Source organism: Daucus carota, chromosome 1 (genome assembly GCF_001625215.2).
Source record: "Daucus carota subsp. sativus chromosome 1, DH1 v3.0, whole genome shotgun sequence".
Taxonomy (NCBI): Eukaryota; Viridiplantae; Streptophyta; class Magnoliopsida; order Apiales; family Apiaceae; genus Daucus; species Daucus carota.
In genome coordinates this window covers 22617248-22761426 of record NC_030381.2, presented here as the reverse complement: position 1 = coordinate 22761426, position 144179 = coordinate 22617248, and the positions used below count along the sequence as shown (strand labels likewise).

The window sequence follows — 144179 nt, the reverse complement described above, 5'->3', positions numbered from 1 at the left end:
CACAAAAATATACAAATAAAACATAAATATTTTATACAAGCATGCAAACACAACCAAAACAACAAATAACAAAGCAATTGAGTGTGTGTGTGCGCGCGCGCAAGAGAGAGACAAGGAGCGACAAAGAGAGATGAGACAGAGAGAGACTAGGCTTTTTTATGAATAAAACAATCAGTTAACTCAAACAAATAACTCATATCCTTACATAACATCACACATAGATCTCCAACTTATTAACTAAAACAAATTAATTCGGAAATACACACACAACTCAATTAAAAGATGGAAGAGATTTTATACCTGAAAATCGTACTCAATATAGCTTGAAATCAGTGGAGAGCTTCAAACCAAGTGATTTCCAAACCCTAATTAATCGAACTCGCTTGAAATGAGTAGAGAGCTAGCTGCAACCTTAATCGAACCCCAATACTCTAATCGCCAAGAACAACCCCGTCACCAAGAACCTAAGCTCGGAACAACCTCTAATCATCTCGTCACCTTGAAATGGTTTCTCCAGCTCTGTCGGAACCCAAGCGTACACTTCCCAGTTTCCCTCTGCAGTTTTTGTCTGAAAATTTCATTTCCCCGCTATAACTATTTTTTGGCCAAACCCAATTTTGTGTACGAACCCAATTTTTTGGAGGCCCATTTTACTTGAAGCCCGAGACAAAATTTGAAACCTGATCCATTTACTTGTTTTTTTAAATTTTTTTAAATATTTCTTTTACACTCATTATATAATTGTCAAGATATAACTATTAATTAAATTATTTTATAAATATTTAAAACTATTACTAACTTTTATTTCCTATAACAAAATATTTTAATCATTTTAATCAAAATTTATTAATCTAATCAATAACATTAAATGAACTATTATAATATTTATTAAATGAAAATGAATCATTTATCTAATTAACAGTCTTTTATTTCTAAGACAAGAATAAATTAATTTATGAATATCAAATAATTTTAAAAAAAATTATTTTTTTAAAATATTAAACTTTTCTTTATTCATCATATAATATATGGCAAAAATATCATACCTACTCTTAGCTAACATAAAAATGTTGGTGTTGCAATAGGATTAAAATTTCATACTTATTGTAACACATTCTAAGGTAACACCCATGCTGAGATGTTACAATATGCTATCTATGGTGTAGTGTTAACATCATTCTTGTGAAGCATGTCTAGTAAGTTGAATACCTTCAGTTGAATTGATAATACTTTTGACCCACTATTTAAACTTCGAATTTTATAAAAGATTTTTAAACTACTAATTATATTGATTTGCTACAAAAGAAATTTGTTTAACAAGAAAGACCACTTGAATTCTTGAATTTTTCAAATCATGTTAAAGCTGTAGATTTTAAATCTAATACATTGGGTCCAGACATCGGCCCAGCGTGAAAGGTGGCTCCTTCAGTCCGGATTATCAGAATTCGTATATTTGTCGACCTTGCTAATTAAGCTTGGGTTATGGACTATAGAATGACTGATCATCTGTTATAGCCATATGTCTTATTTAAACCCAATTAAATATTGTATAGTTTCAAAGGAGATTATCTTATGTTCAAAAGATAATGGAACTTATTGTTATCTCTACAGCTTTAAATTCATATATATATATATATATATATATATATATATATATATATATATATATATATATATATATATACAGAACTTGTCATTGTATGCCACTTCACTCTTTTATACTGAACTGTTGATTTACAACATCATGTTTAATCCAGAGTTTGCTATTACTTCAAACATTCCGATTCACTCAAATATGTATATCTTGTGGCTTTCACCATCATATTCTTGCTGAGTATTATTGCTCATTCTTGCTATTCTTTCTAACCCTTTTTAGCTAGAGATAAGGATGATTCACTTAAGACTGCGTAAGTGCATGGTTGAATTTCAGGCAGATGGTCAGGTACAGTATCCAAGGCGTGCTTTGTCATTGTATGCCACTTCACTCTTTTATACTGAACTGTTGATTTACAACATCATGTTTAATCCAGAGTTTGCTATTACTTCAAACATTCCGATTCACTCAAATATGTATATCTTGTGGCTTTCACCATCATATTCTTGCTGAGTATTATTGCTCATTCTTGCTATTCTTTCTAACCCTTTTTAGCTAGAGATAAGGATGATTCACTTAAGACTGCGTAAGTGCATGGTTGAATTTCAGGCAGATGGTCAGGTACAGTATCCAAGGCGATGTCATTAAGACTAGTTGCAGTTGGAGTTGTGCAATTCAATTCAGTTGAAAATTAGATTTGTTTATTTGGTTATCAGCTACTCCTGTTATCGAGTTTTAGCTGATAATGTAGTTTAATTTGTAATTAAATTTGATGGTTTTAGTTTCTGATTTCAATGTTGTAACCTGTATGCGATCTTGTTTACAGGGGTGAAATTGATTTTAATTTAAATCATTCTAAAAAAAGATATCCAGGTTTTAAAATATTTGTTTTCACTTTCTTTCAAAAATACAGGGTTTAAATTGTTTTTCTTTTAATGGTTAAAAAATACAAGTTTTAAATTATTTTTATTTACACGTGGCACCAGATCCAGACCCCCGGATCTGAGTGTTGTCACAGATATTATATATTATAATAAATTTAATAAATTTAATAAATTTTATTAAAATTGTTATTTAATAAAATTTATTGTTAAACTTAATACATTGTTATCCCGATTATACTATTAATAAAATTCATTGGAATTAGATTATTTTGTAGGATCTTACAATTTTGATTATAAAATTTATATTTATTTTGTGGCTTTAGGTGTCTCTTCTTTTAAGATACGAGTGGAGATCAATTTTTTTTTATAAAAATTTCAGATATTTTTTTTTTTGTAACCAAAAAATTTCAGATTTTGAAATTGTATTGTTAAAATGTATAAATGTTTTGCATGTCTTCCTTAGATGAAACTTTATTGTTTACATGACAACTTTATTGAATCATTTGGCTAGATCATAGTTAGATGATTAAATTTTTAAATGAAAGTCATTTTTGTAGGGAGTTATATTTTTGTGGAGCATGCGCAGACCTAACTAATTTTTTTTTATTTTTTTTTTTATGATAATAGAATTAAACATGAAGTTTAGGTAGAGTAGTGCTGTTCTGGCAATAAACTGTTAAGGACTCCACTTTTGCTCCACAACTCATGTTTGGTGAATTATGTTTGGGTCGGCATATGCATCTCACCTTGCTCTGAGGTGCACTTACATTGTCAAATGCTGCAGTTAAAAGATGCTGGTTTATATGTTTTATCAACCGCAATACTCTTCTTTTGGGATACAGCTGCAACTTCTGTAATTATGGTATTGGTATTCTGTGAAGGCAGCTTAGGACAGGGTTCTTTAGCTGAAGTGCAGAATGCCTTTTAGGAGGATGGTCACTTAATTGGCAAATCAAATACTACTAAGTAGACTGTTTTCTTCCGGGTTAATTATCAAGTTGGTCACTGAAGTGGGCTTAAAGTAACAAATTTTGTCACTGAACTCAAAACGGTATCAAGATGGTCACTGAAGTGGCCATAAATATCAAATAAGTACCTTGAAATATAAGTTCTAGCAGTAAAAATATTATTTATAAAGTTTTACACATTATTTTTAAATGTTACCAAAACCAAGTAAAAGGTTATGACTCCTAATATTTATGATAATATATTTAGATTTTATCAAGTTTATTTATTATTTATTTTTAATTAAAACAGAGAAATTAACTATATAATAAAATATAAATAATAAATAAACTTGATAAAATATAAATATATTATTTTAAATACTAGAAGTCATAACCTTTTAGTTGGTTGTGATAATATTTAAAAATAATGTGTAAAACTTTATAAATAATATTTTTACTGCTTGAACTTATATTTCAAGGTATTTGTTTGATATTTTTGGCCAATTCAATGACCATCTTGATACCGTTTTGAGTTCAGTGACCAACTTGATACATTAAGACCACTTCAGTGACCAACTTGATAATTAACCCGTTTTCTTCCTGTTGGTTTTTATATCACAAACAGATAATACAAGGACATTAAACTACTGAACCAGAAGACTCCATTTGTTCAGGCGTATAGACATAATTTACTTAAGTGTAGTGTTTGTAGGTGTTTTAAACGCTGCGGAGGACTTCAGCCTGCAGGAAACAAAGCTCATATGCGAAAAAGAAGAACGAGAAACAACTGGATAGACTATAGTAAACATAATTGGAGAGGATGATATGATACTGGTTCCCTGGTAAAGAAGGTCTCTGCTGGAAGAGATGGGGAGAATCCATCATTTGACAGTAACACATTAATCTTGGCTAGGATCGAAGCCAGCATCTAACTAGGTGTAACGCTGCATCCTTCAGGGCGTGTTTCACTTGCTGCCAATGGCACAAAGTTCTTCAAAATTCAAACGTCAGGATAAGCAAACAAGGCAAGAATTACTTACCAGTCATGCTGAATTGCAGGACATTTTAAAGATGAACACATATAGTATGTAATGGACCCAGGATTAATTACATGCTCCAGTGTAGGTCGAAAGGCAAAAAGAGACCTTCATGCAAGGAACAGACAGGACAGGAGGAATGTGAAGTAGAAAATTGCACAAAAGGGGGGTCTGGAGGGTAAAAAAAAAGAGAGGGAAGAGATATGGATTAGTTAAAGGTTTTTGCTGCGATTAGGAGTCTGGATCTGTCTAACATCCAATTATTTTTATTCATCTCAGTCATGTTAAATTATCAGTAGAAAGCTTTTGTATTACAAACAGCCTTCAGCTTTATATATTTGGAGTGAATTCTGTGCTGCTAATTTACATTTCAGCATCAGTTAACCTTCTCATAGTACTAAAACAACATTTGAATTCAGGATTCAAGGTGCCAGCAAGTCCACTCGACCTCCTCCCCCACCCCTCAGAGCCGCCCCTGCTTGTCCATTCTCCATCCTAACAGCCTAACAAGTGTTGTGGAGACCCTCACTAATGGCACTTAAACACTTTAACCCTTTTTTGGCCATAAATCCTGCATAAACATGATTCTAGGTGCCTCGGGAATCCCAAGAAAGAAACAAACTTCACCATTCTTTCTTAATGCTATGAATTACACAGAGTGTTTGATCATCTTTTCTAAGTATCATCCAGAAAAATAACTGTACAAGCTGTAAGACCTTAAATTTATATAAATTCATCTACAAAAATTTACCAAACCAAATTGTCTGCCAGACTGAATTATTTGTTGACAATTTACTAATATGCATCATCAGAAAATTAAAATTAAAAAGAAACCTTCAACTTCTTGAATGCAAATGACAACAATAAACGCATTTGCTCAATGATTTTAGAATTCCCGCCTTAACCGTTTGCTATAAGTCAAGGTATGTTGCAACAATGATCAGAGTTCGGAGCTTGGCCCCTAGAGTGGAAGAGTAGATAGGAAATATACTAATCAACGTTACAACATTCTTACTCTCTTTTACCTTATTCATATCAGTGTGTATTTGTGTAGTATATTATTAGATCATCTTGCCCAAAGTTTAAGATTGATGGTAGTTGAAGAGACGCTATCATTTTATTTATTTTTATTATTTATTCTCTTTAGCAGTTCAGTAGTTGGTAATAAAGTTTATCTGTTATAAGAAGCAAACATAAGAAAAATGTGCACCATATGGAAACTGTCTTTCTGTTTATGAAGATGGACTTTGAATAATTTTAAGTGAGTCAAAATATAGCAGCCCACTTTCACAAAACTAGAAAATCAGAAGAGCTGTATGTCTTCATGCAAACACATTCATTGTATAACAAAAGATACAATCAATGCTTCTGCTCTAAGAAAGAAATCAAGGGTTGCATGATCAGGAATATAACATATTCTTATATAAATGCTAGTAGTAAAAATTTCAAGTAATATACCAAATATACAAAAACAACCTTAATAGACGAAAGACATACTAGTTTAAATTGATGTCATCTGGGACCTGAAAGTCTTACTGCAGAAAGATATGCATCACTATTACAATCTGATGGACCAGAAGACGTCCCCTCTTCACTGATTGATTTGTAGAAATTTGAATACAGGCGGGAATTCATTTGCGATGACATTGGTGGTGGAGGAACAGGAGATAACCCTTCAAGCATTTGTACTACTTTTGTCATTGATGGTCTATGATACATATCATCCTGTATACACCACAAAGCAACCTTGATTGCTACCATAACCCTTGGGTCTGATTTTGCCATGTGCAAATTTGCATCAAGAATGTCTGTTAATTTGCCTTCTTCCATCATCCTAAAGGCATAAGATGGAAAATGTGATTTCTCTGAAGTTTCTGATGTATCGTAGTTTTTTCTACCTCCAATGATCTCCAGTAAAACCATTCCGTAGCTATAAACATCACTTTTTTCAGAGATTGCATAGTTGGTGATCCATTCCGGTGCAAGGTACCCTCTAGTGCCCCTCAATGTTGTAAACACATGACTCTGCTCTCTGCTCATTAGTTTGGCAAGACCAAAGTCGGATACTTTGGCAAGGAAATTGTCATCTAGAAGTACATTTTCTGGCTTAATATCACAGTGCACAATTTTTACATCGCAGTCCTCGTGGAGATAAGCTAATCCTTTTGCCGTACCTACAGCAATACTGTATCTCGTATCCCAATCCAACACATCCTCTTTGTTTTTTTTAAAGATCCATCTTTCTAGTGAACCATTTCCCATGAATTCATAAACAAGAAGTCTGTGTGCACCTTCTGCACAGAAGCCTTTCAGTCTCACCAAGTGTAAATGGTGAATGCTGCCAATGATACTAACTTCAGCTCGGAATTCTTTCTTACCTTGACCAATGCCTTCCAGTTGTTTCACAGCCAAACGGGTTCCATCTGGAAGAATTCCTTCATAAACAGAACCAAAGCCTCCTCGACCAAGTATTGCAGAGAAGTCCTTGGTCGCAACTTGAAGATCTTTGTAACTAAAACGAACTGGCATGCCAGATATACTTTCCAGGAAATTGTCCTCTTCTGAATTTTCTTTAGGAGACTCAGGAAGATCATTACTCTTCTTGAATTGACGAATTCCTACAAAAAGTAGAACAAGAACAACAAGTATTGTCCCAATAACTATTGTGGCAACAATCACAGCACGTTTCTTGCTGCTTCCACCACTACTAGAATCTCCACCACCGGCATCAGTAGCTGAGATCTTTATGTACGAGACAAATCCCTTTTCTTTTGAACTTTTTAAGCTTCCAACATGCTCGAAATGAAAGCAATCTCCAGATTTGCCATCATAAAACAGAAGAAGACATGAACAGTTATCAAGGCAAGAGGTTTTGCAACCATTCAAGTCTGTCTTGGAAGAGGGTGGAACAAGCCCAAGAGCAAAATAGTCAAGGCCATCTCCAGCATCTAAAAGCTCCATAGAGCCATTTGGTTCATTACATGAAGGTGAAACATTAGGTCTGCAATTTGGTTGAGAGGCTAGAGCATCAAGGCATTGACAATTGTTAGTACTACAAATTTGATATGGATTACAAGATTGAGGTCTGCTGCAAGAATCAGCAGGAATTTTTATCGGGGCATCAATTTTCAAGCTTCCGCTTTCGAGAGTAGAGAATGTGATATATCCATCACCTCCTAAAGTTGCAGCCCAAGTAGCATTTCTATCACTGTTTGAGAAAACAAATTGCCAAAGCAAAGCTTTGTTCTTATCATAAAATCTCCATGAATTGGCATCAAGAGCTGCAAGAGTGACGCCAACGCCATTTTTGTTGATGATTTTTCGATTGTCCTGCCCCATAGACCAATAAGGCTGAGGTTTTCCATAATTAACATAAAGCAGCATATCTCCAGATTTCATTTCAAGAAAGTAGCTCTGATTATTAGGCCCCGGATTGCTTTCAAGTTTCATTCCTTCACTAAACCCCTGGTTGGATAAAAGAGTATCAGCCGGATGGCTAAAGCTCTGCCAGATTGGACTACCATCATCCGCAAGTAAAACAAGATTACCTGAGTTCTGCAATTCCATAACAGATACCCCTTTGTTGACTGTGTTTGTAGCCCAAACTATAGACTCACCACTCTGTAAGTAAGCGTTGCCACTCTCATTAAACACAAAGTAATCATTATTTCTAACAGGATTGTCTCTATTGGCAGACCAAATAGTTGTAGAACTGCTTAAATGAACAATAGCCAATAGAAACAAAGTAACATCATCAGTTGTAATGAACCCGAAGCCAAAATCCGAATTGTTGGACAACAGAATCACCCCTTTATTATCAATCCAATGCATTTGATCCCCTCGAAAACCTAATGGTAAACTACCCTTCTTCTGAACACTAGCCATGCAACTCTCAGGCTGAAAGAGGATTAACAAACAAATTCCTATACAATTCAAGAATGCCCAAGTTTCCATCTTTCCCAAAGAACTCACTTCAAGAAAAACTCAAACCAAGATAGGCCTTTTATGGTAAAAACAATCTATGGCCAAAAACTGAGAATACCCTCAAAAATTTTCAGCAGACTACAACAAAGTATCATGAAACAAGAAAGGTTTTGAAAAGCATAATAACTGCAGGTGTTACAGAAACCAAATATATTTCAAGTCTATAAAAAAATCATCAACACACTAATATATGGCTAGAATTTCATAATAGTTGAACAAGACAGAAAAATAAAGACCATCTAGAGTAAAAAGACCTGGCAAGGAGAAATCTTGAGTTAAACATGAAAAAAGAGACAAGCGCACTTGCAGGAACAAGAAGAGATGAAGGGAACAATCTGGAGGTATATATAGCAGGTAAAAGTAGGTGTCAGTTCAAAGAAAATTGACCAAACATGATAAAATAAAGAAGGAAAATTCAAGTAAAATCTTACCTTATAGATAAAAACTCCCAACAGAATAAAATGGGATCAGTTTTTGTGCTTATGTCAAGAGAATTGGAAAGATCTGAGTTGGTTTTTCACTGGATTTAATACTGCCATGTCTCAACATAATTCATATTTTAAAATAATATTGCATGCCATACAGATCAATGTGCAGCTTATTTTAATGCTACTAGCATGAAATGATTGAAATCTTTTGACATAAAGCACTTGTCACCGGCAATTTGACACGTAACACGCTAACACGAAATGAAACGACACGAAAAAAATGGATACGGGTTTTGATTTTCGATACACGAAACACGAAAGTACATGAACACGAAATTACACGATAGATTTCGTGTCGGATATGGGTTTTCATTTGGGTTACACGAAATACACGAAAGTACACGAAATATTTGTAGATTATATATATTATATATATGTAATGATATATTAAATATATAATTGAGTATAAAGTATATATTTATATGTATGTGTGGATATATATTGTAGATACATTAACAAATTGATAAAGAATTGTATATAAGTATAATATATATTATTCACATTTAATAAATTTATAAAGGAAAATATATATTAAATCCATTTTTTGATTAAAAAATATATTAATATTTATATATATAATATACACGAAATATACACGAAACGATTCGAAACGGATACGGGTTTCAAATTAGGTACACGAAATTAATAACGGGCGGATACGGGTTTCACCTTCGAGTACACGAAACACGAAAATACACGAAACGAAAGTATACGAAACGAAACGATTGCCACCTCTACTTGTCACACAAATTCACCTAACATCATTTTCTCAAGCGAAAGAAACCTTAAAACATACGAAGTAATTTGGTTTCCCTCTTAAAAGATAGAGCATGCAAACATAGAATAATAAAAAGTAAAAATTTAATTTAATAAAAAATGGATTGACAGTCGTGGGACTTGCTATGTTTCTTTTTATAAGATATAACACATAATTTAAGATATATAAAAGATATTTATATATGAATAAAATATAAATCATAAAATGTTATTGGTAAGAAAATATAAAAGGTTCTCTTTTCTATAAATTTTAAATTATATATAAAAATTAAGTTAAAATATAAAAAGAGATGATATTATATTATTAGATAACTTATAGATATTAGAACAAAGTTCCATGTAGTCCATATTTACTGTACTACTGTAGACCACGTATGTTCTGCAACTATAGAATGACATAAAAACATTGCAAAATGTGTTATTCTGCAAATCATGTTCTATAAACATCATTATTTTGTTAAAAATTTTGACAATCCTAAACATTCTACAAGTTAAATAGTGAAAAACACATTATTCTGCAAAACATGTTAAGTTTGCAGAACATATACATATTACAGAACATATGTGTTCTACTTGTCGAACATAAATGATTTTCAATATTTTTCATGATATAGTGATATTTATAGAATGTATTTCACAAAATAACAAGTTTCATACATTTTGCAATATTTTTATACCATTCTATAGTTGCAGAACATACGTGGTCTATGGTACTACAGTAAATATGTGGACTACATGAAACTTAACTCATAGTTATTAATAATCATTATATTTTTTATTAATTCGTTTGAAAACTGCTTTTGATAAATATGATATTTAAATATTTGTGAATAAAAATAAGAGTGGTTGGCGGAGTTAATGGAAGAGGTAGATGAGTATGGATAGGAGGAATTAATAAAATGTGGGATTAATAAACGAAAGAGGTTGAAGAAAGTAGGGCAAGCGAGTCACTGTTTTGCGCGACTAAATTACATAGCCCTCTTGTTCATGCCAAGTCTGAAAATGCCCTCCTCACGCTGTCTGGCCCCTCTCAAGTTCTGCTACTGTCAACCCATTTAATTTGGGCCCCTCTTACCAAAAAATTATACTACTATTTGGCGGTGAGAAAAAAGCCTTAAACTTGACACCGGATTTGAATCAAAACCTCGTAAAATCAAACAATTAAAAAATTGGAGAGAAGTTCCTCGCAGATCACCATTTTATTTGTAGTATTGTTGATCAACATCTTAGTCATTCATTGTTTATGATTTTGTCAGTTTTATTAAATTCCTTTGATTACTTTTTAAATTAGGTTTATTGGTTGAATATTAAATATTATGTATATCATATGGTAGTTACATTTTTTACCGGTTACAACCACAAGTGACAATCAAGCCCCAAGGCAACAATTATGCTTTTATGTTTATTAATCATATCTCCATACTCTACGTTAGTTCTCTACTTTATGTTCCTTATTTAAACCACTTCGTTCATCATCGATTTTCGATCTTCTTCTGCATTGTGTCGCACCTTCATTTTTTTTCGTTAGTTTTGCACTCTATATTCTTTGTTTGCCCATTTCGTTTATCACCTATTTTTGATTTCCTTCTTCATCGTGATGCACCTCCAATTGACTAAATAGATGACATGCATCTGGGATAACAATATTATCCCAAAAAATCAAGTGGACATTCTTTTGTTCTTCAGTTAAAACCTATGTTCGCTCAAGTTTAGTTCTACAAAATCAGAACTAATTAAACAAATTCTAGACATATATGATGTTTCACATATGCATAAAATGAAAATAGAAGACGATGATGGCAATAGTTGGGTGGGATGTTCTTCAACTGACCTCTAAACATAATTGAGGCCGATGATGGAGTCCGGCGATAATGCTATGCTCGGAGATGCAACACCGATGCAAACTCGACTCGAAAAAAGTTAGTACTATACAGAACTCGACTCGGAAAAAATAATAAGAATTTTATAAAAATAGAGAAGAGCAATAATCGAATCAGACTCAAATTGAACTAATTAATCAATAGCCGCTTTGATTTTATTTTTATAACTGAACCGTAAAATTTAATTATATATATTTTAATATATGTGTTATATAATATTTTTAAATTAAATTTAAATTACAACTATATATGCAAATTTGTCTCACTAATATAAAGATTATATATCAGTAAGTTATCGATCTTGTCTTGAGTATTTGGAAGATGAATCATAAGCATTGTGCATTTTCTTTTTTCTTTTTTTTGTGTCTCGTAAATATCATAAATCGCCCGTACTACATCACATAACGAACTTTTCAATTTTCATGGTTAAGTTTTTCGGAAATTGCGCAGTGTGATGCGTTGCGGTGCGAGTTTCGATTTGACATATTACTAATGCGGTTCAAATCACATTGTAATATAGGGTGTGTGTGTGTCTATATATATATTATATTAGTTTTCTATATCAATACATAAATATATTAGTAATTTATAAATAAAATTATATTATAACATATCTGTTTTACTTATAATTATGTTATATATGTATTTTTAAAACCTCTTCAAGTAAAAAGTTAATTATTATTTTATAAATATAGCATTACTATTAAACCAAATGTTTGTAAAATGATTATATTATTACAATATGTATGCTATAACTCATTATTATTATATTTACAGTTTTGTTTATACCACTATTTATACGGCGTAATGGCGACCCGGCTACTGTAAAGGGTCAAGACATCTTGGCAGACAAGGCAGACGCCATATTTAATCTGATATATTTAATATATATAATATATATGTATATAGTATAATATTATATTATATGCATAAATTATATATAAAATAGTTGAAAATTAAATAATATTAAACATAACATCCAAAACATTAAGCATTAAGGGAACATTTAGTGTGGCACCAGATTAATAAGTTATAACTTAAATATATGACTACCATCAGTAGTCAAAATTCTTGATCCTTCAAGGTCACTATATTGACCAGGATCAGATCCCATGCCATAATCATCTTCTAAGTCTTCATCTTCAACAATAAGCTGATCAAAATCATCTTCTCTTGTTTCAGTTTCGTTACTCTCATCCTCATCTCCCGCGACTTCTCCATCACGAGCAGCTCTAGTATTTCGACCACGACCATTTTTAGAACTAGAAGGACCAACTACTCTATCCACATCAGCCCCCCAAAGGTCCTCGTTAGGATGACCAAGGTCCCCATTTACATTAATCCATTCATTATCCCATTGCAAGTCTTCAAGAACTAGTGGATCAAAATCTGAACCCTCTGCAATACGGTTTTTAAACCTTGTATCAATCTTTCGATTGTACTTTACATAAACCAAATCATTCAATCTCTGGTGCTCCAATCGATTTCTTTTTTTGTATGAATCTGATGAAAATAAAGATATCGTTGCATGTAATAGGCAGACTTGTACAGGTACAAGTGTACAACATAGGAGAAAAAAATTAGTTTTCTTACAAATTCAAAAGTGCTCCAGTTATGCTCTCAGTCGGATGATGTGCAGCAGAGTCCAATTATTCGAATCCCAAACTGCCAAAGGTCAGTTGCAAGGCCACTATAACAGCCCCACCAATCAACTAAAATGAAAGATAAAGCATAAAACGTATAATTAATATTTGATTATGTGATGGCAGTTAGTTACATACTAAACTAAATAGTTATAAACTTATAAAATTGAACTTACGAGGACTCATTGTTGTGCGATGTTTAATAACATTATTTCCATCAAAGCCACCCCTGACATTTTGGTAGTTGTTTGCTTGCTCGCTTATATATTCTAACAAGCTCTCATAAAGAACCATTTTATGAAGAACTTCATTGAATTTCATTCTTATCCTGGCCACCATTGCTGCATCTTTCGCCTTAATAGAAAAATAATTGAACGGATTCAGAAATAAAGCGGCATCATATAGTAACTGTTCCATTTGGGTCGTCCATCTCACATTAATTATTTTGGGAACTTTGTTGCATATTACTTGTGATCCTCCTTCAAATGCTTCTTTGACCTTTTTTTTAGCATAGTTCATTGCCGCGACAATCTCAGCCATGACAGGTCTTTCATCACCATCAATAAGTCTCAAGACAAGTGTTATGGATGAAAAATCGAGGGGTGAGCTTCGTGCTTTTTCACTGCTCTCGAGGTTGCCTACGTATCTTCAGTTAGGTGAAGAATCAAGTCAAAAAACGTAGTTCTAGATTTGAGGGGTAAAGCCCTTTATATAGTGATCTTTAGGTTAGAGATTGATTTGAAGTAGGATCTCAGGTGTTAGAGATCTACTAGGAGTAGGTATTTGTGCTTGAGATAGGATAGGACTGATCCCTGATCCTTATCTTGAGCCGTTGAAGGTAATCTAGGACTCTAGATGGTCATTTCTGAAAGTCAGAGTCCTTGTAGGACTCTTGAAGTCCTGGACTCACCTATCTGACTCCTAGTCAGACTAGGATTCGAGTTTCGGGTCTTGGCAGGTCTGGGGGCTCATGCCTTGAGGGTGAACATCCCACGTTTCTAAAAACGTGGATGCCCAGCGGGCTTTTCATAGCGTCAATCTACTAGCTACGAATTTTAAATAATAAATCATGAACCCGGGCCTTATATTGAGCCTTTTATCACACCTGGGCTATCTATAATCCCATAATTATTGGGATTAATTTTAGACCCATATCATTTGTCCTCCAACTTTGGATAAATTTCGTAGAAACTTTTCTAAAGTTTTAGAGCATTTTATACGACCTCTCAACCCTTTTTGTGAATTTTCAAGAATTCTTTCCTGGCCTTATGAGCCTTTTTCAGACTTTTCGAGCCTTTCTTATGAAGAAATCATTCTTCGTATTTTTGCGTGACTCAATTCTATTTTTGTTGGAATTTTCATGACTTAATTCAAATTTTCAAGAATTTTCCGCGCCAAAAAGTAACTTTCAAAATAAATTGAAAATAAAATTTTAATTTTATAGAATTTTTCCTGAATTTCTAGATTTTTCCCGGAGTGCTTCGAGAAAAATCGGACGTCTAGGTCAACTTGAGGCTCACCCGGGTAGATTTGGTGTGCTCTGGGTCGACCTTAGGGCTCACCAAGGTCGAATCAGGGCGCTCTAAGGCGCCCAGATCGATCCTGGGGCGCCCAGGTCTATCCTGGGTCGACCTCAAGGCGCGCTGAGGCGCTCTTTGGACGCTCAGCAAGGCAAGTATAAATGAGAATTGGCTATGGCACAAAAGACCGTCTTATTTGAATTTCAGAACCGTGAATGAGTTAGTCAAAAGCGATTTAGTCAGAGGAATTCCAAATTTGGAATTTTCCAAATATGGGCTATGTGATGCATGTCAGCAACGCAAACAGAAAAGAAGCTCTTTCAAAAGTAAGAGTTAATCATCAATTATCAAGCCACTCCAACTTATTCAGGTGGATCTATTTGGACCAGTCAATATCATGTCCATTTCCAAGAAAAGATATTGCGTTGTGATTGTTGATGATTTGTCCAAATTTACATGGACCTTCTTTTTGCACTCCAAGGATGAAATAGGAAATATCATTATCAATAACATCAACGCATTGGACAACAATTCTGAAGTCAAAGTTGGAAGAATCAGGAGTGACAATGGCACTAAATTTAAGAATTCTATGATGAAAGAATTTTGTGAAGAAAAGAGAATTACTCATGAGTTTTCTTCACCAAGGACTCCTCAGTAAAATGGGGTTTTTGAAATGAAAAACATAACTCTCATTGAAGCTTCTAGAACTATGCTGAATGAAGCAAAGTTGCCAACACATTTTTGGGTTGAAGCTATAAATACTATATACATTACTCATAGTATTACTAATAAAATCTCAAGAATCCACAACATCATTCTAGATCAAATATCCAATCCGTAACCAAGATCATCACATCTAAAACTCCAAAAACTCCATGATACAAATCTACCCAGATCGATAATTATCTGTTTTGACCCCCTAAACGAAATTTTTTGGGAAAAATCAAAACATAAAAGTCGTAGAGAACGAAAACACCTTCTTGAAAATGTATGGCTCATCAAAAACAGACTCATGATGAATCAGGAATTAAATAAAACGTCCGCTAACTCAGAATTCAAAGTGAAAACGGGATTTGAATAAGTTTTGTAATTTTAAAAATAGTTCCAAACAGAATCTGAGAAAACATTGTCAACGAAAGTTGTAGAAAATTGAAAGTGCTTTTTGAAACATCAAAAATCATCGAATTTCGATAAGAATCAGATTTTCAAATGAAATTTACAAGACAATTGATTTGTGTGAATAAAGCCCTACGAATTTTTGTAATAAAAGTGAAGAAAAAGGTTGTGCAATTCTACAAAATAATATAAAAGAATAAGGGAACACAATCGATAGATAAAGAGTCTCAAAACTCTAATTCTAGACTTACCAGTTATCAGAATACAAGTCTGATCCATATTTTAGGCCCGTTATCTTAATTCAATTCATAATCCAATTTTAATCCTTTATTATTATTATTATTATTATTATTATTATTATTATTATTATTATTATTATTATTATTATTATTATTATTATTATAATTATAATTATAATTAATCTAATAATATTATTCTAAAAATTACATGATATTACACCTTCCTTCTTGGGTAGGCAATCAATCGATTTTTTTTGAAAAGATATGTACATGTTGTAATACTTTCACTGTTATTTTGAGCAAGCGACCATAAATGCATCATCATACAAACTTTTAACACTGAATCAACACCATGAAAATCCCGCAGATCATTAATTCTGAACATGATGAACAATAAATATACCTAAACGAAAACAAAACTCCCACAAGAAGAGACCAAACAAAATCCAAATAAATCAGGAACTTATTGAAGAAATATAAGAGGTGAATAAGAGTAACAAAAAGAATACAAGATTGGGGACTACCCACCGATGAAAGCCCCTCACACAATAGGGGCGGCTACTTTAAGGTACGCTTGGCAATTTGACACGTAACACGCTAACACGAAACGAAACGACACGAAAAAAATGGATATGAGTTTTGATTTTTGATACACGAAAAACGAAAGTACACGACACGAAATTACACGGTAGATTTCGTGTCGGATATGAGTTTTCATTTTGGGTACACGAAATACACGAAAGTACACGAAATATTTGTACATAATTTTTATTATATATATATGTTATAATTCGTTAAATATATAATTTTGTATAATATATACATTTATATGTATATGTAGATATATATTAGAGATACATTAACAAATTTGCAGAGAATTGTGTGCAAGCATAAATATATCATTCATATTTAGTAAAATTATACAGAAAAATATATAATAAAACTATTTTTTGATTAAAATTATATTAATATTCATATATATATATATATATATAATATACACGAAAAGTACACGAAAAATACACGAAACGTTTCGGATCGGATACGGGTTTAAAATTAGGTACACGAAATTAATAACGGGCACATACGGCTTTCCTCTTCCAATACACGAAACACGAAAATATACAAAACGAAAGTATACGAAACGAAACGATTTCTACCTCTACTTCAAGGTTAGGGTTTTCATGAGAAAGAAACATCTTTAATAACTAATCATAAAAAGTTTTAAGTGTTACTCGCTATCTAGGTTTTCTCTCCGTCCCATTCATTTGTACACAGTTTACTTTTTGAGATGTCCTATCATTTCTATACATTCATAAAATTAATAGTAAACTTTAATAATATATAATACTATTACACCCACTTGTGTTCCACTATCTTCATTTTTATAATAAATACTTCTACTCTTTTCTTTCTCCCACTATCTCAAATTTATTATAAATATAAATGGGGCTCATCATTTTACCTACTTTTCATCGAACTTTACTTATTTTTTTACATTTTTTCTCAGTGTTCGATCCCACTCCCAATATATATAATTGGACAGGGAGGGAGTTGTAACCTATTCTTCATATTTGTAGGTTTATTACTTATAATCAAGGTTGTAAAAATCGGAACTCGATCCAACTCGATTTGATTCCGGGAAAATGAGTACTCAGAACTCGGGAGAGTATTTGGAATGAATTATCGGATAACTAATCGGGTTTTTTTTAATTAATTTTTTCTCTCATATATAATTTTATACTGATTAATAATAAAACTATTTAATAATATTAATATTTTAATAACACACTTAAAATAATAAAGTTCAAATAAAAGTTACTTGTTTGATAGTTTTTGACATAATAATCATTCACATGTTTTAATGACATATACTTTCTAATTAATGTCAATACTTTGCAAAGTAAGACCAAAACATAAATAAATTTACGTTCAGTATCTTTTGAAATAATTTTTAAATAAAACAATAAAAAATTGATAAGTCAAACTCGGATTTGACCTCGAGTACTCGGAGTCAAACCGAGTTTTGACCGATTTTTTAATAAATCGGTTTTGAACCCGATTACTCAGAACTCGGATCGGACGAGGGGTTAAAAACGAGTACTCGGAATAAGTACTCGGCCGATTTGACGATTTTTAGAACAGTGCTTATAATATAGAACACTTTTCATTGAGATGATAACTTTCAAATTATTTCACAACTCGTTCATTTAGTTAAGATTTTAAATTTTGTTGACCCTGTTAAGTTTCAATTTCATGGCTAACAAGACTATCTCTATCTTTATATTTATATAAAGAAGGATCCTGGTTGCTGACTTGGCATGCTCTGCGCTTAGCTTTCACTGATTCACGCTTCTCCACCACTGACTTATATAAAACGTTTAATAAAAATAAAACAAATATATAGCTTCTTTCATTTCGCAGTTATTGAGCTGGGCATTTCAGAAGTCTTCACGTTTGCATCCATTCTGGTAACCGAAGTCCTATCAGCTGCTCAACAAAATAACTATAAATTATCTCATTCCACACGATAATGGCTCTATCTAGCTGGCCTGGTGTGTTGTGTTTAGAGAGAAGAAGGTTAGTTCTGATTTGTTATTGATTAATCAGTTGGTCTATTTGTGCCCCTCTATGTTTTTGTGTTCATGCTTTCATTTCGACGAATAGTTGGTGCACAGTTTTGCTTTCGCTGTAGTCTTGCATTTCGACGAATAGTTGGTGCACAGTTTTGCTTTCGCTGTAGTCTGTACTAATGGCACTCTGAGAATCATTCCGCACATGTATGTTTTAATGCAGCAATGGCGTTTTCTTACCTTCGGAAATGGATGGCCATAAGCACGAAAGCTGGCAATCTGATAAGTCTTGACATGATACTTATTGATGAGAAGCTTAGTGCTTTGGCCGTACTCTTTTGTGTTTATTGTTGCCTCAGCAAATTTATTCACTCTATATATTTTTTTTGGATTTATCAGGAAAATCTGATGCATGCTTCTGTGCGCAAGCATCTGGTTCCCCGCTTTGAGGATCATGTGCATGAGGGACTCGTATATAGCCTGAGGAATTTGAAGGTTACATCAAATGGTTACCCATATAGACCTCTTGCGAGCAATCTAAAGCTCATTTTCCTCGCAACAACCGCTGTCCAGGAATTGGGGGAGAGTGATGTTAGCATCCGGCAGTATGGCTTTGAATTTGTGGATCAGTCTGTGCTCCAAAAACGCGCTAATGACCCGACTGTTCTCTCAGGTATCCAACTCTTTTCCTTTGTGGAAAATATAGCTAAAACTTCTTGCAATTTCTTTTCGGTTCATTTAAGATTTTAATATTTCAGGTGTTAGCCATTTTACATGTATGCTTGTATGTGCTATATCATAAAAATGAAACTGTAAGCTGTGTACTTGTTTGTGTTGTTTGAATCAAGTGACTTCTATTTTGTGATTTGTGTTAAATAAGTTGTTAAGAAGGTTTGGGTGTTCGAAGGCATGCATGTATCTTGATGAGAAGTGTGTTATGTACATCTTATTAAATGCATATTGCGGTAGCTCAATTGAGGTCGAGATAAAATCTGCAAGTAATTAAATACAAGTCTGAGCTTATACTGGTTATAATTGAGTCCTTGTGTCCGAGACTGCAACTGGTTTTTAGTTAGACCTCTATTTGAGGTTTTGTCCAAGTTTCTTTTCTTTTTGTCTAACTCACTTCTTTTTTTCTTTGTGAGTTTCGGGAATATCCCCATTCATAGGTCCGAGATCTACATCTATGAATTGAAAGGTCCGAATGATCACCTCTGCAATCAGTTGTAAGTAATTAAATACAAGTCTGAGCTTATACTGGTTATAATTGAGTCCTTGTGTCCGAGACTGCAACTGGTTTTTAGTTAGACCTCTATTTGAGGTTACATGTAGCAACTCGGTTTATGCTTATATAAAGATGTTTCTCTAACCTTGTGCAATTTGCATGCACACCTAAAAGCTAAAGTAAATAAAATATGATTTGCTTCAGTATATGAGCTTGCTTTAGTGTAGGAAATCTGAAATGTAGTTATACTTGGATGACGCAATTTTAACGGGTATGTATTCTAAGGAAATCTGAAATGTAGTTCTACTTGGATGATGCAATTTCAACGGGTATGTATTCTAAGAAAATCTGAAATGTAGTTCTACTTGGATGATGCAATTTGAACGGGTATGTATCTTAAGATGTTATGTATTCTAAGAAAATCTGAAATGTAGTTCTACTTGGATGATGCAATTTGAACGGGTATGTACCTTAAGATGTTTTGTGGCTTTTAGCTCAGAGCGGGATTTGTCGTTCTGTTCTTCTGCCCCTTGTAGCAACACTTGCTTACGGCGGCCAGCACAATAGATTTAATTTCAAGCTTAGCCAAACGACACTGTTGTAATGTCCAATCACTTAATTGACAGTTAATTTAAATTGATATATATGTTAAAGGTGTTTCACTTCTCACCGGAAAGCAAGTTAACCTTTCCAAGTACTAGGATTTTGGTAGAGTCTCTTAATTCACCTCATTAGGCCTGATAAATTCGTCGAGCAATGACATGAGAATGACACTACTGTTGTATCCAATCACTTAAATTGACAGTTAATCTAAATTGATATATATGTTAAATGCGTTTCACTATTTGGTGGAAAGCAAGTTAACCTTTCCAGGTACTAGGATTTTGGTTGGGTTTCTGCTTGCATGGATTGTTCTTGAGGAAGGTTGTTTGTTCAGCTGCTAGGATTCTTCTGATGAGTATTCTGATGATTTAAATTTCAAGGATATGGCATTTTGGTTCCGGAACTTGGATTACTGTTTATTTCTCTAGGTCCAGATGCTGTTAATTTAGGGCATCATCTCGCAGCACTCCAGGTGGGATGCATTTTTTCCAGCCTCTTAATATTATTCCTTAGAATTTAAGTTTTATGTAGTAAATTGCATAGTTTTTGGGTTAAATAGAAGTCGAATATCAACTGCTAAATGAATGAAGCATTAACCTATGTCTTTTGTCCTAGACAGCAAATGCACAGTGATTTTGTTTTGCATTAGTATTTCAGGGCAAACTTCTACCAAATTCAAATTTTTAGGCTGTATTGGCAGTTTTTGCCACTACATACACTGGACTTCTATAGGAAATGCAGATCTCCTAGCTGACTCGCTTTCTTTTAATTTCTTCCTGAAATTCTCCCTCTGTTTTGATTTTATTCCCCTCACTACTTTGATGATACTATCATAAAAAATAAAAAAACTCTAAGCTTTTGTCTTGATTAACTATTCTTTCTTATCATTATTTTTTTATATGCTCGTCCAAAATTCAGTCCATTCATTTGTTTACGATTTTCTGTTTGGCTGATACATATTCTAAGATGCATATAATCTAATTTCATAGCGTAAATCCTTTGGGTTGTATTTTAAAACTTAAATCCAATATATGAATCCAGTTTGAATATATTTAATTATGTCCATTAAAATTGGGGAGATTGTCACAGGCAATTTGATTCTAGCAAAGAGCAATTGTGTCACTTTCTAGGCATCTTATACCATGTCTTCTAACAAATATATCATTATTGTAGTTTTTATTAGTAATGTATGAGCAATTCTTATTTATAAAGGCTAGCTGAAGCATTAACAGGACTTGGATATTTCTGCGGTCTCTGTTATATACGATGTTGTCAAATCAAGTGTTACTATTCTAAACAACTACAGGGTACCTGACCTGATTCCTACGCTGGTACCAAATGTATCCAAGTTTTATTAAGGTCTTTCCCCCTCACCCGGTTTTAGTCGTAATATTTTTCCTTGCTGCCCCTTTTTAGGCCACTGGAATTCTTGGACTTATGATCAAATTAAAGCCACTATCAAGTAGTGCTTCTGCACTTTTGCAAGTATGAATTATTTTAGATATTCAAGTGTTCCATTTCATTCGATCAAGACTTGCTGTGTAAATTGGTTGTTTGAATATGAACCATGCGATGATAAAAGCAGCATATACTATTGCCGCTTTACTTAGTTTAAGAGGAGATTATTAATTGCATAACAATGTAACACTCAGGTGGAGGATCACTGATGCGAAGGCTGGAATTGCTCTCAATGATCACTTGTGAAGCTTGTTTCATGGCACGACAATGAATGAGGCTACAGAAGAGATCCAGTTACACTTGAGGATCTGACGTACCTATTTCACCACAACATGCATTTTTGTTCTTAACTTCATGTTCTGAGCTTCTATAACTTTGCTTTGGTTACTTATTCTATGTACGTAAAACTTCAACTGAACTATTTTGTCGTATAAAATAACCTACTGTAATTGGTAGAATGTTTGGGTTTGCATTTGCAAGCATGGGCCTGAATGGACATTTACATGAATAAGTGTTACCCTAGATGTATTGCTTCTGTAGATATCTCAAGCATAGCAACAACAAATAATTATTTATTTCTTTATGTGTTTCTTTGTTCCACTATGAGCCTTCTACAAATGTTTACCGGACAAACTTCTGTCAGCAACAACAAAAACCCTGCACTGTTAGAATGTGGAGATGAATTCCTCACTACATTAACACTTTTTTCCTCCTCTTTCAGTTCATGGCCAAAGAAACACACTTAGCTATTACACTTTTGTGTTAATGCTGCTCCTTCTGTTTAGTTTGATGCATCTTAATTTCATAACATAAAATATATTTTTTCAAAAATATTAATAGGAAAACATTCTTCACTCGCGCGGAGCGCGTTTTTTTTCCCTAGTTTATTAAATATACGAGACACTATATCACTTATATCTATAAACTTATATTAGTTCTAAAAATTGTCGATTGGGTCAATTAATTCTTTATTAATCGTCTATAAAGTGTCTCTCAAATTTGATTTTTAAAACCTAACCAATTGTCATAAATTTTCTTAAATAACATATTATATAATAATTTAAACAAATATATAAAGTATGATTATAATTTTATAAAATACTAATTTTTAAGCAGATTAATCCTGATTATTCCTCTATCATCCGACTATTCTCTAATCAGCATCGCTATCAATTAATACCGATTTCTCATTTTTAAGATCATGAGTTATACATAATTAAATTAGGGTTTGAATTCTTAACAAACCTATGTCAAGTATATTATAAGGAGAAAAAAAAAGATGCGTATATAAGAAGAGCGCCACAGTATAATCAAGCAAAAACTTGCTTGATTTAGAGCATTGTCCAGCGCTTTCTTCCTCAGACATATATTATTAATGATCGATCATTGTGACCAACATCCATTAAACTATTATTTTTTTTTTGAATAAAAAAGAATCAATTCATTAATCAAAAGCCATACGGCATCTATAAATATAATCGAAATTGGACAGACGCTGAATTATATCGCTGTTGAATTCTTCCTTCTTGGAGAGGCAACTAAGCGATTTGAAGATGATTTGAATATATGTACTTGTTTTCACCTGATTGGTTTTCACCCGATTGGCTTTCACCTGAATGTTCTGAACAATCGACCATAGATGCGATTCCCTAATAACTTTCAAACCTGAATCAAACCCATGAAAATCATGCCGATCTATAACCTCGGTCATGGAGAACATCAAAACACACCAAAACAAAAACCAACTCTCACAAGAAGGAGAGACTAACAAAACCCAAATAAATTGGGAACTTATCGAAAGGAAAACAAGATTTCAAATAACAAACGAAAAAAGAAAACCGGGGCTTTCCACCGGTGAAAACCGATGGAAGCCCCCTCAAAATTCTTTAGTGGAGGCTAGGTTTTGAGAGGGAGAAAGAGTTTTGGTCAATTCGTAATATCCTGATTATTACTCCTTCTAGTCCTTATTATAAGGCACCAAAATTATTTGTACACAATTCTAGGTGCTTTGACCACCTATTTAAAATTATTTTTTTAAAAATTTTCTTTTTTTGAATTAAAATATTTAATATATATTTTAATTCAGAAAAATAAAATTTTTAAAAAAATAATTTTAAGTGTGTGGTCAAAGCACCTAGAACTGTGTGCAAAAAATCTTGGTGACTTATAATAAGGACCAGAGGGAGTATTATATTAAGAACACCATTAAATTATATATTCAAGGTCCATTCCTCTCAGAACTACGAAGAAAATAAAATTGTCCGATTACAAATAAAGATATGTTTATCTAGGGATTAAGAAAAAGAGCTACTCCCTCCGTCCTAGTCATTTGTATACAAATGGCTGGGACACGGAGATCAAGAAAAGGGGTAAAAAATGAGTAAAGATGGGTGAAAAGTGAGTATAGTGGTGGGACCCATTTATATTTAATAATAAATTTGAGATAGTGAAGAAAAGTAGTGGGTGTAATAGTGTTTATATTATTATAGAATGGAGATAGTGGGAGAATGTAGTGGGTGTAGTAGTGTTTTATATTATAAAAAATTGCTATTTTGAGAATGTATAGAAATGATGAGACATCCAAAAAGGAAACTGTATAGAATTGATTGGGACGGAGGGAGTACAATTAACTTCCAAAATGACAATATGTTCTGAGAGAACCAATGATCGAAACCGAAGATTTAACTAATAGGTACTTTATGAAAGGCTTTACTTTTTAGCTTAATGCGTGTTTTTCAAAAGATAAAGTGTGGCATTAGGTTTACTTAACACTGCTATTTCATACAAGAAATCGCATCTTTCAACTTCAAATTCTTTTTTAACTTTCATTACTTTCCATTTGCCTTTAGAATATAATTATTACGCACAAACGTACACGTCGATCTTATAATAACGTTATCTCCTAATAATAGATGTGTGAGATCAGAGAGGTTGTCACCTCTGACAAATAACCACGTCATTATGACATATAGCCACGTCGTGCGCCACGTCATGGGAAATAATGAGCATTTTCCAGGATTAAAAACACATTATAAATGGGCTAATTTAGGCGACACCAAAGCAACCTATTGGGCATGTAGCCCAATAATCTGGATCACTATTAGATTAAATAACATAAATATGGCCCAAAAAAATATAAAACTATTGTATGAGTATAATTTAAGGTATGCATGCTCAGACATGTACAAATAAATAATTACCATGAAATAGATGCTGAAAATATTTATTTTACTTCAAATTCTAGTAATCTGTGGTAAATTTTCGATGTTAAATCTGAATTGTCGGATGTTGAAAAATACTGTATAACTAAAAAAATACATATATTTGATTATATTTTATCTCATGGTGAAGAATGAGACTCCAAAATTACGTCCACTTCGATGGAATAGGAGTGAACAATGACATGAAAAATTATAAAAATATTTACGAATTAAGAAGAATGTGTATGAAAATAGTGATTAAATATTAGTTAATCTAAAATATTTATTATGAAGATCGTAGGAAGACATGATGTTAGCGAAGGAATTTGATAGTTAACAATTATTCGAGATTCGTAGCCAGAATCAAGATCTACAGCGGTGTCTGTTCTTTGAAACTTGTATCGGATAGTAGTGGTGATGAAAGTAAGGGATGGCTGAAATTAGGATTTGGAGTTGTCTCCATGTGCTCAACTCGTGTCCCTAATTAGGCTACATACCCCTATAAATTAAGCTATACGTAGTTCAAGTCTCTTAAGAAACCTACTTGAATTCGATTTCCCATTCTGTCGTCTTCCTAAAATTATATGCATTTTTTTCAACCACTCCGGTGCGAATACAATTTTCATTTCATTTTCCTCTCATTTCAATCCATCCAAGTGATGCAGCCTAAGAATGTGTTGACTTGAATGCATGGAATATGAAATAAAAGAAAATTTTATAAAAAAAGAGTAGGACAGCAATATGTCCGGTTTAGATAAGTTTTTTCTATATTCATATCTATATATTTTCGAGTTTAAAAATTAAATTCAAATCCAGTCCATCGGATTTCTAGTCGGATCGGATTTTCTTGGATATTTAATTTTTTAAATAATGTAGAAAAGTCTTTATATTTTATATGAGAAAATAATCATATTTCTTATTATTCAAGCAAACATATTTATATATTTATAACAAAGTAAATTATGAATATGAATTAAGTTTATGAGTGACCATAAAATATTGAGACCCTTATTTACTTCCTAAAATTTCTGTTTGACCATTTGAAACCTAACCTAAAAAGTCGCATGTATTGATATCCTTATTCACTTCCTAAAATTTCATATTTCTGTGAGTTTTGTATCTCAAATCTATTATATATCTGTTATTTGATCCTTCAAAACCTAAAGTAAACTATTTTCTTAGAAAACTTCGTCCTCCAAACATTTGATTGCATCCATGATCACCGTTTATTATATATTTTATGTGATCCCCGTTTCTGTGCATGATCTTCCGGTGTATAATCGTTTATGATGATGATGATTTGTGGTTTTTGACTAATTTGATTCAAATGATCATCATTTATCTTATATATAATGTTTCATGCGTGTAAATTGTGGAAATCTAGTTGACAGCTAGTATTAGATAAAAAGTTATTTGTCAAAATTCTTTAAATTTTTTTTTGTGTTTGCTAAAATTTATCTTTTATTCATTTATAAATAAATAAGTTATATCATCTCAAAACTTTCAACTTTGTATTATATTTAAAAAATTGACAAATTTATATTTAATTTATTATAATGTTTTTAATAATTAAATGATTTTATGAAGACAAAACACCTAACAATACAAGTATGGGGATCCTAGGCGGTACAAACTTTCGAGCTATCAAACTATAAATAAAGAATGAGCTAAACAAATAGTCATTTTCTTTCAAATCGATCGACAGATGTGATATCCGAATTTTTTAATTTAAAGATATTATAATGATATCCCAAGCAATCCAATCTAAACCGTGAAACTGATAGCATCATAATTGACTTTCGCGTAAACAACATCTATAGCTAATATTTACAACTAAATCGTGAAACTGATAGTATCACAATTGACCTTCACGTAAACAATATCTATAACCTAATATTTACAACTATCAATTACAACACTTTCATGTAACTATCATGTATAGTCTACTGTTCACAACTATCAGTAATATCAACTATATCAACTGATATTGAAGTAAGAGAAGCCCCCAACATATAAACAATTTTTGTTAGTGAAAAATAAGCTATCTTTAAATATCTTTAAATCAATGCGAGTCTTAAAGATTTTCCAAAACAATAAATAAATCCTTTTCAGAATAATTATCGAAACCCGTACCAATAAATACAAAAACACCAATCCATAACACACTAATATCTTAAAGTACGTGAACGACTAGAAACCTCGATACAAGATATTAAAAAAAATTCATCCGAAAAATTAAGAGTTATATGCAATTGGCACCCCTTATATTTGGACATGATGCACATTGCACCTAATAGTTTTGGAAAATACACTTTGCAGCCCTAGATTTTTAACTCGTAGACACTTTGCACCCTTTCCGTTAAATTCTGCCGTTACTGTTAACTTTTGCAGGGGCATTTTGGGAAATTTAATTATATTTAACTAAAATCAGACCTTTATTTAAATTTTCTGACCATCTAAACGATTTTTTTTTGGAAAAACTTAAAGAACGAAATTTGTAGAGAATAAAAAAATCTTCTTAAAACTATAAGGTTCAAAATTTTTGTAATTCTTTTTATAATTATTCTAAAAAAATTCAAAAATTGGAAATCTTTAAAAATGAACAATCGTTTTTAAATAATTATTTAAATTTTGAACCTTATTGTTCTAAAAAGATCTTTTTATTCTCTACAACTTTCGTTCTTTAAATTTTTCCGAAAAATATCGTTTAGATGGTCAGAAAATTTAAATAAAGGTCGTATTTTAATTAAATATAATTAGATTTCCCAAAATGCCCCTGCAAAAGTTAACGGTAACGGCAGAAATTAACGAAAAGGGTACAAAGTGTCTACGGGTTAAAAGTCTGGGGCTTCAAAGTGTATTTTCCAAAACTATTAGGTGCAATATGCATTATGTCCAAACATAAGGGGTGCCAATTGCATATAACTCAAAAATTAATTTAGATCTTATTTTTATTGAAAAATTGTGAAGAGAACAGAGCAAGAAAGGGCGAAGGAGTTTGAACAAGGAGTTTATTTAATATGGTTTGTGGATGATGATTTTTGTTCTAAAAAGTCGGTGATTAATCACAACTAATCATCGATTAATCCCCGTTTCGCAAGATACCGAACTGATTAAAAATCTGATTATTCAATTAATCATTCGATTGATCCCCAATCAATCTAATTAATCCTCGATTAATCCTTGTTCTGTGACTTCATCGATTAAGTTTGATTTCCGTATTTTACGACACTGATGATGATCAACAAACCGGACTGAGAAAAGCAATAAAAACTAAATAAATACAGTTCTGAGAAAGAGATTATGTACGGTTTTAAAACAAAGGTTATATGTAAAATAATTCCCGTATAAAATTGCGAGAGAAGTCTTGGGGTAATGATCACTTTTTTATATCGTCAAACTTTTCAAAAACATTATAATATAAAATTCAATCCCACCCATTACTTGTATCAATTTTTTTAAATTTATCCATTACATATAAGATATAAATGGATCCCATCACTTAATCAACTTTTTTTCCCTTTCTTATTAATTTATGCTACTTTAGACTTTTTTTTAGGTCTCCAAACCCAATATAAAAATTCACCTCAACAAAGAGAGTATAAACGAGTCGAAGTCAAGACGGTCAGACATAATTTAGATTTTGACTGAATAGTAACCTAGATTTAGACTGAATAGTTAGAATACGGAACTCGGCTTGACATGAGTTCAAACTAGACTGGAAAAGTCAAATAAATGATATTATTTAGATCATGTTATAAATATATTATTATATTATAGTATATAAGGGTGCTAGAAAGAGAGTAGGAGAATGATTTTGTATTACTTGTGATGTGTGTTTACAAGATCAAGTTGAGCACCTATTTATAGGTGTACTACATGGAGGTTACAAGTACTTGAAAGACCAAAGCTCCATAGTTACAAGAATGTGAAAGATGAAAAGTTTGGAGGATGAAAAGCCAAAAGTCTCTCCTTGAAATGTCTAGGACATCCACACATATATATCATTTATAACACTCCCCCTTGGATGTCCGTCAAATGAAATAATATCTTGTTATAGCCATCCAGGAAAAAAAAACCTTTGGGAGAAAAACCAAGCAAAGGAGCAAAAACATTTATTTTATAATGTGCACGTGATGCTGCCTCGTTAAAAACCTTTCTAGGAAAACCCAGTGGGAAAAACCATGGATAAGGAAAAAAGAGTGCAGCGTGCATTTGCTCCCCCTCATAATAATATCAAATAATATCTTTGAATTGATGAGCTCCTTTGTTCCAAAACTTCTCAAACAGAGATGTTGAAAGTGTTTTAATGAATGCCTCATTGAATTGTGTAGCTATCATCATATACAGTCAAAACCTATTTAATAAAACATGTTTTACTTAAGTACGGTACTCCAGGACCGAGAATTTCTTTCTTTAAACTATCCACAAAGTTTAGTGTACTTATCATGTATTTATAATCCTTACGGGGTTCGGATTTAACAAAATATCACTCATTCAGGATTATATTCTTCTTTCAGTATATATTACACGAAATATTTTATCACAAAAGTAACATGTATCTATTTTAATTATGAGGTGCAACTCATTTCAATGTCAACTAGAAACGAATTGTAGTTTTCATTTGCTCTGGCCAGAGACTTTATGAGTTGTCACCTATATTTTGATATACAATGATAATATGTATTTTGTGTTGGACTGCTAGTCCAAATCCATTTTTCATTCTAAGGAGGGTAATGTTCTCGAGGGCTTGTTATACTGCTTCAGGTAGTTATGTTTCTTGTAGGACAATCATGGTCAAGTGGGCATATAAGACTTAAATTAAATCATCACATATAATGAGATTATTTGGCAATCAAATGATCGTATCCACCACAAGATATTTTTTCTTTTCATGACCAATACAAGGTCATCATACAATTATCTGACTTTCACATTCATAATTTTTTTTCGAAACTTCATTTTGGTTTAACCCAAAAATCATTGATATCCCACTGACTTGACACCTTTAGGTGTGTTAACTGCAGTTTCAAATATTTCTCTATTTCAAGAGATAATGATTCGTAGGGCGCACTACTTTTACAACTTCAGGTGTGAGAAGACTACTGGTCCAAATAGTTTTCTCTATAATTGCCTCAATTATATCCTTTATTATTTGGCCAATTTTATCAATATTTTCTAACAGATTCTTCTTCATGATCCTCATTATTATCAATAACCTCAATTCCTATAAATATCATCGACGTCGATTCGATTTATGGTTCCACTTCATTCTGGACATGACATAATATATCGAGATCTCAATATTTTTCATTATTTTTATTTTCTCAAATTTGTCATGTCTATAATCTCTTTCGAAGATCCTTCAATGTCATGTCTATAATCTCTTCCAGAGATCGTTCAATAATTATTGATTTCTCAATCTAGCCATCATCAATTATTGCTCCTTTTCACCTTTTTTTTATAAGATATATATGGAACCAACTTGCCTATCACGCTTCAGGCGTTCTTTAGACATAGTAGTATCTTGAGGTTGTCCTTCTGTGACATTAATATCATAGGAGCATATGTAGCCGGTGTTTGTGACATAATCACTATTTATGGTCATCAAAATGAATTTTCTTATGAACTTGTGGTTCATATTCTTTATTTCGAGGATCAAGATGAGCCAATGATAATTCATTCTTATATATCTATGTTCATCGGCTATTTATTTTCTCCCCCTGATTTTGGGAAAACAAACTCATTAAATCAAGTCATAACAAATACATATTGATGATTCCAATGCACTCATATGTAATATATAATGGTGGAATCAATCTTACTATCGTGGTGGAAAATCTATGATGACCAAATAATTTGTTTACGATGGGGAGGAAATATGAAAACTTGTTTATATGATGCGAATCAATATATAATTGATACAAAATACTCAAAAAATTTTATGGACAAGATAATACTCATTGTGAGATTTAGTAGCATTATATAAGCACATATTATAAATAATGAATCTCGCATACTTCAGGCTGCGAGTTGATAAAAACTCGGTATATAATTATATTTTTCACAAAATATCTCACTGTTCAATAAAGGGAGATTATAACTCATATCATATCTTCATCTATTCATTCTCAAAGATGAAAAATCACATCTATATTTATGTTGGTGATCAAGTTTGTCTTATAAGCAAATAACATATGTACCACTGAGATGAAGAATCTACAGGTTCTTCAACAAAAGTCCATATAAAATACCAATTACTATTCGCACCTTTATTAAATTGAGATGGCTTAGCCAGTCAGGCGAAACTGTAAACTTATAAGTACACTTCTGGTTTACTTCAAAATCAATTTCAATTATGCTTATTATAAACTAATGGAAAATCTTTCTCCACGTTACTTTTAGTGCACTGAATGAAATTTAATATTTGAAGGCCCTTGATATCTCAATGCAATAAATTATATAAATTTCATTCTTCAATCTTCTTGGGAGAGCAAATTGCATCAATACTATACATGCTCTTCTAGAGTTAAATGTACTTGAGAGAGTAGATAAAAATATACATGCTCTTCGAGAGCCTTATTCATGCTCTTCAAGAGCCTTATGCTTTCCTCCCCCTTGGATGACTCAATTTAGATGTGAAGTATTGATACTTGTCATCTTTATATCAATCGAGAGGAATATTTCTTACACATAATAAGAATATGACTTAAAGTATTTGTAATGTCATGACCATTGCTACAGGCATGGTTCATAGCCTTTGATTTTCTAATATTGTCACATTATGGTATGATATCATTTGTGGGCAACACATAATTCTTTTATCAATAATTCAAAGTAAAGCACAATTAGTCATGCTATCAAGTCATGATTTTAACAACCCAATTTCTTAATACTGTGTCTGCGGGGCACAATATAATATTTATTCAATTAAAATCTATTATATCCAAATATTATACTATTCTTTATATACAAGCATCCTTCAGGGATATTATATCATTTAGGATAAACTCATAAATTGAATATTATACTAATATATCATTTTTCAGGAATGTAATCAAGTGCTTAAACATATTATATATACTATGTTGACATCCTTCATCTTCAGAAATCAAACATATATATCAAAAATGTGTGATAAAAAAAATAAACTAATTTTATTATATAGAGACAACTTCTGGTTGTTATCGTTATTTGGTGTAACTTCTGGTTGCAATTATATACTCAAGCTATTAAAAACAACGTCAAATAGGTGTTGTAGATAATACCAACATCATTTAGCTCAAGTGAGATAAAAAAAATCACTTTTATCAACACTAATTTTAAATCAACTATAAATTTAAGGCAAGTAGTGATATTAACATTCTATCAATTATCAAGAATTTCACATGGAGATCACATAATATCACTTATTTGAAGCATGCATTTGTAACATACTTTAATATGTGAGCAAGACATAGTGTGTGCCCATAAGCCATCTCTTTCAAACCATAATATATATAGTTTTGAATATCTCAAATTTTGGGGTGTCCTCAAAGTAGAAAGATTAAATATGGACAAGGAAGGATCTGTGTAGCATATATTAATCTGAGATACATAGACAAACACTAGTGGTGAGGTCATACATAATGTAAATAAATAAGAATGATATGGAACTTTTATCTCCCTCGTAGAAAAATTAGCTAAGTCATTAATCAGGCTTACTACCAATTTAAACTCATATGAAATAGATAAATGACATGAGAAAAATTCATTTTTTAGAATAGAATGGAGCACATATGACTCATGACCTTTTAAAGATTAGAGCAACTTAATATCTATTAATCATGTGCAGTTTTTGGATTAGAGAGTCACTAATAAATATGATTTTTCTTTTTGTGGATCCATTTTGAATAAATTGATCACATGTACACAAATAAATTGATCATATATCTTATTTATCAAATAAAATAATGTAGTGTACGAGTAAGAAAACGCAAGTGAGAATCATCACATGAATTTTACACATATTTAAGAGTGACATAATATATAATCTATAGTAATCCACCGCCGAAGGTATTCATCAAAATTATATATAATGATCACTGAAAATATAATATGGTAGGAAAAACAACATGATTTTCATTAGTAAAAACAAGTATCTCACAAATATTCAAATTCCAAGAGAGCCGAGAATAGAGATCCAAAATATTTCATCTTTCAAAAGGGTCCAAAATAGTTTATTGAAATCAAAAAGAATTATTCAAATCCAAAAAAGTCCAAAATAATTTACTCAAATCCAAAAATATCCAAATAATGTTTTTAAATCCATAAGAGACCAAAGCATATCCATATAAGTCTATACTAACTCCAAAAACTATAAACATCCACATATCCAAAATCGATTATTCCAAAAGCAAACTTAAAAGCATGTAAACATATAAAATGATTCAATTTATGTATACTTGGATGAACTCACAACTTACATGTACCATCAAGAATACTAACTAGTTTAAGTTTTAGGAAATTAAGGGATTATTCCAAAATATCCACAATCTCTTAATTTTAATGTACAACTGATTTATTATAATTTTAGGAGTATATCAAAAATAGCATCACTCCAACATATACATTTAGTATAGTACCATAAAATGGAAAAAAAATGGTGAAGGGAGGCTTACCTTAAAATCTTACGATATGATGATCATTTCATTTGAGTTCAAGATTCCTTACTTCAAGAATGTCTTTGAAAAAGCACTAATCTGGAAGAAAAACAAACTTCTCGTAGCAAGAACAATCTTCATCCATCCTCTTGAATATCAAGTACAAGAATTTGTGAACAAAGCGGGAGAGTAGTCTTGCAAACAAAACAGAAGAGCGAGCCGTACAACATACAACAAAATGAAAAAGCAGATCGTGCTGATAACGTGTTATAAATATATTATTATATTATAGTATATAAGGGTACTAGAAAGAGAGTAGGAGAATGATTTTGTATTACTTGTGATGTGTGTTTACAAGATCAAGTTGAGCACCTATTTATAGGTGTACTACATGGAGGTTACAAGTACTTGAAAGACCAAAGTTCCATAGTTACAAGAATGTGAAAGACGAAAAGTTTGGAGGATGAAAAGCCAAAAGTCTCTCCTTGAAACATCTAGGACATCCACACATATATATTATTTATAACAGATCATGATTAATTTTAGAATCTGACAAGTTTGGCTCGAGTTTAAATTAGTATAATATGTAAAAACTAGCTCAGAAGCCACGCGTTGCGGCGGCCTATAAAAATTATATTAACGATTCAAAATTAGTGTTTGTAAGATAAAATAAATGTGTGGCGGTCTATAAAAATTATATTAATGATTCCAAATTTATATTGGTAGAATAAAATAAATTTAATATTATAAACATCTCGATGCAATACTGTTAGGTCCAATCAGACGTAGAAGGGGGGGTTGAATACGTCTTACCAATTTCTTCGATTTAATTTAATTGCGGTTAATTCTGTTTCAGTCCATGTTAAATCAATCGTAAATAAATAACTCCAGCAAGTCGGGGAATATTCTTTGTATTAGAAATAATCCTCGGGTGCTACAAATTCCAACACAAGTGTCGGCTGCAGAGACTACAATCACTCTATTACAAACTCTCGATAAAAACGATATTCTAATTTAACTCTCGAGAATGTGTATGGTGTGTGCACTTACAAAGTGTGTAGTTGTTTTCAAATGAAAACATCAACCTCTATTTATAGGCTTTCCAACAACTAACCATGGTTAACGAGTTCGTCCTGGACGACTTGAGTTCGTTCGGGACGGATTAGATTTATGAAAATAAATCTAACTCCTATGAACACAAGAGATTGGCGCCACTTTCATATACACACACACACACACAAATATATATATATATATATATATATATATATATATATATATATATATATATATATGTATAGCTAAGTTGCGCTCTATATATACTTATATGTATATTCCAGTGACTTCACTTGTGAGAGTCAAACTTGGCGCCCACCAGGTCAAGGTTTGCGCTAGTAACTCCTCCTGTAGCAAGACTTGAACAATTTCCAGAATACACAACCTTGCGCTACAGAGTGGATGACATGGAGTCGCAACATTTGACTTGGTCAAATGTTGCGCTCCAAGTGGAGTTGCTTAACTGTTGTACTCTCAGCTTAACTTAGAAATAATTGAAGTTTCTTGAACTTGCTTCGTGCTCTACAGTGTGCACTGTTATCTCTCCTTAGACTGGAGAGTTGACTTGAGATCGCACCTTGACTTAGTCAAAGGTTGCGCCTCCTTCCATTGTAGAGTGATAAATCACTTAGAAACATTTCCAAAAGTTAAACTTGCGCCAAGAGTTATATATACATATATATACATATATTATTAATTGTTTTCAATTAATTACTTGAATTATTTTTATTCAAGTAATTCACAATTAATGATATACATATATATATATATATATTAACAAGATTCTTTGATGACTGTCCCTGAACAGTTCGATTGACTTGATCAATTAATTCGTTGATCGAATCCACTGAATATTTTCGTACGTCCTGACGTCCTGTGCACTGGTCTGGTTCACGAACGACTCGAACTCAAAATAATTCCTTGAATTCTTTTGCTTGATAATATCCTTGATCAGTCATTCCGGGTTAGGTGTTGCTTCGATAAATTTGATTATAAATAATCAAATTAAATATATTGGGATCTTCTAGTCTTTGATACTTGATCTTCAGGCAATCTTGATAGCAGAAACTGATTATGCTTTATTCTTCATTGAGGCTTGAACATGTTAATGAACTTCTTCCAGTGGACGGATGCTCGTCTCAGATATCTTGATTGTCTTTGTCTGTTCGTATCGAATCTCCAACCTATAGACTCTGGTATTATACTTACGTATTGTTTCCTGTCTTTTGTTGTGTTGAGTTATCGTAGTTACATTTACGTTACATTATGCTTTACAATCTCCCCCTATTTGATTGTTAGAGTTCGACAATCAAATCCTTTAAGAGGATAACTCAACTGACACAATGAAAAAGCATGCTAATTTAAACAGGAAATAATACTAACTACAGTCTGGATTATATCTTACAATTTCCAGAAATCAAAAGTAGATACAAGCAGCCATTGTTCCTCTAGCCTAAACTAATCTTTCCTTGGCTTCTTGGCTCTTGCATTCATCAGATTAAGCTCAGCTCTCCTCTTTGCAGCTTCCTCTACTCTCTTCTGAGTGAGTTTATTCTCAATCTCTTCAATCCTTGCAGTTATGGTACTCAGTGCCACTTGCTCCAGTGTATTCTCGGGTGGTGGTTGCTCCAGATTTTTCTTCATCTTCTCTAGAGTTTGTAGATGGACCATCTTCTTCAGTTTCTTAAAAGTGATATTCAGCTCCATTCCTTCAATTTTCATGATGACTCTTGATGGATGAGCACGAACCCTTGAAGTGTTGTGAACAGTCTCTACAGCTTTCCTTATCTCTAGAAGATCAATCAAATCTTTGAGCACACTTTTGTCTTCTTTTACTACTGACAACTTAACAGCAGCAACTGCACGAACAATTCTTTTACAGGATAATTTTCCAATCTCTGTAAGTGGTATAGCAGTGGCCTCAGAGTCTTTCTTATTTTTAAATATGAATGATGTTGGATTGTAAGTGACAACAGGAGCATTAGGATTCTCAGGTACTTCAGGATTGAGTGGAGGCAATGGATATGGTGGTTGACGATTGATTGCTGATAAGTCCAAGTCTCTAAGAGCAGCAAAGTTCAGACGATAAGCATATATAACAGTTCAGCAGTTAGTCTTCCCTTGCTTGTCCTTGAGCACTTTTCTCTGACTTGAGCTTCCAGATTTTTCAGTATACGAGGATTGTAAGTTGACAATGCTTCATCAGTGAGTCCAACACTCTGAATCATACCATCCTTGAAATACTTGATAACTGAAGGCTTGTCATGAATTTCCAGTCCAATATCAGTAATCCATTCTTCCACCATATCTCTGAATATTTCATTTTGCTTCTTTCCTGTTGAGATGACCTTATTTCTTACCACAAACAACTCAGTCAGAGAGAGATCTCTGAGAAATTGACTTGACACATGTTTGAGTCCATGGCCTTCCTTCTTTAGCTCGAATGATATGTTGACCATCCATCCTCTTCTTGGAAGAACAGCAACAGACACAGTTGAAATGATATCATTTAACACCTCGTGATAATCATGTAGATCCTTGTAGTTGTTCCTGAAGGAGTCAAAGATATCTTTTACATCGTCATCATTATTTTCCTGAGTGACCTCAGGGAAATCAAACACAGCCCTGGCAATATCCCATTCATCTCCATCTTTGTGCAAGTTAGCAAGTCTCCTTTCCCTACGAATCCGTCTTTGATTTTCTAACTTCTCCCTCGCTCTCCTTTGCTCAGCAAAATCTCTAGAGACATCAGCAATATCTTGAGGATTTGCAATTTCAAATTCTTCAGGAGGGAAGATGTCATTGTGATATGCAAGTTCATCAGCAAAGACTTCATTGTCAGGAATTTCTCCTTCTTCTAGATCATCATCATCAGCACCAACCATCTTTATCACCCTGTCATCAACAAACTCAGGGATGTACTCGTCATGACTGTAACTGAATTGACCTCTAAGAGCAGAGTCAATTAATTCTTCTGACACCCCTGTGATCACCCTTTTACCTCTTGCTTTTTCTGCTGCTCTCTCCCCCTCAGTTGAGTAATCCTCTCTGGAAGGTTGAGATGCCAGCAACTTAGCTTCGAGAGCAGCCAACCTTTGCTCCATTGTAGATTTGATCTCCACTAACTCCTCCCATAGAACAAGATTCTCAGCTTCAAGATGTTGAACTTTGAACTTCAGAGCTTCAAATTCTGTCACAGATACAGTTGGAATTGTAGATTCAAGTGTAGGTTGGGCTGTTGGGTTCTCACTTGCTCGTTCTGTAGGTGTTTCTCTCGTTTCACTCAAAGCTAGAACACTCAGTGGGTCAGAGGGTTTCTGTATAACAACTTCTGTAAGTGTTTCCCTCTCACTCAAAGAAGTTCCAGCATCCTTGGATGTACCTGCAAATGAAATCTTCTTAGCCTCTTCTCTAGAGGTCACCGAAGGTGCAATGAAGGTTCGTGAGCCTTCGTCCTCAGTTTCCTCGTCAGATGAATCTGAGTCATAAGAGACGAGTTGCCAACTACTCGAAGGTAGTGAGTCCTTGGTTGGATCCTGAGTTGGAATCTCAGGGTGGGTAGACACAGGGCTCGAAGGATGTGATCCTTGAATTGGCGAAGCACCCTGGTTTCCCACAACTGCCTTTGACGGCGAATGACTTTGTGACAAGTCCTCTATAACTGGCACACTTCTTGATATGAAGGGCTCAGAAACAGATTGCCGTTCACCTTCGAGAGGTGAAGAGTCCCTTAAGGGATCTGGGAATGTTCCTCCCAGGGGGGTAGACAAGGATGGAGTATTTGGCAATTCATCCAAGTTTCCCCCAGAAGCCTGTGAAGGCACTTGATCCTGAATAGGATCAGAAACAACAGTGTCTATCCCTGACATGGATGACAAAGTGTTAGCAACCGTCAATTCTTCAATTGTGTGTGCAACCTCACTGTGCATTGGAATATCATGTGGCTGAGGTGGTGAAGAAATAGACATATCTGTAGTTGTCTCAGGTTCTATTCTCCTTTCCTGACTAGGAGACAGAGCTGCAGTTTCAGAAAGATTCTCCTTGTGTGGTGCACTGAAGGCACTTTCTCCCTCTCTCTCAGAAATAATAAGTGGTTGGCTGAGGGGTTGAGAAGTTTCTGCTTCAAGAATTGGTGTAGTGGTGCCTTGGTTATGAATTTGTGGGATTTCAAATTCACTGGCACGTTCAAGAGGTGAAGATAGTGGATTGGAATCCAGTAAATTTTGAATCCAATCCTCAAGTGCACTAAAAGACAAGTTGTCAGGATCAGAAGGGATACCTGACTGAAGCAGTGGATTGTAGGTGTTGGTGAAGAGTTCACCAATATCCACCATGACATCATTATTAGGTGCAACTACAGTAGATTGGACAGGAGTATCCACTTCATCCTCAGAATCAGTGGAATTATCTTGTAAAGAATCCTCTCCTTCAGATTGAGCATTGTTGTCGGAGGATGTTTCTGCATCTTCCACTATCACCTCTTCTTCAATTTGAGAAGTTTGAGCCTCAGGAACATTGGCTTGACTATGTGGCTCAGTGACTTGCTCAGCTTGTCCTTCAGGGATCTCCTCTTCAGGAACTACAGGAGCAGCAACATTTTGAACATAGGGTGGAGGCAAGTTTTGATTGTTTAGAAATTCTTGCATTGCTTCCGAAAGGACCACATGTTCATTGTTGGTGTAGTTTTGATGGCTCTCCAGCATAGAGATTACCCTTGTGGTCATGAAGGAGCATATGACACTGTCTATATTTGGATAGACAGCTCTCTCAGCAGGTGTCAGCATCTGATTCAGCACTATCTGGAAGAATCGAATATAGAGAAGTACATTTCTGTTCTTCCTTAGAGAGTCCTGAAAAGCTCCCATTATCAGATGCCCCAGATTAATCCTTGTATTATGTGCTATTGCAATCCCAATTTCCTGGTTGAAAGTAGTGATTCCATGGAACCCTCAAGTCTTTGGTGCAAATACATGAGAGATGGAATTAAAGAAGAAATTCCACTCTCGAGGTAAGTGCTTGACATACATCTTTGATGGAAGATCACCATCTGGCTCCCTTTGGCAGTGAATAGCAAAGAAGAAGTTGATTCTTTCAGCCCTATCTGGAACAGCTTCAAAGTCTTCAGTTGGCAAATGGAGTGCATTGTTCAGGGTGTGTTTAGTTATAATGAGTGTTCGTCCCTGAATGACACACTTAAGTCCAAATACCTGTCCTTCATTTACAACAGAAACAGAAGACAGAAAATCTCGAAGTAGAGATTTGTTAAGATAAACTGACTCTGTCATTGCAAATCGTGCAAATGAAAATTCTGACATATATCGAACCCAGCGTCGATAATTCGCTTGCGTAATTAAATTATTATTCTCAACAATTGTGAAATTTGTTTTCGGAATCTCAAAATTTGCAGCCATCGTCCCTGAATGACACACTTAAGTCCAAATACCTGTCCTTCATTTACAACAGAAACAGAAGACAGAAAATCTCGAAGTAGAGATTTGTTAAGATAAACTGACTCTGTCATTGCAAATCGTGCAAATGAAAATTCTGACATATATCGAACCCAGCGTCGATAATTCGCTTGCGTAATTAAATTATTATTCTCAACAATTGTGAAATTTGTTTTCGGAATCTCAAAATTTGCAGCCATTTTTAATTAGAATTAAAAATGATTATAAATTTCGTTTCACGAATAATTATGAACAAATTTCCACTTATGTTACGAAAATAATTAATTAATAACGCTCCGTAAAACCCTAATTCCAAGAATTTTAGATTTCGATGAAATTCAAGTATGTTGTTCCTCTCGAAATTCTAAGAATTATGGGATCGGCTTCGCAAATTATGGACACTTCGATCACTTAAAAAAACTAGCCTCGAAGTCGAATAGTCTCAAAAACCCTTGTCGAAAAATACCAATGGATCGCTATAAAACTGGTATGAAAGTAAAGAGCTTGACGAGGGGATCTCAAAGCTACTCTCAGAATTCTAAATGGACGAGATTTCGTCTGAGTTTTGTGAAATTAAAAAGCTCGAGGTCGAGAGGTTTTGAAAAGATGGAGGTGCGATGTGTGTATCCTGTGTATATGCAAACAGATGAATAAAAGAAATGTGCTAAGTGTTTGTATATATGTATACAGAGGGAGGAGAGGCGCAACATGTGAAATTACAAAGATAGCCCCTATACTACACTCAGTATATACACGACGGCGCAACATATGAAAGGTCGAAATTGCCCCTCATACACATACAGTGTATGAGAGGCGCAACTTCGACAGACTTAAGGAAAAACTAAGTCATTAGGTGGTTACACATATGTAACATCCCAGATTTTCAGAATTAGTTTATTAATATAGAAATAAATTTTTGAATATTACTATTGGCTTTAATTGATTTCTTCTGATAAGATGAACGGTCTGTGTAATATGAGTATAATTGTGATGTGAATTATAAGGTTAAAGACGGAAGATGCATTCTTCTGTTGTGATTTCGTTTATTTTAGCGACCCAGATTTTTTTCAAAAATTGTTTATTGTTATGAAAGTTGTTTTCTTAGAAAGAAAGGAATAAAGTTTAATATTTTATTCCAGTTTAAAGTATTTTCAAAATTGTATATTTAAATTCCGGGTTATTGTGTTATCAATACAGGGTTGTCTTTTCAAAATTATATTTTATATAATTGATTTTAAAAATTTAGAAGATTGCTATTGTTACATGGCTAAGTGTTGCATGTGGAATTGTGAGTTTAGTTAGTTATGATAATTTAATGTGAATATTGCATGAATTTCGGTGTAAATTGATTTTCTGTGATTGGTACTTATACGTGCTAGAACTGTGAGTTTAATTATTGATATTATCAGAATGAGTCATATTTTTATTTAGGCATTTTCAAATGATTGTCCTTTCAAAACTCATTTCAAATATTATTTCTGAAAATACAGAGGTTTGTTATGCAAAAGTTAGATGGTTGATATGTGAATATATGTATTACGTGATTAAGTGTTACGTGTGTAATGGTCGTGTAACCAGTTATGGTTATTTATGAATATTATATGAATATTTGGTAAATTCTTTGATAACTAGTTTTCTATTTTGATTGCTTATATATGTTGCAATCACGAGTTTTCAATTTTTATATTCTCAGAATAAAATATGGAACATTTGGGTATTTTCCAGATAAATTATGAATAGTATGTGATATTTATATGAATATTTGTGAGGTTTGTGTTATCTGGTTTATTGAATTGACTGTTCATATGTGTTCGGATTTGAGATATTTTAATTTCTATATGATCAGGATAAAATATAGTTTATTTAGATATGTTCATATCAATTTTTGGATTGCTACGTGATTTTATAATCGATTTGTGAATTTAATTTCGTTTAATTATTATTTATATTTAAATAGTTATTTAGCATTTTAAACCCCGTGGGCGTTCGGGAAAATTTCGCCATTAGGCTATTTGGGACATTCTGAGCATTTCTCGTGTTTTAACTTTTTCGATCCGGAGTACGGTTTGTCCCGTAAATGATCCGGTACGGTTTTATTAATATTTTTAAAGTTAATAATTATCTGGTTATCTCGTAATGCGTGAAGCATATTCCAGGAATATTCCAAAGCATATTAAGGGAATATTCCAAAGCATATTCGAGGAATATTCTCCTAACTTCTTCTATAAATAGCCTTTTCTATAGTTTCTCGCGCGTACAATCATTTCGCCAGTTTCTCTGCACGAATACCGAGAGAAAACGAACGGGTGTTCTTCGTGTTCTTCATAATCAAACGAGGATTTGAAGGTGTTATTGGAATCCGATGGAGGTGTATGAATAGTCAAAACGAAGCTCTCGATGCATAGAATCCATTACAATCAGTAGTTTCACTGCAGATTTCGTAGGTATTTTACTATTAATTTTACAAAATTCGAATTATTTAATTTTAAATGATGAATTTTTGTAAATGATCTTGTTTGGTTGTTTTGATGATTCCATGTTGTAGCGCATCTCGTGCCATTCGTTTTCATATATTATACGTTGAATTTTGAGCTCCATAACATATAGAAACAGTGGTTTGATTTTTGAAATTGAATGTTCTTCGTGTTCTTGATTGAACTTGCCGGATTTTGAAGCTTTTGGCCGGATTTCTAATCTGATGAATCTGGGCAGTAGTGGTATGAATGAATAGATAGAGGAGTTCATGGGGAATGTGTGTGTGGGTGTAGAATCGACGCCAGAGCCGTATATAAAGCCATGGGAATCGAAGAAAACTCGCCGCCGGCGAAGCTTTCGATCGATTTTCCGGCCAATTAGTTGCGTTGTTGTTCAATATGATGCCATGGGTAGCTTTAGGGCGCATTAATCTTTAATTCTGGAGTTTGTGGGAGCTTGGGGAGGCCGGGAACAGTATTTCCGGCAATTTAACGGCGGTTGTGGGGGGTGCCGCTGCAAAAGTGCAGTTTGGTACCCCAACTTTTAAAGATGATGAAGTCATCGTACCCAAGTTTTGAGTCTTACAAAACACCCCCTGTAACTTTGAAAAGTTGCAGTTTGAACCCTGGCCGAAAACTTTCAAAAGTTTACAAAATAAACCTTTTGATTTAATTTTCCAAAATTGTTTTATTTATATATTTTAAATTCCAAAAATAGTTTTTAATTATTTCTTTATTCAAAAATAAATCTAAATTAATTTCTAAATTAATTTTAATTAGTAATTAATTATTTTAATTGGTCAATTAATTTAAATATTAATTGATTAATTAATTTAGTTAATTATTAATTGATTTTAATTGATTAATTAATTGGATTTAATTGTTCCTTTTGATTTAAAAATTCTGGAAAATAGTTTCGAGCTTTGAATTATTTTTCTAAAATATGTTCGAGGCTCGTTAATTGATTTCAAATAATTTTGGACCCGATCTTGAGCAATCGGACTTGATTATTTATTCAAAAATGGATTCTTTTATCTGTTTTAATTCCGAAAATGTCTAGAAATTCCAGAAAATTCCCGAAAAATCATTTTTAACCTAAGACTTGATTTGACATCAATCGGGATGGGAGACCTTATATGAAATATGTTGTCTGCTATCTGTTTGATGTGTTATGTGCCGATAGAGAGTAAGAAAACAGTTTTGTTCATAACTTTTGACTCGTAATTCAGAATGGAGTGAAACGAAAAAGAGATTAAAGCTTATGAAGTCTATTATAATGTGACATAATAATATGGTGGAGTATAGAATGTGAATAATTGTTGTTAAATGTATAGAATATGATTATATGTGATCTAATTGCTGTTAATTGATGATTGCATGGACTATCGGGTTGTTCTAGTATTACATACATGTAATAAATGATTGAATGACATAGTGTCGTGTCTTGATAAATGTCGGATAAAAGCATATGGATTATAGTGATTGAATTTGGTTGGTTGATTGTTGATTGAGATAGGATAACAGGTGGATAGTCTAATAAATAGATGAGACGATGTCGGATTTTCGATAAGATTTATATGATATTTAATTGATAATATGTTATGTGAAATATGATTAGACTATATGGTAGAGTCAAAGCATGATTATGTGTTAAGTGATATTTGATGAGTTTAAAGAGTTATATAAGTGGGTATCGATATACGTGATATGTATATGCGATAGGTTATGCTACCGAGTTGATAAGTAGAGATAAGAATCAATAGATTATTTAGTGATAATGGTAGTATCTTATTCTCGTAAAGGGTTTGGACGAGACGGATACGATCGAAGACGTTCAGAAGGTCAAACGATGTTACAAAGCGAATAAGGAACGAATCGAGTAAACGAAGCAGTGTGGCGAATAGAGTATAGCCAAAGATGGTCTAGAGACTATGATATGCATAGAATGTGAAAGTGGAAAGATGAGATTGAGATATGAGACTGGAATCGGATTTAAGGCAAGTTTTCCTAAATCCTTCCTCATATATATATTGCATGTTCTGATTATTCTGTCAAGATTATGATATTGTTTATACTGAAACCCTTCTCAAATAAACTCTTATTTCTGAGAATGAAACCCATGATTGTTTCTACTTCCAAGTTTGAATAGCCAAACACCTCATTACTCTCAATTTCTATTACAAGTATTCTGATCCATTCTTTCCAATCCTCAAGATTTTAAAAATATCAGCTTTACAAATTAATTCGAAGTTCAGACCGTCATTGAAGCATGGGTTGCTCAGTGATAGTTAGAACCTAGAATGAGTTGGGATCTTCTTGATTATTCAACCCGCCATTGTCATGCTGGTTTAGCAGGCTAAATTCAGTTGCTTAGCCGATAATGGAGGATACTGAATAATTAGGAATTTCCTGAACTATGATTTATCAAAAGACGGACTATGGTTTATGAAATGTTGATTCTCAAAAGTTGATTTGGAATATTTCTGTTGTTGATAATAATTATGATTCTGTTCTGTTGATTGAATTGTTTATTGATCTAAATTGTTAGAATTGGATTAGTTTTTATAAAATATGTGGACCAGATTCGTGGTCAGACCAGATTCATGGTCAATTATAGGCCAATGTGTGCCTTGGATCCAGTATAGAGAACAGGGCTGTGTGCCATGTTCGGGGTTAGTGCGTGACTGATCAGCAGCCTAACCTTTGGTTTTTAAGTAAAAATGTGATGAATCCAATTCGACAATTCTTCTGTAAGTTTGAATTCTGATTTCAATTGCTGATAAGAATTGTGAAGTTTTCAATTACATATCCTGAACTTGTGAACCCTGATAAGATATTTCAGGACTATTGTTGCTTATATACACTTGCTGAGCATTGTTGCTCACCCTTGCTATTCCTTTTTAACCATTTCAGAAAAGCTTAAAGGTGAATTGCATAATTGAGATTGCGAATATGGCTAAGGCTAAGCGAGGAGTCAGAGTATAGAGTATACAGAGGACAAGTGGAAATGTTCAGGGAGATTGTCAAGGTTGGTTCTAGATAGAATTGTTGAGATTCAGTTGTAATCATAATTTAAATAGATTGGCAGTGATTCTTCTCATCGAAGATGATCTGAGGTTGTAAGACATTGTTTATTTATAGTGGTTGATTCTAATTTCAATACTGTAACCTGGATGCGATCCTGTTTTTAGGGGGTTAAAGTGTTTTCTTTTAAATCTTTTACTAAAGTTTTCAGGTTTTAAATCCTTTGATTTTATTACCTTTTTCAAAAATACAGGTTTTCAAAAGTGTTTTAGAATGATTTTGTGTGGTGACGTCAGAATCCAGACCCCCGGATTCTCGGGCTGTCACAACATACACGAGCGCGAGGCGCAACATTTGACTTTAGGGTCAAATGTTGCGCTGGAAAGAGTATATAGTGTATACAGTGAAGAAGAGAGACTAAGTCAAACGTGCATAGATATATATAATACAGAGGGGCGCAACGTTTGACCAACATTTGACTTTGGTCAAACGTTGCGCTTCTCATCAAGCAACACATTGTTGCCTTAGAGAAATTTGACAAACTCTCAAAAGCACACACCCACTTATCATTTTATTTATTTTGATTAAATCAAAATTATCTAATAATTTGATAAGTAGAAAATCACAATTAAATCAAATAAAGTTTAACTAAATTACTTTCAGTCAAACAATATTTAATTAATTATGCTGCAAGTATTTTAATTAAAATTTAATTAATGGACAACTTAAAATAATTTGAATTGCTTCAAATCCATTAATCAAATATAATTAAAATATGAATTAAATAAACACTAATATTCATTAATTGAATATAAGCACTTAAACGATTCAAGAAAATTAATTCTAACTATCTACCACTTAGCAATTAATCACATAATCACATAAAATCATGCAAATCATATAAATCATGGCAAATAATTAAAACTAATTAACAGATAATTATGTAAATACTGGACGCACTTTGTAAATTCACAAGTCCTGAAAATATGTACATTTTAAAACTTGTGAACTTACGAACAAATTGCACTTAAATCCATTAATCAAATATAATTAAAATATGAATTAAATAAACACTAATATTCATTAATTGAATATAAGCACTTAAACGATTCAAGAAAATTAATTCTAACTATCTACCACTTAGCAATTAATCACATAATCACATAAAATCATGCAAATCATATAAATCATGGCAAATAATTAAAACTAATTAACAGATAATTATGTAAATACTGGACGCACTTTGTAAATTCACAAGTCCTGAAAATATGTACATTTTAAAACTTGTGAACTTACGAACAAATTGCACTTATTTCTTGTCTAATTAATTAAACATATTTAACATCCCAAGTTCACCAACCAGTCTAGAGAAAGTGGATTCGTCTAGTGGTTTAGTGAAGATGTCTGCAATTTGTTGATCAGTAGGTACAAAGTGTAACTCTACTGTTCCATTCATGACATGCTCGCGAAGGAAATGATACCTGATATCAATGTGCTTTGTCCTGGTGTGTTGAAAAGGATTGTTGGCAATGGCAATGGCACTCGTGTTATCACACAGAATCGGAATTTTATCGAACATGAGTCCATAATCTTGTAGTTGATTTCTCATCCACAAGATTTGAGCACAACAACTTCCAGCAGCTATGTATTCAGCTTCCGCTGTAGACGTAGACACGGAGTGTTGCTTCTTGCTATACCATGACACCAACCTTCGTCCAAGAAACTAACAGCTTCCTGAAGTACTTTTCCTATCAATCTTACATCCTGCAAAGTCAGAATCTGTATAGCCAATTAGATCAAACCCTGTATCTTTAGGATACCAAATCCCTAGATTGGGGGTACCCTTTAGATACCTAAAAATACGCTTAACAGCTATAAGATGAGACTATTTAGGATCAGCCTGGAATCTAGCACATAAACAAGTTGCGAACATGATATCTGGTCTACTGGCAGTTAAGTACAAGAGAGAGCCAATCATACCTCGATACTTCGTGATGTCAACTGACTTACCAGATTTGTCCTGATCAAGTTTGACAGCAGTTGGCATAGGGGTTTTAGCAGTAGATGCTTCTTCCATTCCATATTTCTTCAGAAGATCCTTGATGTATTTAGATTGGCAAATAAAAATACCGTCAGGCTTCTGAATAACTTGAAGTCCTAGGAAGAAGGACAATTATCCCATCATGCTCATCTCATACTTGCTCTGCATTAGCTTAGCAAATCTCTCGCACAAAAGATCATTAGTAGAACCAAATATAATGTCGTCAACATATACTTGTACAAGAATTATATCATCCTTATGCTTTTTATGGAAAAGAGTTTTATCGATGATACCTCTGGTGAAACCATTTTCAAGTAAGAACTTGGAAAGAGTGTCATACCAGGTTCGAGGGGCTTGCTTCAGACCATAGAGAGCTTTGAAGAGAAAGTATACGAAGTCTTCAAATTCTTTGTCTTCAAACCCATGGGGTTGTTCAACATAGACTTCCTCTTCTAGATCACCATTCAGGAAAACACTTTTCACATCCATCTGATATACTTTGAAGTTGGAGTGTGCAGCAAATGCTAAGAACATCCTAATTGCTTCAAGCCTAGCAACTGGAGCATAGGTTTCATCATAGTCAATTCCTTCTTCTTGCGAATAACCCTTTGCAACCAGTCTTGCCTTATTCCTCGTAACAATACCATCTTCATCCAGTTTGTTTCTAAAAACCCATCTAGTGCCAACTATAGATTTTCCTTTAGGTCTTGGCACCAGCTTCCAAACTTTCTGCCTTTCAAATTGATTGAGTTCTTCCTGCATTGCAGATACCCAATCTGGATCACTTAGAGCCTCTTCGACTTTCTTTGGTTCTGTCAGAGACAAGAATCCAGCAAAGTTGCATTCATTCTGAGTTGCTCTTCTAGTCTGCACTCCTGTGTCTGGATCACCAATGATTTGTTCAACAGGATGGTCTCTACTCCATACCCTTTGTCTTGGCAGATTCAATCTTGATGATTCACCATAATCATAGTTGTGTTGAGTGTAATGACTAGTAGATCCACTTTGACTTGCTCCCCCTGAGCTGATGTTAATTCTATTTGATGATCCTCCACTTTGACCACTGTGATCATGATGATCATTTGTATTGTTGCCAATACTTCCTCCAGATGGTTCAGGATCAGCATTTCCTCTATTTACATTAGGTTCCCCAGCATCAGCTTCAGGTTCATCTTCTCCTATATAGATGTCTTCTAAATTCTCAAACTCCAGAGAATCAAATTCATTTTCCTTTTGGAGACTTGGGAGCTTGGTATCATCAAATCTTACATTGATGCTTTCAATCAGCTTGTCGTCATTGATCAGATAAACCCTGTAGGCCTTAGACTCTAAAGAATAACCCAGAAAGATGCCTTCTTCAGCTTTGGCATCAAACTTTCCCAGATGCTCTTCTTTTAAAAAAAAGCATTTTGCACCAAACACATGAAAGTAACTCAGTGATGGTTTTCTGTTGGCCATTACTTCATAAGGAGTCTTATCCAAATCCTTGTTAATCAGGGTACGATTTTGAGTGTAGCAAGCAGTACTCACAGCTTCAGCCCAGAAATAGATTGGAAGTCTTGATTGACTAATCATTGTCCTTGCTGCTTCAATCAAGGTTCTGTTCTTCCTTTCTACGACACCATTTTGTTGTGGAGTCCTTGGAGCTGAATACTGACGAGAGATGCCCTTATCAGTACAGAAGTCATTAAGAACAACATTGCGAAATTCTGTTCCATTATCTTATCTGATTGCCCTTACTGGCAGATTTGCTTCCTTTTCAATCTTCTTAATATGATCAATGATGATGAGTGCTGCTTCATCTTTTGAATGTAAGAATAATACCCATGTGTATTTTGAGTAGTCATCGACGATCACAAGAGCATATCTTTTCCTTGATATAGAAGGAATGTTGACTGGTCCAAACAGATCCATATGAATCAGTTGAAGGGGTGAACCAATGTCAGTCATGCCTTTGCTCCTGTGTGAAGCTTTCTTTGACTTCCCTTTTTCACATGCATCATAGAGTCCTTCTTGACAGAATTCTTTCTGTGGCAATCCTCTCACAAGTTCTCTTTTGACTAAAGAGTTCATAGTCTTAAAGTTCAAGTGTGAGAGCTTCCGATGCCATAACCAACTATCATCAGCAGAGGCCTTGCTGTAGAAACACTTGACCTCCCCCTTACTTGCTGAATCTATGTCGGCTATAAACAAACTTGATTTTCTTACACCACAGAGTGTAAGATCCTTGTTCTTCCGGTTCTGGATCAAGCAAACTTCCTTCTGAAAGATTACGTCGTATCCTTTGTCACAGAACTGACTGATACTCAGTAAGTTGTGCTTGAGTCCTTCCACCAGAGAGATATCTTCAATGATGACATTTCCAACTTTCAGCTTACCATATCCCGTTGTAAATCCTTTGCTGTCATCTCCAAAGATTACAATTGGGCCGGTTCTCATCACCTCATCTGTGAGCAGGGACTTTTCTCCAGTCATGTGTCTTGAACAACCACTATCAAGAACCCACACAACTTTACTTTTCTTTCCTGTGCCCTGCATTCACAAATGGATTAAACTTTCTTTGGTACCCAGACACTCTTGGGTCCAGGTGGTTTAGTAGAAACAGGAGTATCAACAGAATCTGTTTTAACATGTGCTTGTTCAGGGGTGACTGGACTCTTCTCCTTTTTAGTCTTAGCAGAAGTGCTTTTAGACTTGGAGTTTGGAGTTTCCTTCTTCTTAGAAGGACTAGCAGTCTTTGCCACAGGGGCAACAGAAGGTGCAGGCATATTCATATTCATGGTAGATGGTGCAGAAAAGGATGCATTTAACATGGTAAAACATGCAGACATCATATTCATAGCACATTGCATGCAACCTACTCTACCACATGGCAAATGAACAGCATTCATGTTAACAGTTTTAGGCATGCTAGTAACAGAATTATCTACTTTAATCTCTTTACATGCATGAGTAAGATGATTAGTAGAATTGCAATTATTACAAACCTTTCTAGCATTAGAATTCCTAGAGTTGGTGTTCTTAGGATCTAGCTTGCCATTTCTGTTGTTCTTCTTTTTGTTGGAACTAGTACTTCCTAATCTAGTTTTATCTGAATCTTCTCTGAATTGGGAATTAGAAGGTACATCATGTGATTCCTGTTTTACTTGAGGCTTAACAACTTCCTCATTTTTCAACTCTTCCTTGATGACAAGGTCTTCTTCTATCAGAGGTTCTGTTTGTGCCTTTCTAAAGATAGGGGTCTTGGTGTTCTTTAGAATTTTAGGTACATTTGTTCCTTCAGGAGCATTCTCAGTTCCTGCTGAAACAAATATGCCTTCATTTTCTTTTCTCTTCTTTCTTTTAGAACTTTCCAAAGAACTATAGTCAAGGCCAATAACAACCTTCTTATCAACCCTTTGACTATCCAAGATCTCTTTCTGTAGAAAAGCAGAATTCTGATAAGCCCTAAGCTTAGTTTCTAGGTCAGCAATCTGAGACCTAAGGGATTCCTCAATTTCTGCACTACACTTCTCCTTGTTCTCTAGATATTCAATTCTATCTTTAAGGTTAGTGTTCATGAGTTTCTCTAAAGCTAATTCGTCTACTCGTTCTTCAAGTTTAGCTATCTTTAGAGAAAGACTACAGTTATCTGATTCTGAAGCTAATAAACTAGTGTGCAAGTTATACATCTCTTGACCTAGTTCATTTATAGTCTTTTTATAATCAGCAGTAGTCATATCATCAACAGAAATTTCAGGAGATACCTGAGATGGAGATTTCTCGACAGTGTCAGCCATTAATGCAAATGCATAATTGCTCTGGACAGGTTCATCATCAGAATCCGTGTCATCCCAGCTTTTTCCCTCAGCAATGTAAGCCCTTCCTTTATGCTTGGCCATCATTGCTTCCAACTTAGCTTTCAGCTTTTCATTTTCTTTCTTCAGATCCTCATAAGAATTCTTCTTATCATATGAGTTGCTTCTTTCTCTGACAGGAGCCGCTTTGGGTTTCCTGCATTCTGTTGCAAAGTGCCCTAAGTCATTGCAGTTGTAGCATCTGACATTGCTCTTGTCATACATGTTTGATTTGTAACTGCCATTACTCTTAGACCCTGACCCTGAATATCCTCCTTTACCCTGAAACTTGTTCCCTGAAGCTTTCTTGTACCGGGGGTTCTTCCTGAACTTGATATGCTTGAACCTTGCAGCCATATAAGACATAGACTTATCTTCCAGCTGCTCCAGTTCTTCCTGAGTATAGAACTCATCCTCCGGTTCACCAGAAACTTCATCAATTTCAGCTTCTACAATCTCAGTATTGGTAGAAGGATAATCAGCTTTGACGGATGAACAATCACTCTGAGCAACATTGTGATCATTGATACCATATTCAACTAATTGTTGATAACCAAAGTATGGTTGATCAGCAATAAGTGCAGTGGTCTTTTGTAAGGCCATACTCTTGGCTTCAGTTGATCCACCATTATATATGATCTTTCTTTGTTCAAGTTCCATCTCAAACATCTTCAGTTTTCCAAACAGCTTTTCCAAAGTCATAGTTCTGAAGTCGCTTCTTTCCCGGATGGTCTCTGTCTTTACAACAAGATGAGGTGGCATCACAAATGAGAACTTTCTGTTAATCTCTTTCTGTGGATAAGTCTTTCCATGCAGGGTGAGTTCATTCAACAACAACATGAACCTTTCATAGATTTGAGAAATGTTCTCTCCAGGTATTGCCTGAAATGCTTCATATCTAGCAATTAGCATATCGTATCTATTTTCCCTGACTTCTTCAGATCCCTCCATCAATGCCTCTATTGTATCCCACATTTGCTTTGAAGTTTTCAGACTCAGTATCAGATGTGTCATAGTCTTGGTCATTGATTCAACAATTATGAGTTGCAGATTATGGTCATGTGCAATATACTCCTTATCAGTCTCAGTGTATTCGCTTTTCTCTTTAGGAACAGACTTCTGTGGAATACGAACACCATTTTCAACAGATTCAGGAATAATCTTCATAGGCAAAAACGGACCATTTTCCAGAATCCCAATGTACATGGGATTGGCAACTCTGATGTATAGCAACATCTTCATCTTCCAGTTGTTGTAGTCATCCTTGTCAAATGGAGGTACTTTGATTCCTAACTTGTGTGTCGACATTGTTATCAGATAAAATTACGATTGTACGGACATCTAGCTTTTCAGATTGGTTACGGATCTCAGATCTGTATATCGATCAGCGTCGCTCTGATACCAATTGTTAGGTCCAATCAGACGTAGAAGGGGGGTTGAATACGTCTTACCAATTTCTTCGATTTAATTTAATTGCGGATAATTCTGTTTCAGTCCATGTTAAATCAATCGTAAATAAATAACTCCAGCAAGTCGGGGAATATTCTTTGTATTAGAAATAATCCTCGGGTGCTACAAATTCCAACACAAGTGTCGGCTGCAGAGACTACAATCACTCTATTACAAACTCTCGATAAAAACGATATTCTAATTTAACTCTCGAGAATGTGTATAGTGTGTGCACTTACAAAGTGTGTAGTTGTTTTCAAATGAAAACATCAACCTCTATTTATAGGCTTTCCAACAACTAACGATGGTTAACGAGTTCGTCTTGGACGACTTGAATTCGTTCGGGACGGATTAGATTTATGAAAATAAATCTAACTCCTATGAACACAAGAGATTGGCTCCACTTTCATATATATACTTACGTATTGTTTCCTGTCTTTTGTTGTGTTGAGTTATCGTAGTTACATTTACGTTACATTATGCTTTACAAATACCAATATTAATATATAAAATTACAAAATTGGATTATAATTCATGAGTGAAAGTATGAAAATAAATTTCTACATATAATTAACGATTTAAAGCATGACGAATCTTAATTTTAGTTGTGATTTTTTTAAGGTAATCATGTGTTTCACTAACATTGTCATTAATTTCCAAACACTACTTCTTAGACATATACACCATGCCCTACATGTAAAAAACATTCAGCTCTTTAACAAAATTGATTGATGATATCTAGCCATATACATTGATTGACCAATAAAACAGACAGTATGCTTGCAAGAACATAAGTGCGTAAAAGTCAAAAAGATATTGAGATGCAACTCCGAAACCATCCCCAATTTTAACAGGGATATAAACATTATATTCTAGTTATACGAACATTAATCATGTCGGGACATATGAATTCCAATCCATGCAGGTGTATATTAGTGAAGTCACGGAGTAAGTATTAATCGTCACTAATTGTGATTAATCACTAACTTTTAGAACAACGCCAAATACTACTTATCTAATAATATTTAAAATTACGTAAAAATAATAAAAAAATAAATAACGACTCTTACTAGACGAAGGCGAGTAATGTGTGTTTCGATATAAGATCGAAAAATATACGAATAATTCAAATTTGAGAAGCCAATTATTATTGTTCCCCGATTCAAATTATTATATACTTATATATAATAAGCATAAGCGAGATAATTTGGCCGCATTGTTGTATCAGGTATGGTCCAAAAGCTTATCATCCGTTGGATCGTATATTGAACAAATAAGCACCGTTAGATTAGAACAATATTAGCTTTTGTTCCATAAGTTCCATAAGGCAACTAATATCTATTTACATGTTTATAATTTCTTTTTTGAATTCAAAACAAATTTTGTCTTTCACGTATCCAAAATAAATATTTCCTACCAGTTTTATTTGTAGAATCATATAAATCGTACCGTCACAATTTTTATATAATATATATTAAAATTAATAAATCGGATTTATATGAGGAACGTATACAAAAACTTTTTCTTAATCCAAAACAGATTCTACCTTCTTATTGCATGTTTATGATTATTTTTCTTAATTCAAAACAAATTGTGTTCATCAATTTTAATCTAGAACCATATAAATTTTTAGAAAAATATTTAAATCACATTATAACAATTCTAACATAAAATACGTTTATAAATATAATCTAAATAGAAGTTGGCGTCACATATTGTACTCAAAATATATTAAAATTTGATAGAAAAAATTTAATACTTTGACATGATATACACGAGAAAAGAAATGATTTGATTACAATAGTTTGTCTGAAACCATTAATGACTGTGATTGTGTATTTACAACAGTTTTAACTTTCAAAAATTATTCTATTGAAAAATTTTAATTTATTATTTATAAATCAAATTTTTACACACCATTTAAAATATATTTAAAAAATATATAAATAATTAAAAAGTTCTCGTAACTTGCACGGGTTATAAGCTCGTATATTATAAAACAGGATTAAGCAACTGACAAATTTTGACTTTTCTCAAGTCCCAGTCGTGAACGTGAACACATGAATAACTAAGATTAACTTGAAGTGCAATTTATTTCCTAAAAAAATATAGGAGTATTATTTATTCGGGAATCCAAAATGCAAGGTTTTGACATATGAATTCACGTGCTTGAAATCCTCATCAGCAAGTTGTCTTTTACGTGTCACAAGTCTATTTGTCAGATGATGATCCTTTACTTTACTTGCTCTGCTAAATCACTATTCTATTTCTCAACTTCGCTTTCTCAAAGTTTCAAACTATTACAAAAATACATGCAAACTTATTAAACTCATCTCTTCTTCCTGCTCCTTTCCTTTCTTCCTTTTGCTTCTCATCTATATCTATACAAAAACATCTTCACAACCCTATGATCACCTCATTCTCACTTTTATATCACATTCTTTGTAGCCCTCTAGTGTTTCTTTCTTGCCTGACATTTTTTACAGGAGTCATGATGATGGTTTGGTCACCATGGTCTCTGGCTGCAACAGCTTCGAGTCCAAAGTTTCGGGTCAGGGTTCGGATATTGAAGCTAGAAGGCCTCGAGGATGAGTTTTGGAGGGAGAAAATGATGATGGTTGGAGTTAACTGGAGAGGAGAAGGGAAATTTGTGCTGCCATTTTCGTCGAGAAGTAGGAGACATAAAGAGTTTTCCAGTGAGAGGATTCTGAAGATGGGAAGATCTTGGCTTGAATGGGATGATGAAGAGTTCGAGAATTCGACACCGATTAGTCAGGGTCACAAGTGGGATGTATCATTCAGCATCTTATATGTAAGTCTTCCTTCAAGATACAAGTCCAGGGATTATAATTAACAAGCTTTCTGGAAATCTTACACACATATCTATCGATTTGTATGATTTTATCTAGAGGGATGCTAAAGGGAAAATGGTTGTCGCTGGAAAAGGATGCTTAAACTTAGCAAAATCAGCTTCAGAGCAGGAGTTTCCAATAGAAAGGAAGATACCTATCAATTTAAGAGCAGCAGAATCTCCCAGAGAGGCTACCCTTTCGGTGAGTCAATCTCGAACATTTCATCTCATCCTGTATTGTGACAAGTCTGCAGATTAAACAGAAAGGAGGTAAAAGTTAAGAAAGATCATTATCCATATTCTTCTCTAGGCTTATTTACATGGGCTGACTGTTTCTACAAGAGCTGGTCAAAGTTGGACAGCAAGAGTATAATCAGTCTCATACAATAATTTAGGGCCTAACAACTTCATAAAATAACCAAATCAAACATTAAGACAGGCATATGTAAGAGAGGGACATGGAAATATTAATATATCTGTAGGATAGTATTGAGCTAACTAACGTCCAAACATGACTCCTATTTGCATAAAGTTGTTACCATAAACTTGGGTTTGTGACAGCATATATATGTAGCCTACTCTGTTTTTGTCTTGCTTTCTTGTATCTAATGAAATGCAGACGGCTTAGTTTCATGGTATTCTCTAAAATGTATCGAAATGCGTAGGTATATGATATCCATGGAGTATATAGACTTAACTGTGGTTTGATTATAGGTCTTAGTCAGCTTCGCCGAGATAAGACACACTCAAGATGCAAGAGAATTAATAGCACCCAAGATACCCCGGTTCAGCGAGGAGGTTATCAATGGAAGAGGACAAACTAGACTGACAAATCAACAAAACACGAGGAGAGCTCAGTCTGCTAGGTTTGACTCGGAGAGCTTAGGATCACGACTGTCATTACCTGGTTCAGGGCCTCAACTCGACCAAGCTAAGAAGGTACCATTGTTCTCATGGAAAAGGCTAAAATCTAAAGTAGAGAGGCTGAGTGATAACAAACTAGGTAAAGATGGTGATAGGATTCAAGTCGACCAACAGCTCACCTCCTCGTCTACAGAGGTATGTATGCCTAGATAGAAATATACGAAGAGAACATTTATAAGATTGCTGGAAAATTGCATAGTCTTTTTTGGTACTTGTGAATCTACCAGCAAATAAGTTGAACATTTCATTACATTTTGGGCCAGTAGAAATGAAGAACTAAGGTGTAAACATATAAACTTTCTATTATTCAGCATGTATCTGAATCTTTAAATATTAATTGTAGGAGAACGCAGATGACAATGGACATTTCAAACAAGAGTTCCAAAGCCAAACTCTTTCAGCAGGCAAGTGGCATGAAATGGACCTTGTTAGCAGAGATGGGCAGACAAAGCTGGTGGTACAAGTGTTCCTGGCTTCTTTTGATCAATGTAGCTGTAAAGCTGCAGGAGAGAGTGCATGCACAACTCTAGTAGCTGTCATTTCCCACTGGCTTTTCTCAAACCATGATAGAATGCCAACAGGAACTGAATTTGATAGTCTCATTATTGATGGTTCTTCTGAATGGAGGAAGCTCTGTGACAATGAGCCAATTGTAAACAACTTCCCAGATAAACATTTTGATCTTGAAACCGTTTTAGAGACCGGCATTCGTCCTGTCCTTATATCACAAGAGAAATCTTTTGTTGGATTTTTCAGTCCTGAAAAGTTTGAGTCCTTGAAAGGAGCCATGTCCTTTGATGAGATATGGAATGAGATTGGCAAAACGGAAGAAGAGAATCAGCCAAGGACTTATATAGTAAGTTGGAAGGATCATTTCTTTGTGTTTAAAGCAGACAATGAAGCCTACTACATCATTGACACATTAGGAGAGAGGCTATATGAAGGTTGCAAGCAAGCATTCATATTAAAGTTTGATAAGTCAACATTAATGCTTGGGAGAACGGGAAAAGAAAATGTTCATACTGAAGAAATCACCACATGCACAGATAATTTTGATAGCAATGACGGTGATGAGGTTATATGCAAAGGAAAAGACTGTTGTCGGGAGTTTATCAAAATATTTCTTGCTGCTATACCTTTAAGAGAACTTGAACTGGAAGAGGAAAAAGAGACAGTTTCTTATTATTCCCTCCATCAGCGTTTGCAGATAGAGTTCAACTTCATTACCTTGTCTTCACTATCATCACCGTCACTCTCGTCCCAGTCTTCCGATGCTACTGTTTCGGCATCTTCTTTATTTTCAAATAAGAACGATTCTGAGTAGTGTACAATTGTGCATTTTTTCTGTTCCTTGTACAGGAAAATTTTGGAAGATTAGCAGCAATAGTTTTCTGTTTGCAGACGTGATGGAAGATATCTACTAATATGCGACTGTAAATATTACCCTGAGTACATGACCTCATGGCTCTGCAGAAGTAGTAGCAAAAATATTTGTCAGATTATATTAATCAAACAGCAATATATAGTAAACATTATGCAAGTCAGATCTTATACATTCATACAGTAATGACAATTCACAAATTTTTATCTATCTGATTTTTTTTTAATGTTTGCATTACCAGGTCATCAGTATTGATAGGTGTTTCCAGATGTTATTTATGTGGAACAAAGTTATTCTTTAAAGTGCATCTATGCGGGCTCCAGATGGTCTAATGAGAGGGATGAAAGTGTAGCCTCTGGAAAATTTGGACCACTGCCTGATAGCCAATAATGCATTAAACCAAATAACAATATAGTGCAAGCAAAGGCTTTAGATTCGATAATTGCATCTTTATCATACCAAATCTAGTAGGAACACAGCTGTCCAAAATGCATACTGACAAGACCAACTAGTCTTGATCCCACATATGCATTCCAGAGAGCCAGCAGTCCTTCTAAACTTAATTACTTTTTAGATTACTTTCAGATGAATGGACTTGCACACCTAGAAAATGTGGCTATGTAGGACCTATATTTAAAACTCTCAATATTATTTCTTTAGTAGGTTCCATGATAATGGATGGAAAAGTTGAAGATAAGTGAAAGCAAAGACTAATGATCGATCACTATGCTTCTTTTTTTCAAATTTAATGACGGGGTTGATGCATCTACTACGCCAAAGTTATGGAAAGCACCTATAGAACAAAAAATTATTCGTTGCACAATCCAAGTTAATAAATTCATCATTCATGATACTCAAAACAAATGAAATGATATAACTATTTCACATCTCCATCAAGGCGTTTAACAGATCTCATGCAGTCATGCTAGTTCTTTCCTTGATCCATTCATGCAGCAGATTTTTCAATTTAGTCTAATAAAATCGTGAAGACCAAACACAACTTCAATGGATATCTCATTACCCGATGTGTAGATTCCTACATTTATAACATTCTCTGTTGCCTCCATCAAGCAGACAATGCAGTTGTTTTCTCGGGATTAATATCCACTCAAAAGGCAACTCCATAGGTACTTTTTGCCAGTTTTGGTGGCAAACACTTCATTCATACACCCTAAATATTATCTCTGGTTTCCTTTTAGGAACAGATACTAAGTCCCAATAAAAGGCGCAATCATCAGCTCGAGCTACGATAGAGAACTTCGCAACGAGTCTACCAACACTTTAATCCTGAAGGGCATGGCTTAACTAACAAAATCTACATCCAATGCTAAATCAGTTTCTAAATATATGCATGTCTTCTGTCACCTTATCAATACTATTTATTTAATAGAAAACTAAACTCTCACTAGTTTTTTTTTTCCTTAAGTACCACTCATTAGTTAGTTACAGTTGAGTAAATATACCAAATAATATTTTACGGTCTTCACTAATCATATCCTACCCCTTTCTAAACTGAACAAGAAGTAGATGAGTTCCAGGACCACTAATATATTGAGAGACTGGTTGCTTCCCATATAGGACACAAGAACCTTATCTGGAATTCATCCCAACATCTTAATTTGTCCAATCCATAAGTAGTTTATGGCCCACTACTTTTAAGAAAGAGACTTTATCTTCTTCACATGGACCCTTGGCTTTTAAAAAAAAGAAATATCAATAATATACAGGACATGGTCAAATGCCACGAACTGTTTAACTCTGAAGAATTGTACTCGATTTCCTGTTTGCAAGTTGCACCTAATATACGAGGGGATAAAACTTATTGCGTCAACATATTCAGTTCTCCTGTTTGCAAGTTGCACCTAATATACGAGTGTGAATATAAAAAATAATATTTTGAGTTATGTGTCAAAATTGGCACCCCTTGAAGGTGCCAACCATTGGAGATGCTCTAACATACTTCAATTCTTTATCTTGGAATAACTTGGAACTCAGTAGATTATTGTACTTCATGTAACATAGTGACATACAACCCCAAGGAAATTTAAAGAACTCTAAAAAGCTACTATTTTGGAATGTCTTCAAGAAGCCAATACAAGTGCAAAAGACTTCTTAGTACAGTCGTGGCAAGCAACTTTGCAAAATATAGCACTCAAAAGAAGTGGCAATTAACAATTAACAAGAATTCTATTCTTAACCAGTATCTGTGACATTGCCACTAGCTCGTAAAGAACTTAACCCGACAGGCCTCTTTTTATAATTATCAAACACAGAAACTAGTCAAGCACAACGAAGTCACCAGAAAAATCACACTTGTGCTCAAGTGAAACTAATATCTGGTGCTAAAGGGACTCTGCTCTTATCACTGGTGATGAAGCAATGGTGATCTCTAGCTAAAAATAGCACTTATCTTTCCAAAAAATCCAATATAATATCAAAATTTTGTATGTGCATAATCTACTGCTTATCATAATAGCATACTTGCAAGTTTAAAATTCAATTTACTTCTCTAATGCTTTGTTGGTTGGGGACAATAATAAGCAACTTGAGTTTGTAAGATTTACTCCATTGAGAGTACGATATCCTGTTCACTGTTTAAAAACCTTAGTAAAAAAAAGTTTTTGGTACTTATTAGTAAATTGTAGTCAGCAGATACAAAGCCCCTTCTGTTCCTCTTTACAATATGGGTAGTTAACATTAGAAAAGATTTAAAAGTTTGCTCTAAATATACTACAAACTGCACTATACCAAGTTTATTAGATTCTCTCGATGTTTTAGAATCTAGTCTGTATATAAAAACTTTGCATTTTTTAACCATGTAATTAGAAATTCAGTTAAACCTTACTGCATAGAAATATCCAACAATGCCAATAAAGTAAAATTGAGTTGCGTAAATCACCAAAACATTTTCATTTCAAAAAAAGCTGTTCACGTAAAAGTTACTTACGGACCTGCATTTCTCGCCCGTGCAGTGAAATCGTGAAATGGAACCTTCGGACGCCAGGAGAAATCTTCGTCCTCAAGCGGATGATCCATAATGGACTTGCGTTTTCTTGCAGTTTCCTTCAAATTCAGATTTTCAGCCTCATTAATCTGATGGGTAGAACAGGTATCCACTGAGTCACAAATATGAGATGTTTTGAAGAAAGACTTGTCAATTTGTATTGATGAATCAGTCAGCTTCTTTCCTTGGGGGTTCATTAAACTGAAATTTCCCAAATCCTTATCAACTCTGGTTTCAATTTTCTCACCTGGACTACCAAGACAACCCAACCGCAATGATAGATCACAATCAATTCCATACGAGTCACAACTGGCGTCTTTGACATCTGCTTCAAAAGGTTTACCTAAAGCCTTTATTTTACCATATGGATTTTGCTTTCCACATATCCCACTGGCCTTCATGGAATGAGAACTAAACTTGGTAGGGGTGTCAAGATTAAACTTGGAAGGCACATCAAAATTAAACTTGGAATCTTTTGGTTTAGGATTTCCAAAATATAAGGGTTTAACAGCAGGGCCTGGAGATGGCATGCCGAAAAAGGAGAAACTAGTTTTACCGGCATCTAAACAACCAGACATAAATTGATTAGTGGTTCTGTGATTTCCGAGCACTGAGTTCTGCAAACTGCTTGAGGGTATAGTCATTTTGTCAGGATTGATTGGACTAAGGTAATAACTCGGTGTAATATTCCGCTGGCTCCTTGAGGCTCTTCTGGGTGTGCATCCCAAATGCAGAGCAGCTAAAAAAAGGGAAGTTAAAGATACATACATAGATGGTCACTAATCATAATTAGTAAAATGTTTGCAAGGGAATAGACTTGGAACTCTATTTTGCAAACTAACAAATACCTTTTGCCAATGAATGTGAGGACTTAATATAGAGGGGACAAGGGTAAAACATCCATAAATCCATATTCCGTAGTAAATATAAACTAATCAACATAACCATTTAAGTTGAACCATCTTCCCCACAAAATGTCCCAAAAGTAATAAAGAAGAAAATATAGAAAGCAAAATGGCCATCATATCTTAAAGTACAAAAGACATATATAAAGTTCCACTATTATTCTCAGACAGGATCAAAACAAATAAAGCTGCACTTAGTATAGTACTTATGTAGGGCCACTATAGTAAAACTAAAGATTTAAAGTTTGGTTGCATAATCATACCCTCTCCACTATTGGGGGTAGTATTTTTTAGAAAATGTGTAAAGCTCTCAAGGAACACAAAAAATAAAATTTACAACTGATGAAGAATTCAACAGATACCTTCAATACAAGGCTGCAAGTATACCCCAGTTTCTATAGTTTCATCTAGTCGAATGATTGTGTTAATGGCATCATTTGTTCTGTCCCAAAGTGTTTTCAGATCCATATACTCCGCCTAGGCAAACAAATCACGCAATTAAGCCATGAATCACAGGGGGAAAATAGAAAAGCACACATTAATAGTTAGCAATAGTTAAGTCAAAAGGAGCAGCAGATTGAGAAGAAACCTCAGAATTGGCTTTGGAGTACATTATATCTTCAGCTCTGAGGACAACAACAGGCAGCTTTTCTTGCCATTCTTTGTTCTTTTTAGTTGCTGGGCTATGAATCTCATGCACAACCCTGAAATAGAACAAATGCCACAATAAGAGAGGGCGAAAAAGAGAGAGGGGGAGAGGGAGAGAGAGCTGCATAAAAACACATAGAACAGAGAGAAAAAGATGGGATTTTGATACCTGAAGATTTCTTGAATGAAGGAACCTCTAATGGGTTGGTGTCTATCACTATGCCAAACCTTTCTAACACACTCATATGGCTTTGGACCTGGTCTAGGCATATCTTGAGAAAATGGGAACAAAAAACACACACAAACTGAATGCAGGAGGGGAGCAAAGGAAGCAAAAGAAAAGGGTTATAAAAATTTGTGACAATAATGCTGCTGCTGCTGCTGCTGCTTTTGTTGACTTGTTTGTACCAAAGATTTATAAGCAACAGTGATGGCTAAGACCTTGTTGAGAAGGGGGGGCCTCTTAACTTTAAAGATTTTCGAAGAGCGTATGGAGTGGTGGAGTGGATCAATAATTGAAACAAGGACTCGTTTGTATGTATGTATTGATATTGATGAGTAAGATTAAGAAAGTGGGGTCTTGGTCTAGTGAAGAAGCTGACATGCCCTTGCTTCCCAACCCCATGTATAGATTGCTCACTGTGTCTTTGCCCTGACCATTGGAGGAGTGAGAGTGAGGGAGATTTGTCTGTCTTTATTTTTTGTGTCACTGTCGGTGCTTTCTAAGCTAACCCTCCCATCCTCCCTGTGGTAATAATGAAGCACAACCACAATAATATGAAAAGAAAATCAGGTGATATGTAGATATTAGGGGTGAGCATAAAAAACCGAAACCGAAAAAAAACCTGAAAAAATCGAAAAATCACACCGATAAAAATCAAACCGAAAATAACCGAAATAAAAAACCGAAATTAATGGTGCGGTTTTATTTTCGATTTTATGCTAAAACCGCACCGAAATTAACCGAACCGAAATATATATATATAATTAATATATATACTATTATTAATATATATATATATATATATATTAATAATAGTAATAAAGCACCTCAATCATTTTTACACTTCACATCTTATTTTATATCTCGAGGCTTTCTGTCCAGAGACACTCACTTGTTGAGTCACTTAAATAACTAAACGGGCACCCAAATATTTGGAGGAGCGCGTACTCAAAGACTAGGACTACTGTAGTTTGCCACAGAGCAGAAATATTTATGTTGTTAATCTGCTAATCAAATTTTATTATAAAACCTATTCTACTCTATTTATTTATGTACTTTTTGAAGACTTTTTATTTGAATTTTATGATTAGTTAATTTTGGATAATTATATTGACTTGACATCATCTAATTTCATGTTGAAATATGTATGTTTTAGTTTTTATTGTGTATTAAGTTTTTTTAGATGAAAGTATGTAATGTTTCCTATATCCTCATATATGGAAACATGAGTAACCGAATATACTGTACATGTTTATAAAAAATTTATATTTTTTTAAAAAAAAATTATTATGGACAAAAGTAGAAAAACCAAAAAAAACCGCAACCGACTAATGGTTAACCGCAACCAAAAAACCGTTTTAATTGGTGTGGTTACGGTTAATGATAATTAACCGAACCGAACCGCATTTAACGATTTGGTTACGGTTAATATCCGGAACCGCACCAAACCGCACCATGCACACCCCTAGTAGATGTAGATTAGTACATGTACTAGTCCAGTTTTTTTGATTATTTATCGGAACAAAAGCCGCTTGGATGAGTATAAAATAAGTGTTTTTCCTTTAAAAGAAAAACAGTGAAGTAGAAGTTAGGAGTTAGTTAAGATTTCTAAGTGATTAAAGTGTTTGAGAATAAAAGTAAATGTCACCAAATAAAAGCTAAAAATCCTAACTTTTTATAAGTATTTATCGATTTTTTACACAGTACGAATAAGCGCTTCTAACTTAAAACTCCACAAGCGGGGCTTTTAAGCCCCTCCCAAACACCCACTTTATATTCATGTTGAACCCCGAAAAGTAGCCCCTCGATTCCACTGTCACGGTGTATTAAAAGATAAAATTAATTACACTTTACAACCCCTAAATTTGTTCCAAACGCAGTTTTATACCTGAACTTTAAAACGTGGCAATATGCACCCTACACTTAACATTCCCGTGCAAGATGTAACCCCTATTCACTATTCCGTCCAAATCTGCCGGTAACCTTAACTGTTTGACAGGTAACAGTGTGTATATTAGTTTTATTTTTTTACCCCTGTGACCCCTCAAAGTTTATGTATTATATTTTCAAATTATTTCTGAACACACACAACGATGTAAAAAAAAAAATTAAATTTTTTCTAAAAATATGTATTTATTTTAAAATTTTAAAATAAGTTACATTGTTTATGTAAAAAAAATTCAGATTCTAAATCTAGATACATATTTTAAAAATTATTTTAAATTTTTTTACATCATTGTGTGTGTTTATAAATAAAGTCAAAATATAATACATAATTTTTGAGGAGTCACAGGGGTAAAGTAGGTGTTAGAAACTAATATGCATACTGTTATTTCTTAAAAAGTTAAAGTTAATAGCATATTTGGTCGGAATAATGACTAGGGGTTACAACTTCTACGAGAATGTTAAGTTTTGGGTGCATATTGCCACGTTTTAAAGTTCAGGTACTAAACTGCGTTTGGAGCAAACCTAGGGGTTACAAAGTGTAATTAACTCTAAAAGATATGTTTATTATTTACTAAAGTATGGCATGAATAATAGACAACCCGAGATTGTTATAAATCTAACAAATCATAATCTCAAATAACCAAAGCAATGGATGGTGCCGCACCCTCAAGCCCAAATAATGATAAATCTGCAAGCGACGTTGTGGCTGTGGCCGGCGGTAATGGGTTGTGGAATAAAAATTGATGTATTCAAGTTTGTGGAGTCACGAAGATACTTGTTTATGTCCACCATCCCAGTCTTGTATCCTCCTTTGCTTGTAGAAGATGAGTAACCTCCTTTTTGAAACCTGTTGGCAGTAGGTTTGTACTTGTAGGAGGGGTTCTTCCGGAATCTCATATTTCCAAATTTTTTGGCAAACAGTGATAGAGATTGATCTTCTAACTGTTCTAGCTCTTCCATTGTATAGAACTCTTCGTCACCACTGGAAGAAGCAGTCTGACCCATCTCTGGTACAACAAATTCCTGAGTGGTCTTAGAAGGAATAATAACATCCTTCTTTTCTTCCGGTGTAGGTGATTCAACAACTAGAGCTCTTGAATGGTTCAGTGTTTTACCCCAGCCATATCTCTGCTTACTTTGAACCTGTTCGAGTTCATAAGTTTTCAAAACTCCATAGAGTTTCTCCAGAGATATCTCATCCAGATCTCTACTTTCCCTGATAGCAGTGATTCTGTGTTCCAGATGTTCGGGAAGGGTTAAGAAAAACTTCATGTTGACCTCTTTCTTGTCGTAGTATTTCCCATTCAGATTTAAGTTATTAATCAGATTATTAAGTCTGATAAATACTTCTGAAATCCCTTCTCCGGGATTAGAACCAAATTGTTCATACTGAGCCATCAGTATCTCTTTCTTGTTCTCTCTTACTTCTTCTGAGTCTTCGTTGATAATCTCTAATGTATCTCAGATTTGCTTCGCGTTCGTACAATTAACAACAGCATTGTACATGACAGGATCTAGGGATTCAACTAAGATCAATTGAAGAGCATCATCTAGGTTCATCTGTTCACTCTCTTCATCTGTGTACTCATGAAGTTCTTTCGGAACAGTTCTATGAGGCATTAACACACCATCCTCTTCGTGTGCTATTATTAGCTTACACCCTTGTTCAGAATCCCGATGTATTTTCAGTTCGCAGTGCGGAGTAACATGTGCCTCTTCCATAGGCCAAAGTGTTCTTTGCTGAACGGTGGGATTTTAATGCTACTGATCTTTTGTGTACTCATGTTTAAGGATTTGAAGTGAATAGTGTTTGGATGAGATTTGGATTTTTGAAAGAAAAAATATTTTAAATCAAAATTAATTTTTGGAAGAAAATTAATTCGAATAAAAAATATCTGGACGTTACAGAGTGTGTATAGGATCTAATACGGTAAAATGGTATCAACCGCTCTGATGCCAATTGTTAGGTCCTGAAACGATTGTAGAAGGGGGGGTTGATTACAATCGTCACTAAAAATCGTGCCGGAATAATCTGATTGAATATAAAATTGTTAATGAGATTTTAATTAATTAATATAACAATGTGAAAGTCGTTATATAATTAATATGGTTCGTTTTAATGTCCACTAGTTCGTAGAATAAATTTGACAGGAAGTATTCTAACTTAGCGGTAGAAAACAACCGAGTGATCAAATCACAGAAAACTGTGGATTTAATGAATAACAAGTTTAGCACAACTTCAAAGCTTTACAATACTTTGAACAAGAACAAATGAAGGGGGGAGGCCATATTTATAGGCAAATCCCATGAACAAGGCAAGACAACTTAAGACAATGCAAGGCTTGCTAAGACAAAAATGTTGGGTTTGGGGGCAATAAAACGCAGCGTAAAGTAACATAAAATCAAAAATTTCCGAAACCCTAACCGCATGATCCATCTATAATGCATGGCTGATTATGGAGATACGAAATAATACCTTGTTGAAGCTTTACGTTAGCGAAAGATGGAGGTCCGGAATAAGCAATCACCACGCAGCCCTCGGTCTAAGGATCGCGTCTCTAAACAGTCCACACGAACGCCTGATCGCCTAATGATCATCGGAGCCGGTACTAGCCGAAAACAACCTCTCTCTCTCTCTAGCCTCTCTTGATATAGAGCTGCTAGGGTTTTATAAAACGATTTTATAACTCTTAACCCTAAAACAATACATCATTATGTATTTATAGAGAAGGGAGAGAGATGGGCCTAACCCTAATCGGTTTTGGGCTTCTCCAAATCCAATCCGATTTAGGTTTTAATATTAAATTCGAAATCTTGATTATTTAATTAAGACCGGCTCAACTAAACAATTTATTTCGAATTTAATCATTTAATTTAAATTCAGAATTTAAATTAAAAACTCCTTTAAACGTTCTAAGTGTGTGACCCTTTAGGTTATTATTACATTGGCAATAATTTTAATATCCCATAATAAAATTATAAACAATGAGCGGCATCTAGTAATACATCATTGCTACCCAAGTAATAATAATAATTGGTGATTCAATTAAACTTTTTGTGAATAATGTACAATGTAATATAATCCTTTTAACCTTATATTATAGATCAAACTCGAGGCATGCATTGTGTCATCCTCTTCAACGTTTAATCCGAATTTCCTTGATCAATGAGTAGACTATTAAACAAATCAATATTTGAGCACGGCCATGCATTTCATAGTCCCACTCAATCAAGAGGCCAATAATATCACTCCTAAAATAGGAGGGTTAAATCCTTTCTAGATCATTCATATTTCTCATATGATTCATAATATGCCCAATATACATTTTTATCATCACCTGGTCAAAGGTAACTTTTAATACAACCAAAGTATATTAATTCTCATATAGAAATATAATGATATCAAGTCAGAGGATCATTACATCATTATCACAGTGAGAATTTCTAATGACACTTATTAACATGTGAAATCTCATGGTGGGTCATTCCAGTGCCATGTGTCAATACATGCACTTGTGTTCTTGACTTTAGTATCACTATACTTATGATCAATGAGATGTGATCATCAGTCAACAAACACACTAGTCTCAATGCATTCCTATTGTCCCTTAATAATAATGCTCGACTAGGGACCTTTAGGAATATCGATATTATTCTCATAATCTCATTTCTAAGTCACGCACTTAGAGATATAGGATTACATATCATATTCCAAGGACATTTATTATGCTTAAAATTTATCACGTAGTAAATAAAGAACATAATAAATATCTATTCAATAATCAATAAAACATAATCCATAATAGGTTACATTCAAACATAATATCATTGTCTCTACGACACCAATACTAACAAAAAAAAACACTTTGTCTTGCCTAAATAAGCAAGGCAAGACAATTTTACAAGGGGCAAGACAATCAAAATGGTTGTCTATAGCTTAGCAAGACATTACAAATCAAGGTAAGACAATCCTATGGGAAGGTAAGACAATCTAAGCCAAGGTAAGACGATATTTATAGAAGGAAAGACAATCTGAGCCAAGCACTACACCATAAAAGGCCTATCGCAACGCGCTTCTGGTGAATGTTGCTAGATTATGTTACCTTAGCTATACTACTTCTACCATACCGCAACATTATATTTTTTATTTTAGCTTAACCACAAATATGACGTTGCCTTAAGTGGAACTTGTGTGTGGTTGCAACATCCATGCAAATATGTTAGCTTATGGTATTATAAGTTATATATACTAATTTTTTTAGATATAATTAAAGGTAAAAATATTTAGTTTTATGAAAATTCGAATAATACACATTTATTTTTTTAAATAACCAAATTGCAGATTTTTTTTTAAAAAAAAATTCCATCAAAGTTGCAAAGGTAAAAATATTTATTTTTATTAAAAAAAATCAAAATTTTAGATTTATTTTTTTAAAATAACCAAGTTACAAATTCATTTTTTAAAAATACTAGCAAAGTTGCATAAGAGGTTGCAATGCTAGTTAAAACCGGTTGATTTTCTGGTTGCAATAATTGTAATTGAGGTAGCATTCAATGTTGCACGTTGGTATCTTTAAAAAATAAATTTGCACCTTGATTATTTCCACAAAATCCTAATATTAAATAATTATCTATTATTTAAATTACATGAAAATAATTATTAAATTCTAAAATATAATAATTTTGACAGATAATCGAATTATAATTTTTAATTAAAGTATTTTAGATTAATTTAGAATTTATGATTGATAAAAAATAATATTAATATTATATTATATTAAAAAATAGCACACTTACCCATGAAATGTTCCAGCTGGTCAGAGCGGCAGAAATACCGCCTATTTTTTTTAACTTAATCTTCATTTAACAATTAAACTCTCCCCACTCTATAGCAACCTTCATTTACCATCCGCTTTTCATACTTAGTTGGTGCAGATTTCTAATTATGTATCAAGGAAATACTTGAGGCAAATGAGAATAAAGAGTCATGTTCTGTTTGCTGTAAAATTTTCGAAGGATTGGCCAACTGCTGAACAGGTTAGTAATGTGGCTGTAGCTTCTTCGCCTGTGGCTCATTCCATTATTGCTTAGGATTCTTATGTTTTTATATGGACTTGGTAGTTGGAAGCAGAGGCATAGCCAAGGACTGAAATGGTCCATTGATGTATCCAAACTCCTCCAACTTTCCTGTACAAATGTTGTGACCTCAGTACCAGATTAAGACATGCATTTCCTCAATTCATTACCTTATTTATAATTTTTTGTTTTATTGATCGACATGTGAATTGTTTATTTTACTTTAGGATTAGAAAAAGCTTCAAGGACAGCTACTGGCAGGAAGTGGGATTTTGATGGGTTTAGGTTCAAGTTTTGAGATGTAAATTAGTCGATTTAATTAGTCAAGTTTATTATGATTTATGTATGATTTATTGGATGTTGGATGTTGGATTTTGGGTATTGGATTTTAGATACTGGATATATGAATTTTATGTATAATTTATTGTGGGAAGCATTATATATTTAAAGCATATATTCAAAAAAAAATTTACTGAAATGTTACAGTGGGCCCCACATGAGTCCCATAGTGGGTCTCACCTGATCCAAAGAGGGCCCCACATGGGTCTCACAGTGGGACCCACTATTTTTTAAAAAAAATTACTCTAAGCTAACATATTTTTTTGTTTGAGTAGGAGAATAAAATGTTAGATTAAACACTCTTTGCTAACATATATTTGTTTTTGCTTTTGGCAAACGAAATGTTGTCTTACACCCTCTAAGGCAACGGCGAAAATCCTATCACAAAATAAATGTTGCCTTAGCCTTTTTATGGGTCTTTAGCAACATATTGACCCCCTTGTGCAACAAATATTTTATGTTAGAGAAGGCCTTTTATGGCGTAGTGAAGGTAAGACAATCTTTATGGGAGGAAAGACAATCTAAGCCAAGGTAAGACAATCCTTATGGAAGGAAAGACAATCTTAGCCAAGGTAAGACAATCTCAATCCAAGGTAAGACAATCAATTGGCTTGTCTTGGAAGCTAAGGATTAGACAATCTTTGGGAAGGTAAGACAATCAATTGGATTGACTTGGAGTTCTAAATGTATATAACAATTCATTTTCTTTTATATAATTAACCAATTAATATTCACTTAATTATATTAAATGCATAAATTCATTAATTAAATTAATTCGAGATAGAATCAATTTAATAAATAAATTACACATCCAATATAATTATTTTGAGAAGTGAAATAATTAATTAGATAATCATTTTAACCTTTTTCCTTCTGCAGTAGAGTCTTCAGTCTTCTTTAAAAATTCCGATCTTTGTCTTGATTGAACGACCACCTTCATTTGACACGGAATATTTAATCTGATAAGCTGGTAGACAAATGTACTGTCTGGTTCATCTGTAACTAGCTGAATTAAATATTCCTTGTCAATTAAACAATTAAGCCGTGGCTTGTTCGTCGATTCTTCGTCTTCGAGTTCTTTTTCATTTGTAGACACAATATGGAATCTTCTGAATAAATAAAGTATTTAAACTTTGTACCTTCTGATCTTCTGGACATGCTACAAAAGATTATTTGTACACTGAGGCTTGAACATATTAATGGACTTCTCCTAGTGGTTCATAGCAGCATCCTGAAATTCTTCTGACATAAAATCTTCAATAAATCATTTGACGTTCTTCGTACGGATTCCGATTAGCAGCACTTGCTATTTACTTGCTTTCTTATCAGAGTTGAGTTGATACCTCTTAATTACAAATAGGCTTAACATATGCCTTTCAAGTACCTCCAACACAAACACCATAATGGGCTTTCTTCTTGATATCGTTGGTGAGCTGTTCTAGTTTAAGGCGAAAAACTCTAGAAATGATGTCTGGGGAAGTCTCAGACTTACAACCAGGAACAAAATGCATCATTTTCTGAATTTCGTCCCACAAAAGATTTGTGGTCATGGTGAGATATATTAGGGTGACCAACTTGGCGGCACACCGCTAGCGCCTCCTGGAAGTTCTGCTGCATGTATCGTTTGGATCCAACAAAACCAGCTGGTAAGATTACACCTTTTCCAACATTTGATCCACTCAAATCACCTTTATGCACAGAATCACAAATATGACTATAGAGTTCATTGCGCAGAATTGTTTGATTTTTCCGAAACCAATATAAACGTGTTTGCTCAATTGAAGAGAAGGCATCAACAACATACTGTTGGAAAAGCCTACCACCTAACCTCGTGGTCAAAGCTGCATATTTCACAGAAACATAAATATATTCATCCTACATACAAATCCAAAAAAATATAAATCGAACACATATAATCTAATAACTTAAGTCAACACATGAAATCTAATAACAAAACTTACAATTATTAGGCCTGATCTGGAAACAGTATGCATAATAATCTTTCATTGATATAAAATCTCGCTCTTTCAAATTTGACAAATCCGTGCTTTGAAATGGGCTCTTGTCATGGTATCCATCTTCACCATTTGGGAAGAGAAGAGGGTATTGAAGTGCCATAAATTTGGGATGAATGTAGGAAACACGCTGCAATTTTCCAAATTTAGGCTCAATTATTATATCACGATCAGGAGTAGTATTCGAGGTGGAACCAAGCATAACGCCAGCAACTTCATTGGATGCAGATATATGATTCCACCTTCCATTCTGAGCGCGACAAACTTTAAATTCAACTTTTAAATCACATGTATATTGTTCTCCATCTATCACGTGCAGTGCGGAATTTCTTCACTAATTCATTAGTATCATCAAGCATCTGAATCAAACCATCAACAACTTCTGCATGTACAGGTTGTTCATCAGAAACGTTAACGCAGCGCAGACGATTGCTAACCTCATTTGAAGTATCATATATGTAGAGCTGGCGGAACTTTGGAGTGTCACCATCATCAGGAATTAAAGAACCAAACACATGGTGATTTTGGCCATTTAAACGATATATATAAGGTCCCCTGCCTTTGTTTATGGAATGGTCAACATTTCCGCCAGCAGAGGTAAACGCAAACATAACATTGTAAAACGTGATACTTCTGTGGAAATCTGCACCTCTAACTTTGTCTTCATAAAGATTAAGCAGATAGACGGGAGTCGGTAATGTAACTGGTAATTTCACTTTGCCTTTCCTACAACAAATAGAAAATAGTGGCCTGCCTTTTGTCACGTTCTTGTTTACACGCTCCTCGTGCCTTATCATAGCATTGCATGAATTATAGAGTTTAGAAGGGCCGACAAGCGTTGCATATTCCTCTGGTATAAGATACTTGGAACCACGTCTACACTTCTTCTGTAAATTTGATTCATTTCGAATTATATTCTCTGTAAAAGAAAATAAAAGCACCAGTCAATGAAAAGAAATTTCTCTACACACCAGCACTCATTATGAACAGCGTATAACATACCACTATCAGACTCTACTTGACCCCGATCATCAAACTCATCATTGACATAATTCTCAGCTACATAGATTAAGAACAAACTGGATAAATGTTCAGGTTGGATATGAGTTTTGAAAATTTACAATGCTCACCATCTGCAGAGTCCATATCAGAATCTGAATCCTCCGAGTATGAAGCATCAAATCTAGTCTCCTCTGCAGAAATAGAAGAAATAAACATTCAAAAGCATATATATATATATATATATATATATATATATATATATACTCATACAAACAAAATCATTAACAAATATTAAAAGTACTTTGCAGAAAGGAAAATGTCTTACCCAAATCCTCATCATATAACACACTGTTAGTGCTCTTGTTTGTCGACAATTCCTCTGTAAATAAGTTCCGACTCCAATCTTTTAGAGGTGCATGCTCCCAATTTGACACTTTTGCCTTCCCTTTCTCTCTAGAATTATTGCTTTCCAAGTTTGTTGTTCGTGATTTGTCTTTTACTCCACCCTTAGTGGTATGTGCTTCACTGCTCTGCAAAGTTGACGCTTTTGCATTCTCTTTGCCTATGCTATTACTGCTTTCCAAGTTTAATTTTTTTGCTTTGACTTTACCTCTCACCTTAGTGGTATGCACTACACTGCTCTCCATAGTGTTTGTTATATCAGCAAAGGGAGTTCTCGGTGGTAGATTCTGTTCTCGTAAACTGGTCTTTCAAGACTTAGGTGTGCCTGCATCAGATGCAACAATTATGAAACAAAAGCAGGTATAGCATGCACCACATCACTGCACTTTGATATGTTGTCAAAATAAATTAATTACATGTCTCTTGCACAGATGAAGGTGTAGAGTTTGGTGTTAGAGATCCAATGACCATATTGGCTGCAACTGTCCTGAAAGTTTCACTCCCCTAGACTTTGCTGCATTCATTAGTATTTTGTGGAATTTGCACTGAAAGTATTGAGGCAGAATATGAAATCAATAATGATTAGAAATGACTAAAAAAGATGTATATCGTTAAATCTGATATAGCTGGGAAATACTATATTAGTAAAAACAGTTCCTGATAGAATGTAATACATGTCTCTTGCAAATAACTAACAGCAGACATTGGTGAATCAGTGTCTATATCTTCCGTATTACTACTGTTCATGTCACGCTTATCTACCATGCTGAAAGCTTTAATATGTCCTGGCTGTGTTGCTGCAAAAATGGGGTAGCTACACAAATCAATAATGATTTACATCTATTATAACACTGTAAACTCAAAAGTATGGAAAGTTGATGATATATTACACATTGCGGCGACAAAAAAAGATGTTAAACTTTCATGGTGACTACATTTTTCATTTTGTCATGACAGGCAACATAAGTTAACAAACAGCTCCAAATAAATATCGGCCTCAACAACAAATCCAACATCTAAAGTATATAATAACAATCATATTGACAAATTAAAGGTATTTGGTCAAGATAAGTACCTGTTTCGGTGGAATAACAGGTGCTTGTTCCTTGAGTTGGTTTCTTAATAGTCTTAGCAATCTTTCGTCTCTTTAGTCCTTTGTAACTTATCACCAAACACCATTCAAACATTACAACAAAAAATGTGAGTCGGAAAAATACGATGAAATGAGGAACAAAAGTACCCTGTATCATGTCTTCCGACGTGAATAAACGCCATGATTTGTCTTCATCTCCGGCCTATAAGGAAAAAACAAAGACGCAAACAGGTTAAAATGATTCTTACAGAAAAGACATAGCAGTGATAGGATTAGAAATTGGATCAAAGCACCATGAGTGAACATTAGAAATTATTCAAAAGTATGTAGGAGTTATTTAGCAGATAAGGCGGTGTGTGCAAAACTGAAAAAGCAAGCTGCAAAATTTGAAAATTGTACCTGCCTCGGATCTGTGGAGGAGTAGGATACAAACTCGAAGCTTGTCGAAGAAGCTGCAGAAGCTTGGTGAAAGAAGCATTTGCTTTTTTTTCCAGACAAAGATTGAACACATGCAACAGATGGAGGAAGTGGTGAAATTTTTGCAAATAGAACGAAAGCAGGGGTCATTTGTTTAGGCATGGTATCATTGTACATATCACGCATCAAAAACTATTATATAGATAGATAGGCTCATTATCAAATAAAAACCACCCTTAAAATAAAAACTAGAAACCAATACAAGTTAGTGATATTCTCAATACAATTTAGTGATATTCTCTTTAGAATTTAGTGATTTGTGTTGTAAAAATTGGTGAGTCAGCGAAACCTCCAGATCTGTGCTTAGATCTGTACTTGTTATCGATTCTGGGAGTAATAACGACAGTGGAGATAGCGGAGGAGGTGGACATGGAGGGACGGGAGCATGGGGGGGGGATGTAGCGAAGCAAAAGTGGGGCGGTAGAGGAGGCGGAGGAGGGAGACAAAGGGATGAAACTGTGGTTTTAGGCGGCGTAGCTTCGCCGGAGTTGTGGAAGACAATTGGGGTTGCAATTAAAAGACGGCAGTGGAGGTGAAAGAGACGGAGGAGAGGAGGCGACAGCGGAGGAGGTGAAGGAGCGGTGGAAGAGGAGGTAGAGGCGGGGGTGGAAGTGGCAGAGATGGAGGTGGAGGTGGAGGTGAAGATGGAGATGGCGGGGAAGATAGAGAAGGAGGTGTTGATATTAGGGGTTAATTATCAAATTGGGCACTCACTTCACATCAATATATCATCCGGGGCACTCTCGAATTTTTAGTCTCATTTGAAACACTGTTTTCAGAAATTGTATCAGTCTTAAAAGTAAAAAGTTAAATTCAAAAACAAATCGACAGTTTGAGATGTGTTACTCATGGGGATTTAACACAGTAGGCTATAGAGAATATGTACGTACGATTAATTGAATTTCTGCGTCCAAAAAATGGCTATATATGTATGATTAGGGTTCTTCATAACCTATCTTTTCCTCCATCAATTTTACCCATTTTTTGGATGCAGAAATTCAATTAATTGTACCTAAATAATCTCTATAGCCTACCGTGTTAAAGCCCCATGAGTAACACTTCTTAAACTGTCGATTTGTTTTCGAATTTAGCATTTTATTTTTAAGACTGATACAATTTCTGAAAACGGTGTTTCAAATGAGATCTAAAATTCGAGAGTGCCCCGAATGATATACCGGTGTGAAATGAGTGTCCAATTTGATAATTAACCCTTGATATTAGTGATATGTGCTTTAGAATTTAATGATACTTGAGGTGAGTTTGTAGTTTGTAGAACAAGGAGGTTTTTATTAGAGTAGTACTCTCTCTGATTTTAGTAAAAGTAAAAATGTTATGAGTTTATAAAATATATATAAACTTTATAATAAGTAATACTCCCTCCGTCCCTATTTATCTGTCCACTTTGGAAGTAAAAATTTGTCCCTATTTATCTGTCCATTTATACTTTCAAAACTAATTTTATGATAGTTTTTCAAATATATCTCCATAATTTCAATTTTCAAAGCTTGACTTATTTAAAATTTGGTTGAATTCATGTTATCAAGACATAAAGTAGGGGTATTCCACCATTTTCAAGATATTAATTAGAGGTATTTAATGAAAAAGTTTATACAATCAATTATTTCTTGGTATGTGTTTTTTTTTCCAAAATGGACAAATAAAAAGGGACGGAGGGAGTAATACATTTTTGTGAATTATTAGTAGAAAAATATTTTATTAATTGATTGGGGCTATTAACTTATCAAATTATAAAATATAATATCTTTATTGTACGTACTAAGAAAATTATTCTCAAACATTAGTTTATAAGAAATGTTATTTTATCGATTATGAATCAATACAGAAAGGAAAATTTGAGTGCATCTAGCAATCATGTTATATAATCGGATAACATCAACATATACATTTCCGCCCTTTCTCTCTCCTCCTTCGCTCATACCTCTACTGATTCAGAGTTCTAGAGAGAGAAACAATAAGTGTAGTCCTAGTAGCAGTAAAATCAGGGCAATGCCTTTGAATTCATCGGTTGAAGACAACGGAGCTGTGCGCAACTCGAAGCTGAATAAATCGACGTTTCTGGCTTCGCTGATGCCGAAGAAAGAGATCGCCGCCGATCGATTCGTTGAGTCGCACCCCGAGTTCGACGGCCGTGGCGTTCTCATTGCTATTTTCGGTACTCTCTCTACTTTCTATCTAATTTTTTTGTCAACTGTGTGTGTTCACTGTGTGTATGGAGCTGTGATTGCTTCTGTGTGCGTTTTACTGTGTGTATGGAGCTCGATTGCTGTTGTGTGTTTTTAACCGTGCTATGGAGCTGAGATTGCTGCTCTGTGTTGTTACTTTGTGTATGGAGCTGTGATGTTTGTATATATATTTTGTCAACTATGTGTGTCGTACCGTGTGTATGGAGCTGCGATTGCTTATTTGTTGTCTATGTCATGTTTGTGTAGTCTATCTTTCAACTGCTTGTGTGTGTTTTACTGTGTGTATGGAGGCGTCATTTAGTCGAGACTAGCTGTCAAATCATGCAACTTTCATAAGCATTAGGCTGCCCCGGGAATTTGTATGTGTTGCATGACTGCTTAAGAGAGATCCAGAGTACAGGACGGGGCTCCTGGGGACCTGGAATTGTAAGCACAAAACAACTGTAGATTCTAGGCTAACGTCATCTCATTTGTCTGTAGATACTTGGGACTAAACTGGTATGACACTGTCCAGTCGGTTAGAAAATGATCGTATGACATATTAACATCAACAAATTAGTTGAGGCCTGAGGGTGCTTGAGTAAATAAGAATAGTGACTGTGTATTAAAATGGCCACTATCAAGATCTTAGAATGTTGCAGTTGCGATGAAGCGATCATAAAATGCATCATGACACTCTATAGCGAGTAATGGAAATTGTTTCATGAGTTAAGAAATGACAATGTGAAAATAAATATAGCAAAATATAGGTTAATACATAAGTACTTATCAGAATTGTTAACTAAGTACATGAGCATAGTGTCATACAAGGTGCTAGACATGTAATCAGAATATTGTGATGCCACTTTAAATCAATAATGAGGACAATGTAATTTATCATTTTGGGTATATCATGTGATTTTGTAAATTTTAAGATAAAACATATTAGCAGGCCTTTCCCAAGCTTGTCCAATTTTTGTGAACCACTTCTGGATTTTAATCTCTGCACTATAATTCTTTCATATTCTAATGTAAAATCATTCATAAGGAATAATCTTACGTAGCTAGTGGCATGGAGATTTTAAGACTCTGGGAAACAAGTTTGGCCTCTTGTCCTCTGTGAAAACTGAAAACAGATTACTAAAAATTTGGAGCCTGAAAGCACTCTAAATTGTATACTTCTCCGCAGCTTTGTATCATTAAATTACCAATCGCGTGTCGTTTAATCTATATACTCTGTTAAGTCAGCATTCCAACCGATATAGTTGAGTTCAGTTGCTAGCATAGACAATTTAAGAATATGAAACAGATAAGTATTCCTAATATGTCGTATTTACTTTAATGACAAAAAATAATACCCACAAAAACTTAAGGCTTAGCGCAATATTTTGAAGCATATAAATCTCCAGGGTAATCAAATAGAGTGACATGTGACTAATCTTGAATATTAGGGGAATGAAAAAGAAAACAAAAATGAACAGTAGTGCTCCAAGTTGTGTTATCATTGCAAGTGTGAGTTCAAAGCAGATAGACCAATGCCCACGGGCTCAGGAAGTGTGTAGTCCATGGCAAAGGATATGCATCTTGACGGATAATACATCAAATTTAAGAGCTCATAAGCTAATTTCGAAAAGTATGTGTGAAGATGCTAGTAATATTAAAAGGGCACCGACGGTGGGAGTTTCCAGGTTGAAATTGAGCATGAACCAGGTAGATCCTTACACTGTAATAGTAATTGATTAATCACTTCTTATGCAGTCTTTCAGAATTATACCTGAGATGTGGGACTTATGCACACATTCCTTACCATAGAATATTAAAATATCCAAAATAAGCCACTGTATGCGACTAGCTGACTCAATTGATGGCTCAGCGAGTTGAGCTCGGACACATTGCCGAGTTTACCGAGTTGGGCAGAAAGTCCATATGTGCAAGCTTACTCCATGATAGATCTGATTACTTGCCGAGATTAGTCGAAACGAATTCCTGAGTGAAGTCAAGATACTGAGTCGAAGTTGAGTTGCTGAGTCGAACACGAGTGGGGCACAAAATCATCTTTTGGTAAGATCTTTTACAAACCCCCTATAAAATCTTCAAAAACTTATCACATATGTAATGAGTTTTGTTGTAGTGAGCTGTAAGGTGAGTTGACTTTCACTAGATCTAAAACTTTGTGAGCTTGTAATCTCTTTTCTTTTTCTGCTATTATCGAAACAGATCGACCCCTTCCCTTGGGTGCTTCTTGGACAGATCTCCACCTTTCTGGTGTCCATAGACCAGACTTAGATTCTGGGGCCGCGACCCACGAGATCGGAGGTTCGTTCCTCCTTCTAGGAGAAAGGGTCGGTCTCAAGGTACGGGAGAGAAATGTCTACAACCACCCCCTTCCTGGCGCGCCAAATGATAAGTCCAAATATGTATGGCTTCGGTTCTCGCTGGCCTGCTTGAACTCTGCTGTTTGACGCTGTTGATTGGTGGGGAACCTGCAAAACAATGCCTGACCGGGGGTGGTGGCCGTCAAGCACCTCCGGTGTAAGAATGGGAATCTTTTATCAAGAAATGATAGAGAGAATAAGTGTATAGGAGAGTGTGTGTGTGTGACAAAGAATGATACTATCACCTTTATAAGGAATGCCCATCTCGACCTGTCATCTTCTTGCCACCTAATTTGTGTGATAAAATGTATATTATAATAGTTAAAAACATTGCAGAGCCGGGTAAATGATACTGCAGAGCCGGGCTTAACTAATATGCGGAAGCGGGTATCATGTATATATTATAATAGTTAAAAACATTGCAGAGCCGGGTAAATGATACTGCAGAGCCGGGCTTAACTGATATGCGGAAGCGGGGTACTATCATATATATTGTCAACTGTGTTTGTGTGTGTCGTGCTGTGTGTATGGAGCTGCGATTGCTAATTTGGTTGTCTTTGTCGTGTTTGTGTAGTCTATCTATTTTTTTCAACTGCTTGTGGTGTTTTACTGTGTGTATAGACTTCTGATTGCTTTTCTGTGTGGTTTACTGTGTTTATGGAGCTGTGATGTTTGTATATATATTTTTTCAGCTGTGATTATGCGTGTCATACTGTGTTTATGGAGCTGTGATTATAATCTCTGAGCTGATTAAGTACGATCTTTAGTACTCTTTTTCATCTTTTTGTATTGTTTGTATCTTTTTTTGTCAACTGTTTTTTTGTTTTTTACTGTGTGTATGGAGCTACATATATATGAGAAGCTATAATCAACATCATGTTTAATTGCTCTTCGGTACTTTATGTTCAATTTCTTATAGTTTGTATTTATTTTTATCAACTGTTTGTGTGTTTTTTACTGCGAGTATGGAGCTTTGTCTATCCGATAAATAAATGTCTGAAATGTATCAATAAATGTTGGGACTGCATTGACTATCATTGCATGTGTTGGGGGTATCACGGGCTTTTAGAAAGTACTCCTCAATCCCATATAGATGAGCTAGTTGACTTTGGGCACACATGTTAAAGTGCATTGACCACATACCTCCGCAGATTATTTTTGTAATTTCCTTTTTGACCACATGTGGTCAATGCACTTTAACATTTGTGCCCAAAGTCACGAGCTCATCTATTTTGGGTTGGAGGGAGTACTAAACTAAGACAAAAGTCTCTTTATTATTCGTGAAGGGGAAGAAGGATATCTTTTGTCACATGAAAGAGCATATTATAAATTGTGAAGTAATGCTAATTCGCTCCTGTTTGGTTACTCATTCTGTGATTGGTTTTTATTACAAATATGAAATACTATGTCAATGGTCACAAATTTAAGTCAACAATACATGTTTGTTTTGACTCTGTGTTTGTAGAGCAGATAACTTGCACCTACTTTTGTGTATTAATATGGTTAGTATGATCAAAGTTGTGGATTACTTTGGGTGCTGCTTTATATTGCTCAAAAATGGATTTGGTTTGTCTGCCAAACAATTTTGCAACTTTGTGATTGATAATACCCATAATCATTGTTTTCTAGATTCTGGAGTGGATCCTGCTGCCGCGGGGTTACAGGTCACCTCAGATGGGAAGCCAAAAATTCTGGATGTTCTTGATTGGTATATGTTTGGGGGACTTTTATCTTAGTGTATAAATTAAAGTAAATATCAGTGATCTTAAGTGTTTTTCTATCTTTTAGTACCGGAAGTGGAGATATTGATACCTCAACTGTAGTAAAAGCTGATGCAAATTGTTGTATTCGTGGAGGTTCAGGTATGCCCTATGATATATTGTTTCTAAATGTGATAAAGGACAATGTAATACTAAAGCACTCATTATATCTTAACGGGTTTCATAACCAAGACATTTCCATGAAATAGTTACAAACATTTCCATGAAATAGTTACAATGGGATTATAAGACGACATTTGGCTTCATATTTTCTGAAGGATACTTGATGTTTTCCCTTTCAATTTTAGGTGCATCTCTTGTTGTAAATTCTTCGTGGAAGAATCCTACCGGTGAATGGCATGTTGGCTATAAACTAGTCTATGAACTTTTTACAGATACATTGACTAGTCGATTGAAGGTGAGGAATTCAACGATAATTGACACCAGAGATTTCAATTAAAACACTCATTGACAGATATTCTTATCAGACTAACATATACAAAAGTTACATGTATTTTCCTCTGCAGAAAGAAATAAAGAAGAAATGGGATGAGAAAAACCAGGAAGCCATAGCTGATGCCGTGAAGAATCTTGACGAACATGATAAGGTATCTAAATCTTTGATGATGAAAATTTATCATATTCTGCAATGAACTTCGAATTTAGACATCAATAGTGTCGATAGCCCAGCCTGTAAATTGTCAAAAAGATTGGCAAAAAAATTAAAATAACTTGTTCTCTATTTTATTATCCTGACTTTTGCTATGCTCAAAATACGTTCTCTTTTTTTATTGTGACTGCTTTTGCAGTTTTTTAGTAAATACTTTTGTAGTTGCATTTGGTTTTGATATTTAGACAGAAGAATATAGAATTGTGCCCAAAGGTTTTGGCAGTCTGTTAATTCTTCATACCTTTGTTCTGAATGATAAAACTCGGATTTTCGAGCCTTGCTTTGACTCAATTTTGTATGGGTTTCGTCATAGATAACACACTTGTGGACAGTGTACTAATAAGAATGTTACTATTTGACTGAAAAGGTAATTGGATGTGTAATGTGTTTTTTTTTTGCCACAAAAAAATAACACATTACACATCCAAAATTAGATGTTTAGCGCGTGAGTGTATTCTTGTCGTTGGTCCTGTTTCTTTCCAGTTTTGTTGTAACTTCTAAGTAGCGAAGGGACATGATACTAAGATCGTTCTAAGCAAGCAGGTTATGGCTCACATTATTTAATCTATCCTCAGCATATGATTTTTCGATTCCTTGTTTGCAGAAACACTCAAGCACTGATGATGCAAACTTAAAAAAAGTTCGTGAAGATCTGCAAGATAGAGTTGATTTTCTGCGAAAGCAAGCCGATGTTAGTAAGCAGAACGTTTAACTTTCCCTCTCTCCTTCTCTTTTTTTAATCTCACAAGTGTCATAAATTATTTCCAAATCATCCAGAGCTATGATGACAATGGTCCTGTAGTTGATGTTGTTGTTTGGCATGATGGGGAGTTATGGAGGGTTGCCGTCGATACACAGACTCTTGAGGATGATCCAGAGTGTGGAAAACTTGCTAACTTCATTCCCCTCACCAATTACAAGTATTTTCGCTTACATCCTAGATAAATTTTGAATCGAATTCAACTCACTTAGGTTTTCTTATAATGACTAGGCACTGACATCACATAGTTTGATTTGCTTTATGAATGCAGTCCATGATGCTGCCCCCTCTTATTTGTCATAAAATTATATTTATATTTAGTCATAACTATCAATTTCTTCTTGGTCGTACTATTTTAACCGACTTATGGGAAGTAATCTTACAGGACTGAACGAAAATATGGCATTTTTAGCAAACTAGATGCTTGTTCATTCGTTGCCAATGTTTACAATGAAGGGAATATTGTAAGTATTGTTACAGATAGCTCCCCCCATGGCACACATGTTGCTGGCATCGCTTCTGCTTTTCACCCAAAGGTTAGACAACGTGAAAATATGAAGATTATGAGCTATTATTTACGGTACATGACAATTTTACCTCTTAAAGTATGACAACATCATGAGTGTATATAGGAACCTTTGCTAAATGGAGTTGCACCCGGGGCACAGATAATTTCATGTAAAATAGGTGACTCACGGTTGGGTTCAATGGAAACAGGAACTGGCTTGACTAGAGCACTAATTGCTGTTGTGGAGGTTTGTCTTTCTTCTTGTAAAGTATTTTATCTTCAAAGCTTTGGTAAACAACAGGACTTAAAATGCTTGCGGATTGATATCTTATTTTTGGTTTTTCATGACTTCTGAGAAGTAAACTTTTTGTTTTTTGTGTGTGAAGAAATACTAATTTTAATGGAGGTTAAAGTTTTACCTCAAAACCTAAGTAGCAAGGACGAAAGTATCGCAGAAAGGTCCAAATTAAAAGTGTAAATTTTGTGCAATCTGTAGTCACAGAGTGATATGTTCTCTTTAAATTTATCTCAGACAATGTTTTTGTGTAGAACTGTAATGCTTTATGATACACAGGTAACATCTTTTGCAAGGATCACCTCGTGTTAGTTTACTATCTTTGTAGTTCTCCGCAAATCCTCTATTTTCACCTATTCTGTTTCACTGCATCATGTAATAACTTGAATATACCATGATATTTTTGAAAAAAATAGATGGTAAAAATTGGTTTTGCAATTTCATAACACATCTAATAATGTCAATATGTATCCTTCCAGCACAAATGTGACCTTATCAACATGAGTTATGGAGAAGCTACATTACTTCCAGATTATGGCCGCTTTGTTGACCTTGTTGATGAGGTAAATTGCAAAGCTCACAATTGTATCTGTTTTTTTTCCCCACGGGTTCTCCCTAACATCATCTGATATATTTAGGTGGTGAATAAGTATCGTGTAATATTTGTTAGTAGTGCTGGGAACAATGGACCAGCATTGACCACTGTAGGTGCACCTGGTGGTACCACTTCAAGCATAATAGGAATTGGTGCTTATGTCTCCCCTGCCATGGCTGCTGGTGCTCATGCTGTAGTTGAGCCTCCTTCTGAAGGGCTTGAATACACATGGTATGATCATCATCTCTATGGGCTACTGTTGATGATACTAAATCTGGTCTGAGTGTAGCTCACATACGTTATCTAAAATGGATGCAGGTCTAGCCGAGGACCGACTGCTGATGGTGATCTTGGTGTTAGTGTGAGTGCTCCTGGTGGAGCTGTTGCTCCCGTTCCAACATGGACCCTTCAAAAGCGCATGTTGATGAATGGAACATCTATGTCTTCTCCATCCGCCTGTGGAGGAATAGCATTGCTTGTCAGTGCAATGAAGGTTACTGTTATGCTTTCACCTCTTAGATTTTACTTGGAAATTTGTTTATCCTCTCTATTTGGTGTTTAATCTTTTGACTAATTAATCTTTTTGTTTTACAGGCTACGGGAATTCTTGTTAGCCCTTACACTGTACGAAGGGCACTTGAGAATACCGCCATTCCTGTAGGGGGTTTGCCCGAGGATAAACTAACAGCTGGACAAGGGCTTATGCAAGTTGACAAGTTACGTTTTTCAATTTCCTCTCCTTAAAATAACCAAATGGAAATCAGAGAATATTCTAATGAGTTTATTGCATTACAGAGCACATGAATACCTTCAGAAGTCACATGATATTCCCTGTGTTTGGTATAAGATAAAGATCAATCAAGTTGGTAAAACAAGTAAGTTTAATTTACTCCTCCCTTTGTGTGCATGGATGGGTTTTCAGGCAATCAATGAACCAGCCAAAAACCAATTACAGTAGCATAGACACACCCAAACCCTGCGATATTGTAGGTTAATTGTAAGGTCATCATGCAATAATATTACCCTTGTATGCGGATCTGTTCATTTACAAAATGTACTGTGCATTATCATCAGGATTGAAACCTCTCTATATCTATCTTTAATTATTATCAATTATTACTATTATATATTGTTACTGAGTTTTAATGTTTACTCTGCTATTTTTTTTATTATTCTAGATTATTGAAGTTATCTTATATTTAGATTTGTATTGTTTCTGTTCTTATTAATTATTACTATTATTTATTTACTCTACTGGTTTTTATTATTCAAGATTGTTGAAGGTATTACATGTTTAATTATTTCTTTAAACACTTTGAGGCAATCTATACGCTTGAGAAGCTTTAACAATGCAACCTATCTAAATTAATGTTTCTAAAGCTGTGTACAATTTTACAACTTTAGCTCAATTGATGTGGGCTGCAAGCCGAATGATTGTGATATTTTTACTTATTTTGTTATAGGCCCAACTTCACGAGGTATCTACCTGAGGGACTCTTCCTATTGTCATCAATCTACAGAGGTTAGGCGATGGAACACCCAATTATAGTTTAATTTTTGTTCTGGTTTTAGTATGTTTACATGTCTCATAGTGGCCGACATGATCTGGTTTTCAGTGGACAGTGCAAGTTGATCCAACATTCCATGATGATGCTAGTAATATGGAACAACTAGTTCCCTTTGAGGAGTGTATAGAACTACATTCAACTGGAGAGGCAGTGGTGAAAGCTCCTGATTTCCTCCTCCTCACTCATAATGGGCGTACCTTCAAGTTAGTTGGTGTTGCTTTCTGTATTTCTGAATGTCAAAATAATTTATACATGCCATTACAGCCACTTTACTGTCTAGTTCTTATTTTCCCCCCTTCGAAAAGCTTATAAGCCATGATCAGATATATACCATAAGTATTTATGTTGGCTTGCCCTCCAACACTTTTTCTGTGCTCACACTAGTCTTTTTAGCTTGGAAGCAAATATGTAAATTTGATTCAAAGCTATTCATCTTCCTGTGGTGCAACTTCCATGAAATGCTTTAAAGGGTTTTCATTTATGGTTGTGTACTCATGTAGATGTAGTCATGTGTAATTATAGCACTTTCTGTTTGTCTACCTTACAAGGCACGTATCTCACTTTCAAACAAGTACACATACTCACTAAGAGGCACAACCTCATAAGCATTCATAGTCTTCTAATTCAGTGTTTATTATTCCTATAATTTTTATAGATCATAACATGTTTACATCCCTTTGACAGCATAGTTGTAGATCCAACAAAACTTAGCGATGGGCTACACTATTATGAAATTTACGGAATCGACACCAATGCACCATGGCGTGGTCCCCTTTTTAGAATTCCTGTAACTATTACAAAGCCAACATCTGTGAGAAGCCGGCCTCCACTGATATCATTTACTGGAATGTCCTTTGTACCAGGTAAAGTAGTGATCTCTGGCATTATTGTATTAGATATAGTTATCTAACCCATTCCAAGGACCCTTTTTTTTCTGAAGGAGTCTACCGTCGTTGAAAAAATTAAAGTAATCGGGAACCAGATTTCGATATATATCTTTATTCTAGTGTTTCTAGTTCTCTAATAGAACATATCATTGGGGTAAATGTTGGTGCAAATATGAAATTAAAAAACATTGAAGGAATGTGACACGACTTTGTTCAAAGGAGGAACTAATATTAACACTGTAATTTTTTTTAGTTTTTATAATTTATATCTGAAGTGCAGGATACTAATGAATTGTTTTTGAACCTGAAAGTATATATATTATAGGCTGGGAAAATGATGTCAGCTTATGTCCCTGATATATATTGCACTATGGCAACGTGTTACTAGAACTTGCTTTCTGAAAATAAATTGGATATGTTCAAAATCTGAAAATACATTGGAAAAGTCATTACCTGTTAACGAACGGATAACATGTTGCATCTAATCATTCTTGTCTCTCTTTATATGTTTTCCGGGGGACCTCCTTTGCTTTAAATGTATCAAATATAAATTGTCGAAAAGACAATTGAGTCTGTCTTGGAAAGACAATGTCCCTAATATATTTTGTTTTCTCTGGATTTCTGGTTAAACAGGAAATATTGTACGGAAATATATCGAGGTACCACAAGGTGCTAGTTGGGTTGAGACAACCATGCGCACTTCAGGCTTTGACACTGCTAGGAGATTTTTCATTGACACTGTTCAGGTAGAATAATCTTAATGCTAAATAACTTCATATATGTTTTCAGTGACATAATTTTGCTTCCTCCAGATCTCTCCCCTGCAAAGACCTATGAAGTGGGAAACTGTTGTTACGTTCTCATCTCCTTCTGCCAAGAGCTTTGCCTTTCCAGTGGAGAGTGGGCGAACAATGGAATTGGCAATCTCTCAATTTTGGTCGAGTGGTTTAGGAAGTAATGAAATCACTGTTGCTGATTTTGAGGTATTTTTAATCAACCATCTTCTGTCTTCTAGAGCTGAACTCATCCTCCATATGGATTCAGAGCTGTCAATGCTTTAATGAGTCAACATGTAATCATCATCATAATATGTTGTCCTTGGTATGCTGTTAGATTGCTTTCCATGGGATCAATATCAATAAAGACGAAGTAGTACTTGATGGAAGTGAAGCGCCTGTTAGAATTGATGCCCAGGCTCTTCTCTCATCAGAGACACTTGTTCCAGCCGCAGTTCTTAATAAGGTGTGATAGATTTAATTACATATATTAATATTAAAACCTGCAAGCTAGCAATGTTTCATTTATTTTTGTCCAACTTTGCAGATAAGAGTTCCATATCGTCCTGTTGATGCAAAATTGCACGCTCTTACAGCCGACAGGGATAGACTACCTTCTGGAAAGCAAACACTGGCATTGACGTTAACGTATGTTCTTTACCACATTAACAATATTATTGTTTCAATAAAGAAAATGTTATATATATCATCTAAATTTACTGTTTTACTATTTGTGCTGCAGTTACAAATTCAAATTAGAAGCCGGAGCTAATTTGCAGCCACAAATTCCCTTGCTTAATAATCGGATATATGATAACAAGTTCGAGTCTCAGTTTTATATGATCTCAGATACAAATAAGGTACTTCATATGTTCCCCCCTCAACACTTCATTTAAAAAAATAAAATAAAATTCCCTGTCATTTAGAATTTTCCTGCAAGTTACTTCTGTCACGCTTGATTTGCTGACTGTATATTTTTTCATATATTTCTCTTCTATGGAACATATCTTATGTTTAACTTTTCCTTGTTATTGTAGCTGTTTAGAGTGCCTCTTAAGATTCTGAATACAGTTACTCTGAGAAGATTAGTATGCAACTGCAGCAGAAATAAAATATTATACCCCTGCTACAATAGTATGTGCCTGTGAGGATATTTGTTATTATGTAAGGATTTGTCTTCTGCTATATAGTATGAATGAAACCTGAACTCTATGATTTGCTATATTTACCTCCGAGTGGAAACGAATATAGACATTGATAAAATGTTGGAAGTTGCATATATCGTAAAAATATATCTCCAAACCTGTAATTAATAGCTATAGTGTACCTTACAGGGCAGCCAAATTTTGGTTTACTTTTTGTTATTTGAGGTAGATAAGAACATAGACATTCGAGTGTAATTCCGGATGGATTTCTTGGAAAGTAAACGAACTGTTATCGCGTCTTAATTCTGTGATATATGATTTAAATCCATGATTGCATGTTATTTGTTAGTCTGTTCTGGTGGATCCTTTTAATGTTCTTTCATTTTATTATTAAATCTAAGCGTGTACATGGAATGGGTGATGTTTATCCAAAATCTACTAAGCTTCCAAAGGGCGACTATACCTTGCAATTATATTTGAGGTATGTCATTTTCCTGTCGATTTTCATGAAGTAATTCATAATATCTTGCCAAGGAAGCATTTTCTATATACTAGATACTTTAATTTTTTCTAAACCTGATTTTATGATATCTGTACCTAATATCAGTATCTTTTGAATTAATTTATACCTTTAATCTTTTAATTAAAAAAGGGATCATAAGTAGCAAAATTAATTTTGCTATTCCACATTAACACTCTCAGTATGAACTGCAGCCATTCATTTAGTCAAACTTTTGAGGACAAACAACCGTTCTTTTATAACTTTTTGTTTTACTAAGTATTAAATTTTGTTACCTATCGTGATGCAGGCACGATAATGTTCAGTACCTGGAGAAAATGAGGCAACTAGTTTTGTTCGTTGAAAGAAGTTTGGATGAGAAGGTAGATGTCTTATGGCTTTTTTGATATTCAGTAAGATCTAGGGCAGTCTTTCACATGTTGCTAATAACTAAATTTCTTTTGACCGTCAATTATCAATTATCCAATGGAGTTGGCTTTGTTACAAGCTTTTGATTACATCATTAACATTCAGAGTCCTGGAGTTATGATTATTTAACTTTTTGAATGATTTCATCCCCGGTGATTCTTAAAAAACATGTGATGGAACCTTCTTTCAGATACAGAGAAAATCACATTTCCATTTATATATCGTTCATATATTTTTCTTTTGTGATCCAATATCTACACCATTATTACAGATAATTTTAGATTGAGCGCTTAAATTCAGTTAATTTCTGACCCAGGATGCAATTCCATTAAGCTTTTACATCCAACCAGATGGTCCTCTGACAAGTAATGGTAGCTTTAAGTCCTCAGTTTTAGTTCCGGGGTATGCTCATCTATTATTCTCTTTCATTCAATATATTCACACACATATTATATCTGTGCATATTGACCTTCATTTGTATGGTTATGGTAGAGGGAAAGAAGCATTTTATGTTGGCCCTCCTACAAAAGAGAAGCTCCCCAAGGTGCCTAACCACTATATCTTCTTTTCTCGACTTTTGTCATGATTTTGGAATGTTGTATTGAGGTGGAAGAATCAAGTAGGTGATTAGTGTTTATTCTACTGCAGAACACTCCTGAAGGATCTGTATTGTTAGGAGCTATTTCGTATGGAAAGTTGTCTTTTGGGGTTCAAAATGAAGAAAAAAATCCAACTAAAAATCCTGTATCTTATCTGGTCTCTTACAATGTCCCTCCAAATAAGGTTACCACCATAACTATTGTTTGGCATATACTTGTACATAATATAGCCACCTCACTTAATAAAGTTTGCGTATATGGTTGTCTCACTTCATACTTTTCCTACTGTGTGGATTTTTTTTTTTTTTTCTGATTAACAGCCTGAAGATGTTAAAGAAAGACGTTCTGCGAGTGAAAGAAAAAGTGTATGTGAGCGGTTGGAAGAAGAGGTATCTGAAAATTGAAAGAGAATGCCTTAATCTGAAAATTCATTTGTGATGATATCTAGTAGACTAATTTGCATGCAAATTTATGGCATTAAATCATACGGATCATTGTGATGACTGTGGTCACACCATGGATTATTTGGGCAGTGTTGAATCTGTTCTTTTGCCATTTGTTTTCATATGTGATACGTGTAATTGGTGTATTACTCGCACTCTCTAATTTCTTGGTGACTTTGGTATTCGGTGTGCACACTATTCGAAAAAGGTTCCTTATTAATAATGTCAAGTGTTAAAAAAAGAGGTCTAGTTGGGTAAGTAATAATTTCCTTAACTTACAGTACTCTATGGTGAACATATCTTCATAGTTATAAAGGTTATCTTAATTATTTTATATCAGGGGTTCCATTTGTTATGGACACCTTAATTCCTGTCTGCACCAAATTGATGCAGTAAAATATTTTACATTCTCTTCTCGTCACGTTTCTCTTTTCATGTTTCATGGTGGTGACTCAACTATAGTTGACAGAAAGAGGTAGGTATCTGGAAGAAGTTATAAATAGTTTTTCTTGTTTTCTCTTTTCTTTTTGCTAATTATTGTTTTCTCTTTTTCACTCGTGCTTCCTCTATATTCTGCAATTTTTAGTTTGGTTGGAAGTTTTGGTCAAACTATGGGAAACACATATAGTCACCATAATTGAGCATCAAAATTCATAGCCTCTAAATATAATCAAAGTTTGGTCAATTTGTTTGGACAGTTTTGAATGGGAACTCGCTATGCGGAACACCCATATGCCCCCTCTGGAAAACGAGGGGGCTCAGAACTGAAATCATAGTCAACTGAATTCATAAACTTAACTATTGAAACTTCACACTAGCAGGGAATTAATTAATTATGTAGAGCTGTAGAGGCGCATATACATCTGTTTCATGACTCATTAAATGACGTTGCCTATTATCTGATTCCTTTCTAGTTTCTATTGCCATCCTCGTCTTGGATGTTGTTTAAAAGTCACGTATGAAACACTGTTATTTATGACGACGTCTGTTCTCAGGTTCGTGATACCAAGATAAAGATACTTGCAAGCCTAAAACCCAGCACTGATGAGGAACACTCTGAATGGAAGAAGTTATCTAGCTCACTTAAGGTAAAATTTGCTGCTATTATATTTAGAGAGGCATGTAGCTGAACTAGGTGATATACCTTTATCGTTTATTATATGTTAAAATGATCACTTACCTAACAGTCAGAGTACCCAAGATACACTCCACTTCTTGCCAAAATACTAGAGGGTGTGCTATCCAAGGAGATTGTGGAAGATGATGTTCACCACTACAAAGAGGTGATTCTTAATTATCTAATTATCCCTAATGCCCATGATATCCACTTCAAGAGTAAATCGCCTAGTCAACTAGTCAACATGACCGGATTAGAGTGTTTTACTTCATTTTACAATAATGTATAGTCACTCTTAATTAATGCTAATACAACTTTTACAGATTAAGATAAACACTTCACTTCCTTATGTAGTATTTAATACAACACTGAATGTCCTCATGATTGTGCAGGTTATAAGTGCAGCAAAGGAGGTTATTGATAGCATTGACACTGATGAATTAGCAAGATATTTTTCCCTTAAAAGTGATCCAGATGATGAGGGGGCTGAGGTGGGTCTTCTGGGTTCCCATATGCCTTTTTAGTGCTTTTATTTCTTTCAACTTTGCTGTTGGAGTAGGAGTTTAGTTCAAATATGATTAGCAACAATTCTCAAATGAATTATTAGAGTTTTATGTCACTGTGTGTTTTATTCTTTGGTTCATAGGAAACAAAGAAGAGAATGGAGACCACACGGGACCAGTTGGCAGAAGCATTGTACCAAAAAGGATTAGCTTTGTTGGAAATTGAACATATGAAGGTATGATTAATAGTTTATTTGCAAGAGTTGGGTGTCTTGTTTGCAAGTAATTGTGTTATCTATGGCAATTGTAAGTAGTGTGTATCTCCTGTACAGAAGTAATTGCTTGACTGTTAATCTTGAAACCATTGACCAATACGAAGCTGAATATAGAGGACAGATGGTGGTCACTTTTGAGCACTTAAGTACCTTGCAATTATTGATTTGGTACTTCGCCATTGTTGAAGCTTGTAAAGTTGCACTTATGAAGTCAGAAGGCCTCTTTAAATAGTTTCACTACATAAATTATTAGGCTCATCATTTTTTGGAGCACACCTTATAATTTATTGATTTGAAGGATTTTAGATGCTGGTTAGGTGTCAGTATCATGTAATACAAAGTAATAATCACTTGTTAAGTTCTAGATCTCACTTACTCTGTTCACAAAACAAGGAAACATTTGATCCTTGTAGACTGTAGCCTCTCCACTATATTGAATCCCTATCAAGGAGCCTTCCTTTTCTGTATTATACTAAACAGTCATTGAACACCTGAATTGTACGGAAATCCTTTACTTTCCACCGTTTAATAAAACATCATTATGTTTGGGTAGAAATGCTGTGCTTTTTAGTTTTCATATTCTGTACAGCCCTAATCTATATACTACACTTTCCGAACCAATGTTTTGTGATGGTAAGCAAGTTTTCTTGCTGATCAACAACATTAATGTTGCTGTATTACCAAATCATAGAGCACGCCTTCCTGAACTGAAAATAAAGTTATTGGCCCAGCTACATAATGTGTACAAATCTCTAAAAGGCTAATCTTATATTTATTGTAATCGTCTCTTTCAGTGCCTTGATTTTTTTTCCTTCTAGTTACCTTGCATGTTCTGTCCTGAGTTTGTGTATGTTATTCATTTTTAACTTCTAATTCTCTGTTTACTAAAGGAGGGTGAGAAGACTTTAGAACTTGCTGCTACTGAAGGTGCAAAACCTGATGCTCAGCAAGATTCGTTTGAAGAAAACTTCAAAGAATTAATAAAGTGGGTTGAAGTGAAAAACTCGAAGTACGGCACTCTCTTGGTATTACGTGAGAGACGTTGTCGGAGGCTTGGCACTGCACTGAAGGTACTGCTGAACTCTTTTCTATTAAGAGTGGTTTTAGTTCTTGATGAATTGGTAGATTTCATGTTGCTAGATCTATCAAACGATTATATATTTTCCGTATGAGACTGGAGAAAAATGTATGACACTTGAAATCCCACTCTTGTTTATCTTTATAGAGTTAATTGCATTTCACACTCCTATACTTGGGCCCAAAAACACTTTAGTATGCAAAGTTTTGGAAATTGCATTTCGCAACCCACTGGTTTTGTGCTCTGCATTTCGCACCCTTTCCATCGATCTCTGTTAAATGTCCATGTTTAACGTTACTTAAGCCGGGGTTAAAACGGGAATACCATATCTTGACCATCTTCTTCCCTATTTAACACTATATATGCCCTAAATATATGTATATTAACCCTAATATAGTCTAAACTTTGTTTCTTTGTCACAGAAATCACAGGAATGAGCATGAAACAAACTAGGCTTGTACCTAAACTAGCAAAATCGAGCCTATTCTAAACTCTAACCAGTGAATTATAACTGCCAACTTAAAATATATTTAGTTACATAATAACCAAACAAAACAAACCCTTTACCTTCAAATATGTACAGAGCTCCGCAACACTAGTAAAGTTCAATTAAACTTAATCGTTGACTCCCTACACACGTAAAGAGTGTACATTACATAAATATACACAATACTAATCAAGAAACAACCAAAGCTAGAACAAGTATAACACGATTACCCGACTTTACTTAAAACAATCAATAACATGGTAAACCAAATACATATGACAGCCTATGCACATAAAGAATATAGCTTTACACATAAAGATTGAAGCTTTACACCTTATCTAGAAAATGGGATATGTTTCTGAAGATGGAATTGTAATAAACATCCATACGAACATGGTCAGAAAGCATCTCTTTCTGGTGATAAAGAAAGGTGTATGCAGAAATAATTTGCAAAATCAACTTCTTTTGGGAATTAGATTTAATCCCGTTTGTATCATGCTAATGACGGAATAAGATCCCATCCCATATGTATTAGTGTCTAATCAACCCACTATTAGTGGGTTTGTATTTTAAATATTTTTTGATGCCTCAATTGCCCTTAAATTTTTAATGCGACTGTTAAGTTTGACGGAAAGGGTGCAGAATGAAACGCCCAAAATACTAGTGGGTTGCAAAATGCAATTTCCAAACGTTTGTATACTAAAGTGTTTTTGGGCCCAAGTATAGGGGTGTGAAATGCAATTAACTCATCTTTATGTTACTTCTAATATATATGTTATATTTCCCGACCTATTCCACATTACCAAGAAAGACTTTGGAACTTACCTATCCTTTTTTGTTATGTTCCTCACATGTGATAAGAGTACTTTGTGCAGATAGCCTAATTGTCGACCACTGTTTACAGTTAAAATATCTGTCACGTGTGTGCTGGTAATGTGTAGATGTATGATTGTTGCATCATTTTTTACCTTTTGTTTCAATTAGGTGGTAAACGAGATTATACAAGATGCAGGCGAACCACCAAAGAAGAAGCTATATGAGTTGAGAATCTCCTTGCTTGGTGAAATTGGATGGAACCATCTGGTAGCATATGAAAAACTGTGGATGTTTGTGCGTTTTCCCGCTAATCTACCACTGTTTTAGAGCTTGTTTAGCACTTTGATAATTAACTGCAAAAGTTTTTGCTCTAGTGTTAGGAAATTCCTTGTGCTTTATGAATATCGATAGGAAATTTTCCTCAAAACCATAAACTACCCTCATTAGAGTTGGGGGCTTACAAACTACTCAGATTATGTAGGTAGTATAGACTGTTCTCTGTATTCTTTTTCTCCTGAAGCTGTAGTGTCTTTAATATGCTTTAGAATTTCAATAAAAAATGGGTTCTGCTCATTGTGAATATGGTGATCAGTCTGCTAAATTGTAATGTGTTATAATGCAAGTGAGGAAATGTTAAACAATTTATTTCATTCGACTCTGATATGCAGATAAATAATGTTATCACTTGCGCTAGGTTGATGCATCTGGTCTACTTTCTCTGCTGCTGCCTCTGTGAGTGAAGATCAATTACTAAAAATTTAATTATCACAGACACATTTTACATTAACAATTATAATACTAACTTAGTTGAGTTACTATTGTATTAACATGTAATTTATTTCAGATACTGAATTTCAAGAGATATAATATGAGTTACTATTTCAAGATTTCAGGTTTATACAGTTTTAAGTTTTATTTTGGATGTTTGAATTTTAAATGAAATGCAATTCCGAAAATCCAAGTTCATCCAAATATTTTGGATGTAGTTTCAATGACTAGTTGTACATGTTAAATGCAATGATTTTCCTAACAGGGCATGTCATAATTTTAGATGTACGGCCTGGTTCAAGGCTCATAAGTCGTAAATTTATTTATAAGTGAAAAGGTAATTTTTATTTTATGTGTTAAATTTTTTTTGATATTTATAAATTATCGAGTATGGAAATTATTAAATTATAATAAAATATTATAAACTATCTTTTCATGTGGTTCTTTACATTATTTTTATAAATCACTAAGGTTGTGTTCACTTGGCATGAATGGAATGGAGGGAGAATGGAATGAATTTTGTACTCTAAAATGGTGTTGCTTAAAGAAAATGTATATATTTTTCATTCCTTCAATCATTCCAATCATACTATTTTAACTATAATTCTAACCCACATGTTTTGGAAGGAATGCTCATTCCATCTCTACATCATGTTTCTTTACCTACTTTCTCACAAGAAGTTTAACTACATCCATATTTTGTCACTATTATTTCATACTTTCTTTTTTTCTTCTTAAAACTTCTATATAATTTTTCATTCCATTCTCCCCTCATTCCTTTCTATGAAGTGAACACAGCCTAAAATATGTTAGAATTTTCAATTTTTTTAGAATTTTCATTTTCTTAGATTCTGGCTTACATGTCGGAAATTGATTTATAAATTTTATATACAAATAGTAGGAATAACTTTTTTTGAAACCAAATAGTAGGAATAACTTGTTTCTAATTTTTAAATGATTATATGTCAGAAATTGAATTATAAATTCTTTACGATATGAATAACCTATTAAACTTTAAAGCCAGAAATTGGGTTAAAAGCATGATCAAACACCAACGTAATCTGATGAATCTAATTTGTTAAATGTTATGAGTTTCTATAACTTTATTTGAATTTGAAGAGCAACCATGACATGGATAACCGAATACTCAGAAATCAAAATAAATATAATAACTGAATAAATATAATAACATCGAAACAAAATATATAAAATATGATCCAAATTTTATGAAATTCAAATATTAGAATATTAGAATTCAAAATTGGATAAAATTTAATCTAGTCATTTAAATTTTAATTATTTTATAATGTTTATGATCATCCAACCTGTAGATTATGTTCTGCAAAATATTCGTTGTAATCAAACGGAGAACAACTATTTTTGTAAATCACAAAATACTATCTTACAAATTATAACTTATTAGCGTTTTACCCGTGTTACGCATCGAACGGTTATTTTTTTATATATGAAATAATTTTCTTAATATATAAATTTAAGTGTAAATCATTTACATATCATTTGCACAATTATATAACAAATATGAGTAAAATTTTAAGAAAATAATATTGTTTCTTAAGTTTTTTAGATTTAAAATAGACAAACTATTATATTAAATAAAACACATATTAAATTATTTTTCTTTTCAATCAAATCAAATGTCAAGTGTTTTTTTATACAACAATATGTATTCAGTATCCTCTCAATTTCCGAATTCGCCCCGTGATATTAATAAGGTAAAGTTTGCTTTTGAACCCCAATTCGAATGGAAATAAAATTCCCCCTAGGAATTTGTGAAGAATTCTAAATATTTTAAAATCAATCAATATAAATATAATAAATTTTAAAAATTAATTAATTAATCAAATATGAATTCACATTTAATTATAATATGACTAAAAAATAAATATAAAATAATTATTAATAAACTATATTACTTTATGAAATAACAAAAATTAAATTGGGAATATAGATGAAGAATTTTAAGATTAAAAAGTTTCTTAATTTTTTCCCTCTTTAATATATATGATCGAGATATGGATCGAATGTGTATGTGATTGTGTGTGTGTATGTGTATAGGCTTGTGTGTTGTTGATTTTGTCATTCAAGGAGATGACGACGACTTGCGGTGATTATGTATCGCGAGAAAGAGGAATCAGATGGTGGTGGGTTGCTTTGTTGGCGGAGCAACAGTAGTTGGTTCACGATTCGATCGTGAAGGCAGTACTATATTGGCAGTGGTGGTTGAATTGATGGATTTTGTTTAGTGTTCGATTGTCGCAACAGATGGGGTAAGCGAGGCCGCGAGAGTTGTGGTGCTCGATGATGGTGAGGTGAGTTGTGTTTAGGTAGGAGAGGGACGGAGACTGGATGAAGGGGTTGTTGCCTGAAACTATTGTTGGCTTAGTTAGCCGGTGATTATTGCAATAACAACGTCGTAGGCAAGGAAGACGAGGGAGGTTTGAGTGAAAACAAGAAGAAAAAAGAGAATAACAGGTGGAATAAACGTTTGTTTAACAAAATTTGACGGCAAGGTTATGATATAGAATGGTATAATAATCTGAGTGTACAAACCGAAAGTCAAAAATATTTTGCGTACCATCTAGAAAAGCCAAAAACGCGAGTGTACCATTGATAATTTCCCATCAAACATTAATAAAATAATCATGCATGTCCGCGCAGAGATCAATCAAACTAGCTGTTAAAGCCCCGTCAAAATTTGTATCATTGGGTAATACGTTCCCAATATGGACTAATTGGTTTATAAAAAGTATTTTACCTCTGTTGAAGTTGTGTTCATCTCAGAGAGTTCCCGTCCAGTAGAGATATACCGCACCCAATTTAATTGTATATAAAGTTCGATTATATTTAAGGGTTTTGGATGATTATCCTAAAAGTGGCTGTTTACAAATTGAGTTAGTTTTATTACAATCTTCAGAATCATCTATACTTCTAAGCATTTTCATAAATTTTAATATTCAAAATATATTCAGAATTTTCTCAATGTTGTTCCGATATAAAATCATAAATTTTTGTATTTTATTAATTTAATTTACCCATTTTATTACAAAATTAATAAAATATTATATTCATATAGAATAGAATAATTTTTAATGAGTTCGGAAAATTACAAGAAGAGGAACTTATTCTCTTACAATAATTTCTTTTGAACATAATTGAATGTCTAATAATTTTTTTTATTGTCAACTATTTCTTAGCAGGAAACATATCAAGCCTTACAGCTTTCATCTTTTAGATCCACTCTTCATTTTTTCGAGGCAATATCGAATAAATAAATTACGTGCACTATTAAAACCGCTAATATTAAAAATTACAAAGTTACACAACAATATTGTCCCTGTTTGGGACGAGGGGAGAAGTACTTCTTTTCAGAAGAAGTTGGCTTCTGTTTTTCTTAACCTGTTTGTGTAAAAAAGCAGAAGCACTTTTTAGAATTATAAATGCTAGTTTTTTTTCTAATAGCTTCTACTCATTTCCTAAACACTTTAATCATTTATTTGCTTCTAACTTCTAGTTCACTTATTTACTTTAATCAAGAAGCACTTATTTTAAGTTCATCCAAACAGATAGAATATGTCACTTTTATAAATTATCGTCGTTATTATAAAAACTAGCTTCTTAGCCCGTGCGAAGCACGGGGTGCTTTAAATTATTTTTCCAATATATATTGTATCTCTTTGTTCAATTTTCTCAAATTGAGATTATTTATATTATAAAAAAAATTAAATTTAATATTTATTCATATTTTAAGTCATATTATGTTGATGTATATGTGTACACATCTATCCTCACTATTATCATATTAATTAAAAAATATACACTATTTAAAATTTTATTATATAATAATTAAATTATCACTCTTCTAAAATTATTGAAAATTTGATATAAAAAATGAGATTCTTGCCGAATCACAGTCTTTGTCATATAGTTATGTATTATATTTATAATTATTCATATATATAAATATATAATTTTATTAAATCATAATAATGAAATATTTTAAAAATCGGCCGATTAATCGATAATCGGACGGATTTTTAACCGGATTTGGCAAAATGCGGTTAAATCGATGATTAATTGGTTAATATGTGTGTCTATATATGTATGTATGTGCGCGCGCGCGTATATCCTCACTATCATGATATTTATTAAAATATAAATACAAAAAACATAGACTATTTAAAATTTTATTATATAATTAAATTACCACTCACCTAAAATTATTAAAAAATTGATGTAAGAAATGAGATTCCTGCCGAATCAAAGTCTTTGTAATATAGTTATATATTATATTTATAATTATTCTAATATATATATACATATGTATATATATAATTTATTAAATCGTAATAATTAAATATCATTTATAGATACATACAATTTTCTAAAAGATGTCGATTAACCGATTAATGTATAGTTGGACGGATTTCGTTCCGATTTGATAAAAAGTTGCTCTATTGTGCTAATCATTCAAAAAAATGACGATTAACCGATTAATGTATAGTTGGACGGATTTTTATCCGATTTGATAAAAAGTTGCTCTATTAGATTAATCATCCTGATTAATCGCAGATTTTCTGATTTATACTTTTTACAACACTGGATATTTATTTATTTATTATTAAATCATAATTATAAAAATAATATACGTATATGTTTTGAAGTTTTAATTTAAAAGTAATTAATGTATATTAATGATTACACATTAGTGGTTAATAAATATGTTAGTATTAAAAGTCAATAATAACCTTGATATATATTAATATTAAATATATGTATAATGAGCAAAGGGCATATTTGTCGTTCCCAATATTAAATCATAATTATAAAAATAATATACGTATATGTTTTGAAGTTTTAATTTAAAAGTAATTAATGTATATTTAATGATTACACATTAGTGGTTAATAAATATGTTAGTATTAAAAGTCAATAATAACCTTGATATATATAAATAGGATAGCACTCCATAGCACACCCTCTTATATGGAGTTATGTAGCACACCATTATAAATATATTAATAATATATATTCTATTATATTTTTTATGAAATATAATTGCAAATTTTGATTGTTAAACCGAAAACGAAGTTATACAATTTTTTTATTCCAAAGATCATCTAAAATTATGCAATATCTCAACATGATTCTATAACAGAATAATAATCATCCAGAATTATTCTGTTTTAGAATCAGTTTCGAAAATATACTTTTTTTAATCAAATTTTAAGTGTTAAATTACTTAAAATAGATTTAATTTATAGTATTCTATATTAGAATCACGTTTTATATGTATTTTATAACAAAATTTATAATAAAATTGATGATTTATAGTGGCGCACTATGTAACTCCATATAAGGAGTCCCTTTCTGAAATGTTGGCCTATATAAATATATGTATAATGAGCAAAGGGCATATTTGTCGTTCCGAATTAAATTACTCAAAATTCTCCTATTAGATACTCCCTCCGTCCCCCTCAATTGTTTACATTGGAGGGGGACACGGAGACCAAGACAATGTATGAAAAATGAGTAAAGTTAGATGAAAAGTGGGTAAATTGGTGGGACCTACCAATATTTAATACTCCCTCCGTTTCAATTTACATGTCCACTTTCAAGAAAATTTTTTGTTTCAAATTACTTGTCCACTTCAACTTTCAATGCGGAATCATATTTCCAAAGTCAATTCTACTCCACATATCTCTTATTTATATTTCCTAGATATATCTCACTCCACATATTTTGATCATTTAATGCAATTAATTTGTGAACAACCACTTTTCTTAAACTGTGTGATTTTTTTAAAGTGGACATCTAATTTGAAACGGAGGGAGTAATAGATTTGAGATACTGGAGGAAAGTAGTGGGTGTAATAGTAGTTTTTATTTTTAAATATGAGATAGTGGGGGAAGATAGTGGGTGTAATGATGGGAAAAACTTACTATTTATAGTAACGTAAAGAAATGAGAGGGACATCCCAAAATAGTAACGGTAAAGAAATGAGAGGGACAGAGGGAGTATATAATAATAATAATTAGATATATAATAATAATAATAATAATAATAATGATAATAATAATGATAATAATAATAATAATAATAATAATAATAATAATAATAATAATAATAATAATAATAATAATAATAATAATAATAATAATAGATTATGAATTTTTATAAGGGCATGCGTAGCGCGGCTTTAAAACTAAAAAATATATATCACGCGCGGAGGAGGGAGTGGGTCGCGATGCAAATTAGAATTCAAAATCAGCAGGGTGAACGAAAATGGTGAAGGGGCAAAACCTACCGGCCGATGTAACTCAACTTATCGATCAATTGGAACGCCATTGCTTGGCTCCTGATGGATCTCTCGTCTCCAAATCCGCCCACTATGATCTCCAACTCGTAAACTCTCTCTCTCTCTCCCTCTCTCTCTCTCTCTCTCTCTCTCTCTCATATGTATGTTTGTAGTGAGTATCTGTATATCAACTATATCTAGGCTGGTCCTTACATCCATTCATTCATTTTAGGCAAATTTGAACTTTAATTGTGGACGTTGCAGGCAAGAGAAGAAATGGCCACAGAGAGATTGCGCTATTTGGAAGCAATGGTATCTTTTTGTGATCAATTAGGGTTTTATTTTAATTTGCTGGGTATATTTTGTAGATGATTATATTTTTTGTAGGCTGTATATTGTGAAGCAAATGCAATGGTAGAGGATTACCAGCAGGCACTTTCCGTCGCTAGTCTTGGCAGCACTCGTGATATTCAGTCTCTATATCCTCAGCTTGGCTTGAAAAGCTCTCCTCAGGTTTCTGCCTCTTGACTATGTGTCTGAGCTCAATTCTTTTCTTAATTCTTTTTATTTTTGGTGGTTTTGTTTCCTTTGATGATCTATTATTTGTGTTTCTAGTTTATCTACTTTAGTGAGTTGAAGGCATTTTGTGTTATCTTAGGCTGCTAGACCACTCTTTGAAAACAGTCAATAGCCAAGTGCCTCATTAGACGAAAGTTATATTTTTTCCAGTAGAAGTCTAGAAAGATGCTCGACATGTTATGAGAGATTTGCAAAGTAGTTATTATCCTCAGGGTATAGTTTGTTTTGATTATGAAGTAACAAAGTAAACATGTATAATTCAGGTTTATGAGACCCTTGAGCATCGTTTGACAGTTGCTGAAGCAGCACAAAGATTGAGATTGCCAATGATATCAAAAGATGGGGAGGTTAATGAAGAAGAAATTGAAAAATGGAGCGCGATGTCAAGAAGCTCACTTGACAGTTCAAATACCAGTGTTACTATAACCTCAAGCTCAAACTCCACGAATTACACAAATCTGTCTGCAATTGGCCCTGTCGGCCCTTCAGGTAGTGTCTTCTCTAGCAATGCTACAGACACAGGACAACCTGAAGTTGGGGGTGTACCTGATCGATTTCTTGGAATAACTCCTAGTTATTTGTGGAGAACTCAACTTCAACAGGAACCTCTGTCAAATGTGAGATGATAAACAGTTTCTTTAAATACTTCTTTTTTTTGGCATTTTTTACACTATTTGACCTGCATTTACGATTAATGATGTACAATTCTTTTGCCTTTTTGAGCTTTTTTTGATGGGTTTTACCCCTTTCTATGTGAAATCGTGAATTTGTTGTAGTTCAACTCAACAATATTATTGACCATATCGTTGAATTTATAGGATATGACAGAATATCAGATGCCATTGCTCCGCGAGATTGAGAGTCGTTTAAAAGCTAAATGTGATAAGTTAGCAGATGCCTTCATTGATGACATTGGTGAGACTTGATAACTGAATTTACCCTTGTACATAGCCACTTGTATTCCTACTCAGTTATACCAGTCATCCATGTGCACGACATACATGCCAAATTCATTCAAGATGAGAAATGGATTTTTGTTTCCAATTAGACTGAGAAGTGGATGGTTGTTTCCAAATAGGCCCTCTGGTGATTTTTGCTTTTCTTTATATTATCGTTTCATTGCATGATTCTCAAGAATGAGTTGGTTAACTTGTGTCACTTGTATGGGCTTGAGATATGATTCTTACCTAGCTGATTATGTAATCCCTTATGTATATGTTAGTGCAAGACTGGGTTACACGTAATAAATTTATTTGAAACTTTACTTATTTGTTCAGATTCTTCATCTGGGAATTCAAGTGCCAGGCTTCCAGAAAGGTTTGTGGTTTTCCCATATCCACAGTGCTTATATTCTTTCTCATCAAGTCCTAGCCAATAAATTGACTCTTGATTAACTTCTGGGCTCTTTTCATGCCTCATCAGTGGAACTGATTAGCTAATATATAGAGTTCCTTTAAATTCCTGACCAGTCTTATTTCTCCAATTTCAGTTTTTCTTTGTGAATCTTATTCAAATCTACTATTAGTTTGTCCATTTCTGGAATAGTCATAATTAATTGAATACTTTGTGCCTCTTGTGGGTCATGATCTATTGAGCATTATCCGTCCTTATATTATGTCCTGATCAACAATTTCTTATCTTTTTGTGATACCAAAAGAGTAAAGTTAATTATTGAGGAGATTGAAAGGGAGGAAGCAGCTTTGCGTGAGGATCTATATTCTGCGGATAGGAAGTTTGCTGAGTATTATAATGTATGTGAAGAAGTTTACATGCGCATAATATATGTAGGTTTATCCTTGTTTGTTATTATTTGTCTATATCGCTACTTTGCCCTATTTGTTTTTTTTCTCTTGAAAAGGTCTTGGAGCAGATTCTTGGTGTGCTTATCAAGCTTGTCAAAGATTTGAAGTTGCAACATCAACATAAATATGTAAGCTTGCTTCTTCAAAGTACATTGTGGTTAAGGCTATACATGAGACTTGATTATGTCTATGTTACACGTGTGTGTCAAATGTAGAACATAGATCCAGGATTTCATTAGATTTTTCTCCCTTTATCATCAATGGAACCACTGAATTTAGTCATATTAAACAGGATGAACTGCAAAAGACTTGGCTATGCAAAAGATGTGAAACGATGAGCGCAAAGTTGAGGTTTGTCTCTCTAGCCTTTTTATCATCATTTTGTTGGACATTATGTATGTTTGTACTTGAAAGAATGGCTGGAAAGGAAAGTTACAAATACCTTAATTTTCTAAATCGATATATCAGAAGTCCTTGTTCCTTTTAGCTTTATACTTCATAACCGATATTTGTATGTATATTGTACAACATGCATTATGTAGTTGGGAGTTTCTTTCCATTTCATTCTTTTCCATATTATTGTTCTCAACTTCATATTTGCGATTGTGTGTGTTGGTTTACTATTGTTCGTTTTGACGTTGTAGTGTACAGTCTTATTTTATTTGTCAAATGCTCATGCTATGCTCATGTGTAGCTTGATAATTGTTCTAAAATGTGAAGAGTTAGTAGTACGTACTTCGTGAAAAAGTATATACAGTATTGGGCTCATTGCTGATTTTGTTTTGCTAGTACTATTAAGTTTTTACTCAGAGTCGTTCTTGAGAATTTGGATGTCCGTGCAAAATCAACTAAAAGTGTCCTAGATAATCATAATTTTTTTAAAAGAATAAGTAAAATCATTATAAGATACTTCTAATTATTATTTGTCTAAATATAAATTTTTTATTTTATTTCATCTTTCACTCGCGTTGATAACATTGTTTACCTTATTATGAATTTAAGATTGGACTACTTAGCAGCAAATCAAATATGTTTTAAGTAATATATATTGTGAAAAAAAAAATTATACGGGGTAACTGACAAGGTCATTAATATCTGAAATATTCAAAACACAATCAGTTTATTACACGACTTAATATCTTAATATTAATGTTGGTAATAATAGAGTGACATGAGTATATACTCAAATTCTAAATACTTTATTTATCAATCTATCTTTTTTTTTTTGCCAGATATTTATCAATCTATCTTTATGTGCAACTTTTAACTAATAAAAAATAGAAATTTATATATAATATATATGTATGATGATTACAACATAATTATGTAATATATCTACTCTGTGTAATTTATAGTTAAGGTCTTTAACTAAAATATATCTACTCTGAAATCGTTTCATATTAATTTCATTATGTAATATATGTGCAACCATACAACATCAACTTTTATTTATTCAATCTCAAACTTTTCCTCGTGATTTAAATCATCATAATGGATCTAAAGACGCCAACAACAATTTCACATGCATACATTTCAACTAATTTACGTTAATATATTTTGTTATTAATTTATCATATCTATACTATACTATTAAGAGTTAATTACACTTTGTAACCCCTAGGTTTGCTCCAAACGCAGTTTAGTACTTGAACTTTAAAACGTGGCAATATGCACCCTAAACTTAACATTCCCGTGCAAGTTGTAACCCCTAGTCACTATTCTGTCAAAATCGACCGTTAACTTTAACTGTTTGAGAGGTAACAGTGTGTACATTAGTTTCTAACAGCTTATTTACCGCCTATTACCCCTCAAAAATTATGTATTATATTTTGAGGGGTCATAGGAGGTAAAGTAGCTGCTAGAAACTAATATATACACTGTTATCTCTCAAACAGTTAAAGTTAACGGTAGATTTGGACGGAATACTGACTAGGGGTTACAACTTGCACGAGAATGTTAAGTTTAGGGTGCATATTGCCACAATTTAAAGTTCAGGTACTAAACTGCGTTTGGAGCAAACTTAGGGGTTACAAATTGTAATTAACTCTACCATTAAAGCCGAAACATTAAAAGTTTGGTCGGTCGGTACTTGGGCCGAGTTATGGGCCTATTTATATAATCAAACATCCTTTTTAACTAAAACTATTATCTTTTTTATATTTTCTAACTAAAAAAACTCAATTTTCTAAAATTAATATTGGACAACATGGCAATTACCCTTTCTAACTAAAACACGTTATCTTTTTCATATTCCTAACTAAAAACGGATTTTTCTAAACATAACACATGGAATATACGTATAAAAAAGACAATATTATTATATATCTATACTATATTATAAAAAGTAAAACATTAGTCGATACATGGGCCGAAATACGGCCTATCCATATAACCAATTATTCTTTTTAACTGATATAAATTATCTTCTTTATATTTTCTTACTAAAATAACTCAATCTTCTAAAATAACATAGAGCAACATAGTAATTACCATTCTAACGGGCGACACATACATAAAACTATAATATTATTATATATAATTATTAATAAATAACCGGTGATATTTTTCATTTAAAATGCATTAACATTATTTTTATATGCTCTAATGGTCTCACTTTAAAAGTAATATTATAAATCTATACTATACTTACATTATTATATCACTAAAGCCGAAATAGTAAAAGTTCAGTTGGTCGGTCGGTCGAGTTTGGCGAGCCGGTTGGTATTCGACCCAGGACCTCTTTAATTTATAACATATTGTAATATATTTTTTATTTTTTTATTAGACTAAAATATTATAGATTAGATCAGTATGATGGGTCGATATCTGGATTTACGCGTCTCTTTAACTTATAATATATTCTATATGATATTATTAATCATTAATAACGAAATATTGGTTGGTTGATATATATCTGGGTTTATAGGTCTTCTTAAATTGTAACATATAAAAAAAGTATATTTTAACTTCCTCATTAAAATATATATGTTCGACGTAATTTTTAATTAGTTATTTGACAGAATTAACTACTAAGAATTTATTCAGCTGTTAAATAAAATTTTTATTTAATCATATTATTCTATCATAATTTTATTTTCAAAATAAAATTAGTTCAATTTAAAATATATACAATAAAATAACAAATATTATAACCGCCCGTGCGTTGCACGGGTTATAAGCTAGTGTATATAAATATGCATATATGAAAATTAAGTCCTCCTTGAACAAAGGGCCCTATATGGTTGCACACTTAGAACATGCTCAAGCACCCTGCTGTATATACCTTCATGAAAAAACACCTCAACTTTGACTTGTGTTACTTCTTTGATCTGACAAATTATCTGTCCATCTATTAAAAGAAGATATTATTTTCTTGTCAAGAGAAAAGTATTTTTAATCTCAATCAGCTTGTAGATTATATTACAGTTTTGTTAAATCACGTGCTTCCAACAAAAATTTCTTTCTGCTTATAGGAAAGAATTCTTTAATGCTCGTAAGATTTAGCTATACATTTGTGAACGAAGCAGACTATTAATAGAAGCTGTTTAAACCCAGTACTGTCACATATTTATGTTAGCTTGATAATTCTTTCAGAATGTAAAGAATTAGCATGTACTTCCTCAGTGAAAGTATATATGATATTGGGTCCATTCTTTTATTTCCTGAGACTATTAAGTTTATATCTATGAAAAACACCTCACTGTGACTTGTATGTTAATATTTTAACCTGGAAAATCATTTATAACATCTTATTTTAAAAGAAAGAAATCTTCCTAACACAATCAGTTTGTAGATTACTAATTTATATAACCTTTCTGTTTGTAATACAGAGTTTTGGAGCATATTCTCCTGCTGGATACTTACACCAATGAATCAATTCCAGCTCTGCACAAAATTAGGTAAACAATGTTTATGTTTAAAATCTTTCGGTCCCTGGTTCATATGGAAGAATCTTAGTTTTATCTTTTGTTTCAGGAAGTATCTAGTTGAAGCTACAGAAGAGGCTTCTCTCTCCTATAACAAAGCGGTACTTTTTCATCACTTTTTAGAATACTCTCTCCTTGATACAGATCTGATGTGGACTTTAAAAATTAATTATATGATATATGAATCCCAAAGAAAAACACTTTTTGCAATTAGATACTGCTTCTGGCAAACTTACAATTGTAATACTGGTAATAGGCAAAATATCTGGAATCAACTTAATTATTTAATTATTTATGCTGTTGTTTAAGTTGGAAAATGATTCAGTTTCTGTAATCCTATTTTTTTTCATTGAGAGTGAGACTATTATGTAGATTTTTCATGTTAATCTTGTTTTTTTTGCTAAGTCATGTTGATCTTGTTTTTAAAGACTTTTGTAGTATGTAACTCCGTACTCTATCAATTGGACCTTTTGGGTTTAATCCGGAAGATGTGGCTTTGTATTTGCTTCTTGTTGGTTTAATGAGATAAGTATATTGAATAGTTTGAAATGGTTTTACCAAACCTTTGGTGTCCCATGTTCTATTCTTAGGTTACACGACTTCGGGAATATCTAGGTGTGGACCCTCACTTTGACACAATTGCAAGGCAGTACCATGACATAGTGCAGGTGAGTATTGATGTTTGAGATTAGTCAAATTTGTCCCAGTTTTATTTTTCAGTGAAGTGTGAACTGACAATTTTGTTTGTTGCCACAGAAACTGGAAAATATGCAATGGACGATTCACCAAGTTGAAATGGATCTGAAGCGCTTACCAAGCACCTGAGAAGAAGAGCAGTAGTTCAATGGACCCTTCATTTTTATCGTACCATAACTGAATTATTTTTATAGTAGTAGGCAATGGGGGGCTGGGGGCAATTGTGTTTTGTGTTGTGCATGACGATTTGAGAAATTTTTGGTATGTACGAGTTAAAAGTTAAAAAGCTGCTTATGAGATGAAGGGCCTCACTGGGCAAGTTTAAAATAATCTATACTATATTGTAATAATACGCTTGACTACATTACATGGCATCCAGCACTGTTTTCATCACTGAAATAGTCTCCTGCCCTTGTTATTGGTGCTTGGTATAGTGGCTGCTGACATGTAACCCTCTGGTCATATAGTTCCTGGCTGTAAGTGTAAGGATACGTTGTACAATACGGTACTATTATGGGACGAGGTTCCAACATGTAGTAATACTGTATGTTCGCCTCTGTTATTGGTTTTACTGGAACCATGAATAATACTTAGGTTTGTTGTGCAAATGGTCTCTCCTAATTTTGGGAAAGTAGGACGTTCTGATTTCGTTAATCCTGTGCTAGAAGTATTTTCCATGCAGTCAGTTTTTTTGATCGCCGCTGTGTTATCCTTCCCCTCCTTGTCAATTATGCTGCAGGGTAGTTTGTCTTCTGTGTATTTTGTTTGTTCAGTGTCTGGTATGGAACTTCCTTTTTGATTCGCTGCCAGTAGTGACTTAACATCCTTTTCTTCTTCATGTCCAATCTGATTATTGTAGCCCCATATTTCTGCATGCTTTCCATATTTCAGTAGCTTCTTGATTAATGCTTGTGTCTCCACATTGCCTAAAACTGTTACTTTGGGCTCCGTAGGATCAAGTTGAGTCTTGTAAACCCCTGCTTTGAGATGACCATAGAAAATTTAGATATGTAGAGGACAATACAATATCCAAAAGATGTTTGATGACCATAAGACTATAGCTGTACCTTCCATCCTAGAGAGGACTTTCTTGACTTTCTTCTTGCAACCATCACAGCAGTGAATAAAAACTTTTAGTTCAACTTTCTGGAAGCAAATATCATGCAGTATTGTTTAGTGAAGCAGTTAAAGCAGACTTATAAGGCGACAACAAAACTAAAAATCGTGATAATGAAATATCTTTCGCTCTACATTCATATCGTCTTGTTTGCGATTTCTCCAACTTGTCTATATATTTCTAAGAGTGCTTGGCACCTTGAAGTGAAGTATTTCAGAGGGAGCTACTTATAGTAACCGAATAATATTGAAACTAAAGATTCAAATGAAAAAGTGTTGATTTAGCTCCATGGCTTTTCCTTTCCTATTTTGTATTTGCATGTGCAATCTTTGTTATGCTTTTATTCCACGGACAGCTTCCTATCAAGAAAAGGAAATACATGCAGTACAATGACTGTATAATTTTAAATATGAATCCAGCAGCTCACTCCAGCTTTTAAGAAATGTAATTCTCAAGGCATTGTATTTGTGAGATACATTTTAGTTGTCACATATTTTTGCCGGGGGAATAAGAACCTACAGATGGAACTGCAATGATTCAACACCTCGTACTCTTTAAAATCTTTAGTTCTGAATTCTGTAAAATCAGTCTACGCTGATTTTAATGATCGAATAGTTTCAGTTTCGGGATGAAAGTAGATTATATCACATTTTTAATCTAAAAAAATAAAAAAAATGAGATTATTATTTTTGGGTGAGATCGACTGTTTTTAACATTTAGAATATCGATTTAAGAGTTAGGTATAAATGTGGATGATGGAGTGTTATTTCTTTTTGTGATACTCAAAGTGTATATATAATTATTTTTTTTGGTTGTGATAGTGGGTGGAGTATATTATTTTACTCCATTTTTGATTGAAAAACTCGAATAGTAACCATAATTATAGCACTCAAAAAAACGTTATTTTCACTAGTTATAATCTTTTATACTTCTAATAATATTGTATTCTATTATCAATAGATGGTTGTTCATTAATTATAATCTTTCATAATTTTAATAATAAAAATTGTATTATTGCCCTAATGCCTTGTTCATTTCTTAATCGAGAAGAACTTTCATTTTTCTTGTTAAACAAAATCCATCCATTAGTCGGTAATAACACAACAGCGTCTTCTCAAGCTGATTTCGAATTCCGAGTGGTAGGTGGAGTCGGCATAGGCCTCACAGGCGATCAAATCCTCCTTTTGATGGATAGTGCAGAAAGTTGGGTCTCCAAAGACGTCCTACAATTTGCTTTTAATTATTCCCCAAAAGTAGACGAACGACAATGTCTCGATTAAAGTGATCGACAAGGAACAGATACTCAAAGGCGGCCTGATTCATCATATCAAGCGCGAGATCTCGATTTTGCGGAGTACGGTGACTAGGCGACGTTGTTACATGATTATTGATTGATGTTTTAACATGATTTTTCTTTATCCTTTTGTTATTTTATGAATGTTTGTTGTGTGTATTTACACCACAACGAAGGTAAGCTATCTTCAACATTTGAAGATTTACTATAATATTGATTTTGCTAGGCTATAAGTGTTAGATAGGCATGAATATTGATAGTCTTGAATTCATGTATTTGCCACTTGTTATTTTTTCTCGATCATTCTTTTATGAGATGTTTAAGATTAGCATTGTTGTTGTTTTGATTATTTGTTATAGCCTTTTGGAGCCTATATTTTATTGGATTTTCTTGATTAAAAGTTTAAGTTTCTTGTGCTCTTACTTTTGCTAGTTTACACCTTAAGATCATTATTCTGATTTGATTAATATATGATTGGTTTTGTGATCACTTGTTGTTTCCTTTTCATCTAATTTCTCCAATGATATGTGTGAATTTTGTTGATGTTGAATTATTGAGATAGTTCGTGTATGTTCCAATTCTAACTCTTTTTTTGGTCTTTTTCATTTTTCTAGAAGGTCAGAAAGTTTGTGAGATTTAGTTAAAATTATTTTGTATATTACGTGCATGGTTTGTTGTCTTTTTTTCAAATTTATTTCGAGTTACAAGTTTATTTGTATTTATGTTTCTGAGCTTGTAGGGGTTAGAGTTTGTAGGTCGTTATTGTTTGTGACAATAAACGAGATTATGGTGCTTCAATGTCGGTTATGATGTGATGGTGCTATCACTTAATGTGATTTTGAAATAAAACTTTTTTTTTTTATAATTCTCTTGCATGATTTAAGGTTTGATTTGTAAAATTGGTGCCAACTTTTATTTTATTTAATTTGGCTTTAATAGTAGTAAATGTTGACTTTAATTTTGGCTATATTAAATCGATAGTTGACTTGCTTGATTGGTGCTGATTTTTGAATTTTATTTGATTTGCTTGATTGGTGCTCAATTTTGAATTTTGTTTTGTTTCTCGAGTAATTGCTAATAAATATATGCTCTTAATGTTTAATCCTCTTTGATTAGAGTTAAATGCAATTCGTTAACTGGTGTATTATTATTTATAGTCTTGATTATGGCTTTTATTTGTACCATTTATGGGTGGCCATAATTGATGGCGTAGATTCTTGGCATGATTAATGGCAATTTGGTGCCATATTGTTGGCTTGTTTATTATATCTAATTTGTTACTTAAAATTTCAGATATTTTTTGAAGTTTAGAGTTTTATATTTGAACTTTTTTTAATACTTATATTATTAATTATATTCCTAATAATTATTTATCTTGTTATATATCTAGCCAAATGATCTCCCTTTGGTTAGATATATATTTTCTAGTTTTCTTTCTTATATTATCTTCTTTTTGTCGAATTATTTTTATATTTATCACTTCATTTACTTTTACCATCTTTTGATAAACTATACTGATTTTAATTATTAAATTTATTATTTTTATTTTCTTGTTATTAATGAATCGTATTTGTTTCAGGTAGCATGATCTTACAAGTTAGGACGTTTTTTTTTGGGACATTATTTCATGTCTTTCGGTTAGATGATAAGCTTTTTTGAATGAAAGAAACTCCTCGGAGTATTGGCGTATATCGATACGAGCAAGTGTATTTTCTGTCAAAAAAAATTGTATTATTAATAGATGGTTGATGAAGATGTGATGGAGGGTGTTACTTGTATAGTATTTAGCTCAGATTTTCAGTTACAAGTCAAAATCAGTTATTTTTATTTGTTCATAAACTATTTATTAACTTTGAATTTATAATACATTCATAGCCAGTAGTCAGCTGCGTGGGAGTATAAGTAGTAGAGGTCATAATGTCAAATATTAATTGGTGAACATTTTCTTGCATACAATAAGGTCATCATTATTAATCAGATCTCTACCAATAAAAATCTGTCATATGATTCAAAAAAGATTGTTATTGTGTAAACATAGGCACACACTAGAAAAACATTCGATTAAATATAATAGATAGCTTGCATTCAAATAATCCCACCAATTAAAATCCAAACCGACATATTATCAACACTTTGCCATTTGGAAGAATTCTGATACCCAAATTGGGTTCTCTAACATCACAACTTGTAAATTTCAGGCTTTAAAACCCCAATTAAACGCAAGTTCATGTATATTTCAGCAAAATCAAGTCCATAGCCCACCACAAAATAATCCGGGCATTGCCAACAGAAGAGAAGATAGTGTTATCTGGTTTCCTATTAGCCAGAATTAATAGTAAAGATATAAGTGAGGAATGACAACTCTTAGTAGGATTTACAAAATATTTGTGTAATATATAGTATTGTTTTTATTATAGATTTTTGATTTTAATTGCAAAATGTTTTATCTTTAAAATAAATCAAAAACCATATTATTCTATAATATTTTTTTTTTGTTTTTCGGCTGACAATTACTTTGTCTTTCTGACTTGCGAGTCGTATGGCTCGGTAAGACAATTTTCTTTGTCTTACTGAACCGTTTGTTCATTCCCTTACCTGTTTCAGTAAGACAAATATGTATTTGTCTTGCCAGGTTTCAAATGAACCCTCTAAGACAATCTTTTGTCTTGCCCACACAATCTTCTATCTCGTCCCTCGGCAAGACAATTTAAAATTGTCGCCCCGAGTCCATAAAACCCTCGTTTGTCTTATTAACTTATATACTCCCCTTAAGACATTTGAACCTAACATCGAATTGTCTTGTCTCACTTCATCTTCTCCTAGGCGATACATAAACACGACTGATCACACACACACACACACACACACACACGTTCGATATCTGTTTTTCAAATTTTTCATCAAAAACTTGCTGGGTTTTCGTTTCTCAAGCTTCACGCTTGCTCGGTTACTTGTTTTCGTTCGATTAGTAACGAAACTCTGCCGATTTTTTTGCAAAATATTCGAACTGGGCTTGTGTTCTTGAGCTACTCGATAATATTGACTGATTCGGCTCTGGGTTTGATCAATCTACTGGACCAAACATCTGTAATCTGCTGTTGAATTAGGAAACCGAAAGCTCTGTGTTTGATTTAGGGTTCTTGATTGAGTTGGGGCTTTTTCAATTAAGGCCTTGTTTGGTTGTTTGAGTTAATTGAACCTAAGGACGCGTTTGGCTTAGTGTGGATTATTTGGGTTAAGGACTTGTTTGGTGGATAGATTTTTGAAGTTTAAATTGATTAGTGCCATATAAGTGAATTAACTTTTAGTTCGAAATTTATCAATTAATTCGAATTATTAATTAATTAATCAATTGCTAATTAATTATTAGTTGAAATTTGCGAGAAATTTGAGAATTAATATTTCATTTGAAAAATTCTCGCTTAATTCAACTTTTAATTATTAAAAAAAATGGTCGGAGAATTTGTTATCGCTGAGACCAACTATTGCGCGAACTTGGAACCTGAATTGTGCTCCGATAGATTCAAGAGATGGGTTAGATTTCTTACAAGGCAATGTCTCGTCAGTACCGCACTTACAGCTGATACTCCAATCCAAGTGCAACCACTGTACGACTTCTACTCCAATGCCGTCAACTCTACAACCCTGGAAAACTACAAGTTGATAGGTGATCTGCCTAATGGAAAGAGGATTGTCATCACTGTTGATGATGTTAATAAAATCATGGGATTTCCAAGGGACAATTTTCAGGAAGTCCCTACAGATGATGAGACTACTCAATTCTTCCAAGACATTCACTATCAGGGACAAATCTTTCGACCTAAAATGTCTAAGGGAAAATTGAAGGCTGAATGGGATGTGTTCTTCGACACCTTGGCTAAGGTATTTGCTCCCACAACGAGGAAGAATTTTGGCAATATATCTTTTATGTTGCAAATCTTTGGATTCTGTATAGTTTATAATCGTCGATTCAATTTCGGGAAGATATTGCTACGGGAGATCATAAGGAAGATGGGGTCAGTTACTTCACGATCTGTACACAGGAATGAAAAGGTTGAATGTTATTATCCAAGATTCCTGATGCTGTTTCTGAATGATAAGATGAATGATGCAGACAAGAATAACTATGTCAACTCCCCAGTGGTTCCCATTTTGAGGACTAGTTCAAAGATTCAGACAAGGCTGGTTAACCAGAAGAAGCATGAGAATGTGCCTCTTGTTGTGACACCTTTCATGTTGGAGCAGTCTAATGTTCCACTTCAGCCTGTTCAAGTTCCTGAACCACTACAACAAATGCCTCTTCAACAACAACAGCAACAGCAACAACAGAATCAACCTCTACAACAACAACCAGAACAACAACAACCTCCTCACCAAGACATCCAACCACTACTCCTCATCCAGCTAATCCTCACATCACTCTCCCTACAACCCTCCTTACAACTCACCATATCAATCACCTCACCAATCACCTTAGAACTCTCCTCACCAATCCCAACACCAATCCCCTCTACATCATTCTTCACCTCAACCTGAAGCAGAACCACTTCAATACAACTTCTTTCCTGAACAACAATCATCCATCTTTCCCTCACAATTTGAACCTATACATTCACCTGTCCATACACAACACATTCCCCAAACACAATCTACCTCTCAACCCCTGCCATCTAATTCTGATATCAACACCGAGCTTCAGAATTTTCAAGCTGACTTACAGGTAGCTCAGGTACTTTCTAACTTCACTGATAATTTTACTGTTGCTATATCAGATTTTGATTGTGATATTGGATTTGATTTCCAGCCTCCCAGCAATGAACCTGAAAACATCCAGGTTCATAACCAAGCTGATGTTTCCATTTCTACAACTGATTCTTCGTCAAACACATCAACCAACACTACTACTACACTAGTTGTTAGAAAGGTAGCCCGGAAACGGAGTGGGAGTGCAATGTTAAGAGAACCCGCAGCTTTGTCTCCACATAAGAAGCTAAGGGTGGCAGAACCGGAGACAACTGCAGCTGCATCCATTTCCTCCCAAAAGGATTTGGACACTGAAATGGTAAATATACAGTCTCTAGATTCATTCTCTCCACAGAATGCGTTTATTGAAATTGGCCGTCCTACCACGGTACCCTGTAAAGAGTCAAGCACACAACTAGCACTCACGCTAGTAAACACTGAACCTGATTCTTATGTGTCTACACTTAGAGAGCGCACAGATTTTCAAAACTTGTCATATGAAAACTTTTCTAATCTCTCTCTACTTGGCAGCTTGCAAGTACACCTGCCTTCACAGGCATCGGAAGGACAATTTGTTCCTTCACTTCCTACAGTTCCATCTCAGGGAACTATGGTTGTTTATACAGGTTCTGGTGACAGTGTGACAAACACGAGTGAAATCAGGCAAACACCGAGCGAAATACATGCACGAGAGGATAGTGAAAAATCTTTGAGTGTTCGTGAGGTGAGTGCACACACCAACACTGATCTGTTACAGGAACAAATGGCAAATCTAAAGGCTAAATGTGAAAGGTTGAATGCTGAGAATGAAAGGTTTAAAAGTGGAAAGCTGGTGACTCTACAGGAAAAGGTTGCTGATACTTCCTTTGCTTCTCTGCAAAAGGAAATGGACGAACATGTCAAGGATATCTACTCTAGGATTGACAAGAACCATGAGATCTGTATGACAAAGCTTGATAGCTTGGAGCAAACATTAGCCCAAGTTGTTGAACATTTGAAGATTCCTAAGTCTACATCTCAGTCAACTCCAGAGGATCCCTCAACTAAGGGGGAGAAAGATAAAGATCTGGACAAAGATGGTGCAGATAAAGGTGGAGATAACAATGCTGGTGGTAGTGATAAGGGTGGAGAAGGGGCAAGTGGAAAATATTCTTCTGCAGCTGATAAAGATTATGACAAGTCAAAAGGCAAAATGCTTGAATCTGAGAACATCTTCACCAATCAGGATTATGATAACATTCCTGAAGATGTTAATGATGATGATGCATTTGATGCCTCTTATTTTGAATCTGAGGAAGAAGGTCGTTTCGAGGAAAGCTTTCTATTCATCGAAGATGAGTCTGTTGACCCTGAGCACTTGGAAAGGGTCATAAAGTTTAAAGCTGAACATGAAGCCATCAAAGCACGGCTTCAGGAATTGCAGAGACTGGTGGATGAGAAGAAGATCACTGATGATTCGATAAAGCTGGAGAAACAGAAGCTGTGGGATGCTAAGTGCAAGGAGAAAAGAGAAGATATTTCCAGAAAAGTTGGTGAAAGCTGGGATATTGCAAGGTGAATCTTCTCTGGACCTCAAAGGAACCTTTCGAGGATGGTAAGTTTAAATTTTTCATCTATGACCTGAGAGAGGCTATCCCTAATGAGGATATGTTTATGCGTTCTCTTACTCTCGAGTTAGAATATGTAACTATTGGTGTCTACAATCTCCTCGATCTTTGGGAGATTATTATTTCTACTCAGAGAAACGGAACATTCAGAGTTTCAATTGGCTTATTCAAGTTCTTATCTCTTACTGAAATTTGGGTGATTCGTAACAAGATTCGACGCAGCTCAAATCTGAATGAACTCCTCCGTGACAGACTTATGGAACAGGTTGTTCATAATAGTCCTCAAGTCGTCAGAAATCCGTACTGTGTAAAGTTCATTCACGAGAGCAAGTTTAGAACCTTCTACTTGGACATCAACGTCTTCTTAAGTATGATGTTAATCAGATGGTTCTTGTATCGACTATTCTACGTACCAAGGGCTTCGCTTCGAAAGCCAAAGATGATGTTGATGCTGAGATTGTGGCATACTGCACAAGGAGAAATATATATCATTACTTCAGGAAGATGAAGTATATTAATCCAACTCAGCCATCAGACTTTATCGAAGACCCTGTGGACATAGAGGTTCAATATCATTTATTTTTGGCTCGTGAAAGGAAGAAGCGTGGAGAATCCACCGCAGCTGAAGAGCCTGTTCAGAATGAGCCTTCTACTCCTATTATTCACTGTTCAGATACTGAATAAGGAGAAGTCACTCGTTCTGAGTGAATAGATTGATTAGGATATTTGTCGAATATGTTCAAAGAATATCCTTTTGTAATCTATCTATGATCATGGTTTAATGTTCAATGTAAAGCCATAAACTTTTGCTATTTATATTCCTATGTTTAATTCTTTGTCTTATCTGTTAATTGAGTTATCCTCTAGGAAATTTGCATGTTATGTTAACAAACAAATAGGGGGAGATTGAAAGGCATATGTTCAGCCTATTTGTATTTAAGAGGTACAACTCAACTCAGATAAGAAAGCTCAGGAAATAGCAAGTTATCGGAATCCGTACGAAGAACGTCAAATGACTTATGAGAATTATATGTCAGAAGAATTCCAGGATGCTGCTGGACACCACTGAAAGAAGTTCATTAATATGTTCAAGCCTCAGTGCACAAATAATCTTTTGTGGCACGTCCAGGAGTTCAGAAGGTATAAAGTTTCTATACTTTATTTATTCAGAAGATTCCATTTAATGAAGAAGAACTTACAAGACGAAGACTTGACGAACAAGCCAAATCTCTATTGTTTATTTGACGAAGAATATTTGATTTAACTAGATACAGATGAACACGATAGTACATTTGTGTATCAGTTACTCAAATTAAATATTCGAAGTCAAGCAGAAGTGATAGTTCGGTCGATCGACAAATCAAGACGAAGTTATTAAAGTTTAAAAAAGACAGGAAGCAGTTCTACTGAAGATTGGGTGATTAAATATTTAATAGACTATTATTTCACTTCTCAAATAATTATATTAATTGTGTAATTTATTTATTAAATTAATTCACTCTCGAATTAATTTAATTTATGAATTTATATGATTAACTTAATTAAGTGAATAATTTTCTATTTAATATAAACTACAAAATTACATTTATAATCATCAAAACAAGCTCAGCAAGACAATCAAAGATTGTCCTACCGAACTTGCTTTAAGGAAGGAAACATGGCTCAGCAAGACAATTACCAATTGTCTTGCCGAAATGAAGTGGAGCCCAGCAAGACAAATCCTGTTTGTCCTATCGAAGGTGAAAGGAGTCCGCATGACATTTCTTAACAATTGTCTTACCTTCCCTCTCACCAGCAAGACAATCTCACATTGTCCTACCTTCCCTCTCATTTGTCTTGCTGCCTTGTGTTAGAACTTGGTAGGCAATCTAGAATTGTCCTACCTTGTGTTAATTTGTCTTTCTCATGGATAATTGTCCTGCCTTCCCTCCTATTGTCTTTCTGGCGAGTTTTAGTGCTTGGTAGGCAATTTAGAATTGTCCTACTTTGTGTTAATTTGTCTTGCCCAAGCTTAAATTGTCTTGCCCTTCTTGTTTTTGTCTTTGCAAGCTTGTATTTGTCTTTCCTTTGCTTTGTCTTACTAGTTCATTGCTTTGCCTATAAATGTGGCTTAGTTTCTTCATTTTCAAGTGTTCATCACTTTGTAAAATCAAAGCATTTGTAAATCTTTCAAGTTGTTCATAACTTGCTTGTTATATCCACAGTTTTCTGTGCTTTGATAACCCGGTTGTTTTAATCACTAATCTAGAATATAACCTGTCGAATTTATTCTACGAACATTAGTGGACATTAAAATTGAACCATATTGATTATATAACGACTTCAAACATTGTTATATTAATTAATTATAATTTGATTAACTAGTCATATTCCAATCAGATTCACTTTCACGATTATTTGGTATCGATTGTATTCAACCCCCCTTCTACAATCGTATATGGACCTAACAACAATTAATGGAGATGATTAAATATTTTTTGTCCTGCATTTCTTGTAATGTAATATTAATAATTTACACTATTCTTGTCCTACATTTCTAGTAATGTATTATTAATATTCTTGTCCTGCATTCCTTGTTTTATTTTTAATTCAAAACTATTTTTATAATTTACACTATTTTTGTCCTGCATTTCTAGTAGTGTAATATTAATAATTTGTTCCGCGTATTTGTGATATATCTAAGTGTTATTTTCTCTTTCAACAAATTCATTTCGTTGCAGGACAATGACAATGAGTTAAGTGCCAATCATAGCAATGTCCAGCTACATATTTGTTTTGTACGCAATTATTATTTTTATTTGTTAGGATTTCGGTGATTGAACACCAATATTATAGAAGTATTATTTTATGTTATGCAGGATTTAGAAGTTTTGCTTGTTGTTCACCGATTTAGAAGTGCAGGACAGGATAGAGAGAGAAAACGAATGTGCAGGACAAATATCTGCAGCCCTTGGATGGGTAAGAAATGGATGATGTGATTAAGTTTCTAAAGCCTCCACAAAAATCAGTCTCCACAGAACTTTCTTCTCTCTCTCTCTTTCCATATATATATATATAAAATAAAAACAAGGACAAGAATCTTATATTGCACATTTACTTGTACCTAATCAATTTATATACATAAAGTAAAATGTTTAAATAGAAAAGTAAAAAAAAAATTAATATTCTTTATGAATATTTAATATCATTTATGGGGTCAATATTGATGTTTTAAAAGGTTTAAATTTTAATTGTGCCTTGATTGAGGCGTATTTGTACCATTCATGGGTGACCATGAGTGATGGCATATATTTCGGCTTGTAAGAAGTAATTAACTATATTTCAGTTACTTTAGTGTCTAACCAAAGATCCTTCTTTAGTTGTGACTTTATTTTATTTTTTTTACCTTGAGATATATATACACAGAGTAAAGTTCTATGGAGACCACTTTTATTGGAGACCGTAGAGACTACTTATGTTCTGCAATCAAAATACTATAAAATACATTATTTTGTGAAGTATGTTCAACAAATATCATGTATTCATTAAAATTGTTGAAGATCATCTATGTTTCATAAGTATATAATGTATGTTCTGCAAGTTGAACAATGTCCTGCAAACTAAATATATTTTGTAGAATATAACATTTTGTAATGTTCTACATGCGAAACTTATATGATGTTCAAGATTTTAAAGTGAAATAATGATTTTGCACAACATGATGTGCAAAACTATACGTTTTGCAATGTTTTTATGCAATATTTCACTTGCAGAACATAAGTGGTCTCCACGGTCTCCGGTAAAAGTGGTCTCCATAGAACTTTACTCTATATACACATACTTTTATAAATAATTTCTTTCTGGATATATTATCCTTTATAATTTGTATAATGTAAATAATTTTATATATGAGCTTATGTTCTTCTTGTTTCTTTTGTTTTTTGCAGGATCTTTGTTAGAGACTTTTATGGGTTTTTTCTCTCAGATATTAAAGAGTTATTATCTAAACGTCCGGAGATATCTTGCATGTCCTTCGGTTAGATGATAATCTTTTTTGGATGAATGAAATCTTTTGTAGCGGCTATTGTATCTCCAAATACAACTCATGTACGAGTATGTGGATTCTGAACAAAAAAATAATGGTAGTAAAACTAGTTTTTAGTTTGTATTTAAGAATTGATTTTTTTTGTCATACATTTAAGAGTTGATTTGTATTTAAAGGCTTGCCTATATATATATATATAGGCTCATGATCAAATGGAAACCACTCTTAAAATAAAAACTAGAAACCAGTTTCCCTACCACTATTTATAACTACGGGTATCACTAATTTATACTGCAATAATCACTGTTTTTATACAATATGTAAACAACGATTTTTATTATCAAAATTGAGAAAATCTACTTATCTAAACTATTGATAATCGATTATAGATGATCAATTTTATCCGTAGGAAGGTTCTTGGCGGTAGAAAGCCGCAAGAGAAGTTGTATGATGATGGTAAGTAGTCGTTAGTTTTGTAAGTTATGATGGAAAGTGTATGTGATTATTGGTATTGATAGACAATGATGGCAAGTCATGGAAACGTCTGGTAATGGTGGTAAGAGGTCCATTATTACAATTGGGGTGAGGATGATGGTCATATACGTTACATATATGTGTATATATATATACATTTATATCCGTGAGATATGCTATATATAAATTAGTGATATGTTATGTACAAATTAGTGATTTCTGTAGTTAAAAATAGTGATAAAAAACTGTCCAAACTGATTTTTAGTTTTTAGGCTAATTTGGTTTCGATTGGAGTAGGACTCTACATATATATAATATAATAAAACAAGGACAAGAATCGTATATTGCACATTTACTTGTACCTAATCAATAACATAAAGTAAAATGTTTAAATAGAAACATACAAAAAATAATTAAAAACACGTAGATATATAAACAGGGCGAAACCCATTAGTCACACATATAGATAATAAATGTTTCGACAGACTATGTATATATAAACCTAACATAAACTAATTGAATAATATGATCCAATCACCATCGAATTTATTTAACTGGTCAGCTGATTCTTGTAGCATCACGATGACTCACAAGCCAGGAGTGAATGGCACTCCAGTATCCCCCAGCCATGGTATATTATTTAAGAAACTCCCAACTGTAAACTTCAGAGCCTCGCCAACATTTGTTATGATATGATAACCTGGCCAATTGACTCTGTGGAGAGTATCTGCACCTCTTCCAGTATTATTGAATTCACCATAATACAAGGTGTCCAGATAAAAGTTACTAGAGTTCCATGGAGTCCAACCAGAAGGGTCGATTAAATCATCTAGAGAAGTTTTCATGACCACTGTCCTAGAATATTCCTTCCATGGCCTCCCAAGAAAAGTCTTAAACATCCCCTGAACCGGTTTTAAGTCGGGGGCGGCGGTGACAAAGCATTCATGCAACACAATACCAGTGGGATCATCAGGACATGTTCTCCCTTGCGCGGTTATAACGTTGGTCTGTTGAGTCATTGGCTTCCTCACAAAGATTTTACAGTTTTGGAGGACTGCAATAGCGTTGCCGAATATGAAATCTACGGTTCCATAGATGTCACAGTCGCGGTAGAACTGGTGGCCTTTCTGGACATAGAGAGTGTCTTGATAACCTTTGAAGCTGCACTGGTAGAAAACTGAGAAATCGGATTGAGACCGCACTGCAACGGCTTGGTGATTTTCGGGACCGGCTGTGTTCTCGAATGTCATGCCCCGGACAATCAATCCACGTCCTTGAGCAACTGCATCAAATTAACACCACAATCAAAAACAACATATATATAATTAATTAATCAAACACATGCATATTTAATACTCTCATAAAATATAATTTGATAATATAATTTGATAAATGATTATGATTATTTTATTTAATAAAGATTTAATATTTAAATTCTTATACAACTGCATGAAATGAACACCACAATCAAAAGCAACATATATATATATATATATATATATATATATATATATATATATATATATATAATTACATGCATATTTAATGCTTCCATAAAATATAGTTTGATAAATGATTTTGATCTTCTTTTTTCTTCTGAATAAAGATTTAATATTTAAATTTTTTTACGAAAAGATTAATCTAAAAAATAAGTGACAAAACTATGTTTTATATAAATTTTTAAAATACATGTCAAACAATATAAAAAATCGTAAAAGAACGAGAGGAACAGAGGGGTAATATTAATTAGATATTACATGCACATAACTCACCAAAAGTTGCTGAATTAGAGGTTGTTGCACCATCTGCAACACTTCTATTTCCAGTAACAATGGTAGCCTCAATTCCATCTCCCAGAAGCGTCAAGTTCTCAACCTGGATCACCGGGTACTCTTTGTACACTCCTCTTTTCACGTATATAACAAATCTCTTACCCCCTTTCTGTGCTGCTGCTGCGGTCGCCACAGCGTCACCAATGGTCCTGTAATTACCCGACCCGTCCTGTGCTACTACTAGATCAGGTGGGGGTGGTGCTTCCTGAAGAATCCTGCGATCACTCTCCGAAAGCCACTCCGGCAGACCACGATTCCGTAAGAGCCACCCTTCTGATTTTTCTTCACTAGCTAAACCTGAGGTTTGGGAAGCCATTACAGCTTTATTCATGCCAAGAATTTTGCAAAGGTTTTCCGAGGATTCATTCAAGGGAAACAACTTGGAATATGTAGCAGCTAAGCTGAAATCTATGAAACCATCTTTGCATGTTTCCTGGTCGGTGAGTGCTGAACTTAACAAAGTCTGGACATGGATATTATTCTGCATGGTGTTAGTTAAAAACATGGAACGATTTAGCTTCTGAATGCTTTCCTCGTAGAGCTCCAAACAATCAGCCCAAGCCGACTGGGTTCGAACTTCCAAAGAGCTTGAGTCCATGCTAGATAACATATGGTGGACTTGCACGGCCTCATTCAGTGCTGCTGAAATGGCAAGATTGCGCTCCATGATCATAAATGGGGTGCTCTCTTGGTTGATTGAAATTATACTAGCAGGAACAAATGCAAGGAAGTGGATGAAAAGAAAAGTTGATAAAAGAGAAGTATTCATACTTGTATTATTATTTTTTTGGCTGTAATAACACAATGAGGATACTTGGGATACATAACAAATTAACAAGGTTTATTATATATAGGCTATTTGGCCAGGTCAAGTAATCCAGCTTTCCTAAATTAATTAAGATAAGACGATGTCAGTAATTCTATCTTTGAAAAGAAGGGATGGAAATTGAAAACTATCCAAAAAAATTTGAGATAGGAAGAAATCGTTAATACTAGCCTAAAATAATAATTAAAATAAGATAAAGGATAAATTTTGCTACTTCTAAAATAATAATAATCAAAATAATCACCAAACTAAATATATTAAATAGAAAATCACAAATAAATTTAAGCCCAATATTTATAATTTTCAAAGCTATTGAGGATAAACCTCTGTGGTGGGAAATTTTGGCAACTAGTTACACCATGACTTATCTAAAAGAATAATTGAACATTAGGATTTTTCTTGAAAAATAAATTTCTAAACATTCAAAATTTTAGATCCAAAAACTTTTTGGATAATTATGGTTCCTATTTTTTAAAATCGGGTCTTTTTTCTGTAGATTCAATACATAGTTTAAATTACAGAAAATTATTTTAAGTATATTGATGATTTTATTTTTAATAAAGGATCCATTATTTCCTAAATTCAAAGTACAAAAAATACTTGAGTAGATAAAATATATATGCCAAAAACATGTTTAGTTCTAAAATTAGTTATTTTAGCTATGAATTATTTAAAAATTTTAAACACGGAAATTGGTTATTATCACGATAGTGTGAAAGATGTCCGAGTCGGCGGTGAATTTAAAATTATTGTGATAAATAACAGGGTGACCGAGTATGGCATTAACACATCTCAGTTCCAAACCTGCAACAGAAACAAAAAAGGTGAATATGGTTCGATCAGTCTCAGAACATGGTTGGACATATCAGTACATAGCTAATTTAACAAGTATGGTCAGGTAACATTTGTTGTTGGGGTGCAAACTCGTATGCCCATTCTTAATACTCCATCTGTTTTTTTTATTATTTTACGCTTTGATTTTGGTCATACATTTTTAAGTCTTTCACCGTATGGTTAAAAATATTATTTTTTGAATTTTTTTTTTATGAAAAAAAATATGTAATCAAAATTTTAATCCACAAAAAAATAACTCAAAAATAATACTTTTAACTACCGTTCAAAGCACCTAAAAGTATTTGACCAAAATCAAAGCATTAACTAATAAAAAAACAAAAGGAGGATTAAATATTGTGTTTGTCGAGTGTGTGGACATGATACTAAGCAATAAATTTTATATATTTGGCTGACTGTTATATATATGCAAGGGGTCCATCATTATTAAAAAAGAAGAGCCAATCAATAAATTTTAGCGCTTAATATCAACATTAAACATTTATCAACATAAAACATTACTCAAACAAATAACACACACTATCAATTTCAGTTGATAAGCAGAAGAGGAAGAAGAAATTTTTAGAAAGAAATGTAGGAAAGCAGGTCTCTGTGAGCTTGAAAATTTTCCATCTCTTTCTCTTCCAAACCTACAATAGCTTCAATACCATCCCCACTCGGAGTATCCATCAAAATAATGCTATTAACCACCGGCATGTCCACAATTGTCGCTTTAACTGGCCTTCCCCATCCGAAATCTATTTCGTACAATGGAAAACTACAGATGCTGCTCACCAGATATATTCTATTCATTTTTTCAAACTCCTCAAATGGTCTTGCCGCTATAATTTCATCCATGCCTTTGTTTCGTCTAAGCTGCAACTTTCCTTCTCTTATTCGTTCCACTAAATTATGTAACTCTGTTTCATTCTCCGTGCCTGTTGCAATGTTATTATAATTAATGAAACTTCCAACACTTGTCTGTGGCAGTGGCGGATCGAGCAGAGGCCTTATGTTTACTGTCTGGCACAGAACAGACTTGATGTACGCCCCGCCATTTGATGTAGCTGCTGCAGCTACCACGCACCTGTAGAGGAGTGCGGTCACCAGCTCATTTCTTGTGTAGTTTGGTTCGTCTTTGCCCTGCAATTTGTGTCTGATTTCAACATCTGCCTTCAGTCTTGCTATGTTTGAGTTGTGAAAGACTACATTCTTGGTGATCCAGTGCTTTTCAGGGAACGAAACGTTAAATGTATTGGAATCGTTATCATGTGACTGCTCATGATCAGACACGATATAGGGGCAAACATGTAGTAGTTTCTGGTGATCAAAGGAGTGGCGTGACAAACCTGCCCAATAAGCCACAAATGATAATAGAGTTAGAGCATCGCCAATTCGGTGTGAAAAGCCAACTGCAATAGCTATCCCTCCACAGATAAAATGATTCAGTTGCACGAGCACTAGACTGGAACACTTTTCATTGGATAACTTATCCCAAATCGCGAGAGGTGGAAAGAGATGGCCTAGACCTTGTTCGTCTTCCTTGGCAGGATCTTTTTCCAGAACATGAGCTAGCTTGCATCCAATCCGTGCCTCAACAAAATGAACTCCCTCATCATTACAGTCAACAGAAGATCCGGAAGGCCTTAGCCTTCCAGCATACGGGTAATACTTTGTCAGTGTCTCGGATAAAGAGTTCTTGAGTAGATTTGAAACTGTTGATTTATGATCTGCGGCCTTACTAATGTCTGCATAAAAAAATATTGCCGGAATATAGATATTTGGCATCATACAATCATGTAAAGGAAGATGGTAGACTTTAAAGTTTTCAGGAGTTGGAGAAGCTGGTTTGATGATGCTGGTTCCTGATCTTGAGATGACATGCAGCTGCCTTGTGAATAATATCAGTCCTCTCATATTCATTTTGCTTCGTTGTTCTTGTTGCCTAATGCTAATTGATGATGTATATATACATTAGAAACTTATGTGCATTGGAATGTAACTTGCTAAATGCACTTTGGAATGTATGTTTTAAATAAACTTATCCAGCTGTTGGCCCAGAATATAGATGTTTAGACGATGAAATTAACTGTTCTTTTGATAGGATCTTCCCACTGTACTTAACCAATAAAAGGATCAGCATGACTGCCAATTTCATAACATTTCCAGCTAAGTAATAGCATATATAAAGGACAAAGATTTTGAATCTGAGGAAGAGCAACTTTCTCTGCCATCTTTTAGTGATCTATTTTGTGAAATGCATGTATTTTTACTTTTTTTTTTATTTTCTTTAATCGATCGCACGGCAAAAAAATTATTGAAACAGCATCTTTGCAGCTATCTCAGGCTCCCTCCAAAACCCGTAGCTAAAATTCAATAAATCATATCATAATTAAAAATTATAAATAATATATTAACTTTTATTCACTCCAACCATCTCCTCGGCCAACCTCTATAGACATGTAGCACATTCCACATCATCTATTATCATATTAAAATAATATATTCTATTTATAATAATTTGAAATAATAATAACATGTCGTTTTAAAATATATCCACTACCATCGAAGAAAATGTGATATTGATTTAACAAATTTTACATAATGTCTTTACCGGTCCGATTTATCCGACATTTTTAGTTGACACCGTTGTAGATACTTTTTCTCCACAAAAAGCGGACAACGATTTGGATCAATTTTTTTTTCTAAATAAATAAATTTTACTGAATTAAACTCCATTACCCCCAATGAATCAATAACAGAGGACTACCTCTAAAACCTAGGAACCAAACAACATGCTGCAAACTGCAACACATTAACAGACTAACAATGATCCGATTAGAATCTAGTACAGAAGAGAACCCATGCTCGGTTGCTTGGCAACCAGTCTTTTAAAATTCTCCCAAGTGAATAATCTTTCTGGCAACATCACTTTAACATTCGATAGTACTCAAAGCACTGGAGTTCCATTTGCCTGAAATTTCCTCCTTCCAGGTTAGGTAGACAGCAACAGCAAGGTATACCATACAAGTAGAACATTTCTTACAATCAGTCTGTCCGATATCCCTTACACCAGCACATTGGTTGATAGAAGACCAGGATATTAATTTTCACATTTCAGATTTAGCTGGTCATTCTTAATTCTTTATTCGAAAATAGGTAAGCACAAAATCTATAATTTTCTAACTTCTGTTCTACTATTTTGTAATTCAAAATACTGATTAACAGGCCAAAATCTATTTCAATCAGTTGCACCTTTTTGAAAATATGAGCCATGCCAATTGAGTTGGCTTAGATCCTAGCAGTTGCAGTGTTTCAATGTACATCAGTTGCACTGGTTATGCTTACCAAGATCAATGATAAAATATTTCACTACTAAATAGCTTTTATAGATGAAACTTCGTTGATTCAGACATTCGGATTAAAGCTAGAAGACAGATTCGACAATGGTTCATATTATTTTCTCTTCGACTACTCCACGAAGGATAGGGGGTTCAGGCGTTCAGCCAAGGTTAAAGCCCTGGTTTTTTTCAAGGCTGTTGCGGCAATGCTTAAAACTAAACTTCAATGATCAGTCCTCAACCCATGCATTGACATCGAAAATTAGTTCAAGCATACAGTTCTGACACAAACGAGTACTCTATCTTACGGGTTCCATTATAAATTACTCGCCAAGATTCATATGGATCACTGGTGTTAAAGTCTCTAGTTCACATTGACACAAATGTCAACTCCTAGAATAGAACACCAGCTCTTAAACTCTGCAGTTGAGCAGTGAACAATATTGTGGTTGAGCAGCTCACCACATTCATTAGCATAGACTTACTTCATGTTATTTTCTGTATAAATATGTTCATTCTCTCATGTAATTTCTTAAGCTTCCTGCTAGCAATATAAGAGTTTCTCTCTTACATTGTTTCTACTGCTTCTCTCGTGACACACACTGGTTATATATACATATATGCACTCATATTTTCACATGGTATCAGAGCAAGGTTCTTACCTCAATTGCTTCTGCTAATAATCTTCATGCTTCATTGTTTCTGATTTATCAACTCTTTGAGTCATTTTCACAAACAGTTTGTCAGCAAAGCTCTTTGAGTCATTTTCACGAGCAGTTTGTCAACAAGCTTCTGAGTAACACAAACACTCCTTTTGAAGAGTCAGAAACACCAGCCAACTCTCTCGTGCTCCTCTCCTTTGAGACATCAGCCACGTATAACACACACAAAACTCCAATCTCCACGTTTTCACAGCCATCGCCTCCCGTGACAGCCTTCATTTACAGCGAAGCTATTGAAAAATCAAACACAGCCTCTTACTCATTCTCTCTTCAAAGCTCAAATCACATACTGAGTTCACTGAGTTCACATACTGAGTCACTCAACTCGCTCGACTCAGTTCCGAATACTCTCGTTAATCAAGTTTATCAGGTCTGCTGATTATCAGGGTGATCTTGGCTCTGGAGTTCGCTTCAGTCGCGCCATCTCGTTCGTGGGTAACCTAATTTAAACACATACTCATCTGTTTTACACGCGTACTGTTTTTAATTTAGTTAACACAGATTAGCTAATTACTCTCCAGTACCCTCACATTTACCATCTCTTATAATTTGAGCCTTTGACCTTTGCAAACTCATAAGACAGCCCCTCACTTATTTTTTTAATATCAATCAGTGCACCTACACTTTCAAATTTTATATTGTGATCCCTGCATTTTTCTTAATGGAGAAAGAGAATAGTTCACCGATTCAAACGATTTTGAATGGCTCGAACTATATAACTTGGTCTCAAGCTATGCGCAGTTTTCTCAAAGGGAAAAGACTTTGGCGGTATGTGAACGGGGATTTTACTATTCCGACAAAAGAAAAAGATGAAGCCGACTCTAAATTCAAGGACCGCATTGAAGAATGGGATGTCAAAAATCACCAAGCTATCACATTTTTTAGAAACTCTTCAGTTTCTAAAATTAATTTACAGTTTGAAAATTATGACACCGCAAAAGAGATTTGGGATTTATTGGCATCAAGATACACTACATCCGATCTTTCTCACCAATATCAGATCATGAGTTCACTAAGTAAACAAAAGCAAGAGCCTGGTCAACCGGTTGCAGATTTTCTTTCTCAGATACAATCACTTTGGGATCAACTAACATTATCTGAACCAAAGTGGTTACATACAGAAGATGCTACACTTTATCATACATATCGTGACCAGCAACGACTCATCCAGTTTCTTATGGCTCTCACTCGGGATTTTGAACCAGTTAGAGCTGCTCTTCTTCATCGAGTTCCACTACCTTCATTAGAAAGTTCTGTTGCTGAAATTATTTCCGAAGAAACTCGACTTGGCCTTGGCAAATTCAAATCTGTGGTTGATAATGTCTTAGCAGTACCTCCAGTACCTACTTCTGACAAATCTTTTTGCAGGTTTTGTCGTCAAAATGGACATGTTACGAAGGATTGCATAACACTACGTAATCATACATGCCAACATTGTCATCAAAAAGGTCATTACTCGATACAGTTCTGCAAGAGAAAGCCATCATTCCAATCAAACAAGTTTACTCAGTCTTCCGCTGCCGCAACTTCTGAATCTCCAACCACATCCACTAGTGAGCTAGAATCATTGCTCAAACAGGTTTTACTTAAAGCCAACTCTCCCTCCACTGCATTCTCTGTCACTTCAGGTAATTCTTGGTATTTTGATTCTGCATGTTGTAATCATATGACAAATGATTCATCCATATTTACCATGAAAACACAAAGTTCATACCTTCCAAACATTCAAACTGCCGATGGTTCTACCATGAAAGTGACACATATTGGAACCGTATCTACAGAAGATCTTAATCTTCCTGACACATACTTCGTTCCTAATCTTTCACTTAATCTTGTTTCCATCGGACAATTATGTGATCTTGGTCTTGATATTATCTTCACTTCTTCTGGTTGTCGTGTACAGGATCCTCAGACGGGACAAACTCTTGGGACAGGGCGTAAATGCGGAAGGTTGTTTGAGCTCACTTCCCTTCATCTTCCTATACCAAAATCATCATCCAGTCATCCAGTTGGGTCTTTTTCCACTACGACCAACATCTGGCATTCCCGGTTAGGTCATCCATCACAATCTCGTTTACGTAGTCTTATTTCTAGTGGTCATCTAGGTAGTATTAATGTAGACACAATTGATTGTGTTTCATGTAGACTGGCAAAACAGCATGTTCTTCCTTTTCCTATCCATTATGAAAAATCATCAGCTATTTTTGACCTTATACATTCTGATATTTGGGGTCCCTCTCCAACTCCAACAATGGGAGGATCAAAGTACTATGTGATATTTGTTGATGATTTTTCTCGTTACACTTGGATATATATTTTGAAAAATCGATCAGAATTAGGAGAAACTTATAAAAATTTTGCCACTATGATTCACACTCAATTCAAAAAGAAAATCAAACTTTTTCGTGCCGATAATGCCAAAGAATATAAAGAATCAGAACTTAACAAATTTTTGGCATCTTATGGCACTCTTGCACAAAGCTCTTGTCCTTACACATCACAGCAAAATGGTCGTGCTGAACGTAAACATAGGCACATTCTTGATACAATTCGAGCTCTTCTCATTTCATCTTCTTGTCCAGAAAAATTTTGGGGGGAAGCTGCATTAACTGCTGTTTACACAATCAATATGATTCCTTCTCCTGTTATAAATAACTTGTCGCCTTATGAAAAATTATATGAAGAACCCCCGTCATATAATTCTCTTAAGGTTTTTGGTTCTGCATGTTTTGTTCTTCTTCCCCCACATGAAAGAACAAAATTAGAGCCGCGTGCCCGTCTTTGTTGCTTTATTGGTTATGGTAGTGGTCAAAAAGGATATCGTTGTTGGGATCCTATCTCCCAACGTCTACGAGTTTCTCGTAATGTGACATTTTGGGAACACAAGATGTTTTCATCCATGTCTGATTTTAAAATTGACACTTCCACTAGCATTTCTCACTTTACAGATCCTTTCATTGATTTACATCCCATAGATGATCACATGGATTTTTCGACATCATCTAACACATTTTCAGGAGATCCTTCAATTGAGCTCACTCAACCATCTCCGACTACCAATGTTCCCCTGACAGAAGTTCAGTCTGAGGATTCCAATATTGAGCCTTCCACTCAACCATCTCTTTCAGAGGAGCCTGTTCGCTCTACTCGAGTAAGAAAACCTTCTGTTCGACTTACTGATTATCATGTTTATTCTGCTATACAATCGTTACATGAGCCTCAAACATATAGAGAGGCGAGTGTTAACCCTCTTTGGCAGAAAGCAATGGAAGAGGAACTTCATGCTTTAGACAAAACTCACACTTGGGATTTGGTAACTTTGCCACCTGATAAAACTGCAGTGAGTTGTCGATGGATCTACAAAATTAAAACCAAATCTGATGGCTCTATTGACAGATACAAAGCTCGTCTAGTCGCTAGAGGTTTTACACAAGAGTATGGTATTGATTACGAGGAAACTTTTGCACCAGTTGCTCGTCTCACATCTGTTCGAAGTTTACTAGCTGTTGGAGCATCAAAACACTGGAACATGTGGCAAATGGATGTCAAGAATGCTTTTCTTAATGGAGACCTACATGAGGAAGTTTATCTCAAACCACCTCCAGGTTTTTCCCACTCTCCAAATCAAGTGTTCAAGCTTAACAAAGCCCTTTATGGTCTTAAGCAGGCACCTCGAGCTTGGTTCGAGAAATTCAGCACAATAATTCAACAACTGGGATTTTCTTCAAGTCCATATGATCATGCTCTTTTCATTCGACGATCAAAACGAGGAATTGTTTTACTTCTTCTATATGTCGATGACATGATCATTACTGGAGATGACAACGCGGGAATTTCTGAACTTAAACAATTTCTTAGTCAGCAATTTGAGATGAAAGATCTTGGTTCATTAAGCTACTTCTTGGGTCTTGAGGTTACTTCAGTCCCTACAGGCTACTCTCTTTCACAAGTGAAGTATGCATCTGGCCTTTTGTTGAAATCAGGAATCAGTGACACTAAGATTGTTTCTACACCTCTGGATTATGAGGAAAAACTTAACGCCAAAGATGGTGAATTACTTCCTAATCCTACATTGTATCGCCAATTGGTTGGAAGTTTAATTTATCTCACTGTCACTCGTCCAGATATTGCTCATGCAGTGCATATTGTAAGTCAGTTCATGGTAGCTCCTCGCACTCCTCACTTCACAGCCGTCCTTCACATACTTCGTTATGTTAAAGGCACCATATTTCATGGATTACATTATTCTTTTGACTCTCCACTTGAGTTACATGCTTACTCGGATGCTGATTGGGGCGGTGATCCTACTACCAGATGTTCCACTACTGGATTTTGTTTCTTTCTTGGAGACTCTCTTATTTCTTGGCGCAGTAAGAAACAATCTCTTGCTTCTCGATCAAGTGCCGAGTCTGAATATCGAGCTCTTGCTGACACCACACAGGAATTAATCTGGCTACGATGGTTACTTGAAGATATGAGTGTAACTCATTCTCCGGCCACTTCTATTTACTGTGACAGCAAAAGCGCAATAGACATTGCTCACAACGACGTCTTCCATGAGCGCACTAAACATATAGAGATCGATTGTCATTTCACTCGTCAACAAGTTGCCAAAGGCACAGTTCATTTACATAGTGTCACGAGTGCAGATAATACTGCAGATATCTTCACAAAAGCTCAACCTCCTGGCAATTTTCGCAATTACGTTTCCAAACTCAAGTTGGTTCTGCAACCATCTTAAGTTCGAGGGGGGGTGTTAAAGTCTCTAGTTCACATTGACACAAATGTCAACTCCTAGAATAGAACACCAGCTCTTAAACTCTGCAGTTGAGCAGTGAACAATATTGTGGTTGAGCAGCTCACCACATTCATTAGCATAGACTTACTTCATGTTATTTTCTGTATAAATATGTTCATTCTCTCATGTAATTTCTTAAGCTTCCTGCTAGCAATATAAGAGTTTCTCTCTTACATTGTTTCTACTGCTTCTCTCGTGACACACACTGGTTATATATACATATATGCACTCATATTTTCACAACTGGTAAACAATGTCAAACATTTTTTATATGGCAAAACTTGTTCTAAATAATTTAAAATGTCTGCAAGTCCCAACAAAACTCACACTCGGTACAAACTCAACACAGCCGAGCATGTATAAATCGCAGCATGTGAAGTAGGTTGTATGATAAAGATGAATGATATTCCATCTTTATTTACTAACTAATCACCAATCTTATGAAACAATATATTAGACCTTGAGAGGGATAGAAAGAGATGATAAAGACAGAGAGGATGTTTGTATCAAAATGAATATGCATAAAGCTCTGTGATTACAACTGTCCAGAGGCCACACAATTCTAACAAACTTTCCCACCACCAAGCACCAGCCAATCAGATTACAAAGAATAAAACTGAATAAAACTGAGAAACAAATGAAATAAATCCACACATGAAAAGCTACTTGTCTTATACTGAATATTCTATAAATATTCTATAACTCTATAACATAGCATCCCTCCTTAAAAAGACTTGTCCTCAAGTCTGGACATTAAAATCTGAATACTTGTTATAGTACTGCTTAGCATCATCCCATGTAGCTTGAGCACTGTCCTGGCCTGCCAATTGCACCGGATACTCTACTTTAGCTCTATTCTGAAATGGCCTCATTCTTTTATTAAGAACAGAGTGTGGTACCAAAGAAGATGACAACCAACTAGGAAGGTCAGTAGTAACATGCAAAGCCCCTCTGAATTGCTTCAATTGGAACACATGAAAGACATGCATCATGAATCTTTGCATGATCAAACAATTTCAGCTTATAAGCTACTGTGCCAATCTTAGCCAACACCTGGAAAAGACCATAAAACCTAGGACTGAGCTTATGGTTGCTTCTCTGCTGCACTGGCATTTGTTTATAAGCAACCAATTTTAACCAAACCCAATCACCCAAGTTAAAACTTTTTTCAATCATGTGCTTATCAGCATAATGTTTCATCCTGTGTTGAGCTCTCTGTAATTGGAGCTTTAATAATCATATTCTCCCTCCTTTGCAAATCCCTATCCACTCCTCTGTCAATCGATTCCCGAGCTAGATATGGTAAGTGGAAGGGCAGAGGTTGGTTATAAACTACCTCATAGGGTGTGAGTTTAGTAGCAATATGACAGTGGGTATTGAACCACCATTTTGCCAATGGTAACTATTTCTTCCATTCTTGTGGATTGCTACTACACATACACCTCAAATAAGCTTCCAAGCACCTATTCACAACCTCATTCTGGCCATCAGTTTAAGGATGGTAAGATGAAGACAATACTTGCTCAAAAACACTGAATCCCTATCAGAAACTATACTCCTTGGTCAACCATGCAATTTAAAAATGTTATCTAAGTAAGCCTGAGCCACAGTTCTTGCAGTATAAGGGTGAGCCAAGGCTACAAAGTGAGGATACTTACTCAACCTATCCACCACTACAAAAATCACCTCCTTACCTTCAGATTTAGGAAGACCTATAATGAAGTCCATAGAATTGTCTATCCAAACTTCTTGAGGAATTGGTAAAGGCTGCAATAGTCCAGGAGGAGCCACAGTTTCAGGCTTAGAAGCTTGACATACTTGACAAAGCCTAACAAACTGCCTCACTTGTTTAGTTAAAACCTTCTAGTAAAAACTTGCTTCAATCTTTTAGTAGTGACCAGCTTCAGGTGATGAATGATACCATTTAATCAATTGCAATTTCAAATCCCTATTAGGTCCCACCACAATCTTATTGTTCTTCCTCAACAGTCCATCTTGCAACTTAAATCCTGGAATAGCAATGTTGTGTTGTAACTGCTAAATGAGGTCCAGCCAATGAGCATCTTATGAATAACTATCTTTAATCTTCTGAGAAACATCTGAGGATACCAATGAAAGAGGCAAACACAAAATTTCAGATCCCTTTTTTCTGGACAAAGCATCTGCCACCAGATTTTCCACTCCACTTTTATAAACAATTTCATAGTCAAACCCCATTAGTTTGGATAACCAAAACTGTTGGAAAGGTGTAGAAATCTTTTTTTGCGCGCAACAACCACTTTAAACTTTTCTGATCATTTCTAATGATAAAATGATTGCCAGAGACATATTGCTCCCATTTTTGAACAGCAAAGACTATAGTCAATAATTCTTTCTCGTAGACTTATTAAATTTTGCCATCTTAGTCCCAAAGATCTACTGATAAAAGCTAAAGGATGATGATCCTGCATTAGAACAACTTCTATCCCTTTTTTTGAAGCATTAGTCTCAGTATCAAAAGTCTTTGAGAAGTCCGGAATAGCAAGCACATGTGCTGTTGTCAAAGCATATTTTAATTGCTGAAAACCAGTCTGAGCCTCATCAGACCACTTGAATCCTCCTTTTTTAGTTAAATCAGATAGTGGCCTACTAATGATTGCAAAATTTCTTACAAATTTCCTGTAATACCCTGAAAGCCCTAAAAAACTCCTAACTTCTTTAACATTGACAGGTACTGGCCAACTATCAATGGTAGAGACCTTATTAGGATCAGTTTGTATCCCTTCTTTTGAGATGAAATGACCAAGATACTCAATTTTATCCACTGCAAAATCACACTTGCTCGTTTTCACAAACATTTCATTTGCTTGCATCAAGTTAAACACCATTTGTAAGTGTGTAAAATGCTCTTCATGAGACTTACTATAAACAAATATGTCATCAAAGAAAACTAACACACATTTTCTCAAAAGAGGTTTAAACACCTGATTCATCCACTCTTGAAAAGATGTTGGGGCATTAGTAAGACCAAAAGGCACGACCAGAAACTCATAATGTCCAGTATGGGTTTTACATGTTGTCTTATAAACATCCTCACTTTTGACCCTCAGCTGATGGTAACCTGCCCTTAAGTCCAACTTTGAAAAATTTGTAGCCCCTGATAACTCATCTATGAGTTCATCTATAACTGGAATATGATACTTATTCTTAACATTTTGTCCACTTAATGCTATGTAATCCACAAACAATCTCCAAGACCGATCTTTCTTCCCTACCAAGACCACAAGAGAGGCAAATGGACTAGAGCTGGTCTGAATTATACCTCTGTCTAACATCTCTTGAATCAGCCGCTCAATTATATCTCTTTGCTTGATAGGATATCTATAAGGCCTTATATCCACAGGTCCTTCCCCTAGATTTAATGGAATTGGATGATAAAATACACCCCTGTGTGGAGGCAAAGATTTTGATTCCTCAAAAACTTTGTAGTATTTTTGTTTGAGATCTCGAATGTATGGTAGTTCCATACTGTTAATACTCACAGATCCCATCTCCCCGTTGGCAGGATTCTCTTATAGGATATCATTGGCCTTGTCAACCTCAACCAGCTCAGTGAGTTGCAAAAAACTTAAGTGAGTTGTATTCTTTAAAATATTATCACTGTCCACCCCTTTCTAACACCTTTAATTTCTGAGGAGAAACACCAGTTAACCACTCTTTTCCTTTAATAGCAAAGACCATATCCAACTTTGTAAAATCCCACTTAATAGGACCCAAAGTCTTCAACCACTGGATCCCTAGCACCACATCACAACTTTCTAGAGGAATAAGCATCACATATGTGGTAAATCCTTGTTTCTGAAACTGCCATTGAAAAACCTTTGCTCATACTTTGACAAGTTAAATAGTTGCCATATGCCACTGCTATAGCCTGAGGAGGAATATTCTGTATCTTACACCCTAACTTCTTGGCCATATTAAGATCTAGAAAATTATGGGTGCTTCCTGAATCAATCAAGATGTGCAGCACCATTCCATTACACATTCCTCTTACCCTCATTGTATGAAAGCCATGATTTCCAGTTAGAGCATTAACTTAAATCTGTAGTTCAGCCATAAGACCTTCTCCCTCCAATTCTACATCACACAAATCTGGTTCCCAAATCTACAACTGTCCAGGAATTTTAACCGTAAATAATTGTGTTTCCTTAAATTAGCACTTGTGACTCTTATCATAAGGTTGATCACAATAGTAACATAGTCCCTTTGTCATTTTTTCCGCCCTCACCTCTGCTGGAATATGTCTAAATGTTTTAGAAGGTTTCTGGACAAATTTATTTAGATCAGCTAATTTACTGGCAGGTGTAGGTAAGAGAGGTGCTTTAATATTTTCCAAAACAGGTGAACCAGACTTGGTAGACCACAAAGAAGGTTTAATGCCAGTTACTCTCAATGTCTCCTCTTGCAATCTAGCAAACTGAATTGCATCAGCAATACTGGTAGGCTTAAAAATGGCTTGATTGGTAGGTTTCAAACCTCACTCTCATACCACTAATAAAGATGAATGATATTCCATCGTTATTTACTACCTAATCACCAATCTTATGAAGCGATATATCAGACCTTGAGAGAGATAGAAAGAGATGAGAAAGAGAGGGAAAATGTTTGTATCAAAATGAATATTGCATAAAGCTCTGTGATTACAACTGTCCACAGATATAGGCCACACATTTCTAACAAACTTTCCCGCCAAGCACCAGCCAATCAAATTACAAGGAATAAAACTGAGAAACAAATGAAATAAATCCACACATGAAAAGCTACTTGACTTATACTTAATATTCTATAATATTCTATAACTCTATAACACCGTAAACGAACTGAGTCGAAAAGAGTTTTTGCTTATTGAGTTCAAGTCGAGTTTTTGCTTATTGAGTTCAAGTTCGAGTTTGATCGTTAACTTTATTGAACATATTTTGTTGTTCAAACTTGAGTTCAATAAGAATCGACTCGAATTCGAGTTGTTCACGAACATTTCGAGTTGATTCAAATTTGAGTCGAGTAGTTCGCAAAAATTTATGAAAATATCTTTAAATTTTAAATAATATTTAAAATAAATTACAATATTTCTTGAAGATCCAAGTGTACAGATGTTTAGATGTACTTAAATGATTTTGAAAAATATCAAAAATATATATATTTATTGTGAAATTTTAACAGTGAATTAGTAAAACTACTAACACGTCAAACATGTCTTAGTCTTAATTGATATTTTATTTTATTTTTCAAAATATTTCTTGATGATTCAACCGTACAGATTTTAGAAAATCTACTTATTTTAATGATATTCAAAAAATAAAAAGGAAATTTGATGTGAAATTTTAACAAACTAGTGATACTTCAAAAAAGTCTGGTACTAAATTGATGTTTTATATTTCTTAAAAAAAAATTTCTTGATGATCTAAATCATCCGATCATATGAATATTAGGATCTACTGATTTTAATGATGTTACAAATATATCAAAAAATGAAAGATATTTTACATGTGAAATTTTAATAGTCAACTACTAAAATTAATACTATTTTAATCAAGCATGGTATTTTTTTTTCCAAATTATATTTTCATAGATCAAACCGTACAAATGCTAAGATATAATTATTATAATCATATTATAAAAATATCAAAATTGATGTGAAATTTTAATAATCAATTAGTAAATCACTACTAATTCAAACAGGTATGCCCTCAAATTAATTCTATATTTTTCTTTCTATGTTAGAATCACCTTCTCGATTACATAAAATTACATTTCATTACCCTTTTCTTTTACACATTAAAAGTTCAAAATTTCTATGTTAGAATCACCTTCTCGATTACATAAAATTACATTTCATTACCCTTTTCTTTTACACATTAAAAGTTCAAAATTCATATATCTTCCGTTTTAACAAGTCAAGCTCAAATTTAACAAGTCAAGTCGAACATTTATAATACCCTGACTCGATTTGAGTTGGATAATGAACCAATCAAAGTTCAAGCTTGTTTGCAACCAGCTCCACTCATTACAGCTTTACTGTTAAGACTCCACATAATAAAGACGGTTTCTGACTTTCTGCAACAGGCAATTGTCACAATGTAGAAGAATATAACTTCTGCAGCGTACTAAATTAAGCAGTACTACTTTAAAAATCAAATTACATAAACATAAATGCCAAAAATACTCCAATCGGAAGCAATAAAGACATACATCTTGGCTTCCCATAAAAATCAAAAAATTGCATGAGCTCAGCCTCAGTCTCTCCCTTTTCTCGTTTGACATACAAAGAAATTTTCACAGTAAAGCAAAGTAATCACAGTAAGACAGTGGAAAGGAAAAAAATAATATTCTCATATAAGTATACAATGAGGGAAACCTCAGTATTGATTGTAGTATTGCCCGGGCGGTGGGTATCCCATTCCATTTACTGGCGGCATTCCATAAGGCATTGCTGGTGGATAATAACCACCACCATTGATCTTGCTCAAACTTGTCTGACCTTGCATTCCCTCCCTCGCATACTGTTGCCATACCATCTGTTCCTGCACAAGCAGCTGCTGTTTTTTCTCTATTTCAGCCATCTGAACATATGATGGAGGTGGAATGCTTAATGAGGCAGCAAATGGATCTCCACCAACTGTCTGTACAGTTCCATCTGGAGCAGGGAGAGCCAACACAGGTGTTGCACTCTTCCCCATACCAGGCAAAGCCACACTGCTCGAGCTACCTCCACCAAATTGGGCACTGCTCACATGTTGTCTAACAACTCCCTGGTCATACATGCCATTTAAGAGCAATGGATCCATTCCTCCTCCCATCGCCGCTTTTTGGTTCGATAGATTGCTTGCTGTTTCTACCAAGGCCAGCTCCCAGTCAGCCTTGCCACTCTCAGCAGCTGGATTCTGCCAGGCAGAAGTGACCTCTGGTTCACCATTCGAGGGAAATGCTTCCCAATTACCGTTTGTACTCTTATTGTTTGCTGCGGGTCCAGCGAATAATGCCAATGCAAACTTATTCCCCTGATCATCTGGAGTCATTGTGTCCTCTCTCAAATCCACCAAGTCTCCAGTCACTTGTGGCTTTGGAGGTTGAGGGGCCTCCGGCTCGGGTGGGGGAGGAGCGGTGTAAGTCTCCGGAGCGGGCAATGCTTTAATTTCATTCATATCTGGTACTGGCTCCTCTTCCTGGACCACAGGAGCAGGTTCCACTTTCCTCTCTGGTGTTTTCATCGCCTTTGCTCTATCCCTCACAAACTCCTCCAAAGTCTCCAACAACTTTCCGGTAATCATTTGCACTTCAGGATACTCTGATGACCTTGCTACACCTGTGTCCTTGCACCAATTATAAAAACTTACCAGCTCATCAATCTGCTTTGCGGCACTGGTGTAAGCGTCAAATGCCTTCACGCAGTCGTTGTACTCCATATCAAAGAATCGATCAAGCAACACTGCCAAAACCTCGCAGATGTCAGCATAGAGCTTAAAACTCTCTCTGACAATTGGATACAGGGCAACTAAAACCATTCTGTTATTCTTTGCTAAGCCCGTTGGTCTGCATGACAAAAGCCTGTCTAAAAGCCTTTGCAAATGACTCATCTTGCCAAATATCCTCTCCGGGGTCATTTCTCTTAATGGGGTAACAGCCTTTTTTCCAGCTTCACTTTCTCGAACATCCTCAAAAGACCTTGCTCTTCTCATCCCTTGACTCCCATACCCATTAGGTCCCCTAGATTCATAGTTATCATACTCATATCCCCTGTTGTTTGGAGGTGATCTCCACTTCTGAATTTCTCCCCCATTACTACCCCCACTTTGTTTCCTCTCATACACAATCATCTCAAGCCTCTGATCCAGATACATCGCAAAGGTCCTCACAAAAGCAGAATGATCCCAAGAACTTGAATGTGCCTCATCCCTAAAATCAGACATGTTCAACAACCTTGTTCCCTTCCTCGTCGTAAACATAATCTCCTGCTGAAACACAAGGTCCCCACCATTCAACAATCTATGAACCAAAATCAAACTCTTGAGAGCCACAATCCAATCCCGGGTCTTCCCCAACCGCTTAGACAACTTTGCAACACAAACACTAACATAACCCCTGGAATACGAAGTCAGCTGCAAGATCCGTTGAATATACTTCTCATCGGCGGGATCATCATCATGGCTAGTAGCCTTAACAATAGCTACTTCCAACTCGGGTGCCTCATTACTAGCAACCTTAGCTATCCCAATGCTAGTCTGATCCTTCACAGCCCCAATCGCTTTACGAATACTACTAGTACTCATCTTAAATCTACTTCCTCCCTAGAATTCAACAAGATCTACACAAAATAACAATACAAAATCTAGGTCAAACACAATTAACACCATAATTATGTTCAAAAGATCCAATTTTGACAAATACCCAGATCATAAATCAACAAATTAAGCAAGATAAATATGATCTACACCAAAAAGGCCACAATCAAGAATTAAGATCTACAGAAATACTCAATAACAGCAAATCAATAAATACACACAAAGTAGATTGCAGCATTAAGATCTGGGTAATTACAACACAAAATCAATGAAAATAAAACAAGAAAATAGTAGGGGGTACCGTGAAAATGGGGGTTGAGAGTAGAAGGATCTGTTGAGCTGAGATACAAAGCCTTTAAGCTGAGATAAAGTTGATATGTTTGTATATGTCTGTGATCGGGGAAGCTATATATTCTCTCCGGGGTCTTCGAGAAATGAAAACGGAAAGAATGAGAGAGAGAGAGAGAGAGTCAAAGTGTCGGAGGAAGGTGCTTTGTGTATTTTCTGGGTTGCCACAACGCGGCTACTTATATTTAAGTGAAATTATCACGGCGGTGATTCTTCAATAAATAGTTGTGTCTCATGTGCATCTATCCCATTTTACTACCTCCATCCCAAATTAGATGACCTCGTTGACTTTGGGCACGTAACTTTAGGTGCATTGACCGTCTACTTCCGAAATTTATTTTTTTATTTTTTCTTTTATAAATGAAAATTTCATATTTTAATTATTATTTGCAAAAATAAAATTTTAAAAATAAGTCACGTATCTATGCGGTCAATGAACCTTAAATTGTGTGCCCAAAGTCAACGGGGTCATCTAATTTGGGATGGAGGGAGTAACTGATGTTTGACTTTTTAACACATATATATTGATGTGTAAATCCCATTTTAACTGATGTTTGACTTTTTAACACATATATTGAGGTGTAAAAAAATAGTGTCTACACTCAATAAAAATATTTAATTCTTA

At 34.2% G+C, this 144179-nt stretch overlaps 8 protein-coding genes and 2 long non-coding RNA genes across 14 annotated transcripts; 5 read left to right on the top strand and 5 right to left on the bottom strand.

Annotated features, from left to right (window-relative positions):
• Positions 1 to 5853: 5853 nt before the first annotated feature.
• LOC108209814 (G-type lectin S-receptor-like serine/threonine-protein kinase SD2-5) lies at positions 5854 to 8990 on the bottom strand. Its single transcript, XM_017380945.2, has 2 exons — positions 8878 to 8990; positions 5854 to 8781 (listed from the first exon to the last, which is right to left on the bottom strand). Exon 2 carries the CDS (start codon positions 8414 to 8416, stop codon positions 5975 to 5977), a length of 2442 nt encoding a protein of 813 aa, XP_017236434.1. The 5' UTR covers positions 8417 to 8781; positions 8878 to 8990; the 3' UTR covers positions 5854 to 5974.
• A 33591-nt stretch (positions 8991 to 42581) lies between these two features.
• On the top strand, positions 42582 to 45947 carry LOC135152656 (uncharacterized). The gene is made up of 3 exons (XR_010292041.1): positions 42582 to 42757; positions 44590 to 44784; positions 45701 to 45947. It is a non-coding gene; the product is annotated as an uncharacterized LOC135152656 (long non-coding RNA).
• Positions 45948 to 55416: 9469 nt separating this feature from the next.
• Positions 55417 to 58452, top strand: LOC108204728 (uncharacterized). Its single transcript, XM_017374309.2, has 4 exons — positions 55417 to 55949; positions 56047 to 56190; positions 56703 to 57047; positions 57256 to 58452. The coding sequence occupies exons 1-4, from the start codon at positions 55545 to 55547 to the stop codon at positions 58234 to 58236; spliced, it is 1875 nt and encodes a 624-aa protein (XP_017229798.1). The 5' UTR covers positions 55417 to 55544; the 3' UTR covers positions 58237 to 58452.
• On the bottom strand, positions 56099 to 63279 carry LOC108204730 (uncharacterized). 3 transcript variants are annotated; one of them, XM_064093184.1, is made up of 6 exons: positions 63020 to 63265; positions 62792 to 62906; positions 62565 to 62679; positions 61245 to 62036; positions 58357 to 58379; positions 58118 to 58256 (listed from the first exon to the last, which is right to left on the bottom strand). In XM_064093184.1, the coding sequence occupies exons 1-5, from the start codon at positions 63118 to 63120 to the stop codon at positions 58372 to 58374; spliced, it is 1131 nt and encodes a 376-aa protein (XP_063949254.1). In that variant the 5' UTR covers positions 63121 to 63265; the 3' UTR covers positions 58118 to 58256; positions 58357 to 58371. The 3 variants fall into 3 exon arrangements, with proteins under 3 accessions (XP_063949250.1, XP_017229799.1, XP_063949254.1); XM_064093180.1 differs by lacking the exons at positions 58118 to 58256; positions 58357 to 58379 and adding an exon at positions 56099 to 56236; XM_017374310.2 differs by having other exon boundaries at positions 57069 to 58379; positions 63020 to 63279.
• Positions 63280 to 69920: 6641 nt separating this feature from the next.
• On the top strand, positions 69921 to 70494 carry LOC135150827 (uncharacterized). The gene is made up of 2 exons (XR_010289195.1): positions 69921 to 70057; positions 70142 to 70494. It is a non-coding gene; the product is annotated as an uncharacterized LOC135150827 (long non-coding RNA).
• Positions 70495 to 77260: 6766 nt separating this feature from the next.
• Positions 77261 to 95842, top strand: LOC108203289 (tripeptidyl-peptidase 2). 3 transcript variants are annotated; one of them, XM_017372104.2, is made up of 34 exons: positions 77261 to 77597; positions 81612 to 81690; positions 81771 to 81844; positions 82051 to 82160; positions 82270 to 82350; positions 83017 to 83103; positions 83190 to 83332; positions 83558 to 83708; positions 83805 to 83927; positions 84455 to 84538; positions 84614 to 84801; positions 84889 to 85063; positions 85165 to 85286; positions 85366 to 85445; positions 86034 to 86092; positions 86187 to 86341; positions 86823 to 87001; positions 87659 to 87771; positions 87838 to 88008; positions 88139 to 88267; positions 88349 to 88449; positions 88544 to 88661; positions 89348 to 89427; positions 89756 to 89828; positions 90191 to 90276; positions 90367 to 90418; positions 90523 to 90657; positions 90794 to 90862; positions 91912 to 92004; positions 92104 to 92199; positions 92426 to 92524; positions 92680 to 92772; positions 93702 to 93881; positions 95361 to 95842. In XM_017372104.2, exons 1-34 carry the CDS (start codon positions 77297 to 77299, stop codon positions 95517 to 95519), a joined length of 4038 nt encoding a protein of 1345 aa, XP_017227593.1. In that variant the 5' UTR covers positions 77261 to 77296; the 3' UTR covers positions 95520 to 95842. The 3 variants fall into 3 exon arrangements, with proteins under 3 accessions (XP_017227593.1, XP_017227584.1, XP_063949246.1); XM_017372095.2 differs by having other exon boundaries at positions 77276 to 77597; positions 90191 to 90418; XM_064093176.1 differs by lacking the exons at positions 77261 to 77597; positions 81612 to 81690; positions 81771 to 81844 and having other exon boundaries at positions 82248 to 82350.
• Positions 95843 to 102176: 6334 nt separating this feature from the next.
• On the top strand, positions 102177 to 109976 carry LOC108205611 (AUGMIN subunit 4). Its single transcript, XM_017375588.2, has 13 exons — positions 102177 to 102383; positions 102541 to 102588; positions 102664 to 102789; positions 103119 to 103472; positions 103674 to 103770; positions 104133 to 104172; positions 104513 to 104606; positions 104714 to 104785; positions 104950 to 105008; positions 108488 to 108556; positions 108633 to 108684; positions 109174 to 109251; positions 109340 to 109976. Exons 1-13 carry the CDS (start codon positions 102264 to 102266, stop codon positions 109406 to 109408), a joined length of 1278 nt encoding a protein of 425 aa, XP_017231077.1. The 5' UTR covers positions 102177 to 102263; the 3' UTR covers positions 109409 to 109976.
• Positions 109977 to 123125: 13149 nt separating this feature from the next.
• Positions 123126 to 125037, bottom strand: LOC108219278 (pectinesterase). Its single transcript, XM_064083000.1, has 2 exons — positions 124311 to 125037; positions 123126 to 123820 (listed from the first exon to the last, which is right to left on the bottom strand). Exons 1-2 carry the CDS (start codon positions 125035 to 125037, stop codon positions 123126 to 123128), a joined length of 1422 nt encoding a protein of 473 aa, XP_063939070.1.
• A 1417-nt stretch (positions 125038 to 126454) lies between these two features.
• Positions 126455 to 130169, bottom strand: LOC108219269 (acyltransferase Pun1). The gene is made up of 2 exons (XM_064093160.1): positions 130031 to 130169; positions 126455 to 129001 (listed from the first exon to the last, which is right to left on the bottom strand). Exon 2 carries the CDS (start codon positions 127948 to 127950, stop codon positions 126610 to 126612), a length of 1341 nt encoding a protein of 446 aa, XP_063949230.1. The 5' UTR covers positions 127951 to 129001; positions 130031 to 130169; the 3' UTR covers positions 126455 to 126609.
• Positions 130170 to 141098: 10929 nt separating this feature from the next.
• On the bottom strand, positions 141099 to 143745 carry LOC108204836 (putative clathrin assembly protein At2g25430). Its single transcript, XM_017374472.2, has 2 exons — positions 143508 to 143745; positions 141099 to 143229 (listed from the first exon to the last, which is right to left on the bottom strand). The coding sequence occupies exon 2, from the start codon at positions 143192 to 143194 to the stop codon at positions 141284 to 141286; it is 1911 nt and encodes a 636-aa protein (XP_017229961.1). The 5' UTR covers positions 143195 to 143229; positions 143508 to 143745; the 3' UTR covers positions 141099 to 141283.
• Positions 143746 to 144179: the final 434 nt, after the last annotated feature.

What these genes read in the sequence shown, in the direction of transcription:
- LOC108209814 (XM_017380945.2), bottom strand. Translation starts at nt 8,416, where the DNA reads ATGGAAACTTGGGCATTCTTGAATTGTATAGGAATTTGTTTGTTAATC.
- LOC108204728 (XM_017374309.2), top strand. Translation starts at nt 55,545, where the DNA reads ATGATCACCTCATTCTCACTTTTATATCACATTCTTTGTAGCCCTCTA. An exon ending in TATCATTCAGCATCTTATAT is followed by an intron (nt 55,950 to 56,046) that starts GTAAGTCTTCCT and finishes GATTTTATCTAG; the next exon opens with AGGGATGCTAAAGGGAAAAT. An exon ending in TCACCTCCTCGTCTACAGAG is followed by an intron (nt 57,048 to 57,255) that starts GTATGTATGCCT and finishes TATTAATTGTAG; the next exon opens with GAGAACGCAGATGACAATGG.
- LOC108204730 (XM_064093180.1), bottom strand. Translation starts at nt 63,120, where the DNA reads ATGCCTAGACCAGGTCCAAAGCCATATGAGTGTGTTAGAAAGGTTTGG. An exon ending in ACTCCAAAGCCAATTCTGAG is followed by an intron (nt 62,680 to 62,791) that starts GTTTCTTCTCAA and finishes TTGTTTGCCTAG; the next exon opens with GCGGAGTATATGGATCTGAA. An exon ending in CTTGCAGCCTTGTATTGAAG is followed by an intron (nt 62,037 to 62,564) that starts GTATCTGTTGAA and finishes CCCTTTTTTTAG; the next exon opens with CTGCTCTGCATTTGGGATGC.
- LOC108203289 (XM_017372095.2), top strand. Translation starts at nt 77,297, where the DNA reads ATGTTATATAATCGGATAACATCAACATATACATTTCCGCCCTTTCTC. An exon ending in TGGAATGTCCTTTGTACCAG is followed by an intron (nt 87,002 to 87,658) that starts GTAAAGTAGTGA and finishes CTGGTTAAACAG; the next exon opens with GAAATATTGTACGGAAATAT. An exon ending in TGGAAATTGAACATATGAAG is followed by an intron (nt 92,773 to 93,701) that starts GTATGATTAATA and finishes TGTTTACTAAAG; the next exon opens with GAGGGTGAGAAGACTTTAGA.
- LOC108205611 (XM_017375588.2), top strand. Translation starts at nt 102,264, where the DNA reads ATGGTGAAGGGGCAAAACCTACCGGCCGATGTAACTCAACTTATCGAT. An exon ending in TGCGCTATTTGGAAGCAATG is followed by an intron (nt 102,589 to 102,663) that starts GTATCTTTTTGT and finishes TATTTTTTGTAG; the next exon opens with GCTGTATATTGTGAAGCAAA. An exon ending in CTCTCTCCTATAACAAAGCG is followed by an intron (nt 108,685 to 109,173) that starts GTACTTTTTCAT and finishes TTCTATTCTTAG; the next exon opens with GTTACACGACTTCGGGAATA.
- LOC108219278 (XM_064083000.1), bottom strand. Translation starts at nt 125,037, where the DNA reads ATGGAGCGCAATCTTGCCATTTCAGCAGCACTGAATGAGGCCGTGCAA. An exon ending in CTCTAATTCAGCAACTTTTG is followed by an intron (nt 123,821 to 124,310) that starts GTGAGTTATGTG and finishes AATTTGATGCAG; the next exon opens with TTGCTCAAGGACGTGGATTG.
- LOC108219269 (XM_064093160.1), bottom strand. Translation starts at nt 127,950, where the DNA reads ATGAATATGAGAGGACTGATATTATTCACAAGGCAGCTGCATGTCATC.
- LOC108204836 (XM_017374472.2), bottom strand. Translation starts at nt 143,194, where the DNA reads ATGAGTACTAGTAGTATTCGTAAAGCGATTGGGGCTGTGAAGGATCAG.